Below are 144,179 nucleotides of genomic sequence, written 5' to 3' on the forward strand. Positions count from 1 at the left end.
AGGCTGCAACGTCACGCCGGCCTCTGCCGCTGCAGGCCCGCCCCACACTCCGTGACCCTCCCTACCCCCCGGCCTGAGTGAGCCAGAGCCTCCGAATCAGCGGCTCCTTTAACCCCGTCCTGTCTGAGCAAAGAACAGACGCCCTCCGGCGACCTACACGCACAGGCGGGGCCAAATCCAAAGCTGAGCCCCTGGGAGCTGTGAGAACAAAGAAGAGAAAGGGAAATCTCTCCCAGCAGCCTCAGGAGCAGCGGATTAAAGCTCCACAATCAACTTGATATACCCTGCATCTGTGGAATACCTGAATAGTCAACGAATCATCCCAAATTAAGGAGCCCTGTGGATGAAAGGCTCTTGGTGCTGCAGCCAGGAGTCAGTGCTGTGCCTCTGAGGTGGGAGAGCCAACTTCAGGACACTGGTCCACAAGAGGCCTCCCAGCTGCACATAATATCAAACAGCAAAAATCTCCGAGAGATCTCCATCTCAACGCCAGCACCCAGCTTCACTCAACGACCAGCAAGCTACAGTGCTGGACATCCTATGCCAAACAACTAGCAAGACAGGAACACAACCCCACCCATTAGCAGAGAGGCTGCCCAAAATCATAATAAGTCTACAGACACCCCAAAACACACCACCAGACGTGGACCTGCCCACCAGAAAGACAAGATCCAGCCTCATCCACCAGAACACAGGCACTAGTACCCTCCACCAGGAAGCCGACACAACCCACTGAACCAACCTTAGCCACTGGGGACAGACACAAAAAACAACAGGAACTACGAACCTTCAGCCTGCAAAAAAGGAGACCACAAACACAGTAAGATAAGCAAAATGAAAAGACAGAAAAACACACAGCAGATGAAGGAGCAAGATAAAAACCCACCAGACCTAACAAATGAAGAGGAAATAGGCAGTCTACCGGAAAAAGAATTCAGAATAATGATAGTAAGGTTGATCCGAAATCTTGGAGATAGAATGGACAATAGAATGGACAAAATGCAAGAATCAGTTAACAAGGACCTAGAAGAACTAAAGATGAAACAAGCAACGATGAACAACACAATAAATGAAATTAAAAGTACTCTAGATGGGATCAATAGCAGAATAACTGAGGCAGAAGAACGGATAAGTGACCTGGAAGATAAAATAGTGGAAATAACTACTGCAGAGCAGAATAAAGAAAAAAGAATGAAAAGAACTGAGGACAGTCTCAGAGACCTCTGGGACAACATTAAACGCACCAACATTCGAATTATAGGGGTTCCAGAAGAAGAAGAGAAAAAGAAAGGGACTGAGAAAATATTTGAAGAGATTATAGTTGAAAACTTCCCTAATATGGGAAAGGAAATAGTTAATCAAGTCCAGGAAGCACAGAGAGTCCCATACAGGATAAATCCAAGGAGAAATACGCCAAGACACATATTAATCAAACTGTCAAAAATTAAATACAAAGAAAACATATTAAAAGCAGCAAGGGAAAAACAACAAATAACACACAAGGGAATCCCCATAAGGTTAACAGCTGATCTTTCAGCAGAAACTCTGCAAGCCAGAAGGGAGTGGCAGGACATATTGAAAGTGTTGAAGGAGAAAAACCTGCAACCAAGATTACTCTACCCAGCAAGGATCTCATTCAGATTTGATGGAGAAATTAAAACCTTTACAGACAAGCAAAAGCTGAGAGAGTTCAGCACCACCAAACCAGCTCTACAACAACTGCTAAAGGAACTTCTCTAGGCAAGAAACACAAAAGAAGGAAAAGACCTACAATAACAAACCCCAAACTATTAAATACCTACTCTGTGTAAGGAACTGGAAATATGAGAGTTCAAACACCATGTTTGCCCTCATAAACTTTGCCTTCTATCAATCACCTTCACAATACTCTTATTTTTCCTAAAGAATCACAACTGTATTGGAGGAACTGGTGTTTAAATCATTAGAAGGACATGTGGACATGATGACAGTTTGGATCAAAACTAAGGGGTGAACGCTGAGTTTCATAGATCCCTAGATGCAGCAGGTTTACTCTGATAAAAGGAAGCAAAGTAGGCATTCTCTTCCCCCCTTGTTGCCTTCTGCACGTCTACACTGCGTCCCTCTAGGACCCTCTGCACCGTGTGGAATAGTGCATGACCCTCTACACTATGACTGTCTACACTGTGTTGAATCTAGCAGCTCTACTGCTAAGTCTGCCCCTTCCTTTTCCTGGACATTTTATCTCTGTTTCCCTTCAGTTCAGTTCAGCAAACATATATTGAGCACCTACTGTATTCAAGGCATGTTGGAAAGCACTGGTTGCCTGACTTATCAGTATGTTTTCATAATATATAAAATATGTTATATAGAACATATATAAATTTATATTTGTGTATATTTTTATAAGCAGAGTAAAATTTATTAAGAGGATTAGGTTCAAAAGTAAATATGTCAGGTGAAAACCAAATAAAATAAAATAACCCTCAGGGAGTGCTTGAATAGTCTATAAACCCTACATACGGGGTACAGAGAAGGTGAGACTCCCCCTGAGGAAACAGCCAACTCATGCTTGAAACACCTCAGACTCACTGTGGGGCTTCTTGAGAGTGACAAAAGTGTATATGTGATGAGAATTTGCTGTGAGTGCATACGTGTGTGCCTGTCCTTTTTTCTAGGAAAAACAAAATTATAAAGATGTGTGCAGTAAATACTACAAATCATGGTCTTTCTCCCTTTCTGGTTCAAATTGCCCAATATGCCTGCTTTCTCTTCTCCACTCTGGCCGTATTCCAAGCAACTGGTATTTCAGAGTTCTCTCCATAATGTCATAGTTCTAGGCTGCCACCTAGTGGCTGTTTAGACGTATGTGGTTTTTTTGTTTGTTTTTGTTTTTATAAATTTATTTATTTACCTTTGGCTGCGTTGGGTCTTCATTGCTGCACGCAGCCTTCCTCTAGTTGCCAGCCTTCCTCTAGTTGCGGCGAGTGGGGTCTACTCTTTGTTGCAGTGCGTGGGCTTCTCATCGCAGTGGCTTCTCTTGTTGCAGAGCACAGGCTCTAGGCGTGCAGGCTTCAGTAGTTGTGGTACAGCAGGCTTCAGTAGTTGTGGTGCGTGGGCTCTAGAGCGCAGGCTCAGTAGTTGTGGCACACAGGCTTAGTTGCTCTGCAGCACGTGGGATCTTCCCATACCAGGGCTCAAACCCGTGTCCCCTGCATTGGCAGACGGATTCTTAACCACTGCGCCACCAGGGAAGTCCTGACTTCCTGAAGACTGGTTAAAAGTATGTGTTTTAACCAGTCTTCTTATTGTGCCTCTTGTGATTTGATGCCATCCCTAACACCTTCTGCATTTTCAACACCACCACTAACTCCACCTGGCATTTAGGAACAACGTGTTCCTTCTGTGACAGATGAATAGTAGAAATATGTGCTTCCCTTCCCAGAGCTGCCAGTTTTCCTGTCACAGACTCATGAAAATGGATTACAATCCTTTACATCTTTCAGGATAACAAGTGTCCCAAGACCTTAAAACCATGGCAGGGTTGCACATTACTTCACAGTCTAGACATAATTATGGTTCTCTCCCAAATTACCATGTAATCTTTATTTTTAAACCCCAATATACCACAAGCAATAACAAATTCCTTTCACGAGCATTTACTGAGCACCTATTAGCCACTGCCTGGAGGAGACGCCACCTTGTGAGGAGACGTAAGGGACAATTGCTGTGATGCAATCTTTTTAAACTGGCATCTTCGTCCATTGGGGGCCTGGGAAAGAGCACTCAGGGACCCCGGAAGGGGTCAGTGATGTCATCACAGAAGAGGCTGGGCTGAGGCTTAAGCCAGAAGGTCAAGGGGCCAAGGTTGGAGGGGTGGGGAGGTGGAGTTAAACATGGCAGGGAGAGGGAACAGCAGCACTGTTTGGTGGGGCACACACAATGCCATTCTGGGATTTTATTCCTAGTTTCATCAGCCCAAGCAGCACTCCAGGATCTTGCTTTTAACAGACTTCTTTAAACGTTCTTAGGAGAACTGAAACCGAGCGGGACCCTGTGGGTCCCTCCTGGGTACAAAGCCTTTCCACGTCCCCTGTTTCTAGTTTGTAGGAAAAAGGTTTCAGCCTCTGAGACCTTCCTTGTGTTCCAAAGGGCAGATTCAGTTACTAATTAGGGGAGCGAGGGAATGCAGAAACAAAGGAAAGGCAGTCAAGAAACGATAGCGCAGCTATTAAAGCAGGATCCTGGTTCCTCCTCAAGGGATATACATAACAATACCTTAAGTTCTTCTGTATGGCCCCCACCCAGGTGCAGGATGGTGACTTCAGGCTGAGCGCAAGATCCCTGAAGCACCGCCCTGTTACCTCACCACCAGCCAATGAGAAGAGAGTCACACAACCTGCAGCCCTCACCCCAAATTTTGCCTATAAAAACTCCGCCTTGGGGACTTCCCTGGTGGCACAGTGGTTAAGAATCCGCCTGCCAATGCAGGGGACATGGTTTCAAGCCCTGATCCAGGAAGACCCCACATGCCACCGAACAACTAAGCCTGTGAGCCACAACTACTGAAGCCCGCGCGCTGAGAGCCCATGCTCCGCAACAAAGAGGAGCCATCGCAAATGAGAAGCCGGCGCTCACCACAACTAGAGAAAGCCCCACACACAGCAATGAAGACCCAACACAGCCAAGAAATTTTTAAAAATAAAAACTAAATTTAAAAACTGCCCCAAAAACCATCAAGGAGGTACATGTAGAAGTATGAAATTACAACACTCCCTAACACCATACACAAAAATAAACTCAAAATGGATTAAAGACCTAAATGTAAGGCCAGACACTACCAAACTCTTAGAGGAAAACATAGGCAGAATGCTCTATGACATAAATCACAACAAGATCCTTTTTGACCCACCTCCTAGAGAAATGGAAATAAAAACAAAAATAAACAAATGGGACCTAATGAAATATCAAAGCTTTTGCACAGCAAAGGAAACCATAAACAAGACCAAAAGACAACCCTCAGAATGGGAGAAAATATTTGCAAATGAAGCAACTGACAAAGGATTAATCTCCAAAATTTACAAGCAGCTCATGCAGCTCAGTAACAAAAAAACAAACAACCCAATCCAAAAATGGGCAGAAGACCTAAATAGACATTTCTCCAAAGAAGATATACAGATTGCTAACAAACACATGAAAGAATGCTCAACATCATTAATCATTAGAGAAATGCAAATCAAAACTACAATGAGATATCATCTCACACTGGTCAGAATGGACATCATCAAAAAATCGACAAACAATAAATGCTGGAGAGGGTGTGGAGAAAAGGGAACACTCTTGCACTGTTGGTGGGAAAGTAAATTGATTCAGCCACTATGGAGAACAGTATGGAGCCTCCTTAAAAAGCTAAAAATAGAACTACCATAGAAGCCAGCAATCCCACTACTGGGCATATACCCTGAGAAAACCATAATTCAAAAAGAGTCATGTACCAAAATGTTCATTGCAGCTCTATTTATAATAGCCTGGAGATGGAAACAACCTAAGTGTCCATCATTGGATGAATGGATAAAGAATATGTGGCACATATATACAATGGAATATTACTCAGCCATAAAAAGAAACGAAATTGAGTTATTTGTAATGAGGTGGATAGACCTAGAGTCTGTCATACAGAGTGAAGTAAGTCAGAAAGAGAAAGAGAAATACCGTATGCTAACACATATATATGGAATCTAAGGAAAAAAAAAAAAGGTCATGAAGAACCTAGAGGTAAGACGGGAATAAAGACACAGACCTACTAAAGCATGGACTTGATTACACGGGGAGGGGGAAGGGTAAGCTGTGACAAAGCGAGAGAGAGACGCATGGACGTATATACACTACCAAACGTAAAATAGATAGCTAGTGGGAAGCAGCCGCATAGCACAGGGAGATCAGCTCGGTGCTTTGTGACCGCCTGGAGGGGAGGGATAGGGAGGGTGGGAGGGAGGGAGACGCAAGAGGGAAGAGATATGGGAACATATGTATATATATAACTGATTCACTTTGTTGTAAAGCAGAAAATAACACACCATTGTAAAGCAATTATACTCCAATAAAGATGTTAAAAAAATAAATAAATAAATAAAATGAAATCTTGTTCCTACAAAATGCCGTGAAAACAGAACATCCTATACCTAGTTTATTAGAAAGGTCAGATTCTTACCTGGTTTCAGTGGAAAACCATTTGGTTACACTCTTCACCTGTTTTTCCTCAGTTATTACGAGGGGAAGACCAGTCAGTTTTCAGGTTTTATCTAGACATGGAACCACTAGGTGTCAACACGCATGGAGAAAGAACCATTTGCAATACACTTAACTTCCACATACAAATATTTAAAAGTAGCTTTAGAAGCTACTTTTTAGCTTTTCTGTTCTGGACAGAAAAGACAATTTACAAAACTGACCTAGATATTTCAAAACAATACTGAGCAAAAGCAGCCAGATATAATTTTTACTGAGTGCTTCCATTTGTAAGAGTATAAAAACAGACAAAACAATCTGTGGTATTAGAAGTTGGTGGTGGGACTTCCCTGGTGGTCAGTGGTTAAGACTTTGTGCTTCCAATGCAGGGGGCACGGGTTCAATCCCTGGTGGGGGAACTAAGATCCCACATGCTGCGCAGCATGGCCAGAAGAAAAAAAAAAGTTGGTAGTAGTGGCAAGTAGGAACAAGGGGACTTACGGGATTCTAACAACTTTTCTTGATCTGTGCTCTGATTATTGTTCACAATTTCAGTGTCATGTACCGTTATTTTGCCCATTTAGACAGACATGCCATTTCCTCCCTCACATCTTGTGTATTTTCTTCCTCTCCATAACCTCCTTAGAATGGCTATAATTCATTAATGTCTCTCCTCCATATTCACTCCCCTGCCTGTTCATCTTACATTCTGCAATGGTATATCCTTCACCAATCTATTAAGAATTCTTATTACACAGGAAATTGCATGGTATAGTGTAATGCAAGTTTGTCAGTCAAGTACCTAATAAAATACACACATTTATCTTCCTCATTTCGGGGTGAGAGTGCAGTCACTCCCATTTCTCAGCCTCAGAATTGGACAATCGCTGTTGGGGTGATGCAGGCTGTAACACACACTTTCAGGTCTCTGTATCTTCTTTTAACCTCTTGATATAACTCATTTCCATTCCCCATCTTTTTTCAGAACTGTACTGCCTAATTAGAAAATTATATTCCATATTAAGTGGTAACGTGGAATGAGTACTTTATTCGTATTTCTATTAGTTTTACAGTACATGTATTCTGGGCCACACCTTTTCTACAAACATCACAGCCTCCAGAGAGGGTTTATTCTTTGAGTAGCAGCCCTAAAGGGTTCCTATAAAGTTATGATTCACTGAAGATTGTAATTAATACTTGCTAAACATGCAACAAGTATGTGACATAGTATTTGGCAATATATTCTTAGAACCCTGATACCTTATTTAAGGGTAACTTTTCCATTTAAAACTGTCTGTTAACCAGTTAACTAGCTTTCTGTCTGGTTGCTAGCATGGTCTGAAAATCCTGCTGTGTGAACACTTGATAAAATAGCTTTATAAGTTGATTAACATTTGAAAATAAAGATAAAATAGGTTTGTAAAGGTAAACCCAACATATAGTATCAGCATGTGGTATCTTTCTCCTATCCACTTTTTTAAGTGCAAAATAATGGGTCATCTCCTACATGTCTTCCAGGGTGAGTTATGAGAGTTAAATGTTATCATGTTTGCCTCTAGACAAAATTTTAATGAGACACACAAGTAGGAGAAAACCACGTTTAATTGAAAAATAAAGCAATACATCTCAAATAAGACTGTTTAACAACATAAACTGTAATTTGTTGAGGCCTGTAAGTGGTATTCTGAAATTTAGGTAGAGTATCAATACAGTTTCCTCCCTTATCCTGACTCAGCTATATGCACGTTAAAAACAAGGACTGTCTCATGAATTTAAACTGTGTATCTGTAAAGCCAATCCCTATTCCTAATCCACTGACAAAAGGAAGGGAGGTTTTAAACAAACATTTCCATACTGAGGAGCTCCCAGATAAAAGCAAATAAAGTCAATATTTTCCTTACGAAAAAAACTTATGTGAAAGACACACCAGACTATAAATGATATTTAACTAACCCACAAACTTCAAAACACAATTTCATCAAGATGATCTCTACAATTTTCCTTTAAAGAAGTTCTCAAATCCCAGAATGGTTTAACTTGACATACTGGAAGTACTAAATTTTGAAAGAAAGTACTAAAGTTATTGCTTAAACTGGAAAAACCCATGGTCAAAAGTTTTTTTAGAAAAGAGTTTGTTAAACAGCTATTCTTACAATTACACTCATGTAACCGCAGAGAAATGTTCAAGCACATAGTAAACATCACTCTTTCGAATGACACAACCAAGGCATATGTTAACAGGTATGGCTTTTTTGGTGATTGTTATTACTACCCATAAATTACTGTTTGACTGAAAAAGGTTTTTACAAAACTCCACTTCCAAAATTAACATTTTTATTAAATCAAGTTAAAAAAATGTTCACTGTAGAAAAGTCAACAAGGATTTTAACAAAATCAAAATATACCCTTTTATACAATATATGTATATATTAGCAGCAAACTACTTCTGAGACTTTCTTTTATGTTCTTTTGAGTTATTTATTTTAAAGAAAGCATCAACAATGTATTAGTATGGAATGTCAGCTAATCCACTCTTCATCTTTTATTCTGTGATTTGGGCCTTCTAGTACAAGTTATTTTATGATTCTCATTAATGAATACTAAGAACAAACCCAGTTTTTGACTAAAATGTAGTGAAACAGAGTGGCTGGTAGAATCCACCTCACTACTATAGTCCCACATTACCTTAAGATAACAAATGAGCACCATATAAACAGGTAATTGTGTAGGTGTGTAAACTCATTTTTAAGGTGTAATAGTAGCCAAGTAGATAACTTAGCATTTGACTGTTACTTTAAAAATTTGGTGACATACAAAATTTTAATCAAATCAGATAAATACTTTGATCCCATATTGCTTGTGCATTTTTAAAATCTTAATAGAAATTCTGTATATAACCTGACAAACTGCATGCATATATGTGTATATACACATACAAAAGTGTATGTATATATGCATATACATCTTTAGATTTGAACAAATTTCTAAACTGAGACGAAGTCAAACCTCTCATTTAAATATATATATAGAATGTAATATCACCAACTGAAAGTTTCTAATAAAAGTTTCATCTTAGCTAATCAGCAATTCTGCTATTGAAAATTCTGAGGCCAAAGAGCTGTAATTCAGCTTACTGTACTTTAGGCTTACAAATTAGTCAGCCAAACAAACAAGATATGAAATTACCAACTGCCCACCAAAGAAATAAATTTTTCTCTTGATATTTCCTTCTAACAGCAAAAAGGAAATATCTATACAACGAGCTTTCACTTTTTAAAGAGTCAAAATTAGTAAAGAAATCTCACTAGTCTTCAAAAATACTAAACGTTATATAAATACAATTTTCTTATAATAGTTGAATTCCTCTGCTAGAATCTGTATTTAAAAAAGTTTCCTTTGGATTGTTTCATTTAGCACTTCAAGTCTCCATTCTGCAACTCAAATAACTGGCTCAGATTTGTTAGGTTTATATCAATCTCATCTTTCACAATTTGGTACTCTGTTACCTGTGTACAATAATGTCAATGGGAGGAACTGCACCAAATTTCAAAAGCAAGGAAAAATTCAATATGTAATATAAAAAGATAAGTACAACAGGGATTCCCTTTTCACCATTACATTAATGAAATATAATCCTTTTAATGCTTTTAAAGATAATGTCCTAACTTTTATCTTTTAACTTATCAAGAGAATGAAGTTTTTAGATGGCCCACCTTTTTCAATTAAAAACTAAATCAATAGACTGAATTACTTTTATTAATATGCACATCAAGTTATTGAAACGGTGACTTCATGTAGTTTTCTCCTTAAAGATGGCACTTGCAGGTACAAAGATGCAGAGACGTCTACAGCCTTCAGACGTTTACCTGAAAAGATTCTTCAACAGCAGTTTGATATTGGGTTTCCTCATCTAGCTGAAGATTCTAAAAACAGTAACATTAACATGTCAATAGGAAAAACATACTCAATACTTAGTCCAATACATTACACATCTTGATACACATACATACTTGAAACAGTTTATGTTACACCATATACTTCTTTAAAATATAAGCACTAAATACCTAAACTTTTAATTAAAAAATTCAGTTACAATTATTTAGGAATAATTGATAAATAACAGATGATCAGCAGACAATGAAATTTGAGAATTACAGTGTTTTATGATAAGTTATTAATTGAAAGTAGTATAGTTAAGGGTAACCCACAATCATAAATTTTCTGTCATCTCTAGAAAAGAATGCCAATGTTGGAAGGTATATTCATTTTAAAGAAAATAAACACATTACATTAAGACAGTTGAATTAACATCATCTTAATCATAACATAAAGGTAAAAACTACAGTTCACTCAGTCTGATTATACTACTACTCAACTTGAAAAATTCTATTTCCTTTCAATTATGGTCTATGGACTTGCTTTAAAATAGGCCTCCATTTGACAATCTCAAATCATTAAAATTACATGTTCTTCTGTGGCAAGGTGAAACAGTCTGACAATTAGATCAAAAGCAGTTCACAAAATAAATTTTTGTTTTTCCAAACACATAGTTCTCCAGATGCAGTAACCTTTCTTACACTGAGAATTTAAGAATAACCTATAATTACTTCATAAAACTACTAAAATTATCAGAGTACACTTGAATTTTACATATATTTGAAATAGTATTACATATATATTTTTATACAGTGTGACTAAAAAATGCAAATTACACAAAATAAAAAATATATATATCAAGAATGACATAATTTCAACACTGGAGGGCAGAAGAAATGGAAATTCTGTTCATGCCATTCTCAGAATTGCACGTCTGTGCTTATTACATAAACTGGAAAACAAGTATGAACCATTCTTTGTCAGGCTGAATCTTGAATTAGATAAGGTTTTAATTCATTGAAGATGAATAAAATGCAATTTCACAATTAATAAAATGAAAGTCATCTAATTTTTTTTTTGTAACTATCAAGACACATTTGGGAAGTAGAAATTAACCTCATGCTTTGCTCTGGGGATCCATTTTTACATTATATAACTTCCCTCATGCACTCTGTTAAAGCAGTGAACTAAGGCCAGAATCTGCCATTCAACCTGGCTTTACATAAATAAGCTCCCTCATTTTTAAAAAGAATGTGTCTCACGTGCAGATAAAAGAAATCTATTATGAGTTTAACAAGCTACTTACACTACACAAGAAATACATCCTCCATCTGTCATACCAATTTTACTTTTCTAGCAAGTATAATTTTCCTTAAATCTAGACAGTTTTCATATATATCATCATTTTGTTAATCTGGGGGTTTGCTCTTCCTCTATTAATTATCTCTCTAATATAGAAGGTGGACAGTAAATTCAACTTTCACCACTTCTACAAACCAAAATTCACCTATATTATCATAAAAACAACAGAACTTGCTCTATAACCATCCAGTATGATACATCTTGCCTCAAAACTCAAAGTCTAGATTGAAAAAGTTAATTTAACTTCAATATTTAAATGGTATTTTCTTAATCTTGAAAAACTCACTTACCACAAATTCTCCATAATCAAACTGATGTCTTTGATTTAGATGACTAACGAAATTTCTAGTAATCTGGCTAGGATCTCCCCAAGGAAGAGACACACAAATAGGACATGTCTATAAAAAACACAGTATTTCAAATAAAAAATAATGAAAATAACCAAACAACATTATTGAAAGTATTAAAACATGTTACAAAAAAATCTACATGAAAAGCATTTCTAAGGGCCAAATTTCATGACTAGATTATTTCTAGACCAAATTACCTTAGATAAATTACACTAATCCAACACAACACAATAAAAAGAGAGATCTAACATATTCTATTACTTAAATCTGATTATTCTACTGTTTTAACAGCAACACCACATCCAGCCTTAACCAACTGTAATAATAATTACCAGTAACCAGTATGTAATCTCATTAGAGCCACACAATAACTGTGACATAATTATTATTATTAGTTTAATTTCATTTATAAGTAAGATGAAAGCAAAGGAAGCCTTAAATTGTATCCTTAAGGTTTCAAGTGAAGTAAGTACATCTTAAAAAGTGAATGGATTACAGACTGAAATGAAACAAAACAGAACTTTAGTAACTGGACTATAGACAAAGTTTGTGCTATGTTGAATATAATGCAGAAACAAAAATTCACTAATGCAATATAAAACAAATGAAATCTCTTAAATATGAGATTTTCCCCAGGAAATGTCTTTGGCACTGTATCTGTTTACTTAACAGTAACAGACCCTCTCCTAATGAGCAAAGTAGGGGGGGTATCTCCCTTAGCACTACCCAAGACTTTAAGGGCATACTGGGGCATACTCTTCCACAACTTTTTGTAAAACTGCTAAGATGTATCCACAATCCTTATTTTATCTTTTGATACATTTTCCTTCTAATTTCTGAAGAAAATATTTACATATCAAAATGGTAAGTATCTCTTCCAGCTCAGTTTCTCCTGTTTGATATACAGTTGAAATTGAAACTCATGCTCCAAATGTGGAGCTGTAGAACCATTAACACAATGTTGGAATCCTGCACTCTGCTCTATTCTCCTTCACTCATCAAAAAAGGTCTCACCACTCTCATACACACCCTCAAAATGGCATCAAAAAGATATGTATGCATCACATGGAGGCTAAACAATACACTACTTAATAACAAAGTGATCACTGAAGAAATCAAAGAGGAAATAAAAAAATACCAAGAAACAAATGACAATGGAGACACGACGACCCAAAACATACGGGAGGCAGCAAAAGCAGTTCTAAGAGGGAAGTTTATAGCAAGACAATCCTACCTTAAGAAACAGGAAAAAAAAAAAAAAAAAGAAACAGGAAACATCTCGAATAAACAACCTAACCTTGTACCTAAAGCAATTAGAGAAAGGAGAACAAAAAAAACCCCAAAGTTAGCAGAAGGATAGAAATCATAAAAATCAGATCAGAAATAAATGAAAAAGAAATGAAGGAAACGATAGCAAAGATCAATAAAACTAAAAGCTGGTTGAGAAGATAAACAAAATTGATAAACCATTAGCCAGACTCATCAAGAAAAAAAGGGAGAAGACTCAAATCAATAGAATTAGAAATGAAAAAGGAGAAGTAACAACTGACACTGCAAAAATACAAAAGATCATGAGAGATTACTACGAGCAACTCTATGCCAATAAAACAGACAACCTGGAAGAAATGGACAAATTCTTAGAAATGCACAACCTGCCAAGATTGAATCAGGAAGAAATAGAAAATATGAACAGACCAATCACAAGCACTGAAATTGAAACTGTGATTAAAAATCTTCCAACAAACAAAAGCCCAGGACCAGATGGCTTCACAGGCGAATTCTATCAAACATTTAGAGAAGAGCTAACACCTATCCTTCTCAAACTCTTCCAGAGGGAGGAACACTCTCAAACTCATTCTACGAGGCCACCATCACCTTGATACCAAAACCAGACAAGGATGTCACAAAGAAAGAAAACTACAGGCCAATATCACTGATGAACACAGATGCAAAAATCCTCAACAAAATACTAGCAAACAGAATCCAACAGCACATTAAAAGGATCATACACCATGATCAAGTGGGGTTACCCCAGGAATGCAAGGATTCTTCAATATATGCAAATCAAACAACATGATACACCATATTAACAAATTGAAGGAGAAAAACCATATGATCATCTCATTCGATGCAGAGAAAGCTTTCGAAAAATTCAACACCCATTTATGATAAAAACCCTGCAGAGAGTAGGCATAGAGGGAACTTTCCTCAACATAATAAAGGCCATATATGACAAACCCACAGCCAACATCATCCTCAATGGTGAAAAACTGAATGCATTTCCACTAAGATCAGGAACAAGACAAGGTTGCCCACTCTCACCACTCTTATTCAACATAGTTTTGGAAGTTTTAGCCACAGCAATCAGAGAAGAAAAGGAAATAAAAGGAATCCAAATCGGAAAAGAAGAAGTAAAGCTGCCACTGTTTGCAGATGACATCATACTATACATAGAGAATCCTAAAGATGCTACCAGAAAACTACTAGAGCTTATCAATGAATTTGGTAAAGTAGCAGGATACAAAATTAATGCACAGAAATCTCTGGCATTCCTATACACTAATGATGAAAAATCTGAAAGTGAAATCAAGAAAACACTCCCATTTACCATTGCAACAAAAAGAATAAAATATCTAGGGATAAACCTACCTAAGGAGACGAAAGATTTGTATGCAGAAAATTATAAGACACTGATGAAAGATATTAAAGATGATACAAATAGATGGACAGATATACCATGTTCCTGGATTGGAAGAATCAACATTGTGAAAATGACTACTACCCAAAGCAATCTACAGATTCAATGCAATCCCTATCAAACTACCACTGGCATTTTTCACAGAACTAGAACAAAAAATTCCACAGTTTGTATGGAAACACAAAAGACCCCGAATAGCCAAAGCAATCTTGAGAACGAAAAACAGAGCTGGAGGAATCAGGCTCCCTGACTTCAGACTATACTACAAAGCTACAGTAATCAAGACAGTATGGTACTGGCACAAAAACAGAAAGATAGATCAATGGAACAGGATAGAAAGCCCAGAGGTAAACCCACGCACATATGGTCACCTTATCTTTGATAAAGGAGGCAGGAATGTACAGTGGAGAAAGGACAGTCTCTTCAATAAGTGGTGCTGGGAAAACTGGACAGGTACATGTAAAAGTATGAGATGAGATCACTCCCTAACACCATACACAAAAATAAACTCAAAATGGATTAAAGACTTAAATTTAAGGCCAGAAACTATCAAACTCTTAGAGGAAAACATAGGCAGGACACTCTATGACATAAATCACAGCAAGATCCTTTTTGACCCACCTCCTAGAGAAATGGAAATAAAAACAAAAATAAACAAATGGGACCTAATGAAACTTCAAAGCTTTTGCACAGCAAAGGAAACCATAAATAAGACCAAAAGACAACCCTCAGAATGGGAGAAAATATTTGCAAATGAAGCAACTGACAAAGGATTAATCTCCAAAATTTATAAGCAGCTCATGCAGCTCAGAACAAAAAAACAACCCAATCCAAAAATGGGCAGAATACCTAAATAGACATTTCTCCAAAGAAGATATACAGACTGTCAACAAACACATGAAAGAATGCTCAACATCATTAATCATTAGAGAAATGCAAATCAAAACTACAATGAGATATCATCTCACACCAGTCAGAATGGCCATCATCAAAAAATCTGCAAACAATAAATGCGGGAGAGGGTGTGGAGAAAAGGGAACACTCTTGCACTGCTGGTGGGAATGTGAATTGGTACAGCCACTGTGGAGAACAGTATGGAGGTTCCTTAAAAAACTACAAATAGAACTACCATATGACCGAGCAATCCCACTACTGGGCATATACCCTGAGAAAACCATAATTCAAAAAGAGTCATGTACCAAAATGTTCATTGCAGCTCTGTTTACAATATCCCGGAGATGGAAACAACCTAAGTGCCCATCATCAGATGAATGGATAAAGAAGATGTGGCACATATATACAATGGAATATTACTCAGCCATAAAAAGAAACGAAATTGAGCTATTTGTAATGAGGTGGATGGACCTAGAGTCTGTCATACAGAGTGAAGTAAGTCAGAAAGAGAGAGACAAATACCGTATGCTAACACATATATATGGAATTTAAGAAAAAAAATGTCATGAAGAACCTAGGGGTAAGACAGGAATAAAAACACAGACCTACTAGAGAATGGACTTGAGGATATGGGGAGGGGGAAGGGTAAGCTGTGACAAAGCGAGAGAGAGAGGCATACACTACCAAACATAAAATAGATAGCTAGTGGGAAGCAGCCGCATAGCACAGGGAGATCAGCTCGGTGCTTTGTGACCGCCTGGAGGGGAGGGATAGGGAGGGTGGGAGGGAGGGAGACGCAAGAGGGAAGAGATATGGGAACATATGTATACGTATAACTGATTCACTTTGTTATAAAGCAGAAGTTAACACACCGCTGTAAAGCAATTATACTCCAATAAAGATGTAAAAAAAAAAGATATGTATGCATCAAAAAGAAAGTATGATTCTTTTCCTTTCTTGCTTTATGCACTCATATACTACATTCTGCAAGGATACAATTTACAATGCTACTGCTTGGTAATGAATCCTCAGTTCACCCTTCCTTATTTCACTCTTTTCCAGGCTATTTTCGTACATTACCCTCACAATTAAGCATACGTCTTTTTATAAGTTAGTTACTGGGATTTTAAATATCTCATTTTGCTTCACAGTCATCAATCCTTTGTTGACAAAATATACCTTACTGACAATGCCCCACAAAATTTAAACCACTTTCCCTTGTACAAATGAAGTGAAATAAATGGGACAGCATACCTTAAACAGAAGACTGTCTTAAACATACATACTTACCACAGGAACTATCTGAAATAGGTGATTACTATTACAGTGATCCAGTAAACGCTGTCTGGTAAAATTTGATTCTTGACACAAGGGACACTTAAAGGTGGGATGCCCAGAAGAACTATAAAACAATTTTAAATGCAGCATACTGAATTTGAAATCATAACGTAAAAATGATGAGCTCCTATTTTTTGACCAATTATTATTTCTTTCTTTAAAAGTTATAATTATAGACTAATCAAAGATTGTCTCACTTTTAAAAAACTATGTTTTCAATAAATAATCTACAATAGATATTCCTAAACAATCTCAGTTTACAGTACCCTTAGTGTCTAGGAAATTTTTTCATGGTGCCTCTACAAGAGGCCTAAACAAAAATAATAACAAACCTAGCTGTCTCATTTATTAAAGTAGTTAGATTCAAACAACTTAGTCATTCCTGTAACTAATAGATGTCACTGTACGTCCCTTGAAAATTCTAAATATCCCATGGTGTCCCCGTATGGAAACACCATATCTAGGAAATTAAAACTTTTAAAAGACTTACATCCATATGGTGTATCTTTAATTTATCCTAGTTCTAAGACTCTAACATACAAAATTCATAGGAAAAGTGAAAAACAAAAGCATCAGCCATCAGAATGATCAACATTTCAAAATATTCTGAGGATCAGGCCATCACTGGGTTTTAATATCTCAATTTCAGCAAGGGACAGTTCAGTATTGACAACTCTGCCTAAATTATGCATGGAAGAAATCTGACCACAGTGAAAGAGGAGAGCTACACGCTTCTAATTTAATGTGACCTGTAAAAGCAACTGCATCATTTATCTCTAAACTGCTAACTTATGCATTATGTCTGATGATTTAACTGAATTTAAATTTTTTTAATTTAAAAATCCATTATTACAAAGTGATAGGTATTATTTACTAAAATAATAGAAATTCAAAAGCTTACCTTGTATTCTCTTGATACGTTTCTGTGTTATCAGATGTGGATGTTTCACTCCTATTACTTAAGAGGCATGGGGGGGAGGGGGAGAAGTTAATACTTCAAGTAATAAAGCACAACACAGATTCATTAACTGCTAATGAAGACAACCAGTCTGAATTTGTTTGAAAAGCCTAAACTTCAAATAGTTCTGAACTATGATATAATTATGGCATTAATTACTTTTCAAATAAATTCTGATAAGACTGCTTATGAGGTCCTTTAAAAATTAATTTAGGCATAGTTACAAAAGTATAGAGAATATAGTATTTTGCAGAATTGTCTTAAATCCATAGCATGAACATTTCCCCAGGTCCTTTAGACTTTCAAATTAAGAGACTCCCCTACCTCTACCTGGACTAGTTAGTTTTTGAATGCTGGGGTAGAATCAAGAATTTGTGAACTTCTTGACTTGTAACTAGGATATAGTTTAAGGTTGTAGCATCCAAAATGATGCTACAACTCCTAAATGGAGTAGGTTAAGAAAAAATATTTGAATGTTCATTATGTTTATATTTTCCAAAAAGGAACTAGGCTTTCCAACATTTAATATACAGAATAACTTGATGTCCTCACTGGGACCCCATGCCAGAGTCATGTGTCTTATGCGGTATCAGAGAAATCCTGAGAGAAAAGTGGGCATTCCATGAGGACTGTCAGTCATGCATTACAGAATTTCATCAATGTAGTCAATTTTATAAAAACAAGGCCTTTCAATAGCAGAAACATTAAAATAAAAATGAGATAGGTAGTGGACCACAAAACTGTTGTGAAACTTAGAAAACTGACTTTTCATTTTTCTTTTACAAAAGGACAAGCAATACTGTATCATCTACCTAACAGATGTTCTCCAATGACAGTCATTTCCCTTCTGTGAAAATACTGTTGTGTCTCCACACACATTCTCTGCAAGAAAGCTTCCCTGCCCAAATAGGAGACTATTAAACCACTATTTTGCATCTTTTTACCAGTTATTAATCTGTCTTTGCAGGTAAAGGTGGTATTCTAACAATGTGGAGACTAAAAACTGCTTTTCAAAATAAATTCAAACTACGGACAGTGCATGTGTCAAAGGGATGTTATGACTTTACCAAAAACAGTATGTCACCTATTTTTTAAAAATCTCATATCTATACATTTAAACTTGGTAACAGATTTTTCTAAACTGTTTTTAAATCTTCCAAATAAAGATAATCATTGGGTTTTGAACATGCCCTAATAAAATATAAAAACTTCCAATTCGTTTGTAAGAACAACTATAACATAATCAGAGACTATGGAAAATTTCAACAAAAGCCCTTTCAATATTTACCAAATGGGACTGAAAAATATAGGAATCTCAACCTATGACATACTCTTCCATTTGGATCTGTATTGTGTGTTGTAGGTATCTTTTCAGCCGTGATAGTCATCAAGACCAAGTATCAAAGTAAAGTGAATTTAATCGAAATCTTTAAATTACTGTCACTGTATTAAACCAAGATTTTAAGAAATTTTAGAAATCATAGTCAACCACATTGTTTTCAATAAAAACAGTAATAAAACTTTAAGAATGAAAATATTTTATACCATTAAATAAAGCAAACTTATTTTTAAAGTAACTTTTTCATCTTTATCTCACTTAAATTTTGCATGTGTTATGCGTAAAGTATCAGTACTATAAAACACATGCATAGTTTTAAAATAAACACACACATACTCAGAGTACATGCTCAATTTTTTTCACTGGTGGGGTATGCAATCACAAAACTCCTGATTTAAAGCATTTTAATATCAAAGTTAATGCCCTTTTTAAATGTTTTCTCCTTTCCACCTACTTTTACAATTCTCTATTTTCCATTATTATTGTTATCATCATTCTAGTCCTTCCTGATCATCCTGTATCATGCCCAGGGCTATTACTGGGAACCTACTCATTTATTCTAGAAATGTATGAATGAGTTCAACAATAGAAAATCTATTACTGACAACCATACTATCAATTTAAAAAACATATGATCATTTATTTCATCTGATGTAGAAACCATTCACTAAAATTCAACCTCCAGAATGGAAACAAAAACAAAAAAACCTCTCATCACCCACAATGCTTTTAAAAGTACAAATCCCTAAACTCTAGATAGCAGAGTATCTGGGAATGAAGTCAGATGTATACATTTTTTTAACTGCATACAAGATTCTGATTTGAGTAAGAACCATTCAATGGAGAAATCTTAAATTCAGGATGATAGCATCATAGAACAGATAAAGAATATGTTAAAAAAACTGTAGTGAACACCATCCATAATAATAAAATTTTAGATGCATTCCCACTAAAATCAAGGAAAAACAGGTGCCTTCTATTTAATACTGGATAGAGGCCCTAGTTAATGCAATAAATCAAGTACAAAATGAAGCAGTAAGAGACAAAAACTGCATTGACAAACCAAATAATTTTCTACATAATAAATCCAAAAGAATCTACAGGTAAATTATTTAGAACTATTAGAACTAATAAATCAGCAAAGCTGCTAAATGAAAGATTAACATAAAAATCCTTAATATTCCTACTCACTAGTAATAACCACTTAGATTATAAAACAGGAAAAAAGATCCATTTGTACAGCAACAAAAACTGTAAGGTTTTAGGGGCTTCCCTGGTGGTGCAGTGATTGAGAGTCTGCCTGCAGATGCAGGGGACACGGGTTCGTGCCCCGGTCCGGGAAGATCCCACATGCCGTGGAGCAGCTGGGCCCGTGAACCATGGCCGCTGGGCCTGCACGTCCGGAGCCTGTACTCCGCAACGGGAGAGGCCACAACAGTGTGAGGCCCACGTACCGAAAAAAAAAAAAAAAAAAAAAAAACGGTAAGGTTTTACTAGGAAAAGATATACTAGAACATATTTATGTGTGCTCTAAATGGACTTCTTTTACTGAATTTTTTTTTTTTTTAATGGAAGAGATAAACAGGTGGGAAATTGGGTGGGAAAAATGAGTATCATATGATGTCAATTCTCTCCAAATTAATCTATGATTTCAATAAATTCAACCTTTATAATGCTTCCGATCACAATCTCTACAGGAATTTTTAGAAAACTCAAGTCTGATCCTAAAATTCATATGGAATAGCAAAGGACCAAGAATAACAGAAACAATTTTCTAGGTAAAACAAGAGGGAGAACTTTCCCTACATGATATTAAGACCTATTGTTAAAGCCACAGTAATTAAGATAGCATGGTATTAGAGGAATAAACGAAGCAACAGAACAGAATAGAGATGTGTAGGACCAAAATGGCATTATAAATCAGTGGGGAAAGAATGGACTCCTCAATGAATGGTACTGGGACAAATGGTTATCACTTGGGGAAAATTTTTCCTACCTCATGTTATACATCCAAAATAAATGTGAAAAGCACAGCTTTAAAATGTTAAAGAAGAAAATATCTTCTATAACTTTATGATGTGGGAAAGGATTTCTCAAGCATGACACAAAAAGCAAAAAACATAAAGAAAATATAATATATATAAAAGTATAAATATAATACTTACGTATGTCAAAAGACACAATACGACTAGCCAAAGACTGATCAAAAATATTTGCAATCAGGCAATGAAAGCCAAAACAGACAAGTGGGACTGCATTAAACTAAAAAGCTTCTGCATAGCAAAGGAAACAACAGAGTGAAAGGCAACATATGTAATGGGAGAAAGTATCTCGAAACCACGTATCTGACAGAGGGTTAATCTCCAAAATACATAAGGAACTCCTACAACTCAACAGCAAAGAAACTAATGACCCAATTACAGAATGGGCTAAAAATACAAATAGAGATTTCTCCAAAGATGACATACAAATGGCCAACACGTATATGAAAAGATTCTCAATGCCACTAATCATAAGGGAAATACAAATCAAAACCACAATGAAATATCACCTCATAGCTGTTATGATAGCTATTATCAAAAAAACAAAAGACAACAAGTGTTGGTGAGGATGTGGAGAAACTGGAACCTTTGTACACTGTTGGTGAGAATGCAAAATGGTGCAGCTGCTATGGAAAACAGTTACAGTGAAGTTCCTCAAAAAAATAAAAAGTAGAACTACCATATGATCCAGCAATCCCACTTCAGGGTATTTATCAAAAAGAACTGGAATCAGAATCTTGAAGAAACAGCACTCCCAAGTTCACTGCAGTTCTATTCACAATAGCCAAGATATAGAAACAATCTTGTGAATGGATAAAGAAAAAAAGATATGAATGGATAAAGAAAATGCGGCATATATATGCAACGGAATATTATTCAATTTTAAAAGAAAAGAAAGTCCTGCAACTGTGACAACATAAATAAACCTTGAGGCCATTATGCTAAGTTAAACAAGCCAGTCACATGCATGATTCCACTTATATGAGGTATCTAAAATACTCAAACTCAAAGAAGCCAAGAATAGAATGGTGGCTAACAGGAGCTACAGGACGGGGATATGAGAGTTTCTAATCAACATGTACAAATTTCAGTTATGCAAGGTAAGTTCTAGAGATCTGCTGTACAACACTGTGCCTATACTGTATATAACAATACTATACTGTACACTTAAAAATCTGTTAAGAGAGTAGACCTCATGTAAAATATTCTTATCATAATAAAGAGGGGTGAGAAAAAAACCCAAAAAACCTATGCATGACTATGCCATTTTATGCTAAATTAAATTGTGGTATTACCTAAGGCAGTTTTCAAAATTAACTAGAGTACCTCATTTCCAGTCTTTAAAAGGCGAAGAAAAATCTCCAGTTCTATGCTTACACGTTTCAGAAAACAGCAAAAAAAATTTTTTTAATTCTTTGGAAAAAATGTAAATATATTTGTATTGCATGTAATAAAGAATTATTATCCAGAATATATCATGAATGCCTATAAATAAGGAAATTTTATCTCATACTTGTACCAGATTCCTTAATAGTTACTTAGCTACTGAAAATGTTCAACACCTTGGAGAGAAAACTGTTATAAACATAAAACTGTTTGCAAATTTCATTCTTTCAGTCTTTGTGAAGTGTTGTATTTGGACTAAACTGTTATAGGTTTACTGACATCCAGTTATTAATGTTTACAAAGAGTTAAGATTAGTTGGAAAAACCTGCAAACAGACCAAATAATTTCCAAGGAAGATAAAATAGAAATGTGTGCTGGTATCTAATGATTACATGCATCCTCCCTCTCTCCTTTCTAGTAGCTAAAGAAAACAGAAAGATACAGTCCTACATGTTAAAAACAGAATTTTATGTTATGAACTAGAAATGGTGTTAGTAAAATAACTAGCACTGCTACATAATTATTATAAGAAACTACCCCATACGAATGCAATAATTTTGTTAAACATTCACCAACATTTATTACTTTATGGTAAATAGTTTTACCCTGACTGATCTGACTGAAACGTGTGTTGGTTTATTTTGGATGACTCGACTGGAAGTTATACTGCTTACACAGATGGAAAGGCAAATTATGTCTGTTTTATCCATCCCTGCATATTCAATAACATGTAGTGTGCCCAGTAGTTCAGAAGGTACAATAAATGTATGCTGAATTGATTAAATGATCTAAGGGTTTATTTTGAATATTTTTTAAACTATGTTAGTTTCTTCTTTTGAGGAGCTATGGGCAAAGCACTTCAGTATAATCTCTTTTATTATCAGGAAAAGCTGTCTTTCTCATTAAGAACTATTTGGTTTACAATATCATAGACTTATTTTTTTTATGAAACCTTTATTTTTTATTTATTTTTTATACAGCAGGTTCTTATTAGTCATCCATTTTATACACATCAGTGTACACGTATCAATCCCAATCACCCAATTCATCACACCCCCACCGCCACCCCCCTGCCGCTTTCAGCCCTTGGTGTCGATACATTTGTTCTCTACATCTGTGTCTCAGTTTCTGTGATATCAGTGATGTCGGTCTGTAATTTTCTTTGTAGTATCTTTGTCTGGTTTTGGTATCAGGGTGATGGTGGTCTCATACAATGAGTTTGGGAGTGTTCCTTCCTCTGTAATTTTTTGGAAGAGCTTGAGAAGGATGCGTGTTAGCTCTTCTCTAAATGTTTGATAGAATTCACCTGTGACTGGTCCTGGCCTTTTGTTTGTTGGAAGATTTTTAATCACAGTTTCAATTTCGTTACTTGTGATTGGTCTGTTCATATTTTCTATTTCATCCTGGTTCAGTCTTGGAAGGTTATACCTCTCAAAGAATTTGTCAATTTCTTCCAGGTTGTCCATTTTATTGGCATAGAGTTGCTTGTAGTAGTCTCATAGGATGCTTTGTATTTCTGCGATGTCTGTTGTAACTTCTCCTTTTTCATTTCTAATTTTATTGAGTCCTCTCCCTCTTTTTCTTGATGAGTCTGGCTAATGGCTTATCAATTTTGTTTATCTTCTCAAAGAACCAGCTTTTAGTTTTATTGATCTTTGCTACTGTTTTGTTTCTATTTCATTCATTTCTGATCTGATCTTTATGATTTCTTTCCTTCTGCTAACTTTGGGTTTTGTTTGTTCTTCTTTCTCTAGTTCCTTTAGGTGTAAGGTTAGATTATTTATTTGAGATTTTTCTTGTTTCTTGAGGTAGGCTTGTATAGCTATAAACTACCCTCTTAGAACTGCTTTTGCTGCATCCCATAGGTTTTGGATCATCGTCTTTTCACTGTCATTTGTCTCTAGGTATTTTTTGATTTCCTCTTTCATTTCTTTAGTGATCTCTTGGTTATTTAGTAACGTATTGTTTAGCCTCCATGTGTTTGTGTTTTTTACGTTTTTTCCCTGTAATTGATTTCTAATCTCATGGCGTTGTTGTCGGAAAAGATGCTTGATATGATTTCAATCTTCTTAAATTTACTGAGGCTTGATTTGTGACCCAAGATGTGATCTATCCTGCAGAATGTTCCGTGAGCACTTGAGAAGTGTAATCTGCTATTTTTGTATGGAATGTCCTATAAATATCAATTAAATCTATCTGGTCGATTGTGTCCTTTAAAGCTTGTGTTTCCTTATTAATTTTCTGTTTGGATGATCTGTCCATTGGTGTAAGTGAGGTGTTAAAGTCCCCCACTATTATTGTCTTACTGTCGATTTCCTCTTTTAGAGCTGTTAGCAGTTCCCTTATGTATCAAGGTGCTCCTATGTTGGGTGCATATATAATTGTTATACCTTCTTCTTGGATTGATCCCTTGATCATTATGTAGTGTCCTTCCTTGTCTCTTGTAACATTCTTTATTTTAAAGTCTATTTTATCTGATATGAGTATTGCTACTCCAGCTTTCTTTTGATTTCCCTTTGCATGGAATATCTTTTTCCATCCCCTCACTCTCAGTCTGTATGTGTCCCTAGGTCTGAAGTGGGTCTCTTGAAGACAGCATATATATGGGTCTTGTTTTTGTATCCATTCAGCAAGCCTGTGTCTTTTGGTTGGAGCATTTAATCCATTCACGTTTAAGGTAATTATTGATATGTATGTTCCTATTACCATTTTTCTTAATTGCTTTGGGTTTGTTTTTGTAGGTCCTTTTCTTCTCTTGTGTTTCCCACTTACAGAAGTTCCTTTAGCATTTGTTGTAGAGCTGGTTTGGTGGTGCTGAATTCTCTTAGCTTTTGCTTGTCTGTAGAGCTTTTGATTTCTCCATCGAATCCGAATGAGATCCTTGCTGGGTAGAGTACTCTTGGTTGTAGGTTCTTCCCTTTCATCACTTTAAGTATATCATGCCACTCCCTTCTGGCTTGTACAGTTTCTGCTGAGAAATCAGCTGTTAACCTTATGGGAGTTCCCTTGTACGTTATTTGTCATTTTCCCCTTACTGCTTTCAATAATTTTTCTTTGTCTTTAATTTTTGCCAATTTGATTACTATGTGTCTTGGCGTGTTTCTTCTTGGGTTTATCCTGTATAGGACTCTCTGCGCTTCCTGGTCTTGGGTGGCTATTTCCTTTCCCATGTTAGGGAAGTTTTTGACTATAATCTCTTCAAACATTTTCTCAGGTCCTTTCTCTCTCTCTTCTCCCTCTGGGACCCCTATAATGCGAATGTTGTTGCGTATAATGTTGTCCCAGAGGTCTCTTAGGATGTCTTCATTTCTTTTCATTCTTTTTTCTTTATTCTGTTCTGCAGCAGTGAATTCCACCATTCTGTCCTCCAGGTCACTTACCTGTTCTTCTGCCTCAGTTATTCTGCTGTTGATTCCTTCTAGTGTATTTTTCATTTCAGTTATTGTACTGTTCATCTCTGTTTGTTCTTTAATTCTTCTAGATCTTTGTTAAACATTTCTTTCATCTTCTCGATCTTTGCCTCCATTGTTTATCCGAGGTCCTGGATCATCTTCACTCTCATTATTCTGAATTCTTTTTCTGGAAGGTTGCCTATCTCCACTTCATTTAGTTGTTTTTCTGGGGTTTTATCTTGTTCCTTCATCTGGTACATAGCCCTCTGCCTTTTCATCTTGTCTATCTTTCTGTGAATGTCTACAATATCATAGACACTATTAATAACATAGTGGATGTTTTCCTCTTTGTACTACTTGGAAGCTGTGAAGCACAGTGTACAGAGTATTACAATATGTTCAGCTAATAACTGAAATCCTATGTGCTGGGTATATTTTTTGCCCCTCTAGATCTTCTCTCCTCCATTTTTCACCATGCTCTTTGTACTGAGAAACTAACCTGCATTAACAGGTTCCCTTCTCTGCTTCCCAAATGGGTTCAGCCCAGTAGGAGATTTGGAGGAAGAACAAGAGGAAGGTTAGGATACCTATTTTCCAGACTCCTTCCCAGCAAAACTGCCTTGACTGGTTGCATCTCTCTCCAACTGCCCTCTCCACATAGCTTTCTTTCTCCAATTCTGGTGTCTACTTTCTCCCCTCCCCTGCTTTCAGTAGACCCAGAGTACATGACTATTCCTTGTGACTTCCTATACCCTGCTTACATAGTACACCCAATACTCTACTCCTTACAAATAGTCCCTTCACACACAAAAATAAAAAATTAAAGAATAGTCCTTCACTAAATTCCCCTCAAATTATCTAATTTGAGTATAATTATCTGTTTCCTCCCAGGACCCTGACTATACATTCTGGCTTCTTATATTTCCTACCATTTTTTAAAAAATCTTTTCCTTCCTTCAACAATTTCCTTACTAGAAATTCATATACAAACTGAATTTTTCCATTGCAACTAGAATTTTGCATAGGATATAAACATGAATAAGACTAGGAAGCCCATTCTACTAGATAAAAAAAACAGACAAGTAAACAGGAAAGACTTCAGAGTATCTAACACTTGGTCTAAGTCTTCAAAGAGAAGAAAAAGTCCACTGGCTGGCAAAGTGTGGGTTAGAATGGTGGGGAAAGTATGGAGGTGAGGGAGTGATGGTGATGATGATGATAATTAAAAACTAACATTTAGGAAATTCCCTGGCGGTCCAGCGGTTAGGACTCCGTGCTTTCACTGCCGAGGGCACGGGTTCAGTCCCTGGTCAGGCAACTAAGATTCCGCAAGATGCGCTGCACAGCAGGAAAAAAAAAAAAAAAAAACCAACAAAGCAAACAAAAACCCCCAAACATTCACCAAGTAAGGTGCTATTCAATATGTTTTACTTCTATTAACCTACTTATTGACTCCCACCAATGAGGTGTTTAATAGTATCACCACTACCTTTTTAAACAGATGAGAAAACTGAGGTACAGTTTCTTGCCAAAGTCATACAATTAGTAAATGACAGAGCCTTGTACCCAGCAGTCTGGCTCCAAGACTTCATGTTTAATGACTAAGTTATATTGCTTCTCAAGGATGGCCAGGATACAGTGGGAATAATTCAACATGGCTAAGGCATATTATGCAATATGGGTAGCCAAGAAAGACAAAGGCTAAACGGAAAGGTAAGTGCCAGATCAGAAAGGGCTTTAGAATAGGGATTTTTGTCTTATTAAGCTAGTTGTTGAATTAGATCATGGAACCCCTTGAGAATCTTGACATTCTCTCTCCAGAAAAATGCACACATAGTACACACAAAAAATTGGCAGTTTAAGCAGTTCACAGAGCCCTTACTGGCCCGTGGAACCCAGGAGGAGAAACACAGCTATGAGGCCACAGGAAGTCACTGACAAGGTACAGAAGCGTAGGTACAAGGACAAGGAGAAAGAGGTCAGAGTTGCACTTCTGAAATATCACTTTGGCAATCGTATACAGGACAGATTAAAGGAGGACCACCAACTAAAAGAATACTACAACAGTTCAAGTGAGAGATGATGGGGACTTGAGCTACGGAAGTGACAATAGGGGCAGAAGAAAAGCACAGATGAGGAATACTGCTGTTAGAAATCAATAGTACCTATGACCAATTAGATCTGGGGGGTAAGAGGTAAGAGGGAAGAAGGCATGTCTCATGAGAAGAAAACTGAGTCATTTAACAAGCAGTGACTGTGCACATCATATATACTAGGAACTTTGCTAAGAACTAGAGACAGATTGTTGAACAAGACAAACACCATCCCTGCACTTAAGAATAATCTACTGGGTTAATAACAAATTGTTGAGTAATTTCAATACAGCAGAAGTACAGAAATAAAAAAACCAAAAAGGATGAACCGAAGGGGATTTTTTTAAAAATCACAAAATAAGAGTGACCAATTTCATCCAAAGACACTGAGTCAAGTAAAACGAGAACCTAAAAGAGCAGGAAATAAGAAAATTACTAAAGACCTTTACCTGAACAGTTTCAACTAAGGAGTTGAGAAGAAGCCTTACTACAGTATAAGTGCTTCTAAGAGTGGTTAAATTACTGAAAATTAGCAACATGTGAAATGAAATGCTACTAAAATAAAATCTTAAAGACTCTGCTTAAGATATCGCCTCCTGGGAGCCCTTCTATAATGCTGCCAATACTGCCTTTCTTTACAGAATGGTGTGTGCTTGCTACTGAGTTTTTAAAAATTAAGCACTTCATTGTTTAGAGATACATGCGTGGGTGGTAATACTATAAAGAAAAGCAAAAGAATGAACAACCCAAAAAAGAGGATAGTGGTTACCTCTGGGAGTATGGGGTTCAAATTGGCATGGGCTCACAAGGAGATTCTAAGGTCCTGAAAGGAGCTTCCCTGGTGGCACAGTGGTTGAGAATCCGCCTGACGATGCAGGGGACATGGGTTCGATCCCTGGTCTGGGAAGATTCCATAGGCCGCAGAGCAACTAAGTCCGTGCACCACAACTACTGAGCCTGTGCTCTAGAGCCTGTGAGCCGCAACTACTGAAGCCCACGTGCCTAGAGCCCATGCTCCACAATGAAAGGAGCCACCACAATGAGAAGCCTACGCACTGCAACAAAGAGCAGCCCCCACTCACAGCAACTAGAGAAAGCCCGCGTGCAGCAACGAACACAGCCAAAAATAAATAAATAAATAAAATAAACTTATTTTTAAAAAAATAAGGTCCTGAAAAATGTTATAATTTTTGACCCGGCTTAGGTATTTGTTTTGTCACTATTTTTTAAACCACACATGTGCATTCTGGCCATTCTTATTCATAAAATACATTTCATAAAAATGTTTAATGTACATAAACCTGAGACAATAAGATACAAATCAAGCCAAAACCTAGCTTTAAAAGAATTGAGACTAAAATAGAACTACAAATTTAATCGTACCAAATCTCACTTTTACATGACATTTTATCAAAATAAAAATTTCAAACAATTCTATTCTTAGAGAGTAAAAGGATTCTAGTTTGCAAGTACATTACTGAAAGGGATTTTCTCTAGCTTTCAAGTAATTTCAGTTGCAAAGGAAAACATTCAATTCACAGATCTACTTTTTATTCAGACATGTAAAGTTTCTTAGAATGATTTTTACATAACATAAGCTTAAGTCTAGCATAAAGTCAATCTCCCAGATGTCATTTTACATGCATCAAACAAACTTATGAGGACAAAGGCAATTTACTTTAAAAACACAAACACCCACACATACACAAAAACACTTTATACAGTCTCTGCAAAGTTTCCATTTTAACTATAAAAATAAAAACTATAAGAATAAATATTGCTTACCTGTTCCCTACTGAATCTTGAGAGATCTGAAAGTTGGGAATGACAGAAGAAACACCATATTCATCTTGGTACTTCTTACAAGATTTGTAATGATGTCTCATGCGATAGAATTTAATCTGTAAATTATTGATTAAATGTAATGTGACTTTCAAAAGAACAAATATAACATGATTCCATTTATATGAGGTAGAACAGAATTCAGAGATAAAGTAGAATACAGGTTACTAGAGGGGTCGGGGTGGGGGTGGGGGAACGGCAAGTTACAATTTAACAGGTACAGAGTTTCTGTTTGGGATGATGAAAAAATTCTGGAAATAGATAGTGGTGATTGCTGTACAATGTTATGAATGTACTTAATACCACTGTATTGTACACTTAAAAATGGTACGTTTTCTACCTTACCATTCATGATACTGCACTCTAATTGTTCATTTGATGCTTCATACAGATTGTGTGTATGTATATACATATCATGTTTTCTTACCAAATGGACATATATTGCATAAAAAAAGTTTACCACAATCTTTCACTTATAAAAAAAATAAAATAAAACTAAAAAAAAGGTACGTTTTACGTTATATATTTTACCATAATAAAACATTTAAAAAATGTTTAATGTAATATGACTTTTAATATAAAAAGGAACTCATAAGACTTGAGATATTGCCAACAAGAAGGAAAAAAACAAGGCAGAAATAGATAACAAAATATTCCATTTAAACAAGAGGTCTTTGTTTTTTTTTTTAAGTAAATGATTTAATTCGTAAGTAGGAGCTGAAAATAAGCAGTAAGTTTCTCTCCATTAGATTCAGAGACAATGGAGATGAGTCCAACTGTCTGTAAACTCACCATAAAAATTAACAAATAATTTTACACCTGAAAAAAAAATACCACTAATAGACAAAAAATAATATTAAAAGTATTAAGAGGTTGCCTCATAGCACTGGGCATCTTTTTATTTCTTTAACTACTGCAACCTGGCAGAGTTAGAAAGTGCTTTAAAAAACTAAGTTCCCAAGTTAACACTTGGAACATTTTTCAGTTTCTCTCTGAGGAGCAGAGCCAGAAATCTCTCAAGTGTATTTTCCAGCTTCACTTCATTGCCCTGTCACTTAACACCTCCCTCAAAGACATGGAAAAGCAGATATGTCTTGTGTGAATGCATGAAACAGCAACTGGTTTTTTTGCTCACTGACTTTATTAGCTGTTTGAAAAAGTGGTTGTGATAAATCCATAATAAACGAATATACTCAAAGCCTAACCACCTCTCACCATTTCAATCCCTCTCCAAACGGTAGAATAAAATCCAGACTGGAGAATTAATGCCAGTTATTTGCCAATACCTGATTTTTTACACCTGTTCCTTAAAAGGCAAAGTCTTCTGCCAAGTATTTTGTGATTTCTTAGATAAATACATAAACATCCAAGTACAGTGGGCAGCTAGAGAGTTCCCCCTTGACTACATAAATCCATTTGGCCCATTTCTACCTGCAAAATTGCAATAATGATACTACCACCAGAAGAACTATTCAAGGGCTGAATCTGTTCCAGAATGGGGCTTCAATGAGTTAAATGCCAGTCTGTTCATTCAGTTCATTTAGCAGGTAATCAACGAGTGTTTATTTTGAAAAAAATGCCACGCTAAAAATTACGGCAAATTCAGAGACTGTATCTATCTTTCGGTCTCTGTTCTCAGTAAGTTTATAATCTAGTAAGATCTACAGCCACAGCTTTTCTGGCCTTTTCTACCCAATTCTCAGCCTAAATAATTTCTCTTCAAAACAGTACCCACCAAGACAAGTCAAACAGAAATTTCAGAGTAGAAACTTGACTTTCAAAGAACTATGTCACATTTACTCTACCTGTTTTGCACAGCATCTGCAGCTACCAGAAAACCTCCTCATGATATTTTCAAGGTCTAAGGCCCGTTCAGGACATGCTCTTTCCCTTCTAGTCACATTTCCACGACACAGGGGACAATGTATTCCGCTTTCTCTCATTGCAGTCAGGAAACATTTTCTACAGAAACTAAACCAAACATTTGTGACAGGTTAACTACAGAAAAAAGTACTCTTTTCATTTCAATAATTAAACACAGCAGTTATGGGTATGTAATCATGCTAGGCTATTTGTATGTACATAAATCTAGAATTTTTTAAAACTGTATATAAATTTCTCAGTGTAAGACTAATGTCTGGACTAGATGGGAATACTAAAGAAACTACTTTTAACATAATACAGGAAAAATAAATATTATATAACATTATCAGGGGAAGCATGGTACAAAGGCAAACTGCATCTTATCCTGTTGTTTAGCAGCTGTGTGATTTTCAGGCAACACACTTAACCACAATGGATCTCCATTTCCTCCCCTTACAAAATGAGAGAATGGACCACACATCAGCTTTGTCTCAAACTGATGTACTTCAAGATGTTGTTCTACAAGATATGAATAGGTCTCCTACAGAAACTGATTTCCAAAATTCAAGGATTATTCAAAGTTATTAAGGTTTCTCTGCTAAGGAAACCAAGTGTTGCCCAAACTTCTGTGGTCAGGATATATGAAAATTCCCACAACAGTGTGCAATGGAATATAATTTGAGAAATACTTAAGAATCCTGGGCTTCCCTGGTGGCGCAGTGGTTGAGAGTCTGCCTGTCGATGCAGGGGACACGGGTTCGTGCCCCGGTCCGGGAAGATGCCGCGGAGCAGCTGGGCCCATAAGCCATGGCTGCTGAGCCTGCGCATCCGGAGCCTGTGCTCCGCAACGGGAGAGGCCACAACATTGAGAGGCCCGTGTACCGCAAAAAAAAAAAAAAAAAAAAAAAAATCACAGCCATCTGTACCTGGGCTCTAGAATAATTATACATTTAATTCAACCCCCTATAAATACAAATATACTAATCTTCCACATCTATACTAACAAAAAAGTTGAGAGGTAATAGTGTGATAACAGATCACACTGAGTTTACTAACCATGCGCTGAGCAAGTCACTCTTCTTGAAAATCAGTTTCCTCACACATACAATAAGCATCTACACTTGATAGGGTTGTTCACAGGATTAAGATAGGTAATGTAATAAAATGCTCAAGACAGTTATTTTTGAGTCAGCAAAGTGCTTGATAAATAGTAGCTAATATCACTAAGGTAGCATTAGAAGTGATCACCAGTACTTTAAAACATGGAAAATATTCATCATAACCAGGAGTCAAAGAAATGCAAAGTAAACAAGACAAAAATACATTTTTCAGTTGTCAAAACACTAGTTTAAAAAAAATAATAATATCCAGTGTTAAAGGAGACATAAAGAAATGAGTGCTCTACATTTCTTCTTTTTTTTTTTAATTTATTTATTTTGGGCTGTGTTGGGTGTTCATTTCTGTGCGAGGGCCTTATCCAGTTGGGGCAAGCAGGGGCCACTCTTTATCGCGGTGCGTGGGCCTCTCACTATAGCAGCCTCTCTTGTTGCGGAGCACAGGCTCCAGACGCACAGGCTCAGTAGTTGTGGCCCACAGGCCCAGCCGCTCTGCGGCATGTGGGATCCTCCCAGACCAGGGCTCGAACCCACGTCCCCTGCATTAGCAGGCAGACTCTCAACCACTGCACCACCAGGGAAGCCCCGTGCTCTACATTTCTGAATAGCAATTTGTCAATACTTAACAAAATCCTTAGTGAGGGTGTCCCAAAACTCTGAATGCCATTTTGAGCTTTAATAACTTTACAAGTATAAATACCACTAAGTTACAAAGACCATCATTTTTAAGTTTAATTGTTTAAATTAAAAACTGAAATTCTGTTTATATGTTTTGTAAATTTGGGGTAATACATTTTTAATTTAAATTCTTTGTTTCACTCAGTGTTTGCATTCTTTAATCAGGGGGACTGTAAAAAGGAAAAAAAGAAGAAAGGAGAGTCAAACAAAAAAACCCACAAGACTAACTGGAACAATAGTCTAGATCATGATACGGTCTACATTAAGGCAGGAGTAGGAAGGAGGGACAGAGGGTCTCTATTTTAGAGACATAGTTCTCAATGTCTATGACTGTGTATGAAGGGGGCATCCTAGGTTAAAAAATAAAATATAATTTTTTGACAATTACTTGTGAGAGAATGAGAAAGAAAAGCATTTCTAATTTAGAAGACTGAGTAAAAGGTGACTGTATTAACCAAACTGAAAAATACTAGAAGAGTTGGTTTAACAGAAAAACGCAAGTTTAAAGTACCTACAGGGCTTCCCTTCTGGCGCAGTGGTTAAGAATCTGCCTGCCAATGCAGGGGACACAGGTTCAAGCCCTGGTCTGGGAGGATCCCACATGCCGAGGAACAGCTAGGCACATGTGCCACAACTACTGAAGCCTGTGCGCCTGGAGCCTGTGCTCCGCAACGGGAGAAGCCTGCGCACCACAACAAGGACTGGCCCCCGCTCGCCACAACTAGGGAAAGCCCAAGCGCAGCAACAATGACCCAACACAGCCATCAATCAATCAATCAATAAATAAATGTATTAAAAAAATAAAGTACCTACAAAAAGCTCAATGCGTGTTATCCAGCAAACAAGTGGAAAATTGGATCTGAAAATTGGGGGGAAGAATATGGAGAGCAGATAAGGTAAGAAGAACACTAAAGAAACAATCTAGAGAGATATAAACATTAAAGGAAGGTTCAAAGAAACAGAAGAACCAAGAGTAAATAATGTTATAGAAGCCAAGTCTAATAAACTACCAAAGAGAAAACAGTAATTAAAGAGCTAAAGGTAAAACTATCACCAAACTATTAAGCTAAACCTTCCTCTTTAAATAAAAATTGAAACTGTCAACAAAGTTCACACCAACAAAATTCATTACACAGAGATAACCATGCATAAAATTGATGGAGCTTGAGTGAACGAAATGAAGCAGGTTAGTAACTATTAGCAGGTAAATTAGTGAATATGCTGGCTAATTTAACAATTACAAGTAAAATATAAACACAGAATATTTAGAGATTTTTTGAAACCTGGGTGTACAAACATAAGCTGTATTTAGGGGGAGTGGATAAAATAAACCAAAATTTCAAAGCCCACTTATTCAATACCTGAAATAGTATATAACACTACATACCCACCAGAATGACCAAAATGAAAAAGGTGGAAAATACCAAGTGTTGAGGAGGATGTGAAACCAACCTAAACTTGCATTCAATGCTATAAAAGTGTAAACTGATAGAACCATTTTGAAAATTAATACAACCATTTGGCAGTATCTAATATAGCCAAGTAATTCCACTCCAAAATATATACCCAACTGACTTGCATATCTCATCAGAAGAAATTTCCTAGAAAGTTCATTGCCACACTATTTGTAATAGCCAAAAGCTGAAAACCATACAAATGTCCATCAACAGAAAAATGCATAAACAATGACAGCATATCCACAAAATTAAAACTATAGTATACCGTAATAAGAATGAATTTGGATGTATGTTAAGCTTTGGAAGCCAAACGCAAAAGATTACAAGCTGCATGATTCTTTTTTTTTTTTACATCTTTATTGGAGTATAATTGCCCTATAATGGTGTATGATTCTATTTTTATAAAGATCAAAGAGCAGGTAAAACTATATTGTTAAAAGTCAAAATAGTGGTGTCCTGGAAGAAGTGGGATACACTCCTTGGAGAATTGAGGAGTTTCTGAAATGCTGGTAATGGAGTTCTGGAGTTCTATTGCTTGGTATGGGTGTTGAACACATAGGTGTGCTCAGTTTGAAAAAAATTCACTGAGCTGACTTTTATGATGGGGCACTTTTCTGTTAGGAATACTACACTTAATTTTTTTCAATTAGGAGTAAAAACAAGGGTAAATATGTTTAAACTGTTATAAAAATAGCTAAATTAATCTTCTAACTGGACTTAAAAACAAACCGAAAAAAAAAAATCGCTAGAAAATTTCCAGAGCTAAAAAAATACGTCTGCAAAATAAGAGACAAGCAAATGACCAGTACAATGAATTTCTGAAAGATTTTCATCCGGATCACTAGAAAATCTTAAATAATTATTTTTTCAACTTCTAATAGCTTCCAGAGAGGGAATAAAAAACAGATCACGTACTAAGGAAAGAGCATCAGATTAGCTTCAATCTCATCAGCAATAACAAACAGATGACAAAACAATAGAATGATGTGTTCAAAGTTCTGAGGGAAAGTGACTTATAACCTAGAATTTCATCTTCTGGCTACTAAACTATTTGCTTTTTGAACCCTAGGCATTTCTGATAATGCAATAAATACAATACCGAGAAACGACACATTCTGCAAAACTGCACACTAAAACTTACAGGGCTTGTGGGGAAAAAATTGTTGGGGTAGACTAACTGCCCGGAGAACACTGTCATCAGAGAACTAACAAAAACCCAAACAGGGCTTCCCTGGTGGCGCAGTGGTTGAGAGTACGCCTGCTGATGCAGGGGACACGGGTTCGTGCCCCAGTCCGGGAAGATCCCACATGCCACAGAGCAGCTAGGCCCGTGATAGCCGCTGAGCCTGCGCGTCCTGAGCCTGTGGTCCACAGCGGGAGAGGCCACGACAGTAAGAGGCCCGCGTATCACAAAAAAAAAGCAAAAAAAAACAAAAAACGCAAACAACCCTAATAAAAATACTAACACATTTTAAAAGACATTTACGTTCTTAATAAACATTTTACTCTAAAGCTTAAAAAAAAGAGGTGAGGGGTTAGAAAGGAGTGATTAAAGCTGATAAATTCCAGAGAGATCTCATGGCCAAACCGAACCAAGAAAAAAATGTAGGTTGTGTGTTTCGTACAGTAGTGTACAATTCTGTGGCTTGCTATATTCAACTGAGTTTTAGTGTACTTCTCTTCAGCTAATGTAACCATTTGCTAATGGCTCAAAACATCAATGTGCAGGGGAAAAAAATACATATAAACCAATCCGTTCTGATATAATCTTGTATAACAACAGAATGTTATCACTGTTGAGTCTGTTATCACTTGTCTCTAACCTTGTTTGTGGTCTTTTGATATGGAAAATTTTTAATTTTTAATATAGTCTAAATTCATCACCTTTTCCTAAAATTACGGTTTGTGCTCATAGTCTTAAGCCTTCCCCTTCTCAAGATCAGGGATATTTCCCTACATTGCCTTCTAAGAAGTTTAAGTTTTGCTCATCACATTTAAGTTTTTAATTCACCTAAAAATACCTCTATGTACAGTAAACAATAGAGATTTCATATGCAAAGCCATTATCCAAATACCATTCTACTGAATAAGCCATCTTTTCCCCGATTTGCCATGTCATATCTATCAGAGTTCTAATACATGTATGGAATTATTTCTGGGCTCTCTAGTATATGTCCTACTGATCATTTATCTACTGCTGAATTAATACCATACCATTTTAATTACTATAACTTCATAATACTACGTCACGGTATCTAGCAGGGTTGGTTCTATCTCTATGTTCTACTTTTTCCAAATTTTCTCAGTTATTCATGGTCATTAACACATCATTATGACTTTTTAATCAGTTTTTCAAGTTCTACCAAAACAATGATGTTGAGACTTTATTGGAATTGCATTAGCTTTTTTAGAATCATCTGAGGGAGAACTGGCATCTTAATTTTATTGAATGGTTACATGTCATGTCTCTCCACCTATTCAGATTTCTTATGCTTTTCAGTAGTTTTTCAACTTTCCCTACAGAAGTCTTGACATTTTTACTAGATTATAATAGTCTAATTATTTATAAACTATTTATAGTTTTTGTTGCATTATAAATAGGATTCTTTCTATTAATTTTTTATCTGATTACTGTTGGTATAAAAAAATGTTACTGACTTTTGTCTGTTGTTCTTATATCCAGAAACCTCTCTGTACATTCTTACTAGTTCTAATCATTTGTTAGTCGTTTCTCTTAGGTTTTAGATGTAGTTTTATCATGTACAAATTATGATAATTTTATCTCTTTTTCCATCTTTGTATACCTTATTTCTTCTTTTCTCACTGAATTGCCTAAAGCCTGAAATACAATGTTAAATGGTAGGGAGGATATAAATACCCTTGTCTAGTTCTTGACTAGAAAAGCACATAGGGTCTACTATTCAGTACATTTACTATAGATTTTAGGGAAGCTACCCTTAATTAGAATAAAAGTAAGTTCCATCCTATTCCTAATTTGCTATGACATTTTATAATGAAAGGTTGAACTCTATTAAATGCTTTTAGCATCTATTGAAATGATCATGTGCTTTCAACATCCAAATTCTCTTCCTATTTTAAAGGTGTTCTTCATTATGTGATTTTCAGTGAAAATCAGTTCCTCCTGAAAGGACAAAAAACTGTGGGTCTGTCAATTCCAACAATTCTGTCAGTTTTCATCTAAAGTTATGTTGGTAGCTGCAAAAAAGTTCATGATTATTCCTTTTATCCACATGAAATGACTCTCTTTTTTGTAATGCTATCTGAATTAAATGGTCTGATATTAATATTTCTATACCAGCTTTCTTTTAGCTGACATAGAAATATAAAGACTCAGAAAAGCTCTCTGAAAGACTCAGTTCTGCTGTAAAGTGTCACACACATTCCTAGAAGTCACTGCACTATGCAAAATCATCCAATAAAAACCACAGAGCTCATGGGAAAAACAGGGTTGGGGCACAATACTCAAATGTACACATCCAAAAGAATACTCTATATAGGTTACAGACGCATTCACGTTTAAAAGTTTTAACTTAGCCTGAAAAAAATACACACTACTCATTACAATAATTGTTAAAAAATATTTTAGCTTTATTTATGTTTTATATTCCCTAAGGGAAATACTTTACGCAAATATGAATACAATTTATATGTATACTATGCTACCATTTCTGTTTAAAAAAAAAAAGGCAGAGAGGGCTTCCCTGGTGGCACAGTGGATGAGAGTCCGCCTGCCAATGCAGGGGACACAGGTTTGTGCCCCGGTCCAGGAAGATCCCACATGCCACGGAGCAGCTAGGCCCGTGAGCCATGGCCGCTGAGCCTGCGCGTCCGGAGCTTGTGCTCCGCAACAGGAGAGGCCACAGCAGTGAGAGGCCCACGTACCGTAAAAAAAAAAAAAAAATTAACTCAAAACAGATCATAGACTATAGTAAACTGGGTAATGGCCACCCAAAGATACATTCACTTCCTAATTCCCAGAACAAGTTAATATCACCTCATATTGTAACAGATCTGATTATTGTTAAAGATTTGGGGATGAGGAAATTAGCTGGAATTATCCAGGTGGGTCCTAAATGTCACCACAAGTGTCTTTATAAGAGAGGCAAAGGGAGATCTGACAAAAACACACAGGAGAAGCCATATTGACATGGAGGCAAAGACTGGAGTGATGTGCCCCCAGCTCCTCGAGGCCCTGCCAACACCTTGATTTTGGTCCACTGAAATTGATTTCAAACTTCTAGCCTCTAGAACTGTGAAAAGATTAATTTATGTTGTTTTAAGCCACCAAGTTTGTGGTAGTTTGTTACAGTGGCCCTAGGAAACCAATATGCAGAGTTAAATGTGAAACATTAAACTATAAAACTTTGAGAAAAAAATAGAAAATATTCACAATACAGAGCTACACAGAGTTCTTAGACAATGTTAAAAACACATTCCATAAAAGGAAAAACTGACAAAGTGGACTTCATAAAAATTTTTAAATGTTTGCTGGGCAAAAAAGATTGTTAAGTAGATAAAAAGACAATCCAAAGACTGGAAAAAAGGGCTTCCCTGGTGGCGAAGTGGTTGGGAGTCCGCCTGCCGATGCAGGGGACACGGGTTCGTGCCCCGGTCCGGGAAGATCCCACATGCCGCGGAGCGGCTGGGCCTGCACGTCCAGAGCCTGTGCTCCGCAATGGGAGAGGCCAGAACAGTGAGAGGCCCGCATACCGCAACAAAACAAAACAAAACAAAACAAAGACCCGAAAAAAATATTTGTAAATCATATACCTAACAAAGGAGTAGTATCTAGAATACATAAAGAAGTCTCAGAGCTTCCCTGGTGGCGCAGTGGTTGAGAGTCCACCTGCCGATGCAGGGGACACAGGTTCGTGCCCTGGTCCGGGAGGATCCCACATGCCACGGAGCAGCTGGGCCGGTGAGCCATGGCCGCTGAGCCTGCGCGTCCGGAGCCTGTGCTCCGCAATGGGAGAGGCCACAACAGTGAGAGGCCCGCATACCGCAAAAAAATAAAATAAAATAAAAGAAGTCTCAAAGCTCAAAAGTTAGAAAGCAAATGATCCAATTAAAACATAGGCAAAAGACACTGAAGAGACATGATTTTAACCTAAGATATACCGGTAGTATGCCCATGAAAAGATGTTCAACATCATTAGCCATTAGTAAAATACAAATTAAAATCATGAGGTATCACTACACAGATTGAAATGGCTTAAAATTTAAAACAATGACAGGGACTTCCCTGGTGGCGCGGTGGTTAAGAATCTGCCTGCCAATGCAGGGGACATGGGTTCGAGCCCTGGTCTGGGAAGATCCCATATGCTGTGGAGCAACTAGTGCCACAGCTACTGAGCCTGTGCTCTAGAGCCCGTGAGCCACAACTACTGAGCCCACACGTCACAATTACTGAAGCCCATGCGCCTAGAGCCCATGCTCCGCAACAAGAGAAGCCACCGCAATGAGAGCCCCATGCGCCCCAACGAACAGTAGCCCCCGCTCGCCGCAACTAGAGAAAGCCCACGCACAGCAATGAAAACCCAACACAGCCAAAAATAAATTTATAAAAAAAATAATAAAAAATAAAACAATGACAACATGAAACACTGGCGAGGATGCAAAGAAACTGGATCACTCATACACTGCTGGTGGGAATATAAAATGGTATAGATACTGTGGAAAATAGCTTGGCATTTTCTTAAAAGACAAAACATGCAACCACCATATGACCCAATAATTGCATTCATTGCATTCTTGGGCATTTATCCTAGAGGAATGAAGGCTTACGTTCACACAAAAACCTGTACATGAATATTTATAGCAGTTCTATTTGTAACAGTCAAAAACTGGCTATTCCAGATCTCCTTCAGTGAATGAATGTTTAACCAAAATGTGGTACATCCATACCATGTATGGATGCATATTCACCAATAAAAGGAACTAATGAAAACACACAACAACCTGAATCTCCAGAGAATTATGCTGAGTGAAAAAAGAAATTCCAAAAAGTTACATATTGTTTGATGCCGTTTATATAACATTACTTAACATTCTTTTTTTGCTAACAGCTCTATTGAGATTTAAGTCACATACCATACCCCATTCACCCATTTAAAGTGTACATTTCAGTGGGTTTTTTACTGTTATTTATAGAATTGTGCAATATTTAAGATTCTTGAAATGTCAAAATTATGGAAATAGGTAACATGGGACTTCCTCGGTGGTCCAGTGGTAACAAATCCGCCTTCCAATGCAGGGGACACAGGTTTGATCCCTGGTCGAGGAACTAAGATCCCACTTGTTGTGGGGCAACTAAGCCCATGCAACACAACTACTGAGCCCACGCACCTCAACTAGAGAGCCCTCATGCCGCAAACTACAAAGTCCACACCCCACAAGTAGAGAGAGAAAACCCACACGCCTCAATGAGCGATCCTGCATGCCGCAACGAAGATCCTATGTGTTGCAGCAAAGACCCAACGCAGCCAAAAATAAAAAATAAAAAGTAAATAAAATTAAAATTAAAAAAAAAAGAAACAGAGAACATGTGAACATTAGTGCTTGCCAAGGGTTAAGGAGGCACAGGGTGGGATCAAGAGGAAAGTGGGTGTGGCTATAAATGAGCCATGTGAAGGATCTTTGTGGTGATGGAAACTTTCTTTATCTTTACTCTATTAAGAAGGAAGATATCCTGGTTTTATTTACAAAACATTACCATTAGGGGAAATTGGGCCAGGGTACACAATTTCTGTATTATTTTACAACTACATGTGAATCTACAGTGGTCTCAAAATAAACAGTTTAACTTATCCGTATATTATAATGCATATTCACTTAATAAATACGTATTAAATACTTACTACATAACAGAACTAGGGACATATCAGGGGACAAAAGTGATGAAAATCCCTACCCTGATGGGACTTACAGCATTGTGTGCATGCAGGTACTTGTGGCAAGTTTGTGTATATATACTACTATATCCAAAAACATTTTAACAAGTCATATTATTCTGTGCTAAAAATAGTAAAAGTAATTAATGAAAGTGAAGAATCCCAAAGAATCATATTATTTTAAGAATTCAAATATACTAAAAAGATTTTTAAAAGAATGGAAAAGGAATGCCCTCTAAGAAATACTGAGGTCAACTAAATAAGACAGGCAAATTAATAAAGATTCAAAAGCACACATCATATATCTTAGTAGATTCCAGGTAAGTCCAAAAATGGACTTTTTTTAAAGATTCAAGAAACAGAAAAAATGGAATAGCATTATAACTTTAGATAAAGAGAATCAAGTATCTCAAATCTGAATGTATAAGAAAATGTAATAATATACCAAAAACAAAGCAACTGACAGGAAAATAATGTAAAATAAGTAATAAATTACAATAGATTATTATTAAATCATAGTCACAGAAATGATCACAAATGTACCTACATACTCTGAACAGTAAAATTATAAATTAGTATATAAAAATTTAATATGGAAAAATGCACATAGCCATATGTTGCTAGCAACTAAAGAAAATTTTAAAGCGACTTCTAGACACCATTATGAACTGCATTAAACTAACAAAATATTGCTTAAAAAAAATTGCTCAACATATATCCTGCTCGGGCTGCGCGCTGGGCCACGGTGCAAGCACTGGAAGATGGGGCCGCCCGCCCATCCGCCCCGTGCCCCGGGTCCCCGCCCGCCGGCCACCCCGGCGTCCCCCGCGAGGCCCCGGAGCCGAGGGCCAAGCGGCCGCGGACGGCAGCGTAGAAGGCGAGAGGTAGAGATGATCTTCAAAATGAAGTCTCTGGAAAATGTTCAGTTCTCTGCAGGAACTACAAAAATGGAAGGAAAGAACATTTTCAAAACGAAATTGTTGCCACCGCAATGAAGAGTAGCCCCCTCTCTCCGCAACTAGAGAAAGCCCGTGCACAGCAGCGAGCCCGTGCCCAGCAACGAAGACCCAACGCAGCCAAAATAAATAAATAAAATAAAATAAATTTATTTTTTTTAAAAAAAGCTTTCTAAAAAAAAAACGGAATTGTTGTGAAAGTGTGTTTACAACGAACTGATACTACTGACAGGGTTTTTTTTTTCTTTTTAGCTAATAAAACACTTTAACAAGATTGTATTTATGGTCAAAGGAAACTGGACTAACCATGCGGCCGAAGACTTTTCCCGCCATGACCTACTCTGGGAACAGCCCGCAGCGGCTGCAGGAGATCTGTGAGGGGCTTGAAGCAGCCGCCCAAGACCCCCGCCCCGGGGCCGCCAGCAGGGCGGAGCAGTGACGCCCCGCTGGACGCCAAGGCCCTGGGGGGCCAGGCAGCAGCAGCAGCAGCAGACGAGGACAGACACGAAGTTCGGGCCTTACCAGAAAGCCCTGAGAGAAATCAGATACTCCTTGCTGCCCTTTGCTAATGAATTGGGCCCTTCAGCCGCCGCAGAAGTAAACCAACAAATGCTGCAGTAACTGGTGGACGTGGGCTGTGACCAGATGGGTGGACGCTCCCAGGAGGCTGCCCATCTGGGGTGCAAAGGAGACCAGCAGAGGTCCCTGCAGAGGGGTTTCTAGGCTACAAACCCAAGGCCCTTTCTGTGTCCCATTGCGCTGTTTTCCACCTCCTCTCCAAAACCATCTTGTTAGCTGCTTTCCTTTTCAGGCAAGATCCAGAGATTTCTCAGCTCTCCTGATATTGTGTCACATGCACTTTCTGTCCTGTCCCTGTGATGATGGGAAGGCTTTCCCATGTAGCCGTTTCCTTGGGGTTTATTTGGCTTATTCTGAGCTGTCATGGGGAAGAGACTGGCTTCCTTTGACCTGTGTTTGGTTTGTGCATTTTTTAACTCAGCTAAGGGTAAGGTTGGTTAACATGAGTTGGCTCTTTGCCTCTTTTTTCTCCTGTTTTAAAAGATAGCCATCTATGCTGTTAGAGGAGACGTAACTATATTAAGGGAATGAGAAAGACTAGAAAATAAAAAGCTTGAGAAATTTTAAAAAAATGCTGGCAAAGATGATGGAATACAGATATACTTTAATAGTCTTAATGGCACTGTGTAAATTAGCCCAATTTTGTGGAAAGCAACATGACATCTATACAAACAGCAGTAACTATTTATTGAGCACTTAGGCAGGGTTCCAGAAACTTTATATAATCTTGAATTCTTAAGAATAAATAAATGTTTTAAAAGTTCCTTTATTTTACAAACAAGGAAACTAAGACTTTCAAAATAAATAAACCTATATGAGACTGAAGGCAAGATGCTACTTCATTGAAAACAAGGCCCTGCACATTCCTTCTACCTCAGGGTCTTTGCCCAGAATGTTCCCTCACCCCAAAATACTCTATACACAAACACAGTCCTCCACAAATTAACACCTACACATCACAAATCTCAGCAACAACTTCACTTCCTCAAGAAAGGTCTTTATTACGTACCCATCCACCCACCAACCCACCTAGATCTGGTCCCCTTCTTATACTCTCTCTTTAAACCTATGAGTTTGTAACTGCACATGTATCTTAGTGTTTATTTGAATTAAAATGTGTCTCACCAATGCCAGTTCTGAAGGCAGGGATCATATCTAACCGTATACCACTGTAGGTATAACACAGCGCTGGGCACCTAGTAGGAATTCATTAATATTTGTTAAAGCAATGAATGCTAATTTACCTTAATCTAATCCAAAATTTTACTTAACCCAAGATATAATCCACAGTCCTCAAATCAAAACCATAAGCACCTTCCATGTACAAAACACTTCAACAGAGCTATAGTCATCCTTGTGTGACACAGCTGACAAATTCCCTTGTATTTACCCTCTGACCCAGCAATTCCACTTGAGAAAATTTATCTTACAGGAAAAACTCTCACATGTGAAATGGTATTCATACAAGTTTAATCAATGTGCCATTATTTGTAACAGCAAAAGATTGGAAACAACCTAAGTGTCCATAGATAAGAGATTGGATAAATAAATAAATAATTTAATAATTAAAAAAATAATCAAACATGGGGCTTCCCTGGTGGCGCAGTGGTTGAGAGTCCGCCTGCCGATGCAGGGGACAAAGGTTCGTGCCCCGGGTCCGGGGGGATCCCACATGCCGTGGAGTGGCTGGGCCTGTGAGCCATGGCCGCTGAGCCTGCGCGTCCGGAGCCTGTGCTCCGCAACGGGAGAGGCCACAACAGTGAGAGACCCGCGTACCGCAAAAAAAAAAAAAAAAAAAAAAAAAAAAAACAACAATGGAACACTAGAACACTAAATATGTTCCATGGGGTCAGGAATTTTTGTCTAGCTTGTTGAACCCTAGAATCTACATTAGTATTGTTGGCACATAATGGACACTCAGTGTTGGCTTACTGAATGAATGAAAACTCTACAATCTCCCCCCCACCAAAAAAAAAGATTAAGAAGGCCCTTTACGTACTGATATAGAATGACCTCCAATACAGTAACATGAAAATAGCAAGGTACAAAAGAATGCATACAGTATGCTGTTCTCTGGAAGAATAGATAAGGTAACAGTGATTGTGAGAGACAATCATATTATTTCCTTTTATACCTTTAAAGCTGTGAATTACAATATTCTCCATTCACAATAATACCTTCGATATTAAATATCTGGACCAAAAAACTTGAAACAGCCTCCTTTCTGTTTACAATAATAATCTAGCTTTTTGTGTTAGATGCTATAGTTATTAAACTAAACATAATTTTATATTTTTATGGGTTTTGAAAACTATAAAACACACATATTATCATTCACAAACATTATCTCATTTGGCCCTTGCAACAACCCTGTGAAACAGGTTGTTTCTACCCCTGTTTTATGGAGAAGAAAACAGGCTGAAAGGAGTTAAATGACTTGACCAAGTGATACAGCTAGTAAGCTGTGGTCTCCCAACACAAACCCACCATTCATACATTTATTCAATACCAAATACATACAGTAGGCTCAGGTAAGTACAAGTAGACCTGGGTTGCTGCCTTTTAAGAGCTTACAGTCTAGTAGGAGTGTGCCTTCCAATGCAGGGGATGTGGGTTCGATCTCCCTGATCGGGGAACTAAGATCCCATATGCCGCAGGGCAACTAAGCCTGTGCGCTGCAACTACTAAGCCCGTGCCACAACTAGAGAGAAGCCCGCGTGTCGCAATGTAGAGCCCGTGTGCTGCAACGAAAGATCCCATGTGCTGCAGCTAAGACCCGATGCAGCCAAAAATAAATAGATAAATATTTTTAAAACTTGTTAAAAAGAGCTTCCAGTCTAACTGGTGAGAATGGCATCAGTCAAATCGTCTGATCCCAAAAATATTATGATTATGAACTGTGATAAGAAGTACAAAGAGGGATTTCCCTAGTGGCGCAGAGGTTAAGAATCCGCCTGCCAATGCAGGGGACATGGGTTCGAGCCCTGGTCCAGGAAGATCCCACATGCCTCGGAGCAACTAAGCCCATGAGCCACAACTACTGAGCCTGCACTCTAGAGCCCACGAGCCACAACTACTGAGCCTGTGTGCCACAATGACTGAAGCCCGCATGCCTAGAGTCTGTGCTTCACAACAAGAAAAGCCATCGCAATGAGAAGCCCGCGCACCGCAAGGAAGAGTAGCCCCCACTCACCACAACTAGAGAAAGCCCATGCACAGCAACGAAGACCCAACACAGCCAAAAATAAATAAATAAATTTATTTTTAAAAAAAGATGGCCTAGAGCAGCAATTATTATATCAGCAAGAAACCATATAAGCCTGGCTTTCAGATTTATAACAAGTACGTAGTAAAGAAGATATTTTGAAAATATGTATTTAGAGCATGACTGTCCAAACAGGATACCAATAAAGGTGTTCAAATTGTAAGAAATATTAAGTGAAAATTCAGGGACTGGATAATCCAAAGCAGGTCAATAAAGAATCATACAAATCTGTGCTTAATGCGAAGTGGAGGCTGATTTATATTAGCTCATTTTAAAAGATGCTTCCTGGGACTTCCCTGGTGGTCCAGTGGTTAAGACCCTGCGCTCCCAGTGCAGGGAACACAGGTTCCATCCCTGGTTGGGGAACTAAGATCCCGAACACTACCTGGCATGGCCAAAAAACAAAATAAAAATAAAATAGGCCCCGAAGCAAACAGATTAGATTTCCATTTTTAACAATCTGGCAAGGCATCAACTTGTTATTATATGTAATTTTCATTGTGATAGAGCTTACTTCTAACTGTACAGAGTTATTTCTTTAACCATTCAAAATAGAGAAGGGAGGTTTGGTTCAAAGAGTCTTTGAAGATTACAAAGGGAAAAAAAACAAGAGATAAATACCTTACCACTATGCCAGTCTGTACCTTCTGAAACATACCTGCTCAACTTTCATATTCTTAATTCATCTTTACATGTTTTTCAAAACATCTGACCACTCTAAGGCATCTGACACTGCTGACTACCTTTCCTTAAAATTCTTCTCGGTTTCCCGTCACACTCTATCTTGGTTTTCTTCCTATTCTTGTCCATTCCTTCTCAGGCTGTTCTTTTCTCCACTCTACATTTAAATATATATTCTCCAGCACTTTGTTCTATCTAGATCTCTGTTATCTTTCAATTTATACTCCTCCTCCAGGGGCTACATCCATACTCACAGCTTTAGTTCCATGTATTCCAGATCTACGTACATACACTTAACTACTGGACATACAATCATCAAATCTTACACAATCTCCTTAAAATGTCAGGAATCTCTTCTCTCCATTCCCTCTATCATTACCTTGGTTCAGGTTCTAATCGTTTCTCTCTGACAGAGCAATGAATGACCTCTTCACTAGTCTCACCAGTACCAAGCTAGACAAGGCTAGTAATTAGTAAGCATTCTAAAATTTAAATGTGATCATGCTGCTCCCCTGCCAAAATTATTCAGTAGGTCTCTATGGCTTTCAGGAAGAAGTTCAAATTGGCTTACACAGTAAATTCCTGCCAATGTCGCTAAGCTCCATCTCTACCACACTCAATCTTTTGGCCAAACTTTGTAATCGGGATACAGTTTGTATCTTAACCCCTCCTCACCTCTGCATATGCTGTAAACCTAATCAGGGTATTCCCCAACAATCCCTGAATACCAATTCTGACCTAAAGTATAACTTCATCCAGGAAATCTCTCCTAAACTCATAGGCTAATTTAGATACCTGCTCTCAAGGCTCACATAAATTCTCCTCCTCAATTTCTTCCATACCAATCACATTCATGTATAGGTCTTCTCCATTAGACTATTAACATTCTCCAGAGAAAGAGCACTTTGTTTTGTTTTGGCCTCACGACATGTGTGACCTTAGTTCCCCGACCAGGGATCGAACCAGTACGGAGTCTTAACCACTGGACAGCCAGGGAAGTCCCAGAGAAAGAGCACTTTGTATTCCCTGTACCTGACACACAGAAGGCATCCGACAATTGCTGTTTGAAGGAATGAATGAGGATTAAATGAGAATTTATATTTTGGTAAAGTTATTCTAGTGATAATGAACTTGCTCCTTTTACTAGAATGGGCAAATCCTTCACTGCAGTTGAAATGGCACAGGGGCTGAAAGCTCTTATCACCTCATCTCTCACTATTCATGAACAAAAAATTAATTTTGTAGCTAAATATAAATTTGTTTAAAGGCACAGGTTTGTCCTCTGTGAAAAGGGAAAAGCAAATGACATTCTAAACTAGGTTATTTAAAACAGAATTCTATTTCCCCACCAAACTCCTCCCAATCAATACCCTGTTCCACCATTACCACCCTTTCCAAAGAAAACTTTTTCTCCCTCCACCTTAATTAACTGTTTAGCCAGAACCTTAGACCAACTGTGTGTTCATTTGAGAGGGGACAATGCTGGTAAAGGAGGGGATGGAGGAGGGTGAGTAGTAAGTGTCCAGTTCTCTTAACAAAACCTACTCCATATTTTCTTTTCACATCCCAGCCCAGGGAGGTGATTTAAGAAAAGTCCTCAACAATCATCTTCACTCTCTTTTCCACAGCCTTGATTGACGTCAAGCCAAAACTACAGTTTGATTTAATAAAATGTCTCACAAGGGAAGTGAACTAGAGCAAACTGCATGGAATTTTGAGGGGAACTAGAGATTACAATGAGTTCTATGAGGTCAATCACCTAACAGGTAATTGAAATGATTCTGTCCAGAAAAGACCTACTGCCTCACTGTGCCCTCTCTTCCCTCCCTTTCTTCCACCCACTGCCAGCCCAAGCACAGAAAAGGCATCAAGTTATAATAAACACTAACAGATTAAAGACTAAAAGTATACACTGCTCCCTAAACATCTCAAGATATTTTTCTAACAATCTGCATTTGTTGCACCAAATGATAAAGGAATAAGACTGTCATTCATCTCCCGTAAGCGGCAAAAATATAACTGGCATAACTTCTATGGTGAAAAGTCACATACTCTTGGGCTCACACAACCACTATCATTAGGAATAAGGTAGACAACAGTGCAGGGAAGACTGGGGATCGGAGTGAAAAGAGTGGGTCTCAAGAAACAACTGTAAGGAAGTTTGTGATTAAGAGCCCCAAATTCGGGCTTCCCTGATGGCACAATGGATGAGAGTCCGCCTGCCAATGCAGGGGACACGGGTTCGTGCCCCCGTCCGGGAAGATCCTACATGCCGCGGAGCGGCTGGGCCCGTGAGCCATGGCCGCTGAGCCTGCGTGTCCGGAGCCTGTGCTCCGCAACGGGAGAGGCCACAACCGTGAGAGGCCCGCGTACCGCAAAAAAAGCAACGGGAGAGGCCACGACAGTGAGAGGCCCGCGTACCGCAAAAAAAAAAAAAAGAACCCCAAATTCAACAATCCATTCTTTACAAAATTATAGAACCCCCCCCCCAAAAAAAAAGGTCGAAGGAGAAATCGATTTAGAAACTTGTTCGACTCTTTTCAGCTATTTGTAAGCACAGAACTTTCAAGCCTGGATGTACTTTTCAAATAGAGATTTCCAAGCCTCACCTGCCAGAAATTCTTTACAAGTTTGTAATGGAGCCTGGGAATTGGCATGTTTACTTAAAAAGCTCCCCAGGGACTCTGATCAGCAGCTAGGTGTGTCAGAAATGCTATACACCTTTACCAGAAGGGCTCCTTCTAACCCTTATGGACACCCTACGAGTCTATATTAATTATCGAAGTTCTTCCTAACAGCATCAGGCCACCTCACCGAATCCCTCTGTGTTCTCCATCACCCGTAGGATTACTGCCTTAATTTCAGTTCATTCCTCACAACAGCGGTCTATCTTTCTCATCTCCACCCTTGTAGTAATCAAGTAATAAGCAGAAGAGTAAAACAAAGGGAAACTATCACTTCAATACCCGGAAATCCTGTCAGTTCTAACATATGAGGGAAGCAAACCCATTCTAGGTCATTCCAACCTGCACTGAATTTTGAACGCATCGAAACACTTTCAAAGGTGGTCTGTGAAGCGGGTCTGAAAGGTTAAGTTAGAAGAGAGCTCCTCGATCTGGAAAGGATGGGCCAAGGTTCTGAAAGGAAAAGGGAGACCTGAAAGCGGGGCGGGTCGGGGAGCCGGGCGAGCGGGCCGTGCGGGCACCTCCGGCCGGTTCTGACACTCGACACCCCAGCCCTCACTCAGGTTGCTAGGAAACAAAAAGGCTCCACGTTCCCTGCAATTCCTCCCGGGCCTGCAGGAGAAGACAGGGGCCTAGGGGCCCGAGGACGCCACGGGCACAGGCCTTGGCACTGCCCCGGGCACTGCCCCGGGGGCGCGGCAACGAGGCAGCTCCGGGGCCCGGGAGCTCCGGCTGAGGGGCCAGGCGCAGGGAGCGGGCCGGGAGTTAAGGGGGAGGGCGGCCTGGCCTCCGACCGGCCGCAAACGGGCCCTCGGCGCCGAGCGTCGCCCGGGGAGGCCGTGGCGGGCTCGGCTCCCGCCAGGCCGCAGCCCAGGGTCCGGGGCGGGGTGAGGGGCCTAAACGACCACCCGGCTCCGCGCGGGGGAGGGGGCGTCTACTCACACGTGCTGACAAGCCGCGGTCCGTACGGGCGTTTTGAGCACCTCCTGACAGACGGGGCAGTAGAAATCATCTTCGGTGTAGGACGTGGCCGCGGAGAGCTCCTCGGCCATGTCGGGAGATGGGGGATCGAGGTTATGGCGGCGGCAACGGCCCAGGTGGCGGCGTCTGCCCGGGGCCCGACTCCCTGCGTGAACCAGGAGGGGGCGGGGAATCGCGTCAGGAAGCGGCTCGCGCCAGGAAGGAGGCGGGGCCCTGGAGGGGCGGGGCCCGGCGGAGCCGGGACGGGCCGGGTGGGGTGGGGCGGGGCGGGGCGGGGCGGGGCGGGACAGAAAGCCGAGACGTTACGGCCGCACGCGTCGGGTGAGGGTAAATCCCCGGGCTGCTGCTCTTGCCGGGGCAGGACGGGGAGGTGGCGCTGGGCGGGAGGCAGCGGCCAAAAGAGCGACCCCGCCCGAGGCCACTCCCTTACCTGGCTTCGCCAGGCAGACGCGACTCAGCCCTCTTCTGCGCCGCCGGCGTCATTTTCCCCGGCCTTTCGGCTCCTTTTCCCCAGCCCCTCCTCGAGCCCCCCACCCGCGCAGCCGGCTTTCGGCCGCAACCTACGGTTTTCCGCGGCTCCCCGCCCCGACCCTACACTCCGCTTGCGTAGACGCTCACTTAGGTGAGCCAGCTTCACGGGCTAGTGTTGGTAGAGAAGCCGGGAGACGTCCTCGGGCTTCTTGTCCAGCCGCTGCCGTCTTCGCCGCCGAGGCCTGGAACGGAGTGGCCGGCGGAGTGTGCTGGGCTCACCGACCTTAAACAGGGTCGGGATCGAGGCTCATGGCGCACGTGGATCCCACCGCCCCCTTCAGCTGCTCTCTCGTGGCATCGCGCTGCCTGCAGCCTGCCCCGCTGGTCACCGAACATGAGGCGGCGAGCGCGGGGCCGATGAGGGGGTGGAGGGCGGCCTCCGTGGCAAACGGCCTGTGACGTATGCAGCAGCTTTTCACGTTAACAGCTGGGTGTTCACTGTACCCCCAGCTTCCCTACAGCAGGGATCCCCTTTCGAGCCACTCCTATCAGATACATTGGGGTTTTCAGGAATTTTTCCTCAAAAAATAGCATTACATGATAGTAAATATTTGATCCTTATTGTTGCCCTTGTCAGAATGTTTGATTCATGTCACGGTGTGTTATGTAATAATCCGTTATGGGATTTTAATCCTTCGGAGAGGAAAAATTAAAGCCCCCTTGAGAGGGTTTCAGCTTTAGACCTTCACACAGTGTGAGTGACAAGTTACAGTCGCAGATGCGGTTTTTCACCAACACCTTTGTTTTGTTGACAGCTTTGAAGAAGAATGAGGTGGAAGCGTGAACCTAGGCATTTCACCGTTATTCAATAATTTAAATGCTTTTTTGTTTGTTTGTTTTGGTTTGGTTTTGGCCTTGGTGCATGTGGGAATCTTAGTTCCGGACCAGGGATTGAACCTGTGCCCCCTGCAGTGGAAGTGCGGAGTCTTAATCACTGGACTGCCAGGGAAGTCCCAAATGTTTCTTTTTCTTTTTTTTTTTTTAATGGGCCCTTTATTCCGAGATATATCCACACAATTGATAGATCTATAAGGTGAGGTCACAACCACATGAATGGAGCTAAAGAAATCTAGAACATTATAAAGCATCCTCAATTTGCTTCAGAAAAGAAAAAGGTTTCATTACCATGCTTTGTTAAAGCTTTCCGCTATGAACAAAATGAATCCTAAATAGAAGCCATTGAAATGCCTAGTTAATTCAATTCTGTCATTTATTGTCTACGGTGTCCTTGGCACTGTGTTAGATGTTATGCAGGTGTCATGAACTTTGCTCTCAATTCATTTATACTCTTGGATATCTATCAAAATGAAAAGACAAAAAATGGTATTTGCCAAAGTATTAAATTTTTCATTAACAGTGACTATAATGAGGCTAGGAAGAAGAACGATTGGATTTGTATGGACTTAGAGAAAACCTCATGGAGGAAATGGGTCTTAATGTTCATCTTTAAATGACAGTTCCTAGAGTAATACTCACTGAATTATTTGTCCAATGAACAGCGAATTCCCTCCACCACCAAAGTACATTTTGTATTTTTTTTTCTTCCTTTCCTCCATAACAAGGTAGAGCAAGAAGGCTAATTTTAGCTTCAGATTTCTTGGGAGGAGGAAGAGTGCTTGATGTGAGGGCGGGTACTTAATCGCAGTAGTCCAGGTGCTTTTCAAATTCTCTTATAAAATGATTCTTTGATTCCAAATTTCACATTTTCAATAATATATTCCCAATCATATTTTACTTATTTTGACCACTTTAGGAAGTGGTATTTTCTGCTTACTAGAATGTTTCCCTTTACTCATTAAGAATCCTTAACCAGAACATTAATTTTGTGACTTATAATTTTACTTGCTTCATTCTTTCTCTAATGGCAGCCTTACTCATGCCCTAATCCAAACATGTTTGTATTACTTCTCATATACTCTGAGACTCAAATAAGCAGTTGACATACATGTAAGCATATAGTTGGCCATATGTGGAAATACATCAAAAATGTGGGTATAAGGAAAATGTAGTAACCCACTGAGAGTTAAGCTTAGAAAAATAAACCATAAATGCCAAAAGACACGATCTTCTGTCTTGGCAGCATTTCATACAAAAAACTACTTGATATTTTTATGGCAGCATCACAGATTTACTCCAATTACGTTCAGCTGTGTAAATAAAACCTCCTCAGTTTGGGGGCATAGGGGGAAAACCCTAAATGTTAGACCAGCTTTATAAACTTAGTCTGTTGAAATAATTTAAACATTTCCTTTAAGTTTAGGTTAAAACACTCAATCTGTTAATAGTCCATTTCCCTCAGTTGGCTCCACTCAAAATGGCATCTGGAATAAGAGGAAGGACAAAGGGTAGCTGACATGAGTTTGAGACACGACTGGGGAATCTTGGACCTGCAGGTCACCTTTGAATTCTTGCTGGACTTTTCTGCAGAGAAGATAATTTTGGCTGCTCTCTAAAATGCAATGAGTCCTGGGCATTGTGCTGCTGGTACCTGATGGTGAGGGCTACTCTGGCCTGTCTTGCCCGGTTCAAGGCCTTGTCCCCAGCGCTCATCTCTCCTCTCAACCTAACACACCTTTCTTCAACTTTTTGTTCCAACCATAATCCTGTTGATGAAAATTAATCAGTCGATCTAAGAAAGAAATGGAAAATTTTATTCGAGCCAAATTTGAGCATTATGACCTGGGAAGAGTATCTCAAAAAGCTCTGAGAACTGTTCTGCCTATTAGAAGTCAAGGCACAGTTTTATAAGTTTTTTGAGACAGAGGACAGTACATCAAATGACATTATTGACAGTTTACATAATCCAGATCTAAGTGTCATGTCATCGTGGTGGGTCACGTGACCCCTTACAAGCTCAAGGAGTAACGTTATCTTTTAAGGAGTTGTCTTGTTGATGCTAAGGAGAACATCACTCTTTATGGTTCAACACGTATTCCTGCTGATGGGGGAGGTTTGGTCGATGCATAATGCAGATACATGATGCACAGTGGTGGGAGAGAGGAAGCCAAAGGTCAGAGAAGAATTGTTTATGTTTACATTTTTGTCTTGCCATAAAATATGGATTTTATTTCACAATCCCTTGGACTGGAAAGAATGGACCTTTCCCTTTGCTGTTTATGGCTGATTGGGTTGATTGGGTGCTGCTCCCATATGTAAAACTCTTCAGTCAAGTCTACTAAGCCAGGTAATTAACATACTAAAGGGGGAGATAAGTGAATTTAGAAAATTAATTACTTTCTTTACAAAGCCTGGATTTGTCTTGGTATAAAACCTTCAAAGTTTTACTGGTAAAAGTGACTGCCTTTGAAGAAGTGAACGGGGAAGCTGGGAGATGGAATAGAAGAGAGGCTTATCTTTCACTGTCTACCCTTCTGTGTCTTTTTAAATTAGTACCATGTGCGGTGCTGACCTTCAGCTGCTTGGCAGCCGTGCAGGTGCAACTCTTCTAGTCCTTTTCAGCCTGGCCCCTGATTGGTCAATAGTCTGTTCTGAATGGCCAGTGCCCATCTGGTTCCAGTTGTTAAATATTTTCTTTTTCTTTTAATTTTTTTTTTTAATTTTATTTATTTATTTATTTTTGGTTGTCTTTACTTTGATTTTGGCTGTCTTTGTTGCTGTGCGCGGGCTTTCTCTAGTTGCGGCGAACGGGGCCTTCTCACTGCAGTGGCTTCTCTTGTGGAGCACAGGCTCTAGACGCGCAGGATTTAGTAGTTGTGGTACACGGACTTCAGTAGTTGTGGCTCGCAGGCTCTAGAGTGCAGGCTCAATAGTTGTGGCTAGTGGGCTCAGTAGTTGTGGCGCACAGGCTTAGTTGCTCTGCGGCATGTGAGATCTTCCTGGACCAGGGCTCAAACCTGTGTCCCCTGCACTGGCAGGCAGATTCTTAACCACTGTGCCACCAGGGAAGTCCAAATATTTTCAATATTACTCCTGATCATGTACATAAATAACCTATTCACTGAAGGCATATAATTTAATTGTTTAAGCTTGTTTTGGAAATGTTCTTTTTTCCAAAAAAAAAAAAAGCAAAGTTCTTTACATTCCTGTTAAATTAATACTAATTTCTTCTTTTCCCCTCTTCACCCCAGCACGTGCGTGCGCACACACACATACACAGGCAGATGGATGCCTAAGGCTAAGTAAGAAGGAGTTCAAGTGAATAAAAATGTGAAAGGGAAACCATAATAGGCACCATGTTCCTATCAACAAGCATTTTTTTTTGGCCGCACTGCACAGCTTGCAGGATCTTAGTTCCCCAACCAGGGATTGAACCCACACCCTCAGCAGTGAAAGCACAGAGTCCCAACCACTGGACCACCAGGGAATTCCCAACAAGCATTCATAAATCCTACTTCCATCCCCCACTCTAATAAATCATGATTTTTGTTTAGGTAGCTTCTATTTTTCTCCCAGCTCTATCTTTTAGGAGGTAACCCTTATTCTCAGCTCAAGGGGGAAACCCATGATTGAGATGAGCCAATCTGGATGGGTTATTTCTTCTTACACATTTAGGCCTGGGCCTGTGACTCAATTATGATCAAGGAGGTGTGACAAGAATTCTTCTGAGGGGCTTCAGCAAGTGCTTTCCTTTGCTGATCAAAAAACAAATAGGAATAAACAATTCCATGCTACTTCTGGATGTTTTTCTGTCTATCTACGCTGCCTGAAACTCTGCAACCATCATGAAACCATGAAAAGAACAAGCCAGAGGATAAGCCAAAGGACTGAAGATGTCGGAGCTGAAAGATTGAAGAACGGGGGTCCTTGATGTAATTGAGCATTAATCTCATCAGCCCTGAAACCGCCCTACAATGAAGTCTTAACCACTGGACTGCCAGGGAATTCCCTACCCTACCTCCTGTTAAACCTTTCTAATAGTTTAAGCCATTCTCAGTTGGCTCTTTTGTTATTTGTAGCTCAGAGTATCTGAGCTAGGTATTTGCTTAATGACTACCAGATCTGTTCCCCCTGCCCTGCCCCCCTCAGTCCTCTATTCTGCTCTGTATTGCTGGAGTTAACCCTTGCAAACTGTATCCCATTTTCCCTTACCAACTGACTTCTTGCTATATTCAGCCAGTGGGAGGCATTGAAGAGAAACTGGAAGGGAGAAGGAAGGAAGAAGTCAAGGTATTTCTCCCTCTGTGATACTGTGATTTATAATAAGAAATATATATTTGGTCTTTGTTCCTGTTTTGGGCACAGAGCTCTCCTAAAAACCTTTTGAATTTCCTAATTGATAAGAACAGTAAAGGTATCTTTTTTTATGTTACTAAGGTGACTTTGGGAAAGCCCCAGAAGTTGGAGGTTGGTCTCCAGAGGAACCAACCAAGTGCTTAAAGGGTTGGAACTTTTAGTACCACACCCAGACCTCCAGGGAGAGAGGGGCTGGAGTTTGAGTTCCCTCACCAATGGTTAATGATTTACTCAATGATGCCTCTGTAATGAAGCCTACGTAACAACCCCAAAGGACAGGGTTTAGAGAGCTTCTGACTTGGTGAACACATGGAAACTGAGGAAAGTGGCCTGGTTAGAGAGCATGGAAGCTCCGCATCCTTTCCCCCATCCTTAGCCCTACACATCGCTTCATCTGGTTGTTCCTGAGTTGTACATATCCTTTTATAATAAACCAGTAATCTAGTGAGTAAACTGCTTTCCTGAGTTCTGTAAGCCACTCGAGCAAATTAATCAAACCCAAGGAGTAGTGGGAACCTCTGATTTATAGCTAATGGGTCAGAAGCACAGGTGACAACCTGGACTTTTGATTTGGTGTCTGAAGTGGGCAGGGGGATGGGCAGTCTTGTAGGACTGAGCTCTTAACCTGTGGGATCTGGCACTATATTCAGGTAGGTATCAGAATTGAGTTGAATTGTAGGACTCTCAGCTGACATCTGAGAATTGTTTAGCATATGGGAAACACCCCCCTACACACACGCATTGCAATTGGGTGACAGAATTTTACCCTCTCTTTGCTTCTGGCAATGGCCTCATTTCTTCCATGTTTCTGAAACTGTGGACCTCAGATTGGGACTTGAACCCACCATCTTTTAATCGAGATCACACACGTGGTCTCAGGACTTAATGAAGCTCAGGTTCTTTTTTGTTTAAATTTATTTATTTATTTAGGCTGCTCTGGGTCTTAGTTGCAGCATGGGGACTTCTTAGTCGTGGCATGCAGGCTTCTTGGTTACGGCATGCATACGGGATCTAGTTCCCCGACCAGGGATGAATCTGGACCCCCGGCATCGGGAGTGAGGAGTCTTAACCACTGGACGGCTAGGGAAGTCCGAAGCTCAGGTTCTTGATGTCTCATCACAGAAAGAATCCAGTGAGAGACAAAGTGATAGGTAAGAAGTGGATGTATTTAGAGAGAAACACTCTCCACAGACAGAGTGTAGGCCATCTCAGAAGGCGAGAGGCACAGAAATATGGCATGGTTAGTTTTTATGGGCTGGATAATTTCATAGGCTAATGAGGGGGAGGATTATTCCAACTATTTTGGGGAAGGGGTGGAGATTTCCAGGAATTGGGCCACCACCCACTTTTTGATCTTTGATGGTTGGCCTCAGAACTGTCATGGTGCTGGTGTGTGTGTCTCACTTAGCTTACGCTAATGTATTACAATGAGCATATAATGAGGCTCAAAGTCCAATGGAAGTCAAATCTTCTGCCATCTTGGATCTAGTTAGTTCTAACCAGTTTTTGTCATGTCCTATGGCTATATCATTCTTTTAAAGGTTGTCCCCTGCCTCCTTCCCTCCTGTTTCAGTTCCAGCTTCTGGGAGACCACCCTTCCTTCTATGATCCTGGTTCCTGCTGGACAGTCCCTGCCTTTTCTCAGTGGCTTCTGTGTTTGCCTTGCTATCACACTTGGTCTTTCAGCAATTCTGACATCTTTGTAATTAATTTTCTGTATTAAACATTTTCTTTTGAACTACTTATTGAGAGCTTTCTTTCCTGACTGGACCCTGACCCATTTTCCTAACTGAATCAACACTTTAGAAGGACAAGGGGAAGGTAAAGGAGAAAAAAACACTGCAAAAGTGGTTCTACTTCCCAGAAGAGAAGGAACTGAGTTACTTTCCATTGCAAGTTTAAATTCCCTCCTCACAGCTCTGCAAATTAGCACAAATGGAAACTCAAAAGTGAGATCTAATTAAACATAGAAAATAAAGGAATTCACCTTTTTAGTCTACCCCGGTTTGGGACAGTTAAATTTCAACTCCTTCATAAATGTCATTATAAATATGCATTTTCATGCTATTTACCTTACATTTAATTCCATATCAGCAGCATTTTTATGTACTATTATACAGCTGTCATTTTAAATAATATTCCTATTAGTAACCCCATTGGGCCTATGTATCCTGTGAAGTAAAACCTCCGTGTTACAAATCGATTAACATAGAGGTGTGTATAGTCCCAACTTGAGACTGTCACAGCTTCAAGAATATGCAATTGAGATCCCTATATTCTAGTCAGTCTCCATTAAGTACATTAATGTTGCCTGAAAACTGGGTTCGCCTCTTGGTGGGTATCTAGCCAATAGACACAACCAAGCCAAAGGTTGGGAGAAGGAAGGACTTATTACTTGCAACAAGTAAGGAGAACACCAGGGATCTCTCCTAAAGCACTGTCTACCTGAACAGCAAAATTGGGGAAGTTTTAAGCTAAGGGTACATGCATATTCGTGAAGGGGCTTGAGCAGAGGAGAATTCAGCATAGAACTGGGGCAAAGGTTGACAGAGTCCAAGATTTAGTTGATTGAAGTCAAAAGGGTCAACATCACATTTCTTCCGTCCTGCACCTGGTCAGGGCGGGGCGGGGTGGGGGGGTGCTTAGTTACTTCAGCACTGAAATATATATTATTATGTATATCCCTTGAGGAGGAACTAGGACTCTGTTTTATCACTGTGCTTTTCTCTCTTCCTGAATTCCTTTGTTCCCTTATGATCATTAATACTGAGACCTGTTCAAGGGCAAGCATTGTGGCCAGGCTCAGATCACAAAATGTCTGAGACCAAAATGGCTTCTCTTATGTCAAGAAAGCAGTTCCTGGTTCTCTTTCTCCGGAGACCCCCTTATTTATCTGCTTACATTAACTTGGAAGGTATGTTAACAGGAGCTGTGGGGCAGCCACCTCCTTCCTTCCCCAGGCGTAGAAAGCCAATCTGTAGAGAGCAAGCCAGCAGTGAAAAACATATTCTGAATGTAGCTAAAGTTGTTTCACTGGATAAACTATGCTGTCCTCAGAGGCAGAGCTATAGATTAGACCAGAAATGGCAAGAAATTTCAACAAATCAACTCACATTCCAAATTTTCTTTGATGATGTTTGAGAGAAAGTTATAGAAGAAAAAGATCCCTCTCCCCGTCCTTTGTCCTCCTACCCACCTTCTCCCTTCCTCCTCCTCCCTTTTTCTTTTTCCTTTTTTGCTTTCATTTACTTCACACATTTATTGACATCTTCTGTGCATTGTTCGGTTCTGGGCTCACAGCCAGGACAAAGGCAACTATTACAAGATTAGTTCTAGTATAACAGTGGAGGCAAAAGCTTCACACCAGTTTTTAAAAGCAAACAAAGCCTAATTTTTAGGGAACTAGAAGAACAGTTCAGAACATAACCACTCTTCTTTCTGTTCTTAAAGTTAATTATTCCAGCCATTTCCCCCTCAATACATATGCATTTGTACTTCCTCAAAAGGAGACAATCTAAAGCCCCTTCCAGCTGTGCTTCTAGAGGCAATGTCACAAGACTACTATTTTTTCCAGTGCAATATCTCTTACTTCTTCCTTTAGTTGAGTCTTAATCTAGTCCAGTTTTGTTTGTTTGCTTTTGTTTGTTTGCTTTGGCCGTGCCCCACGGCTTGTGGGATTTTACTTCCTCCACCAGGGATTGAACTCGTGCGCTTGGCAGTGAAAGCTCAGAGTCCCAACCACTGGATGGCCACGGAATTCCCCTGGTCCAGTTTTAATATCTCATCATCCTGCAGTGTTTTTTTTTTTAAATTAATATTTTGCCACATTTGCTTTCTCACTCTCTGCATATGGTAATGAATTTTTTAAAATATTTATTTATTTATTTAGGTTGTGCCAGGTTTTAGTTGAGGCACGCACGTGGGATCTAGTTCCCCAACCAGGGATCGAACCTGGGTCCCCTGCATTGGGAGTTTGGAGTCTTACCCACTGGACCACCAGGGAAGTCCCATCCTGCAGTCTTAGGCTAAATCATAAATGTAATCCCTATCAGCCACCTCTCATGTGCCACAATGCAAAACAAATACAACTACAATAAGAATTTCCATTTAGAACATGGAGAAAGGAGAAGGAACCATAGAATGTGTACCGTCTGCTGTTGGACAGAGTTAATGAAGCAAAGCAGAGAACAACTGAGTCTCATGGTTGACTTGAGCGTGGTGAGAATCCCGTTGTCAATGAATCTGGCTCTCCGGTATTACCTGCTGGGATAATTACTGTTGCCAGGGGAACACCTAAAAGGACATTAGCATAGACTAGCCTGTCTAAGGAGAAGGAAGGCGTCTATCTCATTTGCAATTCATTTTTTTGTTAAAGGTATTGGGGTACCAAAATGAGACTCTTCTTGAGACTCTAAGGAATTAGGACATTCTGCCTTATTGATTTTATTTTTACTTTTTATTTATTTTTAAAAATCAGCTTTATTGAAGTATTATTTATGTATGAGAAAATGCACCTACTTTGATCATCTAGTTTGATGAATTTTGGTAAATGCTGCCCTGTTGATTTTAATGAATCACAGGCCTGTCACAGGTTGGGTTTCTGCTGGTGCTACATTTCTGATAAAACTGTAGTCATCTGTTTATCAGTTTCATTTTAGGGGAACTTCCTCACAGTAAACACCAAAAAATGTGTCAGGTCATGGGGCTGCTAAATTGAAGACAAGACTGGGCGACCCTCAGATTTTCTATTTGTTAGCAGCAACTCTGGGGATAACACACATCCAGGGCACTCTGTTTGACAAAGTTTGTCTTAGGACAGTGTAGATGGAGAAACTGGCTGGGCTGGCAGAGAACTCTTGCTCTCTGTGTTCTAGAATATCACTCTACCCCCCAGACTGAATTCCAGTCCAATATACTTTGCCATGTCATTGCCATCCTGTTTGTCAGGAGGGGAGCCAGTGCGTGGCACTGTGGTACAGCTCAGCAAGGCAGGGTACCCCAAATCCTCCATTCATTCCTCCCCAGTGGCCAGGATCTCACCCTTTATCAGTCAACGTGGTAATCTTACGCACAGAAAGGGAAGTGAATCAGGGAACTTGAGCTCTTCACTTTGGTCCAGCAGATGATTACTTTCTTGAGTTGGACCTCAGCATTCTCACTTTCCAATTCTTCTTTTTCTCTACCTGCATCCAGGAAAGTCTCAATGAGAGCATGCAAATTTCTTGTTGTACTTTATTGAAGGTACTCAGGAAAATGTAACAGTATCTGATTTTCAGTCTGGGTCCAATCAGGAAAGAGATTTGAACCAACAATCATTTGAACAGAGAAAGTTTAATATGAAGAATTTTTAACTCTACTAGGGGATTAACATGAGAAGTAAAGGGGGAGGGGATAAACTGGGAGATCGGGATTGACATATACACACTACTATAAGTAAAATTGAAAACTAATGAGGACCTACTGTATAGCACAGGGAACTCTACTCAGTACTCTGTAATGGTCTATATGGGAAAAGAAGCTAAAAAAGAGTAGACATATGTATATGTATAACTGATTCACTTTACTGGACCCCTGAAACTAACACCACATGCTAAATCAACTATACTCCAACAAAAATTAAAGTAAAAAAAAGCGAATTCTAAAGAATATAGAGTTGAGTGCTCGCTTCAGCAGCACAAGTACTAAAATCAGAACAATACAGAGAAGATTAGCATGGCCCCTGTGCAAGGATGACACTTGAATTCATGATGCATTCCGTATTTAAAAGAAAAAAAATAATAATACAGGGTTGAGATAGAGTACCCAAAGAAGGACTCTACCTCCACCTCCAGACCTTTGTCCAGATCTTGCTGGAGAAGGGCCCAGCTGTGGCTCACAGGGTAGAAGAGAAATCACTGTGGCACCATGCTGTTGGAACTTGCTGGAAGTCTGTCCTCTAGTTTGCTTCAGGCAAACTCTTCCCTCCTGGTGGTCCCCAAAGGCGAAATTATTTAAGCTCAGGGTATTTAGTGTGAAAAACAACAACAACAGTGTGGTCAAACCCAAATTCCTGTGCCTGGTGCACGGTGAGACCAAACAAGCAGAAACATCAGAGTTTGGAGCAGAGAAATGTTTGTTGCGGAGCCAAGCAAGGAGACGGACAGCTCGAGCTCAAAAAGCCCAAACTCCCTTATGGTTTTTGGGGAAGAGTTTTTATTAGCAAAATTTGGGGGGAGGGCTGCAGGGTGTATGACTTTCTTCTGATTGGTTGGTGGTAAGGTAACAGGGTGGCATTCCAGGAATCCCAATTATCAGCCTTCTGGCTCCAATCATTCTGGTGTCCACATGCTTGTGCCCAGCCTGAAGTCACCATCCTCCACACTGAATGGGGGCCTTAGTTTCTGTAGAAGAGCTCAGAGATATATACCAGACTGCTATGCATATCCCCCCCTAGGAGGAACCAGAACTCTGCCCCATCGCTGCACTATTCTTTCTGACTGCTTTTCCTTTGTTTCTGCATTCCCTCATTTCCCTGATTAGTAACAGTTTGAATCTGCCCTTTGGAACTCAAAGCAGGTCTAAGAGGCTGAAGTCTTTTTCCTACAAACAAGAAATGGGGAGACACAGAAAGGCTATTGTACCTGGGAGGGTCCCACAGGATCCTGCTCGGTTTCAACAGTACCCATAACAAAAACAAGAACTGCCTTCTTGTCCTAAGCGTTCCATCAAAATTCCTATAAAGAAGTGATGCTAACTCAGACTGGCAACTCAAATCAGTAAATATCTAAGAGAATGTACAACTGCAAATGGGGGAAAAAACAAGCAAAGAAAGCTGTGTGCTCTAAGTTTCCTCAGAAGTCTGGAGAGAGACCTGGGGGTGGGGAAACAAAAGCAACAGGGAGAAGCATTGTTCAGTCTCTATATTTAAATACTTTATTTTTGAAACCTCAAGGGCTTCACCAGTGACATGATACTTCTTTCCTAAATTTCACCAACAATTGTAATTTCCCAAACTGGGAGGCATGGAACTATATATTTGGCATATAAATTGGTATTTGGTTTACCCACATACCAATTTTGTTTGTCTGTTTGTTTACTGTGGTTAAAAAAAAAAGCATTAAATTTTCCATTTTGGGCTTCCCTGGTGGTGCAGTGGTTAAGAATCCGCCTGCCATTGCAGGAGACATGGGTTTCAGACCTGCTCCAGGAAGATCCCACATGCCATGGAGCCACTAAGCCCGTGCACCACAGCTACTGAGCCCGTGTGCTACAACTATTGAAACCCACGTACCTAGAGCCCATGCTCCGCAACAAGAGAAGCCACCACAATGAGAAGACTGTGCAATGCAACGAAGAGTAGCCCCCACTTGCCGCAACTAGAGAAAGCCCGCGTGCAGCAACGAAGACCCTATGCAGCCAGAAATAAATAAATAAAATAATTTTAAAAATAAATAAATTTAAACAATTTTCCATTTTAACCATTTTTAACTGTACGATTCAGTAGTGTTAACTATATGTACCTTGTTATGCTATGCAACAGGTCTCTAGAACTTTTTCATCTTGCAAAACTGAAACTCTATATCCATTGAATAATTCCTCTTTTCACCCTCCCTCTGCCCCCTGGCAACAACCATTCTATTTTCTGTTTCTAAGAGTTTGGCTACTTTAGGAAAAAAAATTTCGTTACAAATTTTTGGCCGTGCCACTTGGCTTGCAGTTTCTTAATTCCCCAACCAGGGATTGAACCCGTGCCCCCTGCAATGGAAGTGCAGAGTCTTAACCACTGAACCGCTAGGGAATCCCCCTAAGGTAGTTTTAAAATCAAAAAGCCTTGAGACTGAAATTTCTGGAGAACACGCTCTTGAAATACTGTCAAAGCATAGTATGATTTTATATATAAGACTTTGACCTTCTTGCATGTATTAAGGATGTGTCAAGGGGACAAGGTGAAATACATTTAGAGGCATATCAAAATATAGTAGATATAAGAACTAAACATTTCCTTCATTTTATCTGATTACCTGGGTTTTATTTAGTCATCTACAGTAACTCTGCAGCAAATACACTGTATAATCTGGAGCAAGTTAAACTCAGCAACTGTAAAATACAATGTACAGTTGTCCTTCAGAATTAGTGCAATACCTCTAATATCACCAAATGAACGTGAAATAATACTGCTTGTCCTGTAGGAGCTATGTTACTGGACTGCTCACTGCTTTAAAACTCTGTCTAGGAGAGAAGCTGCCTAGTAGTTTGGCTCAATTGACAAGTCTATCTCTAAAAAGAAGAGCTGCATCTGGCTTGAAGACTTTATTCGTTAAGAACATCTTGCCTATGCTTCTCAAACTACAATTTATTCACTAATTTATTCAACAGATATTTATTGAGTGCCCATAGATGCACTTGTGCTAAGTTCTGGGGAAATAGTGATGAGCAAATTCAGACATAAAGTTGCTCTTTTTACTATAATTTTGCTCCCCATATAGACTTTATTAGTGAGGAAAGGATATACTGAGGAGCTAACATGAGTATTCTGATCCACTTGTCAACCACTCATTTTTCCGTTCAACAAACATATTGTTATGGCCTGATTTTCTGTCCCCCTCAAATGCATATGTTGAAACCCTAATCCCCAATGTAATGGTATTTGTAGACAGGACATTTCGGAGGTAATGAGGGTTAGATGAGGTCATGAAGGTGGTGCTCTCATGACGGGATTGGTGCCTTTATAAGAAGAGACACTAGAATACTTGATCTCTTGCTCACTCTCTCTGCCATGTGAGGACACAGTGAGAATGTGACTGTCTGTAAGCCAGGAAGAGACCCCTCACCAGAAACTGAACCCTGAAGGTCCTTGATGGCAGACTTTCCAGCCTCCAGAACTGTGAGAAAATAAATTTCTGTCTAAGCCACCCAGTGTATGGTGTTATGTTATGACAGCCCTAGCAAACTAAGACACATGTATTGAGTTTCTAGTAAGGTCCTGTGAATGTAACCCTCACCCTTAAGGAATGCCCAATCTCATGAGTATCAGTCATATAAACAAAGAAATATAATATGGTATCTATAGCAATGGAGGTGTGGTCCAGAGATAGTGTGGTCTAGTGATATAAAGGATGGTGTGATTGACTCTGCTTGGATAGCTCAAAGAAGTCTTCTCAGAGAAATTATGAAATTTATTATAAGGAGAGGTAAGATGCCACTACGAAGTTGCTTTGTAATGTGTAAATTCTACCACTAACACCATCCCAGTGTGCCAGTTCCTCCACATCTTCTTTGCATGGGGGACCATCAGTTGAGAAATTTGCTAATAGACTGATTCAAAAAATATTTACTGAGAGCTTACACTATGTCAGACATTGTGTTAAGATAGAAAAATAATACATCACTATAGAGTTCAAATTAATATCTTTAATTACTGTATTTGCATGTTTTATATGTGTGTTTTACTAGCTATTTCTCTCTATTCTTATTTATATTTATATTATTGCATACTTATTGTTATGGGCTGAATGTTTGTGTCCCCAAAAATTCATGCTGAAGCCCTAACCCCTTATGTGATGGTATTTGGAAGTGGATCTTTGAGGGTAATTAGGTTTAGATGGGGTCCTGAGCAGATTAGCACTGTTATAAGAAGAGGAAGAGACCAGAGCTCACTGTCTCTGCCATGAGGATTCAGCAAGAAGGTGGCCATCAACAAGCCAGAAGGAGGGCCCTCACCAATAACAAAATCTGCTGACACCTAGATTTTGGACTTCCCAGCCTCCAGAACTGTAAGAAATAAATGTCTATTGTTTAAGCCACCCAGCCTATGGTATTTTTTTTGTTTCTTTTCTTTTTTGGCCACATCCTGCGGCTTGTGGGATCTTAGTTCCCTGAGCAGGGATTGAACCACACCCTCAGCAGTGAAAGCTTGGAGTCCTAGCCACTGGACCACCAGGGAATTCCCATACGGTATTTTTTTAAAAATTGAAGTATAGTTGATTTACAATGTTGTTAGTTTCTGGTGTACAGCAAACTGATTCAGATATATATATATATATTCTTTTCCATTATGGCTTATAGGATATTGAATGTATTTCCCTGTGCTATACAGTAGGACCTTGTTGCTTTTCTATTTTATATATAATAGTTTGTATCTGCTAATCCCAAACTCCAAATTTATCCCTCCTCCACCTGCTTTCCCCTTTGGCAACTTTAAGTTTGTTTTCTATGTCTGTGAATCTGTTTCTGTTTTGTAAATAAGTTCATTTGTGTCATATTTTAGATTCCACATATAAGTGATATCATATGGTACTTGTCTTTGTCTGACTTCACTTAGCATGATAATCTCTAGGTCCATCCATGTTGCTGCAAATGACATTATTTCAATCTTTTTTATCAGCCTATGGTATTTTTTTATAGTCTGCTAAGCTGACTATAAAAAAATATTGAGGTATTCTTACTAATGAATTAATTTACACTTCTTGGTTTCATGAAGACTTTGAGCTAGATTACTAGGGTTTTAATATTTTTTATCACTCTTGTGAACTCCATGTGATAAAAACATTATGTTTTTACATGTTTTTATATCCTCATAACTATAATGATAGATTAGCAGAAATATTTACTAAGTACTTACCATGTGCCACTGTTTTTGGTTTTGTCTTAAGATGCACATTAAGATGTTGGGTAGATTAGTGGTGTATACCTGCACTCAAAGAATTTATATTCTAGAGAGGGGAGACACTCAATAAAAATGAAAATAAACATGTAAGCTAATTTCAAATTCTAATAGCAGTTAAGAAGAAACTATAATAGGGTAATAGACAAAAGGGGGAAATGACTTTGGCTAGAATTATGAGAAAAATCCTTTATGAGAAGATGACATTTGATCTGGGAGTTAAAGATTAGAAGGCAGCCATGTCAAACTCTGGGAAAGGGCTTTTCAAACAGAAGGAATAGAAGGTGCCAAGGTGCAGGACCACTAATTTTGGTGTGTGCTTAACCTAAAGACGAGTGTGGCTGAAACGTAGGGATTAAAGGAGAGAGTAGAGATGAAACTGGAAAGATAGGCAGGGGCCAGATCATGAGGAACTTTGGAAGGGAATGGAAAGGCGTTTAGATTTTATTCAAGTAACAATGGGAAGCCCTTGGTGCATTTTAAGCAGTGGGAAGGGGGTGGGATCAGATTTATGCTTTTGAAGATCTCTCTGACTGCTCTATGGATAATGGTCCATACTGCCGTAAGTGGAGGGAGGCCAACCGGACGTTTACTACAGGGATCCAGGAAACAGATGATGATGGTTTAGATTAAAATTGTAATTGTGGAGATAGTGAGAAATTGATAGATCTGAACGTATTTTGATGACTTGCTGATGAATCCATCAGAATTTCAGACATTCTAATTCTGTACATCTGGGGAGGGCTGAGAAAAATGCAGTTATACCAAGTAACCCAAGTGGTTCTGATGAAGGTACACAAGTATACTGAGAAAATACAGTGGTAAAGACTGAGAATGCACTTGGTGTTTCTTTTAATAAATAAGAAAAATGATTCAAAAAAAGAAATTATTGTCTTATGTTTGAGAAATGGACAGGGTTTTCATTTGGTAAACTCATCCCCAATTGTGAATAAAATTAATGAAAAAATTACTATGGCAAAAAAGAATATTATTTCCTGTTTTTAAAAACCCAGTCTCATTTTGACTTTCACCCCTTCTTTTCAAAGATATTTTTAAGACTTTTCCCCTATGGACCTCTGCTTCTCTGTCAGCTCTTCTCGGCTTGTACCTCCATGGTTGGCATTAATATTATATCCCAATATCCAGTTCTCTTCTACCTGAAATTGCACTTCTCCAATGCCTTGAAATTACGTGTGGCCATTACTTTCCTTGGCCAATGAAATGTGAGTGGAAATGACCTCTGTAACCTATTCTCCAGTCCGTTGTGGTGAGGGGTGGCTGGAGAGGCACATGGTCATATACAAATGCTATGAGATCAAAGTAAGGCAGAATTCTGAGATTGGAGAACAGCTGCCTGGAGAAGAGCCAAGATCCACAGTAGACCTTGGGTGACTGCTGAGATTTGGGGGTTGTTTGTAATCGAAGCATGACCTAATCTATCTTGACGAATCTCTGTTTCACCTTCACTGGGCCCTTTTTTTTTTTTTTTTTTGGCCGTACCACATGGCATGCAGGATCTTAGTTCCCCGACCAGGGATCGAACCCGTGCCCCCTGCAATGGAAGCGTGGAGTCTTAACCACTGGACAACCAGGTAAGTCCCTACTGGGCCTTTTATTTTTATTTATTTAAACATTTAATTAATTTATTTATTTTTTGGCTGTGCTGTGTGTTAGTGGCAGCAGCACATGGGATCTTCATAGAGGCATGCAGGATCTTTCATTGTGGCGCGCGGGCTCTTCATTGCCTCGCGCGGGCTTCTCTCTAGTTGTGGCATGAGGGTTTTCTCTCTCTAGTTGTGGCATGTGGGTTTTCTCTCTCTAGTTGCAGCGCTGGGCTCCAGAGCGCGTGGGCTCTATAGTTGCAGCACGTGGGCTCTCTCACTGAGGCTCACGAGCTCAGTAGTTTTGGGCTAAGCACGGGCTTAGATGCCCCACGGCATGGGGGATCTTGGTTTCCTGAAGAGGGATGGAACGGATGTCCCCTGCATTGGAAGGCAGATTCTTCACCACTGGACCGCCAGGTAAGTTCCATGGGCCTTTTAAATGGCTGCTTTGGGGCAATGATTAGCTCTAATCAAGACCCATGTATGGTCTTCTCTGAAGCCTGCAGGATTAAAATACTAGATGAGGGCTTCCCTGTTGGCGCAGTGGTTGAGAGTCCGCCTGCCGATGCAGGGGACACGGGTTCGTGCCCTGGTCCGGGAAGATCCCACATGCCGCGGAACAGCTAGGCCCGTGAGCCATGGCCGCTGAGCCTGCGCGCCCGGAGCCTGTGCTCCGCAACGGGAGAGGCCACAACAGTGAGAGGCCCGCGTACCGCAAAAAAAAAAAAATTAAAATAAAATACCAGATGATTTTTCTAGACATAAGATAAAAGCTTAAATATTTCTTAGCCTCAAGGATCTCAGACATAGGTGTCCCTCTGTTATATATTTACCTTATTTATTTTTTGTTTGCGCGAGGTCTTAGTTGCGGCTCGCCGTCTCCTTAGTTGCAGCACTAGGGCTCCTTAGTTGTGGCATGCGTGTGAGATCTCGTTCCCTGACCAGGGATCAAACCTGGGTCCCCTGCATTGGGAGTACGGAGTCTTATCCACTGTGCCACCGGGGAAGTCCCATTTTACCGTATTTACTTCAATAACTCTAACCTAAGTGATGAAAGTAAGTCTTCCCAAACCATTCTGGGTTCCCGGTATCTTTTAGGATGTCACTCAGCAAACAGTCATCAGAGGTCATGCTATTAAGACCTGTGTTCTGGCCTGTTCCTCTTCTTGTGAAAAAATCCAAAAAAACTTTCCTATGTTTTAGTATATTCTGAACTGGGTTACATATGACAGCTATAGCCACCCCAAACTTAGTATGTATTTAGCAGGGATAAGAGATACAAAATTCATCTTCATCTTGCCTTTTAAATTTCAATGGAGTCCCTTGGAAGCAGAGCCAATAATAACTCCATGATGCTCAGCTTTACCTTGACTCAAACCAGGGTTTCTAAACCTCATCACTATTGACAGGAAGGGTAATCCTTTGCTGTGAGGGGCTGTCCTGTGCACTGTAGAATGTTGAGTAGCATCCCTGGCTTTGATCCACATCCCGGGCAATAGCACATCACAGTTATGACAACCCCAAATGTCTTGACATTGTCAAGTGTCCCCTAGGAGGCAAAATTGCTCCCTTTTGAGAACTACTGGCCTAAATGAAAGTATATTTTCATGATAGATATTGCTGAATGATGACAATTTAAACAACATATGAGGCTTAAAAGCATAAAAGGGTATTAGATGTAAAAAATTATCAAGAACCATGTTTAAGAACAGACACAGTAGATATTTTAATGAAAGCAATGGTCCTGCCATTCTTTATTTCTCACAATAACACATATTTACAGAAGAAAAGGAATTGTACATTTTAATTTCTGATCATTATACAGATTTATTTTTTGCAGTTGAATAATAAAAGGATGAATCTCTTAGTGACTTTTTAAAATAATTTCAATGTTACTTGAAGGTACTAATTATATGTTAAATGTGTTCAGTAACTGTTGTAAGCTCGCTTGAAAACAAAGGACACTTAGCACCCAGTAAAAGTAATAAAGTAACATCATTAGAGCCAGGATCTTTTAGATCTGACCTGGAACTATCTTCACCGTAGATTCCCAATCCAATTTCTAAATATACGTTTTAGAAACTTGGGTGAAAAAATTATGTAAAAGGAGGGCTTCCCTGGTGGCGCAGTGGTCAAGAGTCCGCCTGCCGATGCAGGGGACACGGGTTCGTGCCCCGGTCCGGGAAGATCCCACATGCCGCGGAGCGGCTGGTCCCATGAGCCATGGCCGCTGAGCCTGCGCATCCAGAGCCTGTGCTCTGCAACAGGAGAGGCCACAACAGTGAGAGGCCCGCGTACCGCGCCAAAAAAAAAAAAAAAAAAAAAAGTAAAAGGAAAATCTCCATAGGTTTTTGTAGGATTAGAAGAATTTAGTTTTTAAAGAATAATATGTCAATCAGTTTTTCCCTCATAAGGCCTTAAAAAATTGGCACCTTGAGGTGCTATTAAAAAAAAGGAGTGAAATTTTTTGCTTAGTCAACAGCTTCAAATATTGGTTTTCGTTTTTTAAAACAATGAATTATAAATTCCTTTTAATAAAAGGTTAAAGGCACAGTGAAACAATGAATAATAGTTGCACTTCACTATTTTAGAACTCAAAATAATTCAAAAGGCAAAATAATTCAGGTGGCCAGCACCTGGTTTGTCCCATAGGGGGCAAAATTATCATAAGGGATATCCAGGGACAGGATGTAGAATTGCTGCACTGAGGTTTAACAGTGGCAGGTGACTTAAAGCTTTACTCAAAATACAGTTTTGAAGTTTTTTTCAAGTTTTACAGATTTAAAGATGCCTTTTGTATTGCTTGGAATTAACAAAAATTTATTTTCTGGATAGTGAGTACTAATACTCAGAAATATATTCTTTTATTCTTCCGGGACTATATTTTCAATCTAATGATTACCTCTTAAAAGTTCCTCTCCTTTTGCCCTTGTTGTCCAATAGGTTTTGCTTTACTGGTTGAGCCATCCAAACTGTAGGAAGAGAGGTGGTGAAACTAAAAATCTGTTGTTACTTGTTAGCAGCTGTGAAAAGCAAGCTTGAAACTAGTATCTAAAAGGGAAGAACTATGGCCCTCTAGGTTTCACCCGGCTTTACGTTTTTCTAATTACCTTGCGGTGGATGGCAGAATGGTAAGCAAGGCTTTTAAGAAGTAATGGATAATTTACTATAGAAAATTTTGGGGAACATGGCTATGACTACATTTACGCGTAAGGAACAAAGATGTTTATAGACGATTACAGTTAAGAAGCTAACCACAACCAAGTAACACTTTATCCTCAGGAGCTGAAATCACGCATCTTCGTAGCTTATTTCCTTGACTTCAAGATGGAAATATTACTCTATGTCCTGGATTTGTCATTAGAGAGCCAAATATGAAAAACAGAGCCATCAAATAAGGAGTTGTAGCAAGCACTAAACATACAGGTACTTGAAGAACTAAGCTAAATGGGGGATAGAAGAGAGTATTGTATGTTACACCAATAGGTTCTCAAAAAACGTTTTTTTTTTGGTCTTCCCTGGTGGCGCAGTGGTTGAGAGTCCGCCTGCCGATGCAGGGGACACGGGTTCGTGTCCCGGTCCGGGAAGTTCCCACGTGCCGCGGAGCAGCTGGGCCCATGAGCCATGGCCGCTGAGCCTGCACATCTGGAGCCTGTGCTCTGCAACGGGAGAGGCCACAACGGTGAGAGGCCTGTGTACCGCAAAAAAACAAAACAAAACAAAAAAAACGTTTTTTTTTTTTGTTCTGGCCACGCCATGCGGCTTGCAGGATCTTAGTTCTCCCCGTTCAGGGGTCAGACCCGGGCCCTGGGCAGTGAGAACACAGAGTCCTAACCACTGGACCGCCAGGGAATTCCTTGAAAATGTTGATATAGTACAACTTTAAAAAATAGGAGATTAGGGAGAACAAATGAAAAACATTTTTAATTGTACCAGCTATCATATTGGTGATGGTTTATTAGTATTATTATTCTGAGACTGTTGCATGCATAAAGTAGATGAAGGAAACGAATAATTGTGGGATATTCCTGTGTCCTTGACCAGGATTCTCAGTAGAGAAAAACAAAAGACACAAATGTAATAGAAAAGATTAGGCAAAAACCCTGTAGTACTTAATTTGATTTGCAAGTATCAAAAGAAACTCATGAATAAGTGTTTTATCTTAAAAAAAAGGATATTTCCTAGCTCTCTCCTAGAAACAAAGACCAATATAGCCACAGTGAACTTAACAGTCACAATTACAGTTCTGAAGCACTATTTCTCACTGAAAGTAACCAGGCTCATTAAGAGAAATGGCTGATACCAGGTCTGGGGCAGGAAACATCCAAGTTGAGCCTGGAATAGTCTGTCATACGAGACTACAAGGAAGCCAGTAAAGACTGCTAGAGTAGTGTCAAAAGGACTCAGGGTCAACTTGATAAGGCTCCCAATGACCAAAGATAGGACAATTTGGGCTTTAATAAGGCAATATGTGAAATGGATTAAAGCCTATCAAATATGTTTGAATCCATGAGTTCACAACACTTAAAAAAAGTGATCTACAGAGGATGATAGAAAACAAGTTTATTATCTTGAAATTTGGTAAATAAAGGGGAAAATTCAAGTTTATTTTCCCTTTCCTATATGAACTTGACCACTGGTTAACCAAATAGTAGATATGGGGAAACACCTCTTTATAAAAATGTTCCAACTAATAAATGAAAAAGAAATGATAGAATATTCTCCAACCCACAACAAATCAATGGATCTAGGCATTGAGTATCCATTTCAGCTGACATCACAAAAGAGGGAACCAGACATTCTGCGCCCTCTGTTGAAAGAATACACCATGATCTATGGTCTGGCCAAAAGGTTGAACCTGAGTCTGCTCCGATCTCTGGATCCATGTGTCAATATCCAGAGGCTAGAAGAACATGCTGAATTGTGCCATGAGTATGCAATTAACAAAATATAGACAGTGGGAAATTTATAAAACCAGGTTCTTCTGTAGGTAAATTTTAAGGAAAAGAAAGAAGGAGAAACCCAGAAAGATTAAAAGCTAGTGTGTAGAGACACACACTTGGGGGATAAACTAAGAAAGAAACGCAAGGAAGTGAGTACTATTAAAATCAATGTAGTGTTTACTTTTGTGGGAAGAGGTTTGTTAACTGTGACAGGACACATAGAAGACATCGAAGGTGACTGGCAGAGTTCTAAAAGAATGTTTCCTTATGAGAATGTAATAAGCTATATATTTTCTGTTTGGTTTTCAGTATTTCTGTTTATTTTATAATTTTCCTAAAAGATAAAATTAAAAAAAATCAAAGCCCTTAGGATTTTCCACTAAAAATTATGGATGTGAATACTTCTACTGTAAATATCAGCTGACGGTTCTTAAGAAGTTGCCTGTATTATAGAAATATTTCTAAATAATAAGCTACAAATATTTGAAAAATATAAAATTAAATTCTTATGTGTGCATAGTTATAAAAAATCAAAGCATTAAGTATACATTCCTAACACGAAATTTATTTTATTACAGTATTATGTTATACAATTTGGTTAAATGGATGTTGTCAACTGCCAAAATTTTCCTTTCCTACTCCATACAAGGTTATTCCTTTTATTCTATTAGCGGTTAGAACGTGAACTCTAGAAGAGATTTCACATTTCCTTGAATGACCACACTTTGTTTCACTCACCATAGAACAAAGATTAGTTATTTGACCAACCATGAGGGAAGTTATCAATATGTAGCATTACACACAATGTCATTCAATTTGCAAATATAGATCCTTCACCCACATACTCAGCCTTATGTTCTCTTCCATATATTAATGGCTGATGGAGACTTTTTTTGCTGTTAAGTGTCTGAGAAACTCAAGAATGTAAAACAGACCTAAACCACCAAAATGAAAGCAGTTTTAAAATGCAGTATAACAATAAACATGGACAAACATATAACTGTGTTGTACACTTTTTTGCCCATCAAACATTGACAGTTTCCCTCCAATTCTTCAAGCAGCATCTTGAAAAAAATGGTGCAATTGTACGATCTCCTTCCCTTTTCTTTTAATACAATTATGTGGTGTTCGAGTGATTCACATATTCCAGAAGTGACCGGTCTAAAACCCTTTGAATAAGAGCTTCCTCAATTATATTAAAATCCTACAATAAAGAAAAATAATTAGAAACATACAGTCAGAGATGACAGTTTTCAGAAATTGGAGGATGAGAGTTAAGACAATGCCTCAGTTTGCAAAGTGAAGCCCTGAATTTAGTCCAAGTTTCCACAAAAACTCATAGAACCCAGGACTTTTGCTTTGGGGCTTGTGCATTTTCTATTTCATTTTTACTGCCTATCAATTAACTAGCTACAGTCATAGTAAAATAGTTTTGATCTGGAATTTAAAGTTTTTATCTGATCTAACTAGTAGTTTTTAGTCAACAGTACGAATCCTGTCAGAGTGCTATGCTCCACATAAACATGTAATAGTTAAGACATTCCCATAGATAAGACATGTAATAGTTAAGACACGTAAAGTTAAGACATTCCCATAGGACTCATCAATCCCAGCAGTACTACTGAATATCTAGTTTTGAGAAAAAAAAGGTTGAAAACAAAACGCTCTTTCTCCTTGCTTCCCTATGGTCAAAACGGAATTCAAAACTTTAGGTCACATTCTATAAATAGAGCAAAAAGTATTAAGAGCCTCATCCTCTGCAATCCATCTCCTCTTCGCCAATAAACTAAAAAAATAAAATAAAATCTTTATTGGAAGTCCACTCTAAGACATAAAAGCAAATAAATGAAATCCAAAGGAAAGCTATAAAGCACAGCAGAGCACAAGATTTGGACTCAATGCCAGGTTGTCCTGAGGCAATTTATTAACCTTTGAGCATCAGATATTTCATAGCTAAGTAAGGACAATGATATAGTACTCACTTCACAGAAGTTGCTGCAAGGAATAAAATGAGATAATTTGCATTAAATGCCTAGCATAGTACTTGGTAGTTTAGGAAACAAAAAATCAAAACAAAGAACACTGTTTCAACCTCACTTCCACATCCAAGAATATGGTTTTGAGTGGGTGTAAAGTATTCTCATCAAAGTGGCTTCTTCCTGACCAGCCCTGGGTCATACTTTGAATGATCTTGAGAAGAATGGACTGAACATGAACAGCCAAGACAGGCATGGAATCAACCTGGCTTTTAGAACGTCTTATGGGGCTAAGATAAAGAGGAACCCCTACGTGTTATGAAAAATGAGAACACATGGCTCTGTTGAGGGCTTGTGTGCCTTGGTGGCCAGAAAAGACATTATTTGAGAGACGGAGGAAAGAATATGAAGTCTCTGTAGTGTGGTTTGTTTGATTCTTCAAGTGGTCCTGATATTCCCATTTACCCTCCCCCCATCTCCAGTTTGCCTAACATCCGTGCCCTAACTGCAAATCACTCTACATGCATTATCTCATTTAATTCCCACAACAGCTTCTGGAAGCAGTATGTACTTTGCTCTCCTCACTTAACAAATGAACAAACAGAGGCTCCAATGTTAAATGCCTTGCCTAAGGTCACACAGCTGTGACAGGGCTGTTACTAAAACCCAGGTCAGAACCCAGGTTCCCTGGATAATCTGGATAATCATAGTGGGCAGATCAGAATGCATGGAGAAAAATTTCCAATGACAATCTTCAACAATTATTAAATTCCATCTTGAAACTGCATAAAAATAGTCAAAATCATGTGAAAATTATATGCAAATTCAAATTTAACCCTTAACATTTCATGTATTTAGATAACGTAACAATAAAATGTACTATTTCAGAACATGGCTATGAGTGATTTTCCCGCTCATGACAGGCAATACCCCTTTGCTGAAAGGGACTCAGGGGACAAAGCATTACTCTCACATGACAATGCATAGAAAAAAGGCTATGTTAACCTTTTGCTTGTTATTACCATTTCTGATAACAGAAACTACGGTCGTAAGTATTAGAACTATTCATACTATACCACATTTTTCTTTCATCTTAAAAAAATCCTTAATATAATGAGATTGGCCATGAGTTGGTAGTTATTGATGGGTAGCTGATGGGTATACAGGGGTTCATTACATTATCCTACTTCTGTATATGTTTAAAACTTTTTCATAATAAATTTTTTTAACGTTTAAAAAGGTTCAATAAACACGAGAGTCGCGGTTTTTTTTTTTTTTTTTTTCGGTACGCGGGCCTCTCACTGTTGTGGCCTTTCCCGTTGCGGAGCACAGGCTCTGGACGCGCAGGCTCAGAGGCCATGGCTCACGGGCCCAGCCGCTACGTGGCATGTGGGATCTTCCCAGACCGGGGCACGAACCCGTGTCCCCTGCATCGGCAGGCGGACTCTCAACCACTGCGCCACCAGGGAAACCCGAGAGTTGTGTTTTATAGAATTTAAATTAAAAATAGAGCCTGTGTGTCTCGCTACACTGATAATGTCATGTCTGTTACTAGCCATTCAGTATATTATAAAATGAACGCAAATTCTCTGAGCCATTTCCTTACCGATATGATTTCCTCTCAGCTATATAAGTTTTTAACTTCATAAAAATTATAACTATTAACATATATTGGGAGGCACTAGAGTAGAAATTAAAATAATGTGAAAGTGAAATCTAGGTCTTTACACGATAGCTAATTATTTACATCACAAAGGAAATGATTTTGTCTAAGGCAGGTAACTACTATTAACAGTTTATAAAACAGCATGTTTTTATGATTTCCTACTTAATGCTAATACTTAACATTTTAGCTACACATACATTTTCTCCTCTACAATCTTACTCACTTGGATTAAGAAAGATAAGCTAAACACAGCATAAAAACATAATGTAAAAGTAAGAAAATATACTTACTATGAAATCATCATAAAACAAAGTGTGACTGACTTGCAAATGTCTTATTAAGCTGCCATTGAAGCTGCCTGGATTCTCATTAGGTACTAAACGGCAAAGTGGACAGAACTGGAAATAAACAAGATCAAGAGTTCAAGAAAGAATTTTAAATAATCATTATTGTCAGAATTAAAAAATTAAATAACCATTCAACAAAATGAATTTTAATTTTATGAATCTATTGGCCATACCTTGGTATTGTTTTAGAATTGTATAAATATTAAAGCAACATAAAGAAATAAAATTGCACTTATTTCTTCACATGCATTTCTTGTATATAAAAGTATATGTTTATCACTTAAAAAAATCAATTTATGTATTTTTGGCTGCACTGGGTCTTTGTTGCTGTGCACAGGGCTTTCTCTAGTTGTGGCGAGCGGGGGCTACTCTTTGTTGCAATGCGCGGGCTTCTCATTGCGGTGGCTTCTCTTGTTGCAGAGCACGAGCTCTAGGCACATGGGCTTCAGTAGTTGTGGCACGAGGGCTCAGTAGTTGTGGCTCACAGGCTCTAGAGCGTAGGCTCAGTAGTTGTGGCACACGGGCTTAGTTGCTATGCAGCATGTGGGATCTTCCCAGACCAGGGCTCGAACACATGTCCCCTGCATTGGCAGTCAGATTCTTAACCACTGTACCACCAGGGAAGTCCCTATCACTTTATCATTTAAACAATATTACAGTCAGTAGGTGTGCCATAATTTAATTAGTTACCTACCTCTTGGAATACTGACGTTTTCTTGGTATGTGGATATTCTATTATTACAAATTATAGTATCTATATTGTTTACTTTTGGGGGCATTATTTTCTTAGGATACATGACCATAAATGGAGATTAGAAGGTCAAAGTTATGAACTTCACAGTTCATAATATATATTACTCTATAGTTTTATACTGCCACCAGCAATATAGATTATAATACACCAGCATCAAATAATAATACCAGCATCAGGTGTTAGTATTTATACATATTTTCCTAATTTAATAGCCATTAATGGCTCTCTAATAAAACTTTTGCATTTTGAAATATTTATAAGCTCACAAGAAATTGCAAAAATAACGCAGAGAGGTACCATGTCACAATAACCCAGCTTCCCTTAATGGTAATTTCTTACATAACTGTGGTACATTACCAAAACCAGGAAATCGGCAATTAACTAGACAACATCTGACTTAGATTTCACCATTTTTTGCATGAACTCATTTTTTTGGGTATGTATGTATAGTTCTATGAAATTTTATCACACATATAGAAATGCATGTAACTACCGACACAATCAAGATACAAAACTGTTCTCTCACTACAAAGAACTCCCTTGTTCTGCTCCTTAACTTCCTCTTCTCTCCCAAACCCTGGCAACCACCGATCTCTTCTCCAGAACTTTTTTGTTTTTTTTTTTTGTTTTTTTTTTTGTTTTTTTTTTTTTTTGCGGTACGCGGGCCTCTCACCGCTGTGGCCTCTCCCGTCGCGGAGCACAGGCTCCGGACGCGCAGGCTCAGCGGCCATGGCTCACAGGCGCAGCCGCTCCGCGGCATGTGGGATCTTCCCGGACCGGGGCACGAACCCGCGTCCCCTGCATTGGCAGGCGGACTCTCAACCACTGCGCCACCAGGGAAGCCCTCTCCAGAACTTTTGAGACTGGCTTTTTTTCACTAAGCATAATGGCCTTGGGATTCATCCAAATTGTTGAGTGCATCAATATAGTTCCTTCCTTTTTACTGCTGAGTAGTATTCCATGGTATGGATGTACCACAGTTATCCATTTACCTTTGAAGGACATTTGTTGTTTTGGGCTGCTACAAATAGAGCTGCAATGAACATGTGCGCATAGATGTTTTGCGTAAACATATTTTCATTTTTCTAGGATTAATTTCTAGGAGTGTGAGTGCTGGGTTAGTGTTACAGTTAACTTTGTAAAAAACTGCCAAACTATTTTGTTTGTAAATGGCTGGACCATTTTACATTCCCACAAGCAATGAGTGAATTATCTAGTTTTTCCTTATTCTCATCAGCATTAGTTACTGTCAACATTTTTCTATTTTAGTTGTTTTCATAGGCATGTAGTGGTATCTCATCATGGTTTTAATTTGTAATTCTCAAATGGCTAATATAAATGACTCTTTCTTTTAATATATACCACTTTATTATGTCTTAACATAGGTTTTTTTTTAAAATTGTATTTCTTCATGTATTCATTTTGAAAAATGAGATGCAGAATCATTACTGAGTTCCAAGTATATGTTAGGCAATAAATGAGGTGGTATTCTCACTTGATTCTCACAGAAACCCAGTGAATTATCATCTTTATTTTGTTGATGAACCCAATTTCAGAGAGGAAAAAAATTAGCTTAAATCTACACCACTTCAAGTATCAGAGCTCGAATCTAGGCCTCTACTAGACAATCCAATGTCCTTTTCATATTATAACAGTGTCTAATTTATCAGCTTGGATGATGTTTTTCTCTAAATTTAAATGAGATCTTTACATAATTCTTTTCTGTCTTATTATTTTATTGGGGAGGGGGGAGTCCCAGTTTCAATATGCTCAACTTCTATAAATAAGGCCATTTAAAAATTCTGCTCTACTCAATTAATCTTAATGTCTTATTTTAAATAAAATTACATCATCTAAATTATTATTGCTTTATAATAATTAATGATTTCCTTACGTTCTAGCTATCTTGGTTAATTGACAACATGGCTATCCCAAAATAGCACTCCATCTACCCTGAGACCCCTACATAGTGAGAACAGAGCTGAGACCAAGAAATATTTTAATAATAGAAACAACCTAAGTGTCCATCAACAGATGAATGGATAAAGAAGATATGTATACACACACACACACACACACACACACACACACACACACACACACACACACACAGTGGAATACTATTCAGCCATAAAAAGTAAATATTGTCATTTGCAGCAACATGGATGGACTTGGAGGGTATTATGCTAAGGGAAATAAGTCAGTCAGAGAAAGGCAAATTCTGTATGATACCACTTATATGTGGAATCTAAAAAAATTACAACAAACTAGTGAATATAACAAAAAAGAAGTAGACTCACAGATATAGAGAACAAACTAGTGGTGACCAGTAAGGGAAGGGGAGGGGTAACATAGAGGTAGAGGATTAAGAGGTAGGGGATTAAGGGGTACAAACTATTATATATAAAATAAGCTACAAGGATATATTTTACAACATATATCCCACATATTGGGATTATGGCCAATATTTTATAATAATTATAAATGGAGTATAACCTTTAAAAATTGTGACTCACTATATTGTATACCTACACCTGTAACTTATATAATATTGTACATCATCTGTACTTCAATTGAAAAAAAAAAAGGATGTTGGCCTCACCTCGGCATGGACTTTATATGACAGTGAACGCAATGGGCAAATAACAGCCACCATATTAGAAGCTACCACTAACCTCAATCCTTTGGAGCATCTATTACAATGGACACCCAGCTCTATCCGCGGTTTCGATTAACTGCCACAGCAACTCAGCCAATTACAGGACACTTTCTATATAATGGTAAATACCATTTGGGTTTAGAAATTAAAGATAACGGAATCCAATGCCAAAAGAGACATGCACTGAAAATAATTATAGACAAATATGCAACCAAACTTAAGGTACCAGATGACACATCTAATTTAATACGAGTTTGGAAGCATATCTAATGAAGATTTTCTCCTTCTAACACGTTTATGCATATACGCTCCCACTGCCCAGTCCAGCCACAGATATTCTGAATACCCACGGAAATAAACTGCTGTGGGAATGAGGGCTCAGGCTCTTGTCACTACAGCTTTTAATTCCAAACCAACTGAAGTCCTGTCCCTTCCCATAAGGAATGAACCTCAGGATCAAGGCAGAAAGTAAGGCTACCTTTGAACCTGTGTGAATGGAAATATGATTTTTAAAATATCCTATTTTTCATATCACTACGTCCTACTATGTGCTAGGTTCTCTGCCAAGAGCTGGGCATGCAGTGCTGAACAAAGAAATTAAGTTCTATGGCTTCATGAACCTAATAATTTGGAGGGAGAGACAGACACAAATACACAATTAACGAATTGTGATAAGTGAGAAAAAAGAGGGGAGAAAAGCAAGAGCTGAAATTAATTTGGGTGTCAGAGAAGTGCAATTTAAGTTGAGTTCTAAAGGATAAATAAGAACCAACCAGTGGGGACTTCCTTAGCGGTCCAGTGGTTAAGACTCCACGCTTCCACTGCAGGGGGCGCAGGTTCAATCCCTGGTTGGGGAGCTAAGATCTCACATGCCGGGCAGAGCAGGGGTGGGGCGGTGGGGGGGGTTGGGGGTGGGGCAGGAAGCACACGAAAAAAAGAACCAACCAGTGAAAGAAAACACTGGAAAGCGAGAAGAGCCAGAAAGTGTGGTTCTTGCTGAAACGTCTTCCCTTTATAAAATAAAATATTAAATTTCTCTCAAGAGTGGTCTCATAATTCAATCTGAAGCATGCTGTGTGTGTCATTTGCCTTTTTTGAGTCCAATATTCCATAGATATAATTTTTCAAAAAGAAAAAAACATGGCAGAATATAATTACTGTGTGACAAAAAGGAGCTGTTCTGAAGGCTGCACATGAGAACAGTCAAAATTCCTTGAGGTTCATAACTTACTTACCCCTGTTTGCTTCAGCAACTCAGAAAGAAAAGATTAGTTGCTTGTGGTTTGATCTCTGAATTACCTAATTCTATCTGGAAGGCAGAATCATTTGCCCAAATCTCTAACCGCCCTGAAACTTCTTACATCTGGTAAGTCAGATGATGTCACTGATCTTATCTGAAGGCAAACCCAGCAATTCAGTCCTTTAGAGCAATAATTCCTTGTTAACTTCCACACCAATCCAGAAGCAGCCTTGGACTCAGCCCTCCTCATCCAAGGATTCCACCAGGTGTTTTCACCTACGTGCCCCCAGAGGATCCCTAAGCACGTGACCCCAGCCCTGCCACAGTATCTGCATCCAGCCTTTTTCTAACCACAGGGTTTTTCCGGACTTCTAGTGGCACTAGATGCTTCAGAGTGCATGTGTCTTAAGCTTCTACACTTAAGCACGAAACACTAACACAGGAAACCTGAAGGTTTTCTGTTCCAGAGACCACTTTTACACAGCCCTGGTGTATTACAGAACCATGGCTTTTCTGAGCAATCGGTTCCTGCCTGAAGGCCTTGATAGCATCCTGGTCTTGTGGTAAAATTTACTTCACCTCCTCCACCTCTCCCAGCTTGGGTTCCCCAACTGTGAGAGTACCTGGCTTCCTCTGAGAAATCTGCTCTAGCCTTGATTTGATATAGCTGCAAAAATGGTAGTAACCCAGCATCACCACCTGACTCATTTGCTATTGCCCTGTGAAAAAGGCATCATCATCATCATCATCTCCATTTTACAAAGGATGAAACAGAGGCAAAGAGGTTAATGGGATTTTCTGCGATTTGCACCAAAGCTTATCTCCTCCAGAGCCTAGGCTTTCCTCCCCCCGCCCCAGGGCATTGCTGTTCAATAGAAATGTGACAGAAGCCACACACATAATTTTATTGTTTGAGTAGCCACATTACAAAAACTAAAAGGAAACAGGTGGGATTAATTTTAATAATATGTTGTATATAACTCCAGATATACAAATTATTATTATTATTTTAATAGAACTTTATTGAAGTATAATCGCTTCACAATACCGTGTTAGTTTCTGTTGCACAACAAAGTGAATCAGCCATATGCATACACGTGTCCCCATATCCCCTCCCTCTTGAGCCTCCCTCCACCCCCCCATCCCACCCCTCTAGGTCATGGCAAAGCACCGAGCCGATCTCCTTGTGCTATGCTGCTGCTTCCCACCAGCCAACTATTTTACATTCGGTAGTGTATATATGTCCATGCTACTCTCACTTTGCCCCAGCGAAGCCTAGGCATTTTAACTACTAAATTCCACGATTCCTGGTTTATCTCTGTCCTTATGTCGGCTTTCTTCAGTGACCTCTATGACCTCTAAATCATAGAAGACCCAGTTTCCATGGGCCACCTTCAATCTGATGGCCAAACTGAGCAGCATGTGGACTGGACTTCTGTGGAGCAGGTACACAGTACCAATGGATGGACAAATATGGGGCCCTCCCTGGAGGGATGCTGTAATGCGGCCCATGGTCCAGAGTGCCTAGTGTTCCTCCAGCCAGAGCAGCACCCCGGGCACTACTGGTCAGGGCTCAGACTGTGTCGATAATATCTCCTTCATAGGGTTGCTAGAAGGCAAAGAGGCACCCAGAACTCAGTAAATGGTAGTCACTATTATGCCATCCTAATGCTTTCTTCAAGCTTCCTCTAGGATGGTTCCCCAGGGACCTATCATAAAACACCTCCTTAGCCCAGTTCCTCCCACAGAGCAACTTGAGCAGGAAAAGCCCATGACAACCTCCTCTGCTGCCCCAACACATATCAAGCTCTTAGCTAGCCATTCCAAGAACCAAACCTCTGGGCCATTAGGATAAATAACAAATTCCTTTGACTGTGCTGTGGGAGGACTTTTGTCTTGAACTTGCTAGTGGAGCATAGTGTCTATGCCCTGGAGGCTAGACTACTGGGTTCAAACTGTAGCTCTGCTTATTTACCAGCTATGAGACTTAGCTCGTAAGACTTAACCTCTCTGAGCCTCAGTTTATCACTTGTAAAATGGGGATAAGAATCATATCTATCTCATAGGATTGTCGTAAGGGCTATCTAGCTATCTCTCCATCAATCACCTATCTAATATACTTACATTTCAACTTCATCCACTTTCCGAAAGGATTTTATGGAAAAAAAACAAACAAACCTTAAAACAAATTAAAAAAACCCCAAACTCATATATATGAAAAACACACATACACATATATACACATGTACACACATACAACATAAAACTAAAATAAAATTCAAAAAACTTCAAGGTATCATTTTACATCTGTTAAGCCTGGATAAGTTAAAAATAAGTGTACGCATAATTTATCCCTTATAAGTACAACACTCAAAAGTCCATACATTTGTGTTCATACCATCATTTTATAATTTCTTTCCATATAAGAACAGCCTCTACTCTGATTTTGTTGATCATATTTTGTCCTTTTTCTCTGAGTTAGAAATATGCTACAGGATATTACTGTGTAAAAAACTCTCTTATTGGGTAATTCAAGACACTCTCCTAAATCAAAAAAAGTTTTTTTAAATAAATAAATAAATGTACACAATCTTGGCCAGGTTAAGGTGAAAGTGGTTTACTCATAAATTGCTGACACAAGTATAAATTTACTCAAACTATTTAGAACACATTGCAAGAGTTAATAAAAACTTGCACTCTTGGTCCCAGAAATATCAATTTAAGGAATTTCCTCTTAGGAAAAAAGTACTTTAGAAGGAAAAGTTTAAACGTACAAGAATGTGAATGCAAATCCTAAAAATTGTCACCAATCCAAATGTTCTAAAATAGCAAAATGGCTAAGTAAACGATGACGTATCCATCATCACCCTGCCTTACCTCTCAACTATACAAAAATGAAAATTAAAAGGGGAACTCCCTGGCGGTTCAGTGGTTAGGACTCCACGTTTTCTAATGTGTATCAAATTTAGACACTGCAGCAATGTATGGTAACAGAAATCCTCACCACAGGTCTCCTTTCTGATCTGTGATGAGTAATGCAATGATCCAGCAAGCTGTCTTCATCCAATTCCTTCTGACAAAATGGACATACACACCTGGAAATTACATAGAATACAAACATTACTGAAATTGTTGATAATTAGACAGTAGTCACTTAACTAGAGGTAAAAAAATACAATGTAAGTTAGTTTCTAGTCCTCATTCTTTCTGAGTTGATGTTCTTTTTCCAATCCTGATAATAATCTTGGTGCCTAAATTTTTTCTCATGAGAAATGTAAATGTGTAACCTCACAGGGGCAGGATAGAGAATCAGTTATAGTGCACTTGAAGCACTTTATTTTCTTTGGAAGAGAAGTATAATCTGAGCACCCCATTAACTGAGAAACAGAGGAACAAACCACCCAGCTGTGCCTAGGTTACTTCTTCTGTCCCTTTTACTTCCTCCCTTTCCTAAATCAGGTAACATCTGAACGGAGTGTTACTTTGTTCTCCTACTAGCATATCTAACAACACTGGCATATATAACTAAAGGTGTCAACTCACAGTATTAGCATCCAGTGAAGAATGGAAAATGGCCTGCAACTACCTTGTTACATCCTTATGCACACCTAGGAGTATCTGTCCCTCACATCTGTGCTGTCCAACGGACTAGTCATTCGGTATGTGTCTACTGGGTTAGTCCAAACTGAGATATGCTGGAAGTATAAAACACACACTCAATTTTGAGGGCTTTATATATACATAAAAAAGTTAAATATCTCACTAATTTATATATTGATTACATGTTCAAAGGATAAGACTTTGGCTATATTCAGTTAAATAAAATATATTACAAATTAATTTCACTTGTTTCTTTTTACTTTTTTGAGTATGGCTATTAGAGAATTTAAAACTACATATGTGCTCTGCATTATGTTTCCATTGCACAGTGCTGCCTTAAATTCTTAGGGACAATAGGGAGGCTTGGAATTTTTTGCTCACTTTCCATTGTAGATATAACTTCCTGTTCCCCAAGAGTTGTATTCTGGACAAGCTCCCTGCATAAGAATTTTTAAAATTTGAATTATGTAGTAAGTTCTTCCATAAAGCAAAGATTTCTATCTTAAATGCAAATATTAATCTATCCTGTAATACTGATTAATCAACAACCCTTCTCATTTTCTGTTATTTCAATTCTTTATTATTTCATTCTAACTAGCAGGAGAAATTAGTATTTAAATTAGGTTTTGTATATTTTAAAATTTTCATAAAGCCTATCAACCTTACAATCAAACCATACAGAATTCATACTCTGCCTAGAGCTAAAATACTCACAATTTAACAGAATGGTATAATCCTATAATAAAAGGTACATTTGCAAAGTAATCTCTAGTAAAACGAGAGGAATGGGGTGATCATTTAGACTTTTGGGTTAGGAAATTTAAGTTACATTTTGAGTAGTATATTTCCTTTTTTTAAACACTTTTATTTAAGTACAGTTGATTTACAATGTTGTGTTAGTTTCAGGTGCACAGCACAGTGATTCAGTTATATATATCTCATACATATATATTCTTTTTCAGATTCTTTCCCCTTATAGGTTATTACAAAATATTGGGTATCTATCCCTGGGCTATACATGCGATTTTTAAGATAAGCAGAACTAACATTTATCTTCAGGAGAAAAGAAGAAATTATACTGAATACCTCTTTGGATTGCTGCGTTCATAAGAAGATTTAATGGTTTCAAAACCATCATCCCTATGCAGGAGAACACAAATCATTTCTTTATTTCTTTAGCAGAGGCAGATGCCAAACTTTTTAATTCCTCTGCCCATCAGGAGAGTAATAACTCAGTTTTCTTTCTTTTTTTTTTTAAGAAAAAATAATTAATGATCAATATCCTCCATTACACCTACTAGCCACCTCCATCCTTCCTCCAGCCCCATATAAGATTACCCAGAAAACAGGTATAGGATTCAGAATGCCTGCCCCACGCCTGTTCTTTCTTGTTAGAATACATACTGAGATGTCACTTCGTCCCTTCTAAAGAGAAACCAGCAAAATGAGAGAGAATGAGCTGGGGGAACTGAGAGGAGGTGATGGAAAAGTAAAGACAACAACCTCTAAACCATCATCTACTTCAGGACTCTATTAGTCACAAAATAAAGCCTAGCAGAAATTGAACAGTTCTGTTTTCTATTTTTGTATCTTCCTCCATATAAACTTGTCTGAGGAAGTTTCCACAATCTCTCCAGTGTTCAGTTGGCTCTCCCCATACAAAGTTTTTAAAGCAGAGAGAACAAAATTCTTTTGTAATTATTCCCATTAACAAATGATTACCAATAATAGGTATTATGGTTAGAAGCCAAAACATAACTACATACATATTTTCAGGACAAAAATGTTAAGCTTTCTGGCTCATTAAGTTCTTTATAAGCATATCAAATTTAGCATTAAACTAAATTGTACTGAAACAAACCTTGTTGCTGTCTCTCCAAGTTCTTGTAGTGGTCCATACTTATCTATGTACTTCTGACATGTTCTTATGTGTGCCCTCATTTCACTGAGGCAAACCTATATAGAAGCAGATTAAAATAAGCTCACTGTTGAAAAGGGGCTCATTTCAGTCAATGAAGTCTTTTGTGACCCAGCTGTATTGCTTTCCTTATTTCAAATAAGGTCATAGTGTGGGGTCAGTTGATTAAAAGGATGCAGTTATGATAATAGTACAACCAATTTAAGGCATTATCAAGAATAACACTATCTTAAATAGTTTTTTTTTTTTGGCCGTGTCACGTGGCATGTGGGATCTTTGTTCCCCGACCAGGGATTGAACCCCCACCCCCTGCATTGGGAGCGCGGAGTCTTAACCACTGGACTGGCAGGGAAGTCCCAAGGAAAACACTATTTTAAAATTTTCTTACAACTAGAAGACCCAAAAGCTGAGTTCTTGAATTTGGTTCTTCTACAAAGTATAAGTTTTTTAAAGGGCAAAGATGTATATTAAATCAAATTTACTTTTTTTGGATACTATTACCTAAATCGGTGATGGAAAGAGGGAAGTAAGGAAGAAAAAGGGGAGGGGAAAAGGAGCAAAAGGAAGGAAAGGAAAAAAAGTAAAAAGAGAGAAAGAAAAACAAAGAGAGGTAAAAAGAATAAATAGATGGATTTTAGAGATGTCCAGAGTAAGTAAAAAGAAACCCTGTGCTTCAGGGAAAGATATAAATACCATGGCTTTATAATACATCCAGTAGTATTACATGAATTCACAATATACAGTATACTTAATGGCCCCATTAAGAGCAAACATAAAGGACAGCTACTGCAGTCCATTTTTATCAAGGCAGAATAAAGAGCCCTTGTCCTTCCAGATATACATTCAGATTTCCTAACCATGAGGGATCTGTTGCTAAATAACACATACTCTACTAAATGTGTCATTAGAAACTCTGATAAGATCTTGTGCTAAAGGAAGCTCTGTACAGCTGTAAGGTGGCCGACCCACCCTGCTTCATTTTGCCCAAGCTACGGAAGTTAAACCTCAGACATGAAATCTACCATGTCAAGAAAACAGTTATAACTGTCACAAAAGACAAAAATAAAAGCAAATGGGGGGCTTCCCTGGTGGCACAGTGGTTAAGAATCCACCTGCCAATTCAGGGGACACGGTTTCAATCCCTGGTCCGGGAAGATCCCACATGCCGCGGAGCAACCAAGCCCATGCACCACAACTACTGAGCCTGCACTCTAGAGCCTGCGAGCCACAACAAAGAGTAGCCTCTGCTTGCCGCAACTAGAGAAAGCCCGCACACAGCAATGAAGACCCAACGCAGCCACAAATAATTAAAAAAAAAAAAAAAAAGCAAATGGAAAATAAGAACAAATCCTTGCTTTATAACTATCCATCTAAAAAGACGTAAAAGCTAGGACCGATCTAGGCATCTGTCTTAAAACAGACTGTTTGGGGCTTCCCTGGTGGTGCAGTGGTTAAGAATGCGCCTGTCAATGCAGGGGACACGGGTCTGGGAAGATCCCGTGTGCCACGGAGCATCTAAGCTCATGCGCCACAACTGCTGAGCTTGCACCCTAGAGCCCACGTGCCACAACTACTGAAGCCCGCGTGCCTAGAGCCCTTGTCCCACAACAAGAGAAGCCACCGCAATGAGAAACCCACGCACCGCAACGAAGAGTAGCCCCCGTTCGCCGCAACTAGAGAAAGCCCGCGCGCAGCAACGAAGACCCAACGCAGCCAAAAATAAATAAATAAAATAATTAAAAAAAAAAAAAAACCAACAGACTGTTTTACAGCTTTTAACATCCAACCTTGCACATCAGTGCTCTCTCATCTCCTTATGACTTTTCTTAAAAGTTTCTTTCTTCTTCTTTATATTCCTTGATCAACAAAGAGACACATTCTTCATATAAATTAGCAATCTGGGGACTATGTCTTGACAGATGAATTGATAAATGCATAGAGCGTCTACCCCAGACACAAAACTGTGAAAGCCACTGTCAGAGGTGGCAGAAGGAGCAGAAGCCACTGAGCTTGCGCTAAAGGTACTTATCATCTAATGGAGGAAAAACAAACAAACAAAAGATGTGAAGATAAGCAGAGAGGAAACCGTTTGATACTGGGGACTGGAATACTAAAGCCAGGCTCTTGGCAGGGAGGTAAGGAGGACTCTGAACAGTAAGAAGAGTTGAAAATGGCTACAGAAGGAGCGGCAGTATTCCTGACAAGAGGTAGAGACAGATACAAGAAATACCTCAAAGGAAAGATCAAAATACTTGTGAATAATCAGAAATGCAGGGGGGTGAAAAAGGAAGGGGATCTCCACCCAGGATAACTGAGAGAATACTCTTATTTCTGACAGGTACCAAAGATGGGATAAAGAACTGGAAGACAAAATAATATGCTGAGTTTGATTTTGTGCATGTTGAATTTTAAATGATGGCAAAATATCAAAGTAAAAATAATCACGAATGATATTAAGAATGTGAAAAGCTATTGATTTTGAGCATTCACTATGTTCCACAGTGCTAAAAGCCACTTACATTTTGTTGTTTACCTTTATAACCACTCTGTGACATGAGCATTACCTTTTCCCTCAATTTAAAAGAGTCAAACAAAAACTTAGATTAATAACTTGCCCCAAATCACAAAGAGTAAGGGAGAGAATTAGTGTTCAATCCCAGGATGTCTGACTCCAAAGACCATGCATGGATTCCAGAATCAGGCAGCCACGAATAGATTTTTGAGTCTTACAAAAATATTCAAAAATGCATTGAGCATTTATTATGTGCCAGTCACTCTTCAAAGTGCTGGGTTTACAGCTGTCAATAAAACAGTCATGGTTCTTACCCTCATGGAATCTTGTGGAGATGATGGATAATGGACATTAAATTTCAAAATTCACAAAAGCATAATTACAAATGGTGATAAGTGCTATGAAGAGAAAGCACAGATTGCTAAGAGAAAGTGTAACAGGCTATATTTTAGATGAACAATCAAGAAAGGTTCTCTAGAGAAATTTAGATCTTCAGTACACGATCTCTCTTTTGATCTCTAGACTGGTAATACCTAAATATCCTTCTGTTAGCAGTTCAAATTTAATGTATCTAAGACTTAACTTTGTGGATTCTTCTCTAAATTTGCTCGCCATATTAGCACCTTCACCTACTCGTCTCAGAAACTTGGGGAGCATTTTGATACCTCACTGTCACTCACCTCCACATCCAGTTAATTATCAATTTCCTTCAATCCCTCTCCAGAATACACCTTGAAACAACTTCTTATTCCATACCTAATGCTATTACCCTAACCCAGCTTCCTTAACACCTATCCTAAAATCCACTGAATTGGCTTCACCAATCCTGCTTTTGCCCCCTCCAAACCATTTTCCACTCACATGCTAGAGTGACATCTTAAAAATATAAACCTGATCAAAAGCTTATACTTTTTCTATGACTCACTATTGCGTTTAAGATAAAATCTAGAATCTTTGTCACAGCTTCTAAGACATCACATGATCTAACCAGGCTAGCATAATAACAACGGAGGAAAACTGCAACAAGGAGGAAGTGGTCAACAGAGATAAATACTGCAAAGCCCAGAACAGTAGAGGTGGAATTATGCCACGGGAATTGAAAATAAAGCTATTCATTGGGTGGGCTGCAACAGCATAGCAGGAATGGAGGCCACATAATAGGGGGTCATGGGAGTAATGGGAAGAGAGGAAATGGAGGTGGTCAATGAAAGCCTTGGTTTGAAAAGTTAGGTGATGGTGGGCATCAGGTGACTGCTGTCCAGCAGCCCATACATAGGGAACCAGAGGAAAGGAAGAGGAGAGGCTGAGACAGTAAACTTTGGAAAGTCGGGGTAGGATGAGGTCAAAGGCGTAGGTGAAATGACTGGCTGCAAAACAATTTTCTCAGAGTTCTACGCCGGTAACTATGAGCAAAGGCAGGGTCACATACCAGGGTGTCACACTCAGTGCACTTCTGGAACTTGGATTTCATTTTCTTGGCTACATCAGTTGCTGGAACTCCTTCAGAAGGAAGATATGCCCGGCAGTAAGGACAGGTCCACTTATTGTTCTTGAGACTGGTAGCAATGCAAGAACGGCAGAATCTACAGGACACAAACCAAGAACACATCACTTTCCTTAACAGTATAAAGGAGCCACCACTAGGTGTTCATTTATGGAAACCGTATTTTAATGACACCTTGTACACTAAGAGCTGTTCTGCCAAACGAAAGCTCCATCTGCATCCTACAGCTGCTGAGGAGTCTCTTACCTTCCCTGCAAGACCTCCCTGGGGCCACACGTTCCCACCACGTGTGCTGCACGCATTTAAACAGAAGGTGACAAAGTGGTGAAACAGCCTTCCTACAAACAGAATGAAAACTATAACTCAAATATTGCTAGCCATAAAAAAGAATGAAATAATGCCATTTCAGCAACATGGATGGACCTAGAGATGATCATACTAAGTGAAGTAAGTCAGAGAAAGACAAATATCACATGGTATCACTTATATATAGAATCTAAACAAATGATACAAATAAATTATTTACAAAACAGAAACAGACTCACAGACATAGAAAATAAACTTATGATTACCAAAAGGGAAAGGGGGAGGGAGGGACAAATTAGGAGTTTGGGATTAGCAGATACATACTACTATATGTAAAATACATAAACAACAAGGGCCAGCTGTATAACAGGTACCTATATTCAATATCTTAATAACCTATAATGGAAAAGAATCCGAAAAAGAATATATCTATATATATATTTATGTGTGTGTATAAATGAATCACTTTCCTGGATACCTGAAACTAACAAAACATTGTATATCAACTATACTTCAAAAAACCCCCCTATAACTCAAAGGATATCTAACGTGTTCTTTCTTTCCTTTAATCCTATTTTACCTTAAAATCTGTGGGGCTGGGGGGAATAGGTCTTTGCTTTGTGAGATTCTGTGTGTTAGATAAGAAAATAGCAGCAAGTTGAGGAGGTAAAAATACGAAACACGTTAAAGTCTTCATAAAATAATTTAAAACTCATCCTCAGATGCAGGAAATTATCTAATCAAAACTACCACTTTAGGAATGTCCTCCACGTCAAGAAATATATTCTCTGTTTACTTAAAGATGATCATGATAAAATCTTAACACAGTCAACAGAATTCACAGAAAATCTTGACCTATTTATGGGAGCTGCTGAAGGCTACATGTGCACAGAAGTAAAAGTGAGCATTTCAATAGGTTATACATATCAGCATGAGCTGACAGCTCTTAACTCAGCATGTAACATATATTTGCGAATATTTATACATGGCAAAAGTTAAGCTGTTTAAGTAAACTATACATACTGAAAAGTTCATATATCATAGGTATACATACAGCTGAATGACGTTTCACAAACAAAATTCCTAGTATATTAGCCATTACTGATTCTTTTTATTTTTTTAATTTATTTATTTTCATTTTTAGCTGCATTGGGTCTTCGTTGCTGCGCACGGACTTTTCTCTAGTTGCGGTGAGCAGGGGCTACTCTTCGTTGGGGTGTGCGGGCTTCTCATTGGGTGGCTTCTCTTGTTGCAGAGCACGGGCTCTAAGCACGCGGGCTTCAGTAGTTGTGGCACGCGGGCTCAGTAGTTGTGGCTTGCGGGCTCTAGAGCGCAGGCTCAGTAGTTGTGGCACACGGGCTTAGTTGCTCCACAGCATGAGGGATCTTCCCGGACCAGGGCTCGAACCCGTGTCCCCTGCATTGGCAGGTGGATTCTTAGCCACTGCGTCACCAGGGAAGCCCAGCCATTACTGATTCTTAAAAGTATTCTCTTCTGCCTCTGTTATAAAATTCTTATATGCACACAGAGGATGCTTACGTCTGCACTGTTCTTGAGGCATCTGCTTGATGTTGATGCCTGCCCAGCACCCATTTCCCCTTTTTCTGGCCACAGCATCCTGATTTTGCTCTGCAGAACTACACCTCTTATATGAGATACAATTTGGTGGGACCTCAATCCAGATGCCCATAATCCCCTGCTGAAGGCAGAGTGCCTAATGTCAGCCACACTAAGTAAACCCTCTCTCTGGGAGATGAATACTAAACAGAGTGACATAAAGACTGATTCAGCAACAACTTGATAGGACTATCCTGCTCTTTATTTAGAACCCTAGACCTGCTTAGGTTCCTACCCTTTTCTTCCTGGGTGTTTTTGTTATTAATGTCGCTTGGTAACTTTATATTTTGATATAATTTCAAATTTGACACTGCTTTTATTTAATTTACAAAATTTTAAAACACTTCCACATACCTTAATTCATTTAACCTTAATAAACCCCTAAGAAAGATCATTATTTCCTTTATAGATGAGGAATCTGAGGTACGTGGAGGTTAAGCTACATCAGCAAGGTCACAGCTACAGAAAGTGCCTGGACTTTGTTGACCTTAAGCTGAGGTTTCCTGACTCAGAATTCAGTGACCTATCTTTCCACAACCGCAGCTACCCCAGTTGGAAAGAGCAATACTTTCAGAATCAAAAGACCTAAGTCCCCTGCTGCATTTTTTTTTTACATCTTTATTGGAGTATAATTGCTTTACAATGGTGTGTTAGTTTCTGCTTTATAACAAAGTGAATCAGTTATACATATACATATGTTCCCATATCTCTTCCCTTTTGAGTCTCCCTCCCTCCCACCCTCCCTACCCCACCCCTCCAGGCGGTCACAAAGCACCGAGCTGATCTCCCTGTGCTATGCGGCTGCTTCCCACTAGCTATCTACCTTACGTTTGGTAGTGTATATATGTCCATGCTTCTCTCTTGCTTTGTCACAGCTCACCCTTCCCCCTCCCCATATCCTCAAGTCCGTTCTCTAGTAGGTCTGTGTCTTTATTCCTGTCTTACCCCTAGGTTCTTCCGCTGCTGTATTTTACTTCTATCTGCCTCAGGTGATTAACTGTAAGTTCTAAGGCACATTTGTCCTTGCATTTCTTTTAGTTCCTGAGAATTGGTTCTCAAAGTGTAAGCTTTGAAGGGCATTTATTACAAATGGTCCAAATGCTCAACTCATAATTAACATTTCTAATACAACACCTGTGGTTCTGACAGGAATTCTTTGTTTACATAATTTAGGAGCAAGCAGATAACACTGTATTTCTTGTCAGCTAAAAGTCTTCCCCCCTTTCTCACAGTTTGTTTGAGTTTTATGCTAATACAAACAGAAGATGAATACTGGTGCAAAGGGACTTCCCTGGTGGCACAGTGGTTAAGAATCTGCCTGCCAATGCAGGGGACACGCAAGACACACAAACAAAATATACTGGTGCCAAGCCCCGTGGTAGGCACTGATACACATCAGCTCATTTTACCTCATTTCGCTCTCACAGCAATCCTAAATGCTGCTCTTTCTCCTCATCCTGACTGATAGCAAACTGAAGTTCAGAGAGGTGTAAAAACTTGCCCAAGTCACAGAGCCAGAAGATAGTAGTATTTTTATCATCAAACTGTTTTGGGAGAGGCTCAAAATTTGTAGTCTTTTTTTTTAAAAATACATTTATTTATTTATTTATTTTGGGGCTGCGTTGGGTCTTTGTTGCTGTGCGCGGGCTTTCTCTAGTTGTGGCGAGCGGGGGGCTACTCTTCGTTGCGGTGCTCGGGCTTCTCATTGCGGTGGCTTCTCTTGCTGTGGAGCACGGGCTTCAGTAGTTGTGACTTGCGGGCTCAGTAGTTGTGGCTCGCGGGCTCTAGAGCATAGGCTCAGTAGCTGTAGCGCACAGGCTTAGTTGCTCTGCGGCATGTGGGATCTTCCCGGACCAGGGCTCGAACCCGTGTCCCCTGCATTGGCAGGCGGATTCTTAACCACTGCATCACCAGGGAAGTCCCTGTAGTCTTCTTAAAGACACTTTAATTCCTCCCAGTGACAAGCAGAGGCAGCAAAGATTTGAGATCACTGATGTAGCTGTATAAGCCAGTGGGCGGTACATTTCTGTTAGTTAGTTAGTTTATTGATTGACTGATTGATTGATTGCGGTACGCGGGCCTCTCATTGTTGTGGCCCCTCCCGTTGCGGAGCACAGGCTCCGGGCGCGCAGGCTCAGCGGCCATGGCTCACGGGCCCAGCCGCTCCGCGGCATGTGGGGTCTTCCCGGATCTGGGCACAAACCCGTGTCCCCTGCATCGGCAGGCGGACTCTCAACCACTGCGCCACCAGGGAAGCCCCTCTGCTGTTATTTTATAAATACTTCATACATGTTTTTGTAACTATGATTGATAACCACAACAATGTAAGTTCCTAGTATTCATGAAAAGTAGCATACTTGAGGCATTAAAAAAATTTTTTTATTGGCGTATAGTTGCATTACACTGTTGTGTTAGTTTCTGCTGTGCAGCAAAGTGTATCAGTCACACGTATACACATATCCCCTCTTCCTTGGACTCCTTCCCATTTAGGTCACCACAGAGCATTGAGTAGAGTTCTCTGTGCTATACAGTCTGTTCTCACTATTTATCTATTTTATATGTAGTAGTGAATATATGTCAGTCCCAATCTCCCAATCCATCCCACCCCACCCTTACCCCCTTGGTATCCATCCGTTTGTTCTCTACGTCTGTGTCTCTATTTCTGCTTTGCAAACAAGTTCATCTATACCGTTTTTCTAGATTCCACATATATGGCTTAATATACGATATTTGTTTTTCTCTTTCTGACTTACTTCACTCTGTATGACAGTCTCTAGGTCCATCCAAGTCTCTGCAAATGGCACAATTTTGTTTGTTTTTATGGCTGAGTAATAATCCATTGTATATATGTACCACATCTTCTTTATCCATTCCTCTGTTGATGGACATTTCGGTTGCTTCCATGTCCTGGCTATTGTAAACAGTGCTGCAATGAACACTGGGGTACATGTATCTTTTTGAATTATGGTTTTCTCTGGGTATATGCCCAGTGGTGGGATTGCTGGGTCATATGGTAGTTCTATTTTTAGTTTTTTAAGGAACCTCCATACTGTTCCCCATAGTGGCTATATCAGTTTATTGAGGCGTTTTAAAAATCAAGTCCCTCCCTATAACCGCCCCCCCCACCACTAAGTCTGTACAGTGGTGTTATCTGTGGCATGAAACTCTCAAATGAGCATTATATAGATGTCGTTGCATTATGTGAGAATATTAGTTTCAAATCCGGTAGATTAGTCAATTAACTGTACTTTTAATAGAAGTGATTATGAACTGGAGAAAACACATCAAGATCAAGGTGTTTTGGAACAGATTGAACTTACTGATTATGAGTATATAAAAACCACAGCTTTAGAAGTGTTACCATGGAAAGGTACTGGATGCTGCTGCACCTCAAGTCTCACTTTCTGGGGTGCAGAAGCAAGACTGCAGAACTGCTTAGTTCAAAACATCTGAGGGGAACATTCTCTCCTTAAAGGTACAGTTATCAAATTCAAGTCATGAGAGCTGAAGCATCTACCATCCTTACCCTAGCACCTTGGCATGAAAAGTATACAAGCGATCATTTTCTGAATTGTCTAATCAGAATCCTCACAGGGCTACTCAGCTTTAGTTAATATATATTATACAACAGGGCACAGAGACAAGATAACTCTAAACTAAAACCTCTTAGAAAGCAAAGTGTAGAAGTGTGTATAGAGTGTGAGCTTCTTACAGGTTTGCAGATGTGTAAAAACATCTAGGGTAAAGAGAATAAGAACATTTACCTACCTGTTAGAGAAATGGGAATGGGAGAGAAAGGGGTATATGGTAGAAGAAGGGTATTTTCACTGTCGAATTTTAAGTGTGAACCATATAACCTTATTACCTACACAATAAACAATTCTTTTAAAAAGTTAACTACCTACAACCACTTGGGATAACTGGTCTGGTAGTGTCTGATAAAACAAAATTACAGGCACCCCTTGACCCTGCAGTACCAAGCCCACGTTTTACTCGAGAAGTTAAAAAATATGTCCATCTGTATTCAGAAGGAATGTTTTCACAGTAGACCCAACCTGGAAATAACCCAGATATTTATCAACAAGAAAATGAATAAACAACCCATGGCACATTCCTACAATGGAACACTACACAGCAATAAAAAAGAACAAATTACTGACACACACCATAACATGGATGACTCTCAGAGACATACTAAGAAGCCAGACACATGAACTTATCTACGAAACAGAAACAGACTCACAGACATAGAGAACAGACTTGTGGTTGCCAAGGGGGATGGGATGTGGGGGAGGGATGGATTGGGAGTTTGGGATTAGCAGATGCGAACTATTATATATAGAACGGATAAGCAACAAGGTCCTACTGTATAGCACAGGGAACTGTATTCAATATCCTGTAATAAACCATAATGGAAAAGAATATGAAAAAGAATATATATAAATATATGTAACAATCACTTTGCCATACACCAGAAACTAACACAACATTGTAAATCAACTATACTTCAATAAAATAAAATTTAAAAAAAGAAGCCAGACACAAGAAAGTACATCTTGTGTAATTCCACTTATTTGAAATTTTTGAATAGGTAAAACTGATCTATGATAGGGAAAAAACATAACACAACAGTGAATGCCTATGGGGGTACACGGACGGGGATGGCTGGGAAGGGGCATAAGGGAACCATATGGGGGTAATGAGACTATTCTATATCTTGTTAGGGGTTTGGGCTAAACATTGGTCAAAGCTCTGCAAATGTTATACCTAGGATGTATGCATTTCACTCTGTGTAATTTACCTTTAGCAAATCCCATAAACAAACTGTGAACTCTGGTTAATATTATGCATGCTGATATGAGAAGGAGTAGAGTGTGCTGATGTTTGTAACCTACTCTAAAATGCATCAAAAAAATAAGATGGATTGATGGATGGATAGGTATGTGATAAAGTGAGAGGTAAAAGCAAATACGGTAAAATTAACAATTGTAGAAATACGTATGGATATATGGTTGTTCACTGTACAATTCTTTCAACTTAGCTGTATGTTTGACATTTTTCATAATAAAATGTTAGGGAAAATTAACCACCTTACTATGACTTAAATTTTCTTTACTTTTCAGAAAAATTTAGTTGGAAAACCGGGAAGGGAAATGCTTGGAGGATGAGAGACCTGAAATATTTAATAGAATGTGATTTGAAGAGAAAAACATTTTTTAAAATGATATTTTTAAGAGCATCCAAATTCAGTGTGAGGAAAAGATTACTTTGCATTTATGATTATTTAAATAAATTTAAAGAGCACAGAACAATTTGAAAGATAATATAAGGCTGAAGGGAGAGAAAACAAAACAGTAAAAAAATGAATTCGTGTGGCTTTTAGCAAGAACAGTTATTGCATGGTTATAATGAAGATTTATAAAACACGCACAAGTCTCCCCACACCCAACCATACAAGCATGCATTGACTAAAGAAATTTTCACTAATAGCTTATGATTGCCAATGTTTGACATGCCAGAGATGAAACCATGGCAGTGCCCGAGGTCCCTGCTCTCAAGAGTTCTAGAAGGAGGAGAGAGGAAATGAGAAGGTAAACAAAAAGACTGGCAAACGATAAATGCTCTGAGAAGAATAAAACAGTTGACAACAAAAATTGAGTGGGTGGGGCAGAGGGAGCAGTAAGATGGGTGGTTCCTCAGATGACAATTGAAGGCATCAGTCTTGGGAAGATCTGGGAATGGTTTTCCCAGCTGAAAACAGGGACCATTTTGCTGAGGTACAGAAAGCCAGCGTGGTTGAAATGCAGGGGGCCCAGGGGAGGGTAACTGGCAACATGTGGGACAGTAAGGTAGGTAGGAGACCAACCACAAAGCCAGAGCTAAGCGTGATGGGAAGGCACTGGAGGGTCTTAAGTGGGAGAGTGATACGACTTGATTTACATTATATAGATCACTGGCTCCTCTGTGAAGAATGGATTACAGAGGTACGAGAGTCACGGCTCAGAGACCAGTGTTAATTCCATTGTAAGCGTTGGTTCAAGAGAGGATGGTGGCCTAGCCCAGCAAAGGAGCAGCAGACAGTGTAAGTGGACAGTCAGATTTACGGTTGATTTAGGAAGCAGAGGCAAAAGGGCTTACAATATACCAAATGACAACAAATATATGCCCCATTATGCCAAGTGAAAGAAGTCAAATACAAGACTATTTACTGTATGGCTCCAAAGCTCAGTGACAGAAAGCTGATGGGGTTGCCTGGGGCCCAGGAGTTTGGGGAGTGGATTGACTGTAAAGGATTCGAGGGAACTTCTTAGGGTAATGGAACTAACTGTTCTAGATCTTGTTTGTGGTGGTGGTTATATGATTGTATACAATTATGTACTGTATCACCTCAATAAAGCTGAGAAACGCAACCCAGCTAAACAAAAAATGCCCCAGTGACGGCAGGTCAGTAACAACAACACTGCATGAGAATCACAGAAATACACACAGCACAGAACCATTCAGAATCCTGTAGGGGTCCCTCCCACACAGCCCCAGGTACAGAGTAGCTACTCAGTAAATGGTTAGTAGATTGAAATAACTAAATCAGTTATGAGGAATGGGCCAAAGGGGAATTTTCTGGGCAGTGCCCAATGTTCCCATTAATAAATAAGTGTTGTATCCTTCTGGAAGAACCCAAGGGGTAAAAATGAACATAAACCCCAGAGCTAAGAAATTCCCATTTGTCTGTCCCCCTCTCCCCCTCCATAAGGAGGCTGAGACTGACTAATCCAACAGACATGATCAGAATTAGGAGAATGTAGGGAAAAGATAGAAGTCAACTGCAGTTTTTTAAAAGACTGATTTAATGTTTTCAAAAATTCTGAATGAGTTGTTGTTGCCTTTTTTTTTTTTTTTTTTTGGCCATGCCTTGTGGCATGCGGGATCTTAGTTCCCTGACCAGGGATAGAACCCGTGCCCCCTGCAGTGGAAGCACAAGTGGTCATAGCTTTAAAATCAGATTTCACACACAAATTCAAATTTCTGGCTTCTCTTGAAAAGCTAAGTCTCCTGCAACTCTGGACTCATTTCCCATGTGGCCACATGGGTCGGTGCCCCTTCCTGTAGATACCCAAACTCCTCGCTCACTCACACCCCTTGCCTCCCCCCTGCTGAGTTTGCAGCTTCTGATGACATCAATCAGGAACCAGATAATGACTCTAAGAACTTTAAAACCAGGTGGGAACTTAATTATCCCACCCCCATTGTTTATTTTATTAACCCCTTTCTGTTTCTCTAATTAAGTGGTTAGCAATAAAACTCATATAAGGAAAGGGCGGCAAGGTATTGGAGGAAAATGGGGAAAGGGTTGCTGAGGACACTGGGTAAAGTTATGCACACAATCTTAAGGGGGAAAACTGCACCCTAAGTATAGGAGAATTAAAGAGGAAAGGGCTGTATTAGGGACTCCATGGGGCCTAGGGCTAGACAGGCAAAATAAGTAGCCAGAGGTGGTCCCTAAATGTGGTTCTGGAAGAAGCCCTTGGCAACGTGTGGTCGGTCGAACATTTTCGTTATGTTCTCAACACTGGGCTGCCTCACTGTGGGCAGGCCAATATGAAGGTAAATGAAAATCTTGGGCTCCTTTGGGGAGCTGGAACATATAAATAGAATAAGGGGAGTTGCAATTGTTATTCAAAGGGAGGATGAGAGTCTCGGGCTAAAATACTCCAGTATAGGACAATACACACACACACATACACACACAACCAGTCTCCCTCTTCAGTGATCCAATGATGGATCGATCAGCCTGGACAGTCCCAAGCGCAGCTATTCTTAGAGCACAGGCCTTTAGCCACTGTCCCTCAAGATTTCCTTGGAGGTGTTTATGTATTCAATTAGGTCATGCTCAAAGTCCATCCTGGGAATCATTCAGCCTCCAAAAATTGACTCTGCATATCTCTACACTCCTTTACATGTTGATTTTTATATTTAGCCCCCTAAGGAAAATTTTATTTCCTTTAATCTACAGTCTTAGAGGGGTGCCTCTCTATAACCGTCAAACACTGTGCTCAACTTGCAGTATCTTACTGTCAATTACATAGGGTTATCTGAGGCTGTACTTCTCAAATCTTAAAATGCATATAAATCACATGGGCATCTTGTAAAAATGCAGATTGCGATTCAGCAGATTTGAGTTGGGGGCTGAGATTCTGCAGTGCTGCTGGTCCTAGGACCAGTAGTCAGGTGCTAAAGAGAATCCTGGTGTAAAACTCAGTCTGCAACATTATTTAGGTTCTGTTTGTTGGAGAATACGTAATTTAATAGATCACTAATATTTAATGTGCCTACGACAACACTAATGTTGCTAAGTAACACAGAGCAGTCCAACCACCAGATGAGGCAAATTTCAGGCCAGCTTATTACATCTTTCTAAAATTCTCGGTAATACGGGCACAGATGAGTAACCCTATAAAAGGGAGTTCAAAAACTATCATGGGACTCCTATCTATGACTCAAACTCCATAGCACCAGCTGGCTGGCACTATGAAATGGTTGTCCAAAGTTGTGCTCACCAAAGTATCCAAATTTTGTCTTTTTTTTTTTAATAAATTTATTTTTTATTTATTTTTGGCTGCGTTGGGTCTTCGTTGCTGCACGTGGGCTTTCTCTAGTTGTGGCGAGCAGGGGCTGCTCTTTGTTTTGGTGCGCGGGTTTCTCATTGCAGTGGCTTCTCTTGTTGTGGAGCACGGGTTCTAGGCACACGGGCTTCAGTAGTTGTGGCATGCAGGCTCAGTAGTTGTGGCTTGTGGGCTCTAGAGCGCAGGCTCAGTAGTTGTGGTGCACGGGCTTAGTTGCTGCACGGCATGTGGGATCTTCCCAGACCAGGGCTTGAACCCGTTCGTGTCCCCTGCATTGGCAGGCAGATTCTTAACCACTGCACCACCAGGGAAGCCCCAAATTTTGTCTTATTATTATTATTTTAAAATTAATTAATTTATTTTTGGCCGCATCGGGTCTTAGTTGAGGCACGAATCTTTCATTGCAATGCACAGGCTCTTGGTTGCAGCACTTGGGCTTCCCTCCAGTAGTGGCACCCGGGCTCCAGAGCACACGGCTTCTGTAGTTGCGGTACGCACGTGGGATCTTAGTTCCCCGACCAGGGATCAAACCCGCGTCCCGTGCATTGGAAGGTGGATTCTTAACCACTGGACCACCAGGGGAGTCCCCCAAATTTTGTCTTAGAGTCATTCATTAATTCAAAATACTTAACACCTACTAAGAGCCAGACCTTAAAGGAGTGGCAAGGTGGAAAGTAGCATTCCTTTATTAGAGCAACGGCTCTCAAGAGTTTTGGGTCTTGATGGTACAAAAGACTCCAATCATCCTATTTTAAGTGATGCTTATCCAAGTACATTAGAAGGAGGAAGCATTCTATATACATTTGTTTTAGCATCAGGGGCCTGGATGATTTCATCTTAAAATCAAATCACAGGTCAACAGGCACATGAAAGGATGCTCAAGATTGCTAATCATGAGGGAAATGCAAATCAAAACCACAATGAGATATCACCTCACACCTGTCAGAATGGCTATCATCAAAAAGAACACAAATAACAAATGTTGGAGAGGATGTGGAGAAAAGGGAACCCTCGTACACTGTTGGTGAGAATGTAGATTGGTGCAGCCACTGTAAGAAAATGGTATGAAAGTTTCTCAGAAAACTAAAAATAGAACTACCCTATGACTCAGCAATTCCACTCCTGGGTATATATCTGAAAAAAATGAAAACACTAATTTGAAAAGATACACACACCCCCAACATTCATAACAGCATTATTTACAATAGCTAAGATACGGAAGCAACCTAAGTGTCCATCAACAGATGAATGGATGAAGAAAAGGAATGGACTACTACTGAGCCATAGAAAAGGAACAAAATTTTGCCATTTGCAGCAACATGGATGGACTTGGAGAGCATTATGCTAAGTGAAATAAGTCAGACAGAAAAAGACAGATGCTGTATATCACACGTGGAATCTAAAAAATACAACAAACTAGAGAATATAACAAAAAAGAAACAGACTCACAGAGAACAAACTAGTGGTTGTCAGTGGGGAGAGGGAAGGGGGAGGGGCACTTTAGAGGTAGGGGATTAAGAGGTACAAACTATTAGGTATAAAATAAGTTACAAGGATATATTGTACAAAACGGGGAATATAGCCAATATTTTATAACTAAATGGAGTATAACCTTTAATAATTATGAATTACTATATTATACACCTGTAACATATAATATTGTACAGCAACTATACTTCAAAAAAAATCAAATCACAGGTCAAATATTATGTCAACATAAGTTGCAATCAGATGGGAACCTTCCACGAGCTCCCACTACTTCAATTCAACTACTTGCATCTGTGCCCATTTAAATATTCTACATCCTCTTAAATGGATGAACTGTTCATTCTCCTGCCTAAGGCCAAGCCCCCCACTGTAACTCCTAGGCCCGCAATTTTCTCTTCTCTCCTGTGCATCAAAATTTCCCTCACTATTGGTTTATTTCCATCAGCATACAAAAGATTCCATTCTTCTTTTAAAAGAAAATTCTCTTGATCCCACTTTTTTCCAGCTATTGCCCAATTTCCCTCTTCCCTTTGCCTCTAAACTTCATGAAAGGGCTTTCTCTACTCTCCATCTCTATCACGTACTTGACCTTTAAAGCAGCACTGGATTCAGCGGGTCGCTCTTCCCCAGAAAATACTTCTTGCACTCACTCAGCCTCCAGGACACCTGGGGGTTTCCTTCCTCTCCTTTGGCTGCTGCTTTGCTGGCTTCCATGTCCCAGCTTCTTCTTCTTCTTCTTTTTAAAATAATTAATTAATTAATTAATTTGGTTGCGGGTCTTAGTTGCGGCAGGCGAGCTCCTTAGTTGCGGCCTGCAAACTCTTAGTTGCAGCCTGCGAACTCTTAGTTGCGGCATGCATGTGGGATCTAGTTCCCTGACCAGGGATCGAACCTGGGCCCCCTGCATTGGGAGTGTGGAGTCAACCACTGCGCCACCGGGGAAGTCCCCATGTCCCAGCTTCTAAATATCGGTGGGCACCGCTGCTCAGTCCTTGGACCTCTATTCTTTTCTAACTATACTTAACTTCTTGATGAGCTCATCCAGTCCCATGGATTTATATTGAGTATATGTTTATGATTCCCAAGTTTATTACCTACAGCCCAGCTCCTCTGAACTCCAAGCTCACATATCCAATTGTCCACTCAACAGCTCCACTCGGTTGTCTGAAACTTGGCTTGTCAGTAACTGAACTCTTGACTTAAACATGATCTTCATCCCGTCCTCTTAGTCTCTCCCATCTCAGAGCGGCTCCAGCCTTCGCTAAGGCCAAGCACTTTGCAGCCATCCTTGATTCTTCACTTTCTTCCACACTCCGCATCAAATCCATAGTGTTACCGGCACCTTCAAAGATATGTCTATAGTCCTACTATTCTCACCACCTCCACGGTCCCCATGCTAGTCCCATCCTTTCCCACCTGGATCACTACGGTGGCCTCTGAACTCAATCTCCTCAGCTTGCTCCTCCCGCTACAGACTATTCTCAGCAGCCCGACAGATGCTTTTAAATCAGCTCAAGCCATGAATCTGCTCAAAATCCTCACTCAGAGGAAAAGGCAAACTTCTTATAAATGTCCCCACACCAGTCAAACTAGCTTCCTCACCTCCTGCTTTCCTCTGGACCAACACTGTACAAAATCAGGCCCTGTTTATTAAGAGTCCATGCTTAACTAAGAATAGAAATTGAGAGAAGTAATATTTAGAAAACTGTATAGGAATCTGACAGTAATATTATGCTGTTGAATCTAATAACAATTTTTCAAATGACGGCTTGTATTTTATATATACATATACATATATATATATATTTATTTATTTATTTGCCACACTTCATGGCTTGTGGGATCTTAGTACCCCAACCAGGGACGGAACCCGGGCCACGGCACTGAAAGCACCGAGCCCTAACCACTGGACTGCCAGAGAACTCCCTATCTTTGGTATTTTTAAATTTCATTTTTCCACAATACATTTTTTATTTTATAAAATTAGTGGTCTGTGGTGGGCTGGAAATTAAAACAAAATACTTCAGAGGTTCTTTACAACAGATAATTTAAGATGCACTTCTCTAAATATCCGAATATTGCAACTCCCATATACTTCCTATCTCACTTCTTTGTCTTATTTTGTTTAATCCTTAACACTATATAACTAACTACATACTTAACACCTGTATCTTGTTTATTGTCCATCTTCCTCATAAGAATGCAAACTCCAAAAGGATAAGCCTTTGTGTCTGTGTGCTCAGCACAGAGCAGGCCACGTTGGCTGGATCAAAAAACGAATGAACTCCATGCAATAGTAGGTCTAACCAAACAATCCACGGCAAACTAAAATGATAAAGCTAAATGAACAATGATTTTAATTTTAAGAAAACTGTGGATTCCTACTGTTTGCTTGAGCAACATGTAGGTGTGTGCATGGCTGCCTGATAGTCAGGCTTCTTAAGAGAATTCTGAAGTGTCTTCTAGTGAAGCCTGATAATGATCTAATTTTTGGTTTTATCACCAGATTTTAATAACCCTTAAAAGCCTGTTGAAAAGATGTGACAGTTAGTCTTATGTATCAACTTAGCCAGCCTATAGTACTCAGTTTAATTCAACACTTAAGCAAATGTTGCTGTGAAGGTATTTTGTAGATGTGGTTAACATCTATAATCAGTTGACTTCAAGTAGAGTGATTATCCTCAATAATGTAAATCAATTCCTTAAAATCAATCTTTCTCTCTCTCTCCATATATTTATATATAACCTATTGGTTGTTTCTCTGGAGAATCCTCACTGATAGAAAATATGTATAAATATCTATAATAAATAATAGGATAAGTAGCTTTAATCTTAGGTGAAAAAGAAGTCTTTGGGATTGCATACCTCCTGTAAGAATGAAAGCACTGTGGGCTTTGTAAGTGAAAAGGGTAAAGGGAGTCAAAAGGTACAAACTTTGAGTTATAAAATAAGTAAGTCATGGGATGTAATATACAGCATGGTGACTATAGTTAATAATACTGTTTTGCTTATTTGAAAGATGCTAAGAGAGTAGATCTTGGGACTTCCCTGGTGGCACAGTGGTTAAGAATCCGCCTGTCAATGCAGGGGACACCGGTTCCATCCCTGGTCTGGGAAGATCCCACATGCCACGCAGCAACTAAGGCCATGCACCACAACTACTGAGCCCGTGTGCCACAACTACTGAAGCCCGCGTGCCTAGAGCCCGTGCTCTGCAACAAGAGAAGCCACTGCAATGAGAAGCCTGCGCACTGCAACGAGGAGTAGCCCCCGCTCACCGCAACTACAGAAAGCCCGCGTGCAGCAACGAAGACCCAACGCAGCCAAAAATAAATAAATTAATTAATTAGGAAAAAAAGAGAGTAGATCTTAAAAGTTATCATCACAAGAAAGAAAAATTTTATAACCATGTATTCTGACAGATGTTAACTAGACTTTTGGTGGTTTTGCAATATTTACAAAAATTGAATCATTACGCCATACACCTGAAACTAATATAATGTTATATGTCAATTTTACCTCAATAAAAATTTTAATATAAAATAAAATATACTAAAATTAAAAAAAAGAATGAAAGCACTGATGTCTATTTCTGGGTCAGTTTAAAACACATCAGGAAACCCTCAGACTCTACTTAGAGAACCATGAATTTGATGCTCATACTTTACCACAAATGGAACGTTTTAATCCATTTACCAGAAAGCACTTCAGAATTATCTTCAACAGTTTCATTTAAAAAAATGGCAAATTCTGTGACTTGGAGCAACTCAACCCAACTCAGGTCTATGGCGATGTGGCTCTTTGTACTGTATGGTCTGCTCTGGTTTGTATTTAGCTCTCTTAGGCCCATTCTCAACCTCTTGACCCTTTCTGGTAACTCCCTTAGCTCCAGCCTTGAGCTGTGTCCCTAAACCCACTTTCCCAGTGCCTCTGGGACATTTCCATTTAGATGTCTCTCTATCAGACTAGTGTACATTCAACAGGCTTAATTGTGAGTTCATTAACTTCCTCCTGAGCTAAACTCTGTTCCCCTGTATCTCTGTCTTCGACTTTTGTCTCCCTCGATATATACCATACCAAATTTCTTGAATATTTCTTTTAAATGTAAATCAGATTCCGTTTTAGTTTCCCTTATGCAGTTTCAACTCATCTCCTCCCTCTTTTCCCAGCTCACTGTTAATAGAAAAAAGGCAGAGGTAGGAAGTCTTTTCCCCCAAATCTACTTTTACAACTGATACTGAGATATGAATAACGTCAGTTTGAAATAACAGACATTAAAATGGAACTTCTTAAATTAAAGTCCACCAAATGAAAAAAGAACTAAGCTAAAAGTAAGGCTATCTGGGACATCTTGGAAATGTCATAGACTTATCTTTTGTGGCCCAGTTTTATTCCAAAAGAAGCATAGAGATAAGAAATAAAACCTGGGGGCTTCCCTGGTGGCGCAGTGGTTAAGAATCCATCTGCCAACTCAAGGGACACGGGTTCGAGCCCTGGTCCAGGAAGATCCCTCATGCCGCAGAGAAGCTAAGCCCATGCGCCACAACTACTGAGCCTACGCTGTGGCGCCCGAGAGCCACAACTCCCTAACTCCGAGCACCTAGAGCCTGTGCTCCGCAATGAAAACAGAATGAGAAGCCCGTGCACCACAACAAAAAGTAGCCCCCGCTCGCCGCAACTAGGGAAAGCCCGCGCACAGCAACGAAGACCCAGCACAGCCAAAAGTAAATTAATTAATTATTTTTAAAAGAAATAAAACCTGTTCATGGGTTTTTGCTTGCTTTACAGAATGACTTCGATGGAAATAGAAACTATGTTTTGACACCTGAAACTAACACAACATTGTAAATCAACTATACTCCAATAAAAGTTAAACAACAACAACAAAAGAAATGTTTTGAGCCTATATTATGGGCTACTTTTACACTTTAAATACTCATAAAAATTCCATTACTCACCTTATTTTACAAATGAAGAAGCTGAGATTCAAAAAGATTAACCAAAGTGGTGATTACACAGCTGGTTAGTGGCTATGAAGCTCTCACAGTTTTACTGCATCACAATACATATATACATATTCATTCAAGGTATGTTGCCATATACTTGCTTGACTTGAAACTAGTTTATAAACAGAAATTGGCATAAACAACCTAGTTCAGCAAGTTTGGAAATAAGCTCAAGTATGGGATAATATAGAGGTTTCATTTGCATTTCCTCATTTTCCAATTTAAGTTCAATGGAAGAGAGTAATTCATTTAGGAAGTACAAACGGTGTTAGGAAGGCTCACCATCCCCAAAAGCAGAAGGGACTCCAGTTAACATTTACAAAGTGGAAGAGGCCCAAGTAAATTTGCCAAAAGTAGGAATATGGAAATTCTGCCCCCGGCCAGAACAATGGACATAGATTTGTCAAAACAAAGAACAGTAAAGTGAGGGAAGGCAATTTGTCCAGCCCTTATTGTGCTACTTCACGACTATTTTTCCAGTTGCTGGTTTCCTATTCACTCTAACAAAGAAAAAGATTAAACAAAGGATTCAACATTTTGCAAATTTATATTTCTCTTTAGCAGAAGCAAAACACTGCACAAAGTTATAGCATTCAAAATCCAAACCAGGGAAAACAATCAGATAACAATCTCCAATAGCAAAGCTGCCCAGTTCAGTTCTACAAAAGAAAATCTTCCAAGACTTGAGGCCCACTGTGTGTCTTTGGTGCAACCTAAAAGTTTTAATACTAATACAGACTAAATTTAAATGTAGGCTAGGTATCCTGAGGTTATTACTGCTCTGAACTAATCAATGTATTTCATATAACGCAATAACATCTTAGCTTCCATCTTGGCCTTGAGGAATTACGTCAATGAGCTACATCTGGACAGCTGGGAAACAACCTCAGTAATCAGACAGGAGCTAAATTAGCCTTGAGTTTAAAGTACAGAGCTGAAACAACAGGCCCTGAAAATATGGCCACAAAAGAATGCCCAGGGACACTTTTTCTTTAAACATTGTGTGGGCTGCAGATTTTTCTCCCTGGCTCTCTGGGGGGCTTTTCAGTATTGAAAACTGCTTCTCAGATACTAGGCTATAGGTGTCAAGGACCACCTAAGTCCTTTTAAAGACGGTTTGCGCACTTGCATTCATGATTTATGATACTTTTTTCCTGGTAAGCCAGAAAGCACTTACTGCCTCGGGGCTTCATCAAACTAGTTAGTCGGCGGTCCAGAGAAGACATTAAGTGGGTTTCCATTCATGCTCTATGCAATCCCCTCCCCCGCCCGCCCCCCACCAATCTCACCCACACAGTCACACACCCACGCATCCACGGGAAGAAAGCTTTTAAGCAAATAGAACACAAACTCACAGATCCAACCCCTACTACTACTCAGGCACACGTTAAGGACGTGCCAATTTTATAAAGGGATTTTGTTTTTAAACTCTTCCTAGAAACTACCACGGATGTGCGCTAACAGCGAGTTTTAGTTGGTGTGTACGTGGTTTCTAAGACAGTTATTTTTATCTCTACTTCCTACCGCGATGGGGAGGCTGTGCGTAAGGCAGGTAGTCTGCAACCTCCTTCACTCGGTTGGCTGTGTTTTTAACTGCTGCATTTACGGGCTTGGGGGTAACGTTCAAGCCGCAGACCCAGCCCTGGCGGCTTGTTCAACTCTAACGACTACAGCAAGTCACTTGGACGTTTGATTGATCTTTGAGGGGTTTGGGCGTCTGTGTTGGGAAAGGGAGGTGGGGATGGAAGGACAGTTTGCACAGATCCTTGTTTGCTCAAGAGCCCAGCCTCGCGGGCGTTCTAGAACACGTGCACAGAGCCAGCAAAACAAAACCGACCCCGGTTCCGGGCGGAGAAGGAAGCACCGCCCGATTAACCGAGTGGAGCGGGAACTGCGCTCGGCGGGAGCCCCTGCCTTGGGCCCAGGCGGCTGCTGCTTCTCCAGCCAAGCGCACTCTCCTCAGCCGGCAAGCCCTTGCTCCCCGCGGCTCTCGCGCCCGGAATTCCCGTCCCAGGGACTCCGCACTTGGGCTGCGGGAGGAGGCGGCTCTACGGCGGCTGCAGGGCCCGCTTGTTGCTGTTTTCTCCTCCTGAAATCCTGTGTCACCTTCCGGCAGGGCACTTTCCCCGTGGTCCGCACTCGACGGGTCCAGGTCTCTCCCTGCAGCAGTTTCCTTCAAGCGCCGGCTTCTGAACCCCCCGATCCCCAACGGCTCCGCTAACATCGCCCTCCCCAGGGGGTGGGCGCGCAAACCCAGCTCCCCTGGCACTTACACGTGGCCACAGCGGGTCCGGACGGGGTGGTGCAACACCTCGAGGCAGACGGAGCAGTCGAAGGACGTAACGGGCAGCTCGGGGTCCCCCCTGCGCTCCAGGGCCCGCGGGGTGGCCGAGGCGGGCGCGGATTTTCCGCTATCGCTGCTCAGCACGGAGCCCATCGCTGCGCCTACGGCCCAGACCGTTGCCAAGAGCCCGGTGCCTGCAGCCGGCTTGTTTTGTTGTCCTGCGGTAGAGGAAGTAAGTCCCGGCCCAGCCGCGATCGCCGCCGCCCAGAGCGCGCAGCCAGCGCAGCCCCGAAGCAGCCTCCGCCGCGGAGCCCAGCCTCGGTCTGCGGCAGGCCGAGTGCGCGGCCGCGCGTCTGAAGTGAGCCTTCGCTCGCTGCCTAAGTCTAGGCTTGGAGGCGGAGGCGGCCGCCGCACCGGGCACGCCGCGACGTCCAGTGGCCCTGGGAGGATTGAAACCTGACACCTCAACTGCAGAGCTGAGGACCTGGGCGGGCAGTGAGTCTTCCAAGCAATCGCCCGCCTCCTCCTTGCGAACCACTGTAGCAAGTGAATGAAAGTGCGGGCGTGGTCCCGTTTGAAGGCAGTCAGAGAACACCCATTTGTAAGGTGGTTGTCCTATGGGTCCTGCACTGTTGTAATCATAATAGGCCACAAAGATGATCTACGAGCGTCTCCTAAGAAAGTGCTAATCACCACTTCCGTCATGTAATCAACACTGCATAAATGGAGAGGTAGCATGCAGTAGTGGAAAGAGTTCTGGGACCTGGATTCGAATCCTACCGCTAGGACAGGGATTCTAGTGCTAAAATCCTAGGACCCTCCCGACCCCCACCCCGTCCAGTTTCGTCGCCTTAGAATCTCCTGCTGTTGTTTGTATTCCCCTCTCCATCCTCTTTTGAATATTTATGACCAAATATAGCATTTATTAATTCACGCATTTAATAAGGCTTTAATGCCCACTGCATGCCAGACTCCTTTCTGGTGATGGGGACACAGTTCCCAACAAGCAAACAAAATCCCAGTTCTCACAGAACTTACTTTAAAAACATTTTTTTCTGGGAGATATAAATTCATGCTTTTATTTTTATTTATTTATTTATTTTGCTGTACGCGGGCCTCTCACTGTCGTGGCCTCTCCCGTTGCGGAGCACAGGCTCTGGACGCGCAGGCTCAGCGGCCATGGCTCACGGGCCCAGCCGCTCCGCGGCATGTGGGATCCTCCCGGACTGGGGCACGAACCCGTGTCCCCTGCATCGGCAGGCGGACTCTCAACCACTGCGCCAGCAGGGAAGCCCCACGCTCTTTTTATTTAAAAAAATCCATGGTAATACATAATATGCATATGCAATACACACAAACAATGATACATAATAAGCCTATAAACTTCACCCAGTTTTCCCCAGACTTTACTTTTAATGAGAAGATATAAGTAATCAACAATAAATAAATAAATGAACAAGTTCATTTCAGCTGATAAGAGCCAAAAAGAAGATAAAACAGGGAGTGAGGATGGGGGCGGGGAGGGTAAGAAGGTCAGGGAAGATTTCTTGGATGCGGTGACATTTGAGTAGAGTCATGAATAATGAAAAGGAGTCAGCCACTCAGAGATTTAGGAAGAAGCTTGCTAAGCTCTGGGAACAGTGAGCAAGGCAAGAACAACAACAAAAACCAGGGTGTGGGGCTGGAGCATGAGGGACCAGGGGTGTAAATGGCATGAGATGAGGTAGGAGACGGTCCTGATCATACCCAGTCTTACAGGGCAAGACCAAGAGCTTGGGTTTTATTCCAGGTGCCATGTTTTTTGTTTTTTTTTTTTCAGGTGCCATGTTTGATTTAATTCCACTGCTGTGTGGTTTGGAAAAGACAGGAACAAAATAAGAATGGAAGCAGAGAAACCAGTTAGGAGGCTACTGAATGAATCCAAGTGAGGATAATAATGACCCAAACCAGGGAGTCATCTGGGTAGTAGGTGAGAGATGGACAGGTTTGTGATATATTTTAGACAAAAACCTAAATGGGCTTGCTAATGAATTGGGTATAGGAGTGAAGGAAAGATAGCTATTGCTACCTGTAAAAGATAAACAAAAACCTTCCCTTGGTCCCACATTTCCCTCAGCTCCTACACTATGTCTTCTTTAAGGCCAAATTTCTTGACCTGATTCTCTACTTTTTAGGTCTTCATTTCTTAATTACTCCATCATTATGCCATCTAACCTGGGTTCTGAGCTGACCACTTTATCTGTCCAAAAACTGCTTCGTCATCAGTGTCAGTGGTGGGTGGCTTTTATGTGGATAAATCGAATAGACTCCTTTCAGTCCTTTTCTTGCTTCACCTCTCAACTGCATTTGTCAGTGCTGACTGCTCCCTCCTTGTAGAAACATGCTTTGGCCTTCCTTCTTTCTTTCTGGCCCTTCTTTCTCAGTCTCCTTCACTGGACTCCCCTGCTCCATGGAAAAGCTAAGTGCTAGGGATCGTAGGATTCTGTCTTGGGATCTTTTCCCTTCTGATCACTCATTCCCTACCTAAGAATCTCAAAAATCACATAGATTCTGTTACCATCTAGATTCCAAACTCTTTATCTTTCCTCTAGGCACTCAAATGCCCACCTGCTTGCTTGATATAATCACCTGGTTGCTTCTGGCACCTTCAACTCAACACCGCCAACAATGAACTCATTATTGTGACTTCCCACCTGTTCTACCTCCAGTTGTTTATTCCTCTCTTAGTAAATGCCATCATAATCTACCTAGTAGCTCAGTCCAGGCACCTGGGAGCCATCTTTGATTTCTTCCTCGTCTTCACTCACATTGAATCAATCCCAATCACAGTTCTGCCTCCAATACATCTCTCAACAGTTCTTGAATTGTTTCATTTTTCTCTATTCCCATGGCCAGCCACCACTTACTTTAAACCACTGTGTTCTCTTGTGTGACCTGTTGCAATAGTTCCTATCTGCTCCACCTGCATCCACAATTGCCACTGTCCAATCTATTATCCACATCGCAACTAAAGTGACCTTTTGAAAAGATATCCTATCTTGTGTCACTCCATGCTCAAAAGACTTAAATGGTTCTCCATAACCCTTAGGATTACATTTCAAATACTTAGCATGATCTACGAAGCTCTCCATGATCTTACTCCTTCCACAACTATAATCAGTAGAATACCTTCAGCAGCAGGGAATAGAAATTCAACTGAATGCGCCTTAATCAATAAGGGTATTTATTATCTAATATGTAAATTAGTCCAGAGCGAAGCAGTTCCAGAGTTGGCTCAGCAGTTAAAGATGTCCTTAAGGTCTCAGCCCTTTGCCATCCCCAGTGTATCAGTAGTGTCTTCCTCATGGCAGAAGGATGGCAGGAAGTGCTCCAATAATCACATCTACACACAACCATCTCCAAAAACAGAAAGGAAAGATAGAGTTTCCTTCTATTAGCTCCTTCTCCTTTTAAAGTGGGAGGAAAACACTTCCTAGGGGCCTTCTTCTGCAGACTTCCCCTTATATCCTATTTGTCTAAACTGGGCCCCATTATGGTTCTTAAACCAGTCACCAGCAGAGGATAATGAGGGTACTCTAACTGGCTTAAACTCATAATATACTCCACCGGGCTTGGCTCTTCAGTTGTCTGACCAATACAATTAGGGGTTCTTTACTGGGAAAGAGAAGATAAGGAAATTGGATAGGCCAACAATAGGGCCTCCCAAAATACCATTGTGGGCCCCATCTGCTATCATTCTCTCCCTTATTCTGTATGGTCCTAAATTTCTCTACTTCTTATAATTTCTTGACTGTACCAAGCTCTTTCTGACCTCAGCGCCTTTATACATGCTTTTTTGCTCTGTTTGAACACTTCCTACCAACACCCACAACTCTCAGCTCCTCTAATTCAAATCTCAGGTCTTAGTTTGGTGACTTTCTACACCACATCCATCTCATACTACCATCTCCTTGATTTTCTCATAGTCTGCGGTATTGGCCTTCCTATTTCTCCTGTGGCGGCTACTCTAAGAGTAGACATAATGAATGGGAAGTGTAGGAGGAGCCTTGCGTGTAGGAGCTGATACATGTATTTATCTTTATATATGTGATTCAATACTAATTTCACAAGATAGATATTATATGTTCCCATTTTATAGGCTCAGAGAATGTAACTTAGCAAAGGTCACATAGCAAATATGTGGCAGATCCATACTTTAATACCAGATCTTTTGTTTTAAAATCCGTGTGTTTTTCACTAAGGCACTTGTGTAGAGATGAGAAGTACTAAGAATCTTAGAAAAGAATAAGATAAAAATTAGATAAATTAAGGCAGGAAACTGGGACCTGGGAGGATAGATGAAAATTAAACATCTGATATTATTTATAAGGCTCTTAATAGACTTATAAAATTGACAGTAATGATGATGATGATGATGATGATGATGATGATGATGATGATGATGATGATGATGGAGGAATCAGCCAGAGAATGAATTTACAATCCAGACTCTAGGCCCTGAAAGGCATCAGAAGTATAGGTTAGTACAAAAGAAATTTGAAAGCCCTATAATCAACATCTCTGGTATCAAGAAGGCTGATGAATCTCTCACTAAATTAAAAGGAGAATAAAATTGCCAGAAAAAATACATACTTTCCTTACTTAGTTCCTTCCAGGAGTAATGAAAAGAAATGAATTTACAATTTTAAGTAGTGCTGAAGATATGAGAAAGACGTCTCTATATTCTTTGAAGTTTATTGTTCATACCGGAAACTTAGAGGAAATCTAAATGTCCATAATAGGAAAACATTTTTGTAAAGTATGGTAAATTTACTTAACAAACAGATAAAGCACCATTTAAAAATGTGCAGCTTGGACTTCCCTGGTGGTGCAGTGGTTAAGAATCCACCTGCCAGTGCAGGGGACAGGGGCTCGAACCCTAGTCCTGGAAGATCCCACATGCCACGGAGCAACTAGCCTGCGCTCTAGAGCCCTCGAGCCACAACTACTGAAGCCCGCACATGCCTGGGGCCCGTGCTCCGCAACAAGAGAAGCCACCGCAATGAGAAGCTCGCGCACTGCAAGGAAGAGTAGTCCCCTGCTCGCCGCAACTGGAGAAAGCCCGCACACAGCAACAAAGACCCAACGCAGTCATCTCCCCACCCCCAAAAAACGTGCAGCTTGCCATTTTTAGGCCCGTTTGTAGTGTTTCATTTTAAAAATGCACATGGGTGAAAAGACAGGGATGTTTATTATAGTACTGTTTGTAATAGCAAAATATTAGAAATACTTTGAATGTCTACCAATACAAGAGTGATTAAATACATTATGGTACATCTTTACAATGGAATACTATGCAGTCTTTAAAAAAGAAGAGCAACTCTGTAACTCTCCTCAAAGGAAGCTCTCCAACATATATTGTTGTGAAAAAGGCTTTAGGAGCACAACTGTATGTATTGAATACTATTATTTATATTTTTTAAAGCCCATATGCATGCATCCACACATACATACACACACACATATGTGTACTGGCATATGCATATTAATATCCTTAAAACTATACACAAGGAATGAATAAGTGTGATTGCCTTAAGGGAGGGGAACTAATTGGTTGCTGGGGAGCAAGAATGGGAAGAAGTAATTTTATTGCATGATCTTTTGCATATCTTGATATTTGTGCTGTATATGCACTGTAATAGATAAAAATTAATTTTAACATACATACACCCTTTAACTCAATAATTCTAATCATTGAGCTAATGTGTAGACAAACATATAACAAGGAGATACAAACAGAAATGTTCTTTGAAGCATTGTCTATAATATCAAAAATATGCAGCTAACAAAATTTCCATGGGGAATGATTAAATATATTATGGTACACACATTCTGTGGAAGGCAATGCAGTAATAAAAAGACCAAGCAAAATTTTATAGCACTTAACTATATATCAGGTATTAAGCTAAATGCTTTATATATAGTAACTAATTTGATCCTTGAGGTAACCCTATGACATAGGTAACTAATTTTGTCCTCCTGATTTTCCAGAGAAACAGAGGTGCAGATAGGTTAAAAACTTGCCTCAGATCACATTCATGGTAAAAAGCAGAGCTGGGAGTCCAATCCAGGAAATCTCTCTCAGTACCTACGAATTTAACCACTATGCAATACTGGCCTTCCCTGGGATAACATGGGAGGTATCTCTAAGACACTGTTAACTAAACAGGGATATTGTTGAAAAAAGAAATGTTATACTTCTTATGAAGAAAAAGCATTATATATTTCTCACTGGGGGAAGGCAGTGCAGTACATGTTCAAGGTCCTAGCTCTTTCTCTTGCTGCGTGATCTTGGCAAGTTACTTCTTTGATTTCGTTTCCTCATTTTCAAAACACAGATAATGTTTACTTGTAGAACTGTTGTGAGAGGTCAAATGCAATAATGTTGAAACCCTTGCTCATTGCCTGGCAGGTAGTATTAAATAAATGTTAGTTATCTCTGGCTTTGTTTATTCAGCAAACATCCAAGGAGAGCCTACCGGGTGTCACACTCCTCACTAGACTCTGGGGACACAAGCAGGAGCAAGACTCAATGGAAGGACTTCCCAGGTAGTGCAGTGGTTAAGAATCTGCCTGCCAATGCAGGGGACATGGGTTCAATCCCTGGTCCAGGAAGATCCCACATACCGTGGAGCAACTAAGCCCGTGCGTCACAACTACTAAGCCTGTGCTCTAGAGCCCACGAGCCACAACTACTGAGCCCGTGTGCCACAACTACTGAAGCCCACGCGCCTAGAGCCTGTGCTCTGCAACAAGAGAAGCCACCGCAATGAGAAGCCTGCGCACCGCAACGAAGAGTAGCCCCCGCTCGCCTCAACTAGAGAAAGCCCACACGCAGCAACAAAGATCCAACACAGCCATAAATAAATAGATTTATGTATTAAAAAAAAAAGACTCAATGGAGTGGAAGCTGTTGTTTTTGTCTGCCCAGTATCTCCTAACCTTTTTCAGTAACAGCACCACATCCTCTTCCTTTGGAAGAATTGACTTTTCATCTCACGTGACCTCAGTGGGGCCACCAATCATGTGTCTGCTTTGTAGCCCTCATTGCCCTCCCCTGTCCTGAGTAGGAGTTCCTGTTGCTGGGATCTGCAGCTTCCCTGGTGTCTGTCCTTCCTAAGTACAGTTGACACACTTCCTATTTATCTCCTAGCTATGCAGTATCTTACCAGTGCTTCCTCTTTTTTCTTGATTAATTTATTGAGTTGAGTTCTGTTGCTTGCCACCAAACTCACTTACATATTTATTCTGCGTTCTCAAGGCCTTTCATGGCCAAGTAGGTAAGATGGACAGAAAAATAGCATTACTTTTGTTACTCAAGATGATAAGACCAATCTATACAGAGAAAGATCATTATTGGTGCTGACTTAGCCCAGGTGGAATGTAATGAAGGGGAGGAGAAAGAAAGAGCATTCCAAATAGAGGGAATCTGGAATAAAAGACAGAAGGGCAGAGCATTCCAGAGAGAGGACCTGGTGAGCACAGATAAGGAGGCAAGCAGCAGCATGCTCTGTTCAAGTCTACAAGCAGTTCTGTTGCTGCAATTTTAAGCACACAGCAGGCGGTAAGGAGAGAAAAAAACCAGAGACCTAGGCAGAGGTTATATCACGAAAGCTGTATTTGACAGGTGAAAAAATTTCAACTTGCTTCTGTGGCTTAGCGGAGCCAGTTAGGAGGTTAGGTAGAAGAGTGAAATGGCCATACTGTGATTTTGACAAGTCACTCTGTTCATGTCAAGGGTTCTCGAACATTATGTAGCATCAGAATCACCTGAGGAGTTTATTAAAATGGCCTCACTCCAAGGTATTTCAATTCAGGGAGCCAGGAGTGAGCTATGGAAGCTGCATTTTTAACAGTCCCCCAGCTGGTTCTGATGCAGCGGGTCAATGGACCATTCCTTGAGAAATGTGGTTCCACATCATGGGCAAGCAGCAGATCCTTTGGGTTACTTTGACCACAGCAGAGATGTCAGTTTCCAGGAGAGAGTTACTTACATGCATTGCTAATGTAATCTGTCCACCACCTTGACCCTGCCTCCTCAATACTGGATGAGATTACACTGGTAAATACCATGGCACCGAAACATACATATCTCTGTATTTACAAAGACAATTTAAAAATTCCTACCTATAAACCTATCGAGAGTAATAAAGATTCATAGTGTTCATCAGAAATACAGGCATCCGACATGTGAATCTGAATGGTGTTAGCACACCTCCACAATCTGAAGTGTCATTTGATGGTACAATGAGGCATGATTCTCTTCTTAAAGGGAGAAGAACACCATCACAAATGAAGTTTTGCTGAATGAAAGACCTATGAGTTCCCCCCCAGGTAAGGTCCTAAATCTTCGTCTCTGGTTTCAGCATAATTGGTTTTTCATACTTGAATATTGTCCTCAGTTTTCCTGCTAAGCAATCTCACTGCTGTTTGTTGCTAGGTTTCCCAGGTAGCATGTTAGGGGCAGCCGTCCCCGTGCCTTTCTGACCATTGCCATTTTCTGCAACCATGGACAGTCACATTGCAGCATATTCTCAAAACATGCTGTCTGACTCCAGGAATAACTCCATGAAATATTTCTGTAACTTTCAGTGGACAGCACAACTGAGTAATGTTTGAACCAAATCCACGTTTGGGGTGTTCTACTTCAATGAACAAGAAATCGTGGCATGCCTAGAATGGGAAAGGACCATAGAGGGTTTCTGACCCAGTTCTCTCATTTTGCAGATTAGTAAACTGATTTCCAGTGAAGTGAAAGCAGTTACACTGCACCCTTCAACATTTCAAATGGACACATTTGATAGAAAAATTAAGGCATTAAGTACTCGGAAAGCATTGGCACATTTATAAGCGACATAGTCTATTTGGGGAGGCAAGGTCACAATGATGAAAAGATAAGTAACAATAAATGATTTAAATAGTAGTTTAAAACAAAATTAGAAGCAATATTAACAAAGTAGTCCACGATTAATTGCTTACAAATATAAGATCTCTTTGTGATTTTGCACAACAGCAACAATTTGCCATTGAATATTCTTCTATTACGAACACAACTATCCATCTTTTATCACAGAATAATGTCAATGCTTCAGGCTTTAATTCCAAAAAAATGTGATTGCTTTCTGTGATAAAAGCAGAAAGGTGTCTTTTCCCCTGGGGAAGGCAAAAATATACTTTATTGGTACACGAGTGTATATAAATATGCTCCCATTATGGAAGTCTTCTTTAAGCTAGAAGATAGTAAAGATAACAACAGATACTATTTTGATTGATTACTACAAATCATGCACAATGTTTAATGCCAAGTACATATATGGATGTATGTATATGTCAGTATTGTAACAATTAAGCCATGTATACATTCATATACATACATGTGTGTTTATACACATATGTGTGTATAGTTGAATGTTTCAATGACACATTTCTTTCTGATCCCCTTTTCAAAATTTAGGCTAAGAGAGTAACTTGTCCAAAGTCGAACAATTGCCATGTGGCAGAGCCAGAGTTTGGCACCACATAGCTCAGCCTCCTAAGTCTATGTTTGTGGTTACTACACAAGGCTACAGGTGTCAGATTTTTCCCATTATAGCGTCAGATATACAGGTAGGACTGAGTCTGTTTTATTTATGCTGTTTGTTTCCTTAGGTTGACACTCTGAGTTCCCAAATCCAGAAAATAATATACGATATGGTGAAAACAGACTTGATTTTTTTTAAGGCATAACATAGGTAACTGAAAATATCTTACAGTATTAAAGATGTCCCTAGAATAAAGCAGGTGTAAACTTTGTTATTCCCACTTTACAAATGGACAACTCAAGCATACAAATAGGCCTAACACACCATTTATTTCTAGCCTATGCCCTCACAATTTGAAAGATACGTCAGTTGAAAAAGAGACACAGAAATTATGGTAGAGGTTAAACTCCAATGATCTGGAGTGGCAACAACAGCTACTGTATGAATTTTATGAAGAAATTTCTGGGAAAATTAATGGTAAGAGCTCTTTTTCTGTGCCTCAAACTGAAGAACAACTTCTCCTCTTAAAAAATAGCATAGTAGTAAAGGTTGTGGGTGTCATTTTTTTGACATTATATCCAAATCCATATCAGTTGCACCATGTGAAAGACCAGTGGTGGCCTCAGATGTTGAAGTAAACAACTACTGTCTATAAGAAAGTGCTAGAATAAATACGTTTTATGCAGTGCTTGTGTTCCTCTTTTCCCTCCTCTGTTTGTATTTGGTCTTCTGATCTTTTGCACAAGCAATAGGAATAGTGGGACAGGGTGGAAAGACACGGTCCACCTGGGAATTAGGTGCATACCACTGGGCCAGGATAAGGACATGCTGTGAAGCAACTCTCCAGGTGCCGTACTAGATACACAGAGCCTTTTTCCAGATGGTGCCCGGACAGGTTAGGTGCTGAGGTGCTGGCTGGGTGGGGTCACTTTTTGTCCCTTTACAGTTAACAGCATATGTTGAAAGAAGAGGTGTTGTGGACCAATGGACACTGGAGTAAGTTTATTAATTTTAAGACTTCAACTGGGATTATTAAAAGTGTAGCAGTTCTCCAACTTCAGTTGGAGTACACCAAAATAACATATCATCACTGTAAATGGAAATTTATTAAAAGCACAATATCCAAGATTTATATAAAAGATCATGCAAAGAGAATTAACTTAAATCCATAAGTCCTTCTTCAGAGCACCAGGCAATTCGATCCAGCATGTTAAGAATGTGCCACAATTGTTTTGTAGTGTATGTATATACCTCTAATGAATTGTATTGGCCTATTTTCTTCTTTTATTGGTCCCAGTATAAAACTGGCTTCCCTTCCAATATGTAAAACCAGTCACTATTAAAATGCCAATGAGGGTCTAGTGAGCATTTTCTTTTTTTGTTTTAGTGATCAGAAACATATCAATCATATGATATCGCTTATATGTGGACTCTTAAAAAACGGTACAAGTGAACCTATTTACAAAACAGAAATAGAGTCACAGATGTAGAAAACAAGCTTATGGAGGGTAATGGGGAAGGAGAGATAAATTGGGGGACTGGGATTGACACATACACACTACTATATATAAAATAGATAATAATGGGCTTCCTTGGTGGTGCAGTGGTTGAGAGTCCGCCTGCCGATGCAGGGGACACGGGTTCGTGCCCCGGTCCGGGAAGATCCCACAAGCCGTGGAGCGGCTGGGCCCGTGAGCCATGGCCGCTGAGCCTGCGCAGCCTGTGCTCCGCAAAGGGAGAGGCCACAACAGTGAGAGGCCCGTGTACTGGAAAAAAAAAAAGATAATAAGGACCTACTGTACAGCACAGGGAACTCTACTCAATACTCTGTAATGACCTATATGGGAATAGAATCTAAAAAAGAGTGGATATATGTATATGTGTCACTGATTCACTTTGCTGTACAGCAGAAACTAACACAACATTGTAAATCAACTATACTCCAATAAAAATTAATTAAAAAAAGAAACACACCAATAGTTTCTCAATTTTTTAAATAAAATTTAAAATTTACATGAGTCTAATCAAACATGATTCCACTCAAAAAAAGAGAAATAAGCAGCTCTATATTCGCCTTATATTTAACCTTTGTATTTACAACTGGTAACTGCAATACATAAACTAACACACTCAAAAGGTTTAATGGAAATACTGCTTTACTAGATTTGCTTCAGAGAATCATCTGGAACTCCATTGCCAGATAAGAATGAGTAGCCAAAAGGTTGGTCAAAAACTGAAGTTATCAATAGTGATGGTAGAGTAGCAGTAATGCAAAGGACAAGCAAAATTTAAATGGAAAATTTTTATGTTAGAATAATATAAAATTAACATTAATTATGAGTTAATCCTATCCTAAACATAAAACTTACAAGAATAAAAACTAACCACAAATTGTAAACTGAACCACTGTGCCCCTGGCCTAACTCAGAAATAATGGCCTTTTCTATGGCATAGCGGTGGCCTCCTAGCTTGTCTCTGTGTCAAAGAGAATACAGAAAAATCAGGGGATTCTAGGTCGGCAGTTGCAGAGGTAAGAGAAGGATCAGCGTTTCCTTCACTTTCAGGCTCTGGAGAGTACTCCTTCAGGCAACAGTGGAAAAATCAATGCCAGATGGCTCTCAAGGAGATTTTGCTAATGGTTCTGTTATTGTCAAATCCCCTGTGGAAAAATTCCGATACAGCAGGGCGGGGCTGCAGACTTCATATCTCGTGAACCGCTGACCTCCAAGGTAGAGGAAGCCACCGGCGCGGTCTCACCCACAGGCCCTAGCAAAGACTGTTTTTCCCAGTACCAATGAGTTATGACTTGGTTTTCAGACAAAACAGCAGAAATTTCCTCCCTTTTCCACTTTTGATTTGTGTTGAAGTGGTATTTTAATCAGTTAAAGAAAATTCATCCCTGGTGGCACAGTGGTTGAGAGTCCGCCTGCCGATGCAGGGGACACGGGTTCGTGCCCCGGTCCGGGAAGATCCCACATGCCGCGGAGCGGCTGGGCCCGTGAGCCATGGCCGCTGAGCCTGCGCGTCTGGAGCATGTGCTCCGCAACGGGAGAGGCCACAACAATGAGAGGCCCGCGTACCCCCCCCCCCAAAAAAAAGAAAATTCATAAATAACGTTAGCTACTACTTATGAGGCACTTACCATGTGCCGTTAAAGTGCGAAGTACATTACATAGTTTAGCTCATTTCATCCTTCACTCTTAAAACCGGTATTACTACCTCAATGTGAACTTAAATAACTGGCATAAGACCATGCAGCTTGTTAAGTTGTGGAGCTGGAAGGTAGACACGGGTCTGTATGACAATGAAGTTTCAGTTTAATTGCTGTTCTATGTTTTCTGTTCTAAAGTACAGAATTTAAGAGAATAACTTCATAAATAATCCCATAGCCCTGGTAAAACTGCTTTCATTTTCTTGCATTCCCTTTCATTATTCATAGGAATATCAATGGCAACTTCTTTTCCGTTTATTGTTGTCTCCACCTACTATATCCTTTCGGTTTAGCAAGAGTAACCACTTTCCTAGAAATGACCTTGCACCCAACACCCCGCCCCCAGCCACCCTCCACTGTTTTTGTTTTGTTTTTTACTTTATTTGTATTTTTTTATTTATTTGGCTGCGTTGAGTCTTCGTTGCTGTGTGTGGGCTTTCTCTAATTGTGGCAAGCGGGGGCTACCCTTTGTTGTGATGCGCGGGCTTCTCATTGCGGTGCCTTCTCTTGTTGCAGAGCACCGGCTCTAGGTGCAAGGGCTTCAGTAGTTGTGGCGTGTGGGCTCAGTAGTTGTGGCTCACGGGCTCTAGAGAGCAGGCTCAGTAGCTGTGGCGCACGGACTTCGTTGCTCCGCAGCATGTGGGATCTTCCCGGACCAGGGCTCGAACCCGTGTCCCCAGCATTGGCAGGTGGATTCTTAACCACTGCGCCACCAGTGAAGTCCCCCGCCACTGTTTATTAGTTCAGGGATGGCTACCTGATCGAAGCTTGGCTGAGAATTCTGTTCCATAGGCATTTCGAAATTCGGGCAGAGAGATTTCAAAATATAGAGAAGGGAGGGAGGGAGGGAGGGTGGAAGGGAGAGAAAATGAATCAGTTCCTCTCTGCATTGGCTGTAACTTGTAAAATTCTGAAGCTTTGTGTCATTATGTTCTTCATCGTGGAATGCAGAATAGAGAAAGCCTTTCGCAGTAAGAAAAATGCAGAAGCACTGGAGAGACATGGAGAATGAGGAAGACCTTGGATTCTCTACAGTGCTTCAGGCTTTAGTTTATTCCTGATGCCCAGTGGGGGCTCAGTCCTTGGATTCTGTGATGTGTCCTGATTTTCCAGAAAGTTCTTTCTTTTGTGTAAGATAGCTAAAATCCACTCTTGTCACTTGCAACCAAAAGAGTTCTGAACTAATACTCTATTAAAAAAAAATAAATGCATTAAGCAGTTTCCCAATTGTCTGTCTCATAAGAACATCGAAAGGTCTGGAGGAGCGGTGGTGTGAGTGAAGTCTGGAGATGCCCCTTCTATCATATCACCTGCAGGCAAAGACAGTCCAACTCACACCGACTTAACCAGCAAGGAAGACTTACTGGCTTCTGCAGCTACAAGTGCGGAGGAAACGCAAGCTTCTGGGCTGACTTAACCCGGGGACATCAGCACCATTTCTGTTTATCTTGTCACCTCCATGCCCACATCCTTCTCAGGCAAGTGGTGAGATAACCAACTATGAGTTCAAGGAAACTTTCCTAATGTCCCTAACACATTTCACATTAATTCTTGCTACAATCCTTGTGGCCAGGGCAATGTCATGTGCTAAGGTGAGGCCCAAGTTCCTGAACTAACGTCTGGAAAGCAGGATGGAGATTTAACAAGGTTATCTTCCTGAAGAACATGGTTGCATATGATCCTGCAATCCCACTCCTGGGCATATATCCGGAGAAAACCATGGTTCGAAAAGATACATGCACCCCCGTGTTCATTGCAGCGCCGTTTACAATAGCCAGGACATGGAAGCAACCTAAATGTCCATCAACAGATGAATGGATACAGAAGATGTGGTACATATATACAGTGGAATATTACCCAGCCATGAAAAAGAATGAAATAATGCCAGTTGCAGCAATGTGGATGGACCTGGAGATTATCACACTAAGTGAAGTAAGTCAGACAGAGAAAGACAAATATCATGTGATATGGCTTATATGTGGAATCTAAAAAGTGATACAAATGAACTTATTTTCAAAACAGAAACACAGACTCAGAGAATGAATTTATGGTTACCAGGGGGAAAGGGTGGGGTGGGGAGGGATAGACTGGGAGTTTGGGATTGACATGTACCCACTACTATATTTAAAATAGATAACCAACAAGGACCTACAGTATAGCAGTGAGAACTAGGCCCAATATTCTGTAATAAGCTAAATGGGAGAAGAATTTGAAAAAGAATGGATACTTGTATGGGTATAACTGAATCACTTTGCTGTACACCTGTAACTAACACATCATTGTTAATCAACTATACTCCAATATAAAATAAAAATTAAAAAAAAGAATATGGTTGCTACTGTAGGGCAGGGGTAGAACAGATATTGGAGTCCACTCTAGCCCCCCTTTGGGCTCGCTAGCATCCTTACAGGTGCCCCTTCTTCCTCCTTGCTGAGAAACAATGGGTATAGTATGAACAGCACTGGCTGTGGATACAGACTGCCCAAGATTTTTCAGAATCTTGGCTTCCCTCTGAGTCTTCTTCTTGTCCTCAGCGGCCACTGGCCCTGCCATATTCTTTGCTTAAAGAAGGCACTAGAGTCTTTAATCTGCACTGAGGAGCCTTTGCTCTCTGGTGCCCTCAGTATGGCTGATAACTGCTCCTTCTGAGACAGCCTGGGAGGCCAGGGATGGTCCAGGGATCTCTGAGAGTGGGTAAGCTCACCACCAAACTTTATCTGGACTGTGGCTGCTTCTTGTGGCCATGTGATATTTTTCTTGGCCCTGAATGTCTCAGCAGTGGTACTGGATGTGGAAGTGGTCAGCACATAGTAAGTACTATCCCAATTGTTTAAGAGGCAGCACAGTTAAGAGCACAGAAATCTCAAAACAGAGTGCCTAGGCTGGGACCTCCCTAGTGGCGCAGTGGTCCTACTGCTAACACAGGGGACGTGGTTTCGATCCCTGGTTTGTGAAGATCTCACATGCCGCAGAGCAACTAAGCCCGTGTGCCACAAGTACTGAGCCCACGTGCCATAACTACTGAAGTCTGCACACCTAGAGCCCATGCTCTGCGACAAGAGAAGCCACCGCAATGAGAAGCCCACACACCGCAACGAAGAGTAGCCCCTGCTTGCCGCAACTAGAGAAAGCCCGTGCAACCCAGGCTTCATTAATAGAGAAAGCAACGAAGACCTAACGCAGCCAAAAATAAATACATAAATAAATAAATTTTAAAAATACATATGTATTAAAAAAAAAAAAAGAATGCCTAGGCTTAGATCCCAGTTTTGGCACTTAACAGCTGGCCATGTGACCTTGGAGAGCTTGCTTAACCTCTCTGTGCTTCATTTTGCTTCATCGATAAAACAAGGTTAGTAATAGCACCTATGACACGGGCTTGTGAGAATTTAGTGAGTTGATACATGTGAAACACTTTGAAGAGTGGCTGGTACATGATAAGTCCTCATTAAGTATTCCCCAAAGTTATTATCATTATCATTTATTATCTTAGTTTGAATTTCCAGGAAATAGACTCTGAGATAGGAATTTTGGTGTAGGAAAGTTATTGGATAGTACTCTTGAGATCAACCACTGTGAGTGAGGTTAGGATTGGGCAGAGGGAGAACTTGACTTGGGATGCTGTTGTAACAGAGCCTGTGGGGCGAGGTGGGCAGGGAGCTGTCCTTCATTGAGGCCTTTGTTCCACTCCTCATTCCACACCCCTGCCCCGCTGTGAGTAACGTTGGATGCAGGCTTCCCCTGAGGATAGGTCTAATTCAGAGATAGGATAATTTCTAGGGTGGGACTTGGTGGTGAGGCATTAGCAGACATCACTCACGGAAGCTGGTGGGGGAAGAGTGGCTTGGTCATGGAGGGGGGGTCTGGGTGGTGCACTGTGACATCCAGTACCTACACCTTCCATGAGATGCATTCACTCAGGAGTCAACCCAAAGACATCCAACTGTGGTCTTAGCACCTCAGCAATCTGGGTGTTATGTCATCATCTTTACCAATTCTAGCCATAGCTCCTCAGGGGGCCTATATCTGAATAACAAATAACCTCCAATATCCCAGTAATCAAAGAACAAGATAACTGATTAAAGAGCTGGAAAATGGGAGGCTGGGCAACAACATACAGCTCCAAACACATATATCCTGTAAGACAGGAATAGTGAGTCCTCTATGCCATGCAGAGCCATGAGGTCTTTGGTTAACCACACTGGTAGTCAGAGTTGTGTCCCTGAGAGGATCACCCTTTCTCTTGCCCTTACTGAGCCCTAGTTCTGTCCTCTGGGATGATGTATTTTATCCAATGTCCTCTTTGGCCATATCTGGGGTGAGCATCAGCACAGAATCCTCGCCTAAGGGTTACATCTATTACGCAACCTATTTCCCTTTATTTTTAATTAATTAATTAATTAATTTTGGCTGTGTTGGGTCTTCGTTGCTGCAAACAGGCTTTCTCTAGTTGCAGTGAGCGGGGGCTACTCTTCGTTGCAGTGAGCGGGCTTCTCATTGCAGTGGCTTCTCTTGTTGCAGGGCACGGGCTCTAGGTGCGTGGGCTTCAGGAGTTGTGGTGCACGGGCTTAGCTGCTATGCAGTTTGTGGGATCTCCTGGACCAGGACTCAAATCCGTGTCCCCTGCATTGGCAGGCAGATTCTTAACCACTGTACCACCAGGGAAGTCCTACGCAACCTATTTCCTGATGGTAGGCTTTCCAGCTCATGGGGATTATGTAGGGATTGAATGGTCATCAGATGTTCAAAGTGAGGGCATTTCCAGAAAGGCCTTAAGAAACTTCCCTTATTGGCCTGAATTAAGTCATAATCATTCTCAAAATAAGAATGGTTTCAATAACTTAGGCCTGGGATCCTACAGTAATAATTGGGGAAGGGGGTGATTTTATCAGGTTGGGGAATACCCCTATAGCTGTCATCAGTTTCTCAACCATTTGGAGGCTACACAATGGGAAGTGAAGTAATTGATGATGGGAAGTGATCTATATATTGCCCTGTCAGTCAGTAATTCAACTGGATCGACTGGTTGAGTAGGCAGGATATATAGAGCACTAATGAAAATTGATAATTTTGCAAGCTAATCTTCTCCAATCACACTCAAGAATCCCAAACTATACTTTCAGCCTAATGAATTGCCTAAGAAAGATGATCTATTCTAGAATATAATTGAGGTAAAAACTTAACAGAGGGCCTCTCACCTTCTGAGATGGCTCACACTCTGTGGAGTGTGCTTCTCTGAATAAATCCACTTCTTAACTATCACTTTGTCTCTCACTGAATTTTTTCTGCTGTGAGACATCAAGAACCTGAGCTTCATTAAGTCCTGAGGCCAAGGCCAGGTTTGTGATCTCAGTTAAAAGACCACGGGTTCAAGTCCCAAACTGGGTTTTGGCTGGGTTTGAGTCCCGGCACCTGGGTTCAAGTCCATCAGAGGTGCACAGTTTCAGCTGGCGAGCGAACTAAGGGACAGTGATAAGCTAGACCAACTCCCGCTCATCGTCAACACCGTGTGGGACACCTTCTGTACCATTCCTTGGCAACAACTTTTCAGGCAGTAACACCTTGGAAGGAATAACATTTAAAATCGTTTACTGAAGTTCAAGTTTATGTTATTCCCGTTACAGAGTTTGTCAGCAGGAAGAGAAATACTAAATTAACTAGGATTATTTGGCTCTAATGGGACGCTTGTCCAGATGTGAGTCCCTTGGGATATACATGTTTCGTGCTCACAGTTTTGCGCTACATCCTTAGAAGGCTTGGGGGATGGTGAGGAGAGAACGGCTGGCTTCGTGGAGTGTGTGAAGGTGTCCACACCTTGACCGCAGGTCATTTCAGTCACATCTTCTTAATCCGAATATATAATCTTACTACTTTACTCAATTTCATAGAGAAATCAAAAGAAGCAAACAATATTATGAGCTTTTTTGCATGGTCTACTCAAGATAATTCAGCAGCCACTATTTTTGACTGAGTATTGGTGTCTTTGGGGAAACAAAAAAACGTTGGATGGATTTAGAAGTACTTGCCTGTCTCATCCCAGATGTTTGTGATCCAGTCTCCAGGTGTACTTTTTGTGTCCTCATCTCCACCATGACTAAACTCCTTTTGGCAGGTCGTGCAGTTTGCTCTGCTTTGGTTATTTATTCCCTGATTCGGTGGTATGCATCCTTCTGTCTTTCATTAAAATAACATGGCTGTCAAAAACAAAACAAAACAAAAAACAAAACTCAACAGGGGATTATGTCAGCAACAGAGAAGAACAATGAGCAACTTAATTTATTTGACCTTACTTGTATTGCTATTATGATGGTGACTCATTGTTCATTTTACATTAGATGTTCTGGCTTTGAAATTATTGTCAAGGGTTATCTAAAAATGCAGTAATCAGTTGTTTTGTCTGCCTCCCCAGATAGGGATCTCATTCAACCTTATGGACCTAATATCTAGCATAAGGTCTTAAACATGGTGGGAACTTGATGAAAGTTTGTTAAATGCCAAGTGAAATTCCTTGTAACTAGCCACTCACAGTCACTCCACATTTACTGATAATTTTAAAATGAGCTCTTCCGGGAATGAAACTTTTACTTCTATCATCTATCTACATGCTTAGCATAAAATATAAGAATATAGGGAGTTCCTGAAAAATTGAATTGTTAATGTTAACAGGAACGTAACTTTATAAGCAAACCAAGTCTTCTAAATTATTTGAAAGTAGTTGAAAACTATTTGCTTAAGGTGTATAAATATGTCATTTATGTATATGTAGTGAAAACTATTCTTTATGGGAAAAAAAATGAGCCAGTTTACCAAGGCTTTATCCGTTTGTAGAACACATGGAAGTATATTAACAATCATCATTTAAATGTCAGTGATTCTCAGCCCCACAATCACTGAAGCAGGACATCTACTTTTTTTCAGTTTGACCACAAGTATTTCTGGGGCTTATCAAGAGGTATCTCACATATGCTTGCAAAAGAGTCCTTTCCCATCGGGCGTTGTCACTGCTCTATGGTAACTCCTTCATCAGATTCCGTCACCCTTTGCTGGGTGCTGCTGCAGACCCTTGCAGGGCTGCCCTGCTTCTCTGCCTAACACAGGGCTCTTTGCCTGCTCCCCCTACAATTTTGATAGGCACCACTGTCTCTGTTGGTTACTACCACTGATAGGAGTACCTTTCCATATTAATAAATATAATTATATGAAGTATTTTTGTTGACTCATATTGTTATTTATTTGTACACATCAGAATTTATATAATTTACCGTATATTTTAATGGCATTTTATGCACTGTACCATAATTGATTTAACCAATCCCCAATTATTGGACATTTGGTTATTTTGTTTTTTACTATTATAAATAATGCTGCAGTGAACATCCTTGCAGTCAAAACTCGCACATTTCCTTAATCTTTGCTTTAGGATCATAATAGCTAATTTGATGTTTTACATGCTTCTTAAAAGCAAGGAAATGATTTCATAAGTAGTTCAAGAACTGAAGAGTTTGCAGGATTTAGAAGAGCAACTGATAAAAATAGAAAACTCTAACAATTATACCATGTATACCAGCTTAATTATCAGCTACAACAATTCAAGGAAGAGCTGTTCACTGGCCTAGAGCAACTATCTTCCTGGCTATGTTGGTTTTGTTTAGAAACTGCTCACCATCAAGTAAACATGTGGTTTTGGAATAATTTTGCAGACATTTTTATTGTTTTTCTTTAAATATGTAATTAAGTTATTTGAATCCAAAGAAGAGTCCAGCAAAATGAGAACTAAATGAGCTCGTTTAATTTTACGATTTTTTACCTGTTTAAGTAGTATAAGCATTTAAACAGCAGAAGTAGAGCTTATGTAAGAGCACATTCCAGAGAAATTAATAATGGGAGCTCAAATGAGGGCAAGGAAAGGACTTAAGGAAGTCTCTAAAGCAGAGCTGGCTGGCTGATAAGCTAGGACCATAGGAAAATTCCTAGCTGAAAAATGGAAATTAGGAAGGAGACTGCAGTTCTCAACATTTAGATCAGTTCTGTTTTATTTCTTCTGCTGGTTTCTTCACTGTCAACCAGAATATAAAGCTGGTTTGCCAGGGGCAAATCCCAGGTCAATTCTGTACATCTTATTCGAGTCTTTCTTTCTCAGAGACTGGTTCTGCTCATCATAACCCTTACTCACTGACAGGAAATCTCTCTATATCCAGATAGATCACCCAGTCATGACCACTGTATTGAGTGACTTACAAATCAGTTGCCTGCCTGAAATAATAATAGCTATCATTTATATGTACCACAGACTGGAGTAAGGTCATTACTTTCATTATTTGATTTTATCCTCCAACAACCCTAGGTTGCTGCAATCTGCAGGGAACAGAAACTGGACTCAAGACTGCTTAAACAGTAAGAACTTGTACTGGCTTACAGAACAGGAAGAGCAAACATAGTGTTGGCTTCAGGCAAGGTTTCTCCAGGATTCTGGCTCTATTTTCTTACAATTCTGTTCAATTCTATATGTCAGCTGTGTTCTGAAGCTGATTTCCCTGGTGGTGTGGAATGGGTGCTGGTAGCATTTGGGGCTACTTGTGTCCTTTTTGATGTATGGAATGAGAAAGAGATTTCCTGTTCTTCCACTAGCAGAGCAAGGAAAACCTTTCCCAGAAGCCTCCATTAATTCCTTTGTATTAGTCAGAGTGGGCTCCCATAACTAAATATCATAGACTGAGTAGCTTAAAGAAAAGAAATTTATTTTCTTACAGTCTGGAGGCTGGAAGTCTAAGATCAGAGGGCCACCATAGTCAGGTTCTGGTGAGTACTTTCTTTCTGGCTTATAGACTGCTAGCTTCTCTCTGTGCCCTCACATGGCACTGAAAGAGAGAGAAAATGACAGAGAGAGAGAGTGTGCAAGAGTGCTAGCTGTCTGGTGTTTCTTCTAATAAAAGCACTAATTCCATCTTGAAGTCCAACCCTCATGGACCTCATCTAACCCTAATTACCTTCCAAAGGCCCCACCTCCAAATACAAATGCAAACACCATAGCATTGAGGGCTTCAACATACGAATTTTGTGGGAACGCAATTCAGTCCACAGTGTCCTTCTTCATATCTCCTTAGCCATCCTGGTGCAATCATTTGCATTGAGAATGAGATTCTCGTGATTAGCTTAGATGGATCAGCTGAGGTGAAAAGAATGTGGGGGAGTCAACCACAGAGCCTATGGTTAAGTAGGTACATTTCACAAATCAGAAGACTATCTGAAAGATGTTAAGTGAGCAGCCAAGGTCATGCACATAATGAGTGGGAGAGCCAAGATTCAAACAGCTATTTGTAGGTATAATTTACATACCATAGAATTCACCATTTTAAAGTATACAGTTCAGGGACTTCCCTGGTGGTCCAGTGGTAAAGAATCCACCTTCCAATGCAGGGGATGAGGGTTCGATCCCTGGTTGGGGGACTAAGATACCACATGCCATGGGGCAACTAAGCCCTCGCCGCAACTACTAAGCTTGAGGGTCTCAAAGAGAGAGGCCTCGTGCCGCAAACTACAGAGCCCACGGGCTCTGGACCCTGCGCCACATGTGCCGCAAACTACAGAGCCCACATGCCCTGGAGCCCATGTGCCACAACTAGAGAGAAGCCCAAGCGCCACAACGAAGAGCCCGAGCCGCAACGAAAAGATCCCGCATGCCTCAACTAAGTCACGTGCCCCACGCGCCGCAACTAAGGCCGGACGCAGCCTAAATAAATAAATAAATTTATTAATTAATTAAAGAAAAAAGACAATCTATAAAAAAAATAAAGTATACAGTACAATGGGTTTTTTAGCAAATTTATACAGTTGTGCAACCGTTACATTTCCATCACTGCGAAAAGTTCCCTTGAGCTCACATGCAGTCAATCCTCACTCCCACCTCCAGTCCTAGGCAACCACTGATTTGCTTTTGGTCTCTACAAGCTTACAATTTCTGAAAATTTCATATAAGTGGAATCATGTATTATGTGGTGTTTTGCATCTGGAGAGCCGAGATTTAAACTCAGCTGATGCCAAAGCCCTTGTGCTTTACACTACATGATGTGTCACTTGTTTGCTTTTCTAGCTTGCAGCTTATCTGTCCCTTCTAGTTTTAGAGTGTTTTCTCTTTTGAGAGCAGATACCTTGCCCTGGCCCTTGCAGCCTGCGTGGACAATCCAGGGCCCCGAGTGCCGTGCCCCATCTTGGCTTCCAGGCATGGAGGGTCAGGCCCAAAATTAAATAGTTCCCCACTGCTCTTTGGACTTTGACTTAAGGCCTTTTTACAAAGTCCTTACTTTTAAAAGGTCTTTAAAAAGCCTTACTTTACTCCTTACTTCTTTGGTAGAATGGCACCCTTCCACTTCCTGAAATCTCCACTCCTGTCAAATCCAGCTGCTTGCAGAACTCTAAACAGACCTTCCATTATTAGATTTCCCTGCACTTGTTCATGCTGTTCAAACTGACTGGAGGCCTCTGATTGGATTTCGTGACTCTCCTGGTGGAAAAAATAGAAACTTTGAAGTAAAACACTGTGATTTATAATAAGAAATATATATTTGGACTTTATCCCTGTTTCTGTTTCACAGAGCTCCAAAAACTCTCGGAATTTCCTAAGTGATAAGAACACTAGCAGCATCTTCTGTTATAGAATCTGGTCTTTTATCTTTGGTTCCTGAAATAGCTCCAGAGCCATAAAGGTGAAAGGAGTGTCTTATTATTCATAACTAGTCCCTTTCAACCACACCTGAATTTATTACTTTTGGAAAGCCTCTCAGGATGAGGGCTGGTTGCCAGGGGAACCGACCATGATTAGAGGGTTGGAACTTACAGTCTCATTCCCCCAACCTTTAGGAAGGGGAGAGGGGCTGGAGGCTGGGTCAATCACCAACTGGAAATGATTTAATCAACCGTGCCTACGTAATGAAGTCTCCACAAAACCCCAAGATGATGGGGTTCAGAGAGCTTCCGGGTTAGTCAACATGTGGAGTTGCTGGGAGAGTGACACACCCAAAATGGGCATGGAAACATGGAGCCCCTTCCCACATACCTTGCCTCATGCATCTCTTCCATCTGGCTGTTCCTGAGTTATATCCTTTTATGATAAACTGGTAGTTTAATGGGTAAAGGGTTTTCCTGAGTTCTATGAGCCACTCTGGCAAATTAATCAAACCTGAGGAGAGGGTTGTGGGAACCTCCAATTTACAGCCGGTCAGTTAGCAACACAGATGACAACCTGGACTCCCCATTGGTGCATGCAGCGGTGGGGCAGTCTTGTGGGACTGAGCCCTGTTGAAATAAATTTCTAGGACCAAGATGGAGCCGCTCCTGCCCAAGGTACCACATCAGCAGAAGTTAGATAACTTTCGTGTCCCTGTAAATGTTCCGCTTGATCAGGATTGCAGTATATCCAGCCAGCCAATCTCCAACTGCCAAGAATCCGTAATGATTTCATTGTTCTAAATAAAGTCAGATATGCAATCTCAGCCAATCAGTTTAAGCCAAATACTTTTTCCTTATTCCCTGATTGACCTGCTAGCCTTAAAAGGAAATCCCCAAGTTCCTAGCCAATCATGCCCTGTTTCCATGTTGCCTCTTCTAACATTCTATAAAGCTCGCTCTTGCCCATAAACCCCTCGGGAAGAGTGTTCCACTGCTTGTGAGACAGTGTACTCTCATCCATGAATTGTTTTCCCTTGAATAAAGGACATCCTCCTCGTTACTAAATTGTTTCGTCATTTGACAGCGCTTAACTTGTGGGATCTGGTGCTATCTCCAGGTACATAGTGTCAGAATTGGGTTAAACTGTAGGACACCCAGCGGGTGTCTCAGAATCCATTGGTGTGCAGAAAACCCGCCCATCTGGTGTCAGAAATGAGGTAGTATTGTCATAGAGTATTGAGAGGAGGGGAGACGCAAAAAGGGAGTATGTTTTTTCCTTTACAGAACCATTTCGGTTTAAGCCCTTTTGCTATTTCCTGGTTGAGTGACTTAAAACAAGTTGCTAAAACCTTCTGAACCCCTGTCTCCTCCTTAGAGGACCATGGATACTAATAATTATTTCATAGGTTTATTCTGAGAGATCAGAATCTGCATGTGCAAATGCCTGACAAGTAACACGTACTTAATAAATGTGAAATCCTTCAGGACCAGAACTTCATGAATTTTCTTTCCTCTTCCCAACCTAACCTGTTTACTCTTTCTCTGAACTGTCATAAAAATCACAGCTAACACAACTGGTTTCACGATTAACCAGGCCTATGTTGTGATAACTCTTCTGGTGCTGTCTTGGATTACTATTTAAAACTCACAACTATTTAACTTTCCAATTAGATTATAAGCAACTTGCAGTCTCTGCATTATATAGCACAGTGTCTTTCCCAAGTACTTGGAAAGAATACCCAGTACAGAACCTTCTCTTCTTCAGGCATACTTCACACCACTTTAGTATGCTCAGTAAATAGCAGTCATTCTCAACAGGAAGCTGACAACAGAAACGGGACAGAGGAAGACTATATCCTCCTGCATCTGGAAGGATTGCAGGAGTCATTGTGACTAAGGCACAGACCTTTCTTGACATTCTGATGTGGATGTGGCTGTGCTCACTCTGAGATTCCCAGTAACTGCAGGGGCAGCTTGCTTACCGTCCTCCTCCCGCAAGTGGTCCTGGGTCACAGTTCCTATTTCAAGCCCCTGTTGCCCTCATTTATAAAGACGGCTTCTGCCTTGATTCCTGGTTCAAAAGTTGCTTTCCTGGTATTCCAAGCATCCCATACCAAGAATGACATGATCATGAGTCCTAAGCAGGACCTTGCCGAGGATGCAAGGGGATGCTATTTATACTTATGTCAAGACAACAGGCATCACTCAGCACTGTCCAGGCCAGTTATCCATACTTCTCCTGGTACCGGATCTCTACCTTGCATTTCCCTGTCCTCTCCTTGAGGACCAAGAGCCTGTCCCTGAAACCCAGCAACAGATCTCCCAGACACAGATTGCCTTAACCTGAGGACACTGTCCTTTGCCCTCCTGGCTGGAATACTGTTGTTAGCTGAGTCAGACCCTCCCACCCTCTTCCTAGGGGAGTGAGTTTGGCCAAGTCCCAAGATTAATGCCTGTTTTACTGTGAGAAAAGAGCTGTGCTTCCTGTGATTGGGCAAGTGTTGCTGTTAATCCAGTTATCTGGTTAAAGTACAAACTGTCCTCAAATAAGGGACAGGGAGCTTTGCACTGACAGGCCGCTGCCAATTCCACTTGTGCTGGAATCTACAGCACTCCCAGCCCTCCTAAAGTAGGTCATTGGGTCAGAATGCTTTGGGGAGTTCCAGCAGACCACAGTGTCACCTTGGCTGTGACTCCCAAGCAGATTCCCTCCACCCCAGCTTTTCTCCTGGGGGTCTCTCCTTCTCTCTGCCAAGTCACAGACTTGGGTTTCTCTGACTCGTAGTTTTAGGCACCACTTGACAATAAAATACTTCCTAAGACACCTCTGTCTATCACTTTAATTTCTCCTTTAATCAGAAGCATTTTCCTTGGAAAGCCATGTTAAAAATGCACATTGACTTGAGGGGAAAGAATGCCAAATATGACACATTGCTTTGGGGTTATTAGAATACTGATATTTCAACATACAGATGGCCAACAAACACATGAAAAGATGCTCAACATCACTAATTATTAGAGAAATGTAAATCAAAACTACAATGAGGTATCACTTCACGGTGGATAGAATGGCCTTCATCAAAATATCTACAAACAGGCTTCCCTGGTGGTGCAGTGGTTGAGAGTCCGCCTGCCGATGCAGGGGACACGGGTTCGTGCCCCGGTCTGGGAAGATCCCACATGCCGCGGAGCGGCTAGGCCCGTGAGCCATGGCTGCTGAGCCTGCGCGTCCGGAGCCTGTGCTCCGCAACGGGAGAGGCCACAACAGTGAGAGGCCCGCATACCGCAAGAAAAAAAAAAAAAAATGTTAAAAAAAAAAAAAAAAATCTACAAACAATAAATGCTGGAGAGGGTGTGGAGAAAAGGGAACCCTCCTACACTGTTGGTGGGAATGTAAACTGGTACAGCCACTATGGAGAACAGAATGGAGGTTCCTTAAAAAACTAAAAATAGAGCTACCATATGACCCAGGAATTCTACTCCTAGGCATATATCTGGAGGAAACCAGAATTTGAAATAATGCATGCACCCCGATGTTCATTGCAGCTCTATTTACAATAGCCAGGACATGGAAGCAACCTAAATGTCCATCGACAGAGGAATGGATAAAGAAGATGTGGTACATATATACAATGGAATATTACTCAGCCAAAGAAAGGAACAAAATTGTGCCATTTGCAGAGACGTGGATGGACCTAGAGATTGTCATACAGAGTGAAGTAAGTCAGAAAGAGAAAAACAAATATCATATAATATTGCTTATATGTGGAATGTAGAAAAATGGTACAGATGAACTTATTTGCAAAGCAGAAACAGAGTCACAGATGTAGAGAACAAACTTATGGTTACCAAGGGGAGGGGGTGGGATGAACTGGGAGATTGGGATTGACAGATATACACTACTATGTATAAAATAGATAATTAATGAGAACTTACTGTATAGCACAGGGAACTCTACTCAATGCTCTGTGGTGACCTAAACGGGAAGGAAATCTAAAAAAGAGTGGATACATGTATAGGTATATCTGATTCACTTTGCTGTACAGCAGAAATGAACACAGCATTGTAAAGTAACTATACTCCAATAAAAATAAAAATAAAAAAAGAGAGGGGACTTCCCTGGTGGTGCAGTGGGTAAGACTCTGTGCTCCCAATGCAGGGTGTTCGATCCCTGGTCAGGGAACTAGATCCCACATGCATGCTGCAACTAGGAGTTCGCATGTCGCAACTAAGAAGTCCACCTGCCGCAACTAAAAGATCCCACATGCCGCAACTAAGACCTGGTGCAGCCAAAATAAATAAATTAATAAATATTAAAAAATAAAAAAGCATACTGATACTTCAAAAGACAAAGCTTTTAAGGTGGGGAGGGCGTCTCTACACACAATTTGCCAAAGAGTTATCAGTATAATTTTATCTCCTTGAGGGTGTTTTTGGGAGTAAAAGGACAAGATTATAAAAGTCCAGTTAAAAAAATCTTCCTTGAAGTAATTTCAGTCCCCTTTTATTGGTCTGTATCTCTCTTTGGTGATCTCTCCACTTCTGGAAATTCAGGTAAATTCAATTCAACAAGTATTTATTGAGGTCAACTTTGTGCATGCTATTACACTAGGCACTGGTGATATCAAGAAGAGCAAGAGAGTCCTGGCCTCCAAGAAACTCGGGAAAGAATTCCATATTCCCTATTCACAGAACGTGTTATTGGCTCCCGCGCAGTCAAAATTTTAGCCCCTACATGTTTTTATTTCATTTCAAAGTTATATAACTTATATACACACACATTGTTAGAAAAGCAAAAGGATCACACTAAAGATGATCCACCACCCAAGCATACCTACTGAAAAAGAATAAACTATACATGCGTCTTTCAGGGAGAATCTCCTGCTAGGTTTCAAGTGCATTCTAATCCCTATGTCTTCTAGAGATTTTTTTGGTTGTCGAGTCTCTATGTATAAAGTAAGCTTAAATACAACTAGGTTCGCATTTATAGTAAATCCAAATGCATAATTCCCTCCCACCTCTTTCAGGAGCCAGACAAAAGACAAAGAGAGCAGGAGAGACTATCACAGATGTTTTGATAAAGCCGAAAAGCCGCCACTTGCATGAGAGATGAAGTCATTCCACTTTCTTTCAAAGGGCACATGAATTTGGGTAAACACCACTGGGCATATTTAGAAGGAACAGAAGCAAAGGCCTTCTAATTATCAAGTTTCTTAATGGGCTGCCTTGACAGATGGTGAGTTCTTTACAAGCCTTAAACAAAGCCAAAGCTAGACAACCTCTAGAAAGTGGGGCTGTAAAGATAAAGATGTCTATATGTTTTCACAAGGCATCTATGGCCCAGATTCAAGAAAAGGAGGGACCCTTGAAAGACGCTGGCCAGTTGAATGGCACTGAATGTTTTAAAGGTCTTCTTTTTTGCTGGCCTCTAAGATACCAAGTATGGAATATTTACTGAATGAACCCCGTTCTCTTGGGAGTGGAGGGAACTTGATAAGACATGATGTTATCTACGTGATTACCCAGGTTTGGAAACTTCCAAGGAGGAGTTAACACTCGGATTGCAGATCAGGTTAACGGCTTCTGCTAACAGGAAAACTCACATCTGGAGGAGTGACTCACGTTAGGCCGAAAGGCTGTTGCTTTAAAAAAGGAGACAGAATCTGGGACATTATTCAAGCATTTAGAACAAAGTTTAAACCCACACTGGGACCAGTGCTTGGGTATTCACCAACTTTGCAAAGGAAAACAAAATAAAATTGAAAACAATCTGGTGAGATGAAGTAAGGAAAAGACTCAAAGGTATATTTACATGTTTGTGACGTTGTACTTTTAATAATGTTGTTGCTTGCAATGTGCCATTGATGACAATTTATATACAAATTTTAAACCAATTGGACAGACTCCATCATTACTTTCAAACACTGTTTGGATACTGTATAGACCCTCAAGCATTTACGTGACTCATTGTCTGGAAAACTAACATTCTCAGACCCAGAACTCTAAGTTATAGAGAAATATTTCTCATAATATGAGATCTCTCAACCCATCCCTGCATCACCTGTAGAGTTGGTTCATCTACATAACTGTACATATGATCTTTTACATATCCTTAAAAAAGATAATAATAGCTTATACCTTAAACTCATATCCAGTGTCAGGCATTGTTCTTTACATGTACATATGCCTATCTTAAGAAAATCTGCTTTAGAGGTTAAAAACAGATATTTTTCTTATATAAGCAGTCCTTGTGTCGGTGATATACATAGCATAAATGATCTTTGATTTTTGTTTTGTCTTGTTTTACGTGCCTGTGTTTCTTTCTCACAGGATTTTCACATTTCACTTTATGTAAGCCTTATCACGGAAGCTTCAGAAAAGGGAATTTATCCATTCCCAGACTCCTAAGACCACCCCTGTACCAGAATCTCTGGGAGCAGGACTCAGGAGGATAAATTTTTTTTTTTGGCTGCGTCAGGTCTTAGTTGTGGCATGCAGGATCTTTCGTTGCGGTGCGTGGGCTCAGTAGTTGTGGTGCGGGCTTAGCTGCCCCAAGGCATGTGGGATCTTAGTTCCCCGACCAGGGATCTAACCCACGTCCCTTGCATTGGAAGGCGGATTCTTAACCACTGGACCACCAGGTAAGTCCCAGGAGACTAAATTTTTAATGAGCATCCCTAGTGATTTTTGTGGATGTTAAAGTTTGAAAACCACTGCTGCTATCCCTCTTGAATTACCCAAAGTACTGGTAGCTCCCTTTAGCTTTCTCCTCTTGGAGACCTACCCCTCCCAGGATATTCCTCTTGTTCAGTTTCTTCTTTTTTTTCCTCTGCCTCTGGCGCTTCTACCCCTCTGCAGGTAAAGCAGAAGAACCTGCACCATCCTGAGAAAACATATTTGGCCCCCTTTTCCTGTATTTAAAAATCTCTGTATATTGGGGAAAAGCTGGAATAAAGAACACACACCCTAAACAGAGATCGTTCTTATTAATAAGGTCAAGAGTACAGTGAATGAAGCAGAATGTCTAACAGTCACTATAGTACATACATACGTCTTCAAGACTTGGACCTAGAGCTTTCCTTTTATTTCTCAGAGATATCATTGCTAGCAGTGACTTACAAAAGCAAACACTGGAAGTCCTTTCATTTTTCAGATTTTCCCAGCTCTCATGAAATATGCTTATTTATCCACCTAATAATATATTATTATTTTTGCAAAAGTAATACATATTAAAACAATATAAAAGGAAATGCAGTGAAAAAAAAAGTCCTTCCTACAGTAACCCCAGCAAATGACACACCACTGTGGTCAGTTTATCCTCCAGAGATACTCTATACATACCAACCATATAAATATATAACCCCCCTTCTTACACAAATAAAAGCGTATTGTATACAACATTGTACACCTTGCTTAATTCATTGAACAAAACATCTTATTGATTGTTGCAAATCAGTACCTCATTCTTGTCAACAGCATATCCACTATGTTAAAATATAATGTAGTTGTGGTTCCCCTTCTTTCACTACACGGTCAAAAAGTGTCTTGCAAAGACACTTGCAAAGATACTGAGATCTTGCAAAGATACTGAGATCTCTTGCAAAGACACTTGCAAAGATACTGAGATCTTGCAAAAATACTGAGATCTCTTTGATGACCGTGATCACTCTGCTTCCAGGCTTTTTCCACTATGCTTCCTTCAAGGTATGCTCCAATATAACTGCAGTGAAATAACTGAGGATTACTTAACCCCTATTATTTGGATTCATCCTAGGTAGATCATAGGTTCAATCAATAATATTGCACAGCTCACAGGTAAAAGGAAGACTACAGGGTACAGAGGAGGAGAAATTGCTAAATCATACCCCGGTATTTGCTAAAGCAATGTTTTTTTTCAACTTCAGGTTGTGACCCGTGGATAGATTGTGAAATCACTTTAGTGAGTTTAAAAATCCAGCATACATTAGAAAGAAAAGTAGAATAGAAAAGATGTGCAGCCCATATAAAAAAGGTAGGTATTGTTTTATGAAACGTTTCAGGTTTACATTTACAAGTATGTGTGTAGTGGTTTCTGATATGAAATATATCCCTAGCTGAAGTCACAGTAAAAATAAACTTGAAAACCTTTGTCCTCAAGCATACTCCTTGGAAAAATAAATCCTTTAAATCGTAAGAAAATGTAAGAGGTTTGTGGTGTTAAAAGATAAACTGAAGCATATTAAAAATTTGAAGAGTTTATTTGAGCAAAAATTGATTGGGACGGGGCAGCCCCAAACCGGAAATGGTTAAGAGTGCACAGCCAACAGGAGCCAGGGGAAGACTTATATAGCGAAAGTGCAGAAGCAAAGAAAGGAAATTATTTGATTGTCTATAGCTTAAAGCCTAGGTGGCTGTTTGTAAATGGTTGTCCTTAAGTTTCAATTTCCTAACTTTGAGGTATTTATAGGTTTAGATTTCAGTTTGCTTAGTAGGCAGACAGGGCATAGAGCCACCTGTCTAAGGGCCTCCATGTTTAATTAATTTAACAATGGTCAAATAAGTTTGCCAAATCTCCAATTTGCCTTTTGGAGATTCAAAACTCATATTAGCATATCACAAGCCCTGTAAGTCTTTCAGTGAAGAAATGTTTAACTAAACATTTTCTAAAGATTGGCTGCAGAACTTTTTTTGTGTGTGTGTATTTCAGGGATAACATCTATTAACATCTTTCGGCCCTGGTGTTGGGAGAAGCAAGCTTTCATCTGTGCTGTCATGGTCTCTGATTTCTACTGGCAAGTTGTCATCTCTGAGAGCGCTAACTCCTGTCCGAGTTTGATCTACTTCAGTCTAACCCAAGTTATCACAAAGAGGGGACTGTGGTGTGTGCGTGGAGAGAAGTGTAGGCCACTGGCAGTAAGGAAGTAACAGCATATGTCGATTTGCTCAGTCTCATTCTGGTACTCAGAATCAAACTGCTCTACCATGTCTTGCTTTTGACTACTCACTTAAATCCCAGGGTTTCTTCCAGGTCTGTGGCTAAGACCTCTTCCTAAGCTTCCTGCAATCCAGGCATGCTTAGGGAACTAATCTGGAGCCAGAGTGGGAGATCCCAGGGCCTTCCCTTGATAATTCCTTCTGCAGCTTTACTGCTATTACATAAGGTCTGAATTAAGACTTACAAGTGACTCAGTAACTAACTGGTCTGAGATACTGTAAACTTGGGCAAGTTACTTAACTCTTCTGTGTCTCCAGTTGCCATATATAATATAAGGAGGTTGGACACTGATCTCAGAGATCTCATCCTGCACCAATATTTGGGGTTTAATCTGGTGGTTTTGACCTTTACAGTAATCCTGAAACTTCTTCCCTCCAGCATTTTCCTCCCTTCCTCTTTTTTTGACTTAAT

The 144,179-nt window shown here is 40.0% G+C and overlaps 2 protein-coding genes and 1 non-coding gene across 5 annotated transcripts; 1 reads left to right on the top strand and 2 right to left on the bottom strand.

Annotated features, from left to right (window-relative positions):
• Window positions 1-7,791: 7,791 nt before the first annotated feature.
• On the bottom strand, window positions 7,792-51,697 carry RNF138 (ring finger protein 138). 2 transcript variants are annotated; one of them, XM_004273714.3, is made up of 8 exons: window positions 51,566-51,697; window positions 50,909-51,092; window positions 31,583-31,748; window positions 29,721-29,836; window positions 17,627-17,683; window positions 16,678-16,789; window positions 11,736-11,843; window positions 7,792-10,130 (listed from the first exon to the last, which is right to left on the bottom strand). In XM_004273714.3, the coding sequence occupies exons 2-8, from the start codon at window positions 51,016-51,018 to the stop codon at window positions 10,062-10,064; spliced, it is 738 nt and encodes a 245-aa protein (XP_004273762.1). In that variant the 5' UTR covers window positions 51,019-51,092; window positions 51,566-51,697; the 3' UTR covers window positions 7,792-10,061. The 2 variants fall into 2 exon arrangements, with proteins under 2 accessions (XP_004273762.1, XP_049553949.1); XM_049697992.1 differs by lacking the exon at window positions 50,909-51,092 and having other exon boundaries at window positions 51,566-51,691.
• A 10,631-nt stretch (window positions 51,698-62,328) lies between these two features.
• On the top strand, window positions 62,329-62,435 carry LOC117202844 (U6 spliceosomal RNA). Its single transcript, XR_004485335.2, has one exon. It is a non-coding gene; the product is annotated as a U6 spliceosomal RNA (small nuclear RNA).
• Window positions 62,436-70,641: 8,206 nt separating this feature from the next.
• Window positions 70,642-112,015, bottom strand: RNF125 (ring finger protein 125). Of its 2 annotated transcripts, XR_007471682.1 has the most exons (7): window positions 111,348-112,015; window positions 91,962-92,115; window positions 87,964-88,058; window positions 86,484-86,539; window positions 85,507-85,597; window positions 77,793-77,900; window positions 70,642-75,064 (listed from the first exon to the last, which is right to left on the bottom strand). XR_007471682.1 is itself a non-coding variant. In XM_004273716.4 (6 exons), the coding sequence occupies exons 1-6, from the start codon at window positions 111,509-111,511 to the stop codon at window positions 74,978-74,980; spliced, it is 699 nt and encodes a 232-aa protein (XP_004273764.1). In that variant the 5' UTR covers window positions 111,512-111,914; the 3' UTR covers window positions 70,642-74,977. The 2 variants fall into 2 exon arrangements, 1 of the variants encoding a protein (XP_004273764.1); XM_004273716.4 differs by lacking the exon at window positions 86,484-86,539 and having other exon boundaries at window positions 111,348-111,914.
• Window positions 112,016-144,179: the final 32,164 nt, after the last annotated feature.

Source organism: Orcinus orca, chromosome 15 (assembly GCF_937001465.1).
Source record: "Orcinus orca chromosome 15, mOrcOrc1.1, whole genome shotgun sequence".
Taxonomy (NCBI): Eukaryota; Metazoa; Chordata; class Mammalia; order Artiodactyla; family Delphinidae; genus Orcinus; species Orcinus orca.

What these genes read in the sequence shown, in the direction of transcription:
- RNF138 (XM_004273714.3), bottom strand. Translation starts at nt 51,018, where the DNA reads ATGGCCGAGGAGCTCTCCGCGGCCACGTCCTACACCGAAGATGATTTC. An exon ending in CAAGATTCAGTAGGGAACAG is followed by an intron (nt 17,684 to 29,720) that starts GTAAGCAATATT and finishes ATGCCTCTTAAG; the next exon opens with TAATAGGAGTGAAACATCCA. An exon ending in TTGATTATGGAGAATTTGTG is followed by an intron (nt 10,131 to 11,735) that starts GTAAGTGAGTTT and finishes TACTGTTTTTAG; the next exon opens with AATCTTCAGCTAGATGAGGA.
- RNF125 (XM_004273716.4), bottom strand. Translation starts at nt 111,511, where the DNA reads ATGGGCTCCGTGCTGAGCAGCGATAGCGGAAAATCCGCGCCCGCCTCG. An exon ending in GCACTGAGTGTGACACCCTG is followed by an intron (nt 88,059 to 91,961) that starts GTATGTGACCCT and finishes GCTTCTATATAG; the next exon opens with GTTTGCCTCAGTGAAATGAG. An exon ending in CTTGGAGAGACAGCAACAAG is followed by an intron (nt 85,598 to 87,963) that starts GTTTGTTTCAGT and finishes TGTAATTTCCAG; the next exon opens with GTGTGTATGTCCATTTTGTC.